Source organism: Ochotona princeps, chromosome X (genome assembly GCF_030435755.1).
Source record: "Ochotona princeps isolate mOchPri1 chromosome X, mOchPri1.hap1, whole genome shotgun sequence".
Classification (NCBI taxonomy): Eukaryota; Metazoa; Chordata; class Mammalia; order Lagomorpha; family Ochotonidae; genus Ochotona; species Ochotona princeps.
In genome coordinates this window covers 75689994-75834172 of record NC_080865.1, presented here as the reverse complement: position 1 = coordinate 75834172, position 144179 = coordinate 75689994, and the positions used below count along the sequence as shown (strand labels likewise).

The window sequence follows — 144179 nt, the reverse complement described above, 5'->3', positions numbered from 1 at the left end:
CATAGCACATTTCAGCTTTTAGACTGGATAGGTGCTCATTCGTATAGGTCCTTGAAAGATGATTGAGAACTTAGCAGAAGTTGCACTGTGAGTTGCTTTAGCTGAATGAGGAAGGTAACTGAAAAACTCCTAATTCTGTCCTCAAGTGTCCTGATTGAAAGGAAAACCACACAGCATGTTCAGCAAGTTCATCCTTTTTTGCCACTAGTGTTTTTAGTATGCTAATCATTGAGCAGAAGGCATTGGAAAATCACACTGCCCAATGAAATGGGCATGATGTAACAGGTGATGTCAAATAATGAACTCATACTCAACTTTACCTACCTTATCATCAATGTGCACTATAACCCTAAGCAGCAGTAAAGCACCCTTTTAAAGGGCGAATTTACTTGAATTTCATAACAGGATTTATTTCCTGATTCATTTGGGATACTGAAATGTGCCCTTCAAGCAGATGAGAGAGTAATTTTTTCTGATTTTTTTTCATGAACCATCAGCCAACCCATCTAACAAATGCTGAACAACATTCCTGCAATATTCACGGAGAGCTGCATTACAAAGCTGAGATAGTTAACAGTGTCTACTGAGATTAATTTTCTAAGATCTGAAAGCACCATGTTCTCCCGGGCCTCTGGAGTCCAACAGCAAATACCATTTAGCAAGAACACAGGGATGCTTCCTGATTCCCTTTCTGCTCGATTATTTTTGAAAGCAAAAAAAAAAAAAAAAAGTTATAGCATATTTCATCATTAAGGCAAGCTTTCCAAAACAAATAAGAAATGGGAAATGTTCAGCAAAGCTGCTTCCCTTGGAGATATTTTTAAGGTAACTTGATAGTTTGTGTTTTAAAATCTGTTTCTGTGGGGAAAATAAGGTTTATTCACAAAATTTTACTATTGAAAAACAGCAAGTGAATGTGCTAACTGAAAATGTGTTTATATAAATGGCTGCACTTAAAAAAAAAAAGGTAATTGCGACTTTTATGTGTTTCCAATGCCACTGCTCAATTCTCATTTTCATAGATTAAAAAGAAAAACAAGTTTAAACAAAGCAATGCTAATTAGCATATGAATGTGGACCTAATTGTCTCTTTTTTACTCTAAGAAGTAGTTAGAAATGTCTTAACATTTAAATGGGTTATAGAATGTGTCACGTGTACAATGATAACTAAAAACCTTTATTTCCAAACTTGCAACCTTATTTCATTGTCTTTTGGTAGCAAAATAGCTGCCTGTCACTCTGAACTTGCCTTAGATCTGTTAGGGGAATATGTGTACAACACTGAAAACAACTATAGCTGCAGGAGATTTCATCAGCACCCAGAGCACTCTGTAATACTGCGCATACTCAGATTGCATCAAATAAATGCAAAAGGATAGATGGAAAATGGAAAGCAGAAACAGAATAGTTGTTTGGCACTGAGTAGCCCCTGAAATAACCCCTAGGGTGTAAAGGTTTTTTTTTTTTTTTAATAGTTTCCTTTTGAACTGGACAAATCATTCAGGAAGTGGCATAACCCGAATGTTCTAGAAGTTTCTCAGAAATCTCTGCACTGTTCTTTTCTAAGACTCAATGAAAAATTGCTCCACTGAACACTGCAAGCTGTTTTCCATACTGGCTTAGAAAATGCCTGCCTCATTTTACTTAAATTTGCCAGATGATTATCAATAATCATTTTTAAAACACTGGGCACATTTGTACATACATTTGCTCAACCTGTTAGAGGAAAAATTTTCTTAAGTAACTAGTTCTGATTTTGGCTGTGAATTGCCAAGTGCTAGTTTGACTAGTTGTGCTTGCTTGCTTGGTTGCATTTTTACTCCAGAATGACAAATCAAACTACCCTTTCATAAAACCCCTTACTTGTCAATTTTAAAATATCTTTGCTCTGTGCACTTTATATCCTGTGCAGCCAGTCTTTGGGATATTTGTTCTGTTATACTGACATCTATGGACTCCATAAGAGAAATTCAGCTTTTTAGAAAAATTCTGTTGCTATTTGTAAGCAACTTAAATGTGATTTAACTATATACACTAAGGTCCCCTGAACTATTGTATGTGAGCCACTAGTTGACCTTTTAGCTTTCTCACTAACATCAAAGTCATTATAAAACTCTTCTCCCTACCTTCAAGAAAGAAAGACAAATAGTGAGCTTCCATTTGTGAAAACCTAGACTTCCCTCTTTGGTGAAGCACAATCCTTACTGGTGAGACCATGGTTGGGAAGTCTTCTGGTGGGTGGTGATTGGGGGGCTGTGGCACCATAGGTTAGGCTATTGCCAAGGACACCACTGTCACATATCAGTGTGTCTGGCGCTGAGTCTCCTCCCCACTCCCCAACACAGCTTAGTGCTGGGCGACAGCAGTTGACACCATGTACTTGGCTTCCTGACACCCACATAAGACACCCACAGGGAGTTGACGGCTCCTGGCTTTGACCTGGCACAGCCAGAGTTTTGCAAGTATTGGGAAAATGAACTAGTGCATGAAAGTTCTTTCTCCCTGTTTTCTGTAACTCTGTCTTTCAAAAAAAAAAATGTTTTTTAATCCATTTTTAAAAGGGGGTTGTGTAGAGTTTATATCAGCATATACATATTCATTTATAGTGTTTACTCAATAATACTCATTCTTGTCCATTATTGAGATTAACATGTGCTGAACACTTTACAAAGCAAAAAGGATAAAATAGTGAATATACACTAGACCTATCCTTAAATAATTCACAGTGCAGGAGACAGAGCAATAAAGCATGCCATGTCAGATACGGTGTGATAAGTACTATGTTAGGGTATATTTGTCAGGATGGGATAAATACTCTAACAAACCTCAAGATTTCAGTGGCTTAAGTCAGTAAATATTTTTCTGCTAATTCAAGTCAAAGTCCAATGTGGCTGAGAGCAGCCAGAGGGACCTCTACTCTGGGCATTGAGCAGGAATTCAGAGTCAGCAGTCACTAGATCAAAGCAAGAGAGAAAGAAAAAACACAGAGAAGACATTTCTACTATTACCTGTCTTGGCCCAAAAAGCATGCATTATTTTTGCTCACAATCCGTATAAAAGAACCAGTCACAAAGGCTCCACTGAGACCAAGGGAGACTAAGAAGCAAATTTCAGTTGTGTCCCTAAAAAAAGGAAACAGACTTGGTGAGCAGCTAGTGGTAATTAGGTGTAACATACAATAACTAGGTAACTCTGTAATTAGAACTAGAGGAAGCCAAAAAAAATTATTCTACATCCAGCTCTTTTCATGTTAGAATCATGAGTGAAAACCATAGAAAATGGGAAAAATGCAGAATCAAGTAAACTAATGATGAGTTAACTGGATAACTGGAGTAACTGGAGTGTGTTAGGAGGTTCAAAATGGCACTTTCATCTCAATTCTCACTTCTTTCTTGAATAACTATTCCTAACTAGATGTAGGCAATATTGCATAGATAAATGATAAACTAGAAATAACCAAGATGATTATTGTAAACCAAGAAGCTGAATTTCATTCCCTTCAAAGCTAACTTATCATATCTTCTGAAAATAGTGAATAGGCCTATACCTACAGTGTCAGGATGCACTTAAATAGCAGAATGATGGACTTGTGACTGTTGCTGAAGAACTATACTATTGCTATAATATGGAGGAAAACGGGGGGGCGGGAGAGCAATGAGGGAGGAAGAGGAAATCCCTGTGTCTATGGAACTGTATTGTGTGTGTGTGTGCATGCACACACACAAACATATATATATGTGTGTGTGTGTATATATATATATACATATATATATAAATATATATATATGAAGAATGCATTTCCTTTGGAAAAAAAGCTATAGAAAACTGGAAGCTGCATAAATTATGTAATAAGTTAACTAGTGGTAAGCTAACTAATAGCTAGATAGTAGTGACAATAGAATAACCGGAACAGTCTATGGCCATACCACCCTGAATGCTCCTGATCTCTTCTGATCTTGGAAGCTAAGCAGGGTCGGGTCTGGTTAGTACTTGGATGGGAGAACAACCGGAACAAACCTAGAAGATCACAAACACATTCCTCTCAAATCCAACATCCTATTTCTTATTTGAGTAGCCATGGGCAACTAGATATAGTTAGTGGCAAATAAGTAAATAGTTAGCTAGAGATAGCTAGTAGATTTACAGAAAACAAGCAATCACCAAAAAGAAAGAAAAAGAAAAAACTACCTGGCAACCACTTGCTTTCAAACTTGTTAAAGATAAGACTAAGTTAAAGGTGAGAATAAGGAGTTATTCTTCATCAGCTGTAAAACTAGAAGGAAGATCAATGAGGGGGGAGGGACCTTGGGGAGGAGCACGGGCAACCCCAGAGCCTATGGAACTGTATCATAAAACAAAATAAAATGTTTTAAAAAGAAGTTATTCTTATTCTCACCTTCTCAGCTTTGCCCACCTCTGTATTTTCTCACTGGCACATGCCTCTGATTGCCGTATACCCCGCATTAGGTTGCTCCATTATTCCACGGTAAATGCTATCTGCTTTTGCTTGACACTACTCTGGTGGTGAAAGTTCAGTTAATTTCCTCACTGAACAGTTGTTTCCTAAATATCACTTCATTGCCACTACAAGTCCAATACTTGGGTCACAAAGATCCAGGTATGGGGTGTCATCCTATTTACATAAAAGGCAGACAACCAGGTATTAAATAATTTTTAAATTTTATTTCTTTATTTTAAAGTGTTACACGGAGAGAGGGAGAGGGTGAGAACTTGCATCTGCATTTTCACTCCTGAGCCATGTCAAACACAGGACTGAGGAGATTCATCCAGGTCTCCACCTGGTTGGCAGGGACCTGAACACTTGGGCCATCTTCCACAGTGTTCCCCAGGCCTTTAGCAGGGAGCAGGATCAAAAGCAATGCAGCAGGGGCAAGAACCAGCACCCACAAGGAATACCAGTCTGGTAGATGGTAGCTTTACTTGCTACATCACAATGCTGGTCCAAGACAATGTTTGACAATGACCATCGCAGAAACTCCATCTGCAAATGACAGAAACTTAAATCAAACCCACTTGAAGAGAAAAAAGAAACAATCGGCTTATATAGCTGGGAACTTGGGGTGGATCTGGAAGATTTCTGCTCAAATGATGCCATCAAGAATACCTGTTTAGGGCCCAGCACTGTAGCACAGCAGTTAAAGTCCTTGCCTTGAATGCGCCAGGATCCCATATGGTCGCCGGTTCTAATCCAGCTCCCTGCTTGTGGCCTGGGAAGACAGTGGAGGACGGCCCAAAACCTTGGGACCCTGCACTCATGTGAGAGATTGGAAGAAGCTCCTGGTTCCTGGCTCCTGGCTTCATTTCAGCTCAACTTCGGCCATTGTGGACACTTGGGGAGTGAATCAGCCAAAGGAAGATCTTCCTCTCTGTCTCTCCTCCTCTCTGTATATCCAACTTTCCAATAAAAATAAATAAATCTTTAGAAAAAAAGAATATCTGTTTGAGGTAAAAGTTGTGGTATAATGGGTTAAGCTGCTTCTTGTAATGCCAGCATCACGGCCTTACATTTGTGATATATCCATGATCAAATAGAGAATTATGAAGGTCCACGTATAAAGCAGCACAGGATATATTAAAATACATAATGGATATCAAGTGCTTAGTGAAATGAGCATATATTAAATGTTTAGCCAATGGTGCTACCATTTCTATTTCTATGTGCAAAGCATCAAGACAGATACTTAATATACATTACACAATATCCCTATTTAGATAGTGTTTATACTTTATCTTAAAAAAATTGTTGAGAGATAACAGAAATATTCATTCATAAGGTTAGAATTTGCACCTAGGTCTATATGATTCCAAGTTTTGTATAGTTAACACTATGCCAGAGGCCTCCCATGGACTGTTGGGAATATTCCATGAGGCATAGAAACACCAGGAAATACATGATACATTGTTAGTGCTTAAAGAATGAGCATGCTTTTTTAAAAACAGGGGTTTTTTTTAAGATTTTTTTTTTTTATTGGAAAGGCAAATTTACAGAGAAGGAGTTACACAGAGAGAAAGATCTTCTTTCCGCAAGTTTATGTCCCAAGCATCCGTAATGGCCTGAGTTGAGTCAATACAAAGCCAGGAGCCAGGAGCTTCCTCTGAGTCTCCCACGTGGGTGCAGGGTCCCAAGGTTCCTCCGTCCTCTTCTGCTTTCCCAGGCCACAAGTGGAGAGCTGGATGGAAAGTGGAGCAGCCGTGGTACCAACTGGTACCTATATGGGATCCTGGCATGTGCAAAACGAGGACTTTAGCCACTAGGGTACTGCGCCAGGCCCATGTGCGTGCTTTTTAGTTAACCTCCGGATTCCTTCCAGGATGAGAAATCTGAAGGTTAAGATTAAATTATCATCTCTAGAGTTTTTCACAGAACTGAATCTTCCCCTAGATCTGTACAGAATGAGGTGTTCCACCCATTTGAGCAAGGACATTATAGTACATCTTATTATTGCCAAAGTTGACTGATATTCCCACACTGTTCTGGCTTACAAAGAAATCCAATATTTATGAGTCTCTGGAAGATGTTGAGGCCGTTACACTGTTACAATATCTGCATTCACTCCAAAAAACTTTTCATCTTCCAAATAACTTTGAAACAAGTTTTATATCTTTCAGAGTTCTATGTCAGAGAAAATGTGCTTTAGGAAGCCATGAGTAAGAGATATCAGTCATCCGTCCTGGGCAGTTTTTGCATTGAATAAGATCATGGAACTGAAGACAGAAGTAGAGAGTGGTAGACTAGCTCAGTGTGAAAGTAATCTTAAAGAACTCCAACCAACAGATTTGAAATATAATTAAATCTTTTGACACAAGCCATCACCCCCAGCATCGTGAAGATAGTTCTAAATTGTACTTCAAAATGAGAACATGTCCTTGACTTCATGCTTACTGAGCCCAGTTCTGAATCTTGCACACCTGGAGTTATGCCTCAGAGAAGCCTTGTACATTTCTTGATGGTCAACTGAACATGTCCAAGAAGATCATGCTCTCTAGAATATCATGGTCCCATTGCATAAATGCATACTGATATTCGTTAGGAAAAAAGGGAAAAAATAAACAGATGGCAAAAAATCAGAAAGAGCACAATTTAAGTTCCCAACAGGCTTCTTACTGATCACAGAATTTCTCAAAGGTTTTAATTAGCTCATATCTGCATGGATCTTTAGGTAAAATGGTTTCCAAATGCATTTGACAAATAACTCTTTGTTTTCTTTGTGATGTGCTACCTAACATCTTCTGGAAAATTGGTGTGTTTGCATGAAATACAGGTTAGGGAATGCTGGGCTGGGCTGGGTTGTAGCATGAAACAAAGCTGATATCAGTATTTGAGAACCAAAACACTGTCAAAAGTTCCGGACTAAAAAAAATTCTTAAGATTAACCCCCCAAAATTTTATCAGCTTTGATTCCAGTAGTCAGCATGCTCAAAACAATGCATCAGCTTTCAGAACCAGTGTAACTGAGGAGAGTCCTGTGAACTCTGGACCCACCTGGGCTGTACGGGCTACCTATGCCTTGCTCCACTCCATTCAGTACCTGAGGTTGGGCCTCCTTGGTTTCTAGCATATGCTCCTGTTCAAAACCTCTTCTCTCTATTCTGGTCTTTCAGATATCAACCTTAACCTCTTGCTTAATTCTTGGGCATTCCTTCTTTCTGGGGGCTCTAAATGATTAAATGATTAAATGTGATGAATAAATGAAGTCACAAATGCTTTCAAGTGATAAATTAAATTACATATGGTAAGCACACAACACAGTGCCATTTGACATATACTCAGCAAATTTTAATTCTTAAAGAGATTAAAACAACCCAACAAAATTTACTATTCATTCCATGTTTTTGTATCTCACTTCACATACTTTGACATTAGTTGGATATTTTTTTCAACCGTAAACATGAATTGTCCTTATTTTAAAGGTTAAGATAACTAAGGTAGTCACAAAGAAGCGAGTAGTGTATAATTTCGCTACTGTACAATACCTGACGTACTCATGAAGATGGAGTAGAGTGGGAGTTGCTTTGGATTATGGAGAGAAGGTGGAAGTTCATGTTTAATGGGCCAAAGCTCTAGCTTTGCAAGATGAAAAGCATTATGAATATTGGTTGGACAACAAAGTGAATATACTTGACAGTACTGAACTGCATGATGAAAAAATGGCTGAGGTGTAAATTTTTATATTATACATATTAGAGGCCTTCAAAAAGTTCACAGAAAACATGTTTCATGGAAAAAATTGAAAAAAACCTGTGCCTGTCATTCAAAATCCTTTTGCACCAAAATAAACTTACCTTTTAATTTTATTTTCAATTAACTTTTTGAACTATCATTGTATTTCGTCACAATTTAAAGCTTTCTAAATTAAATTTTTTAAAAATTAAGATAACTTAATGAAAACATTTCATTCCTTCCTTTCTTCTGATTCTTCTTTTATTTTTTATTTTTTTAAAAGATTTTATTTTTATTGCAAAGTCAGATATACAGAGAGGAGAGACAGAGGAAGGTCTTCCGTCTAATAATTCACTCCCCAAGTGGCTGCAACAGCCGGTGCTGCACCAATCCGAAGCCAGGAGCTTCTTTTAGGGTCTCCCACGCGGGTGCAGGTCCCAAGGCTTTGGGCCATCCTCAACTGCTTTCCCAGGTCACAAGCAGGGAGCTGGATGAGAAGCGGGGCTGCTGGGATTAGAACCGGTGGCATTGTGGGATCCTGGGGCATTCAAGGCAAGGACTTTACCCGCTAGGCCACTGTGCCAGGCCCTCTTCTGATTCTTAAAAATTTCTGCCTCCTTTTGTTTCCCATTTCGTCTATTTTCCTTATTTCTTCTCCAATATAAAATCCTGCAATAGCATTCTTCATTAATCACTAGAAAGTAAAATATAGTTTTCTGCTTAACATGCAAGATTGCTTACCTAAAGCCGTTATTTAACCTTATCTGCAAAGATTCCCAATTTTTACCTCCAATGAAACCATACCAAATTTGTCTGATTTTAATTTTTTAAAATACACATGTATATATATATATATATATATATATATAAAGATTTATTTTATTCTTATTGGAAAGTCAGATATACAGAGAGGAGGAGAGGCAGAGAGGAAGATCCTCCATCCGTTAACTCACTCCCCAAGCAGCCACAATGGCCAGAGCTGTGCCAATCCAAAGCCAGGAGCCCAGATATTCCTCCGGGTCTCCCATGTGGGTGCAGGGTTCCAAGGCCCTGGGTCGTCCTCGATTGCTTTCCCAGGCCACAGGTAGGAAGCTGGATGGGAAGTGGGGTCATGGGGACATGAACTGGTGAGGACTTTAGCCACTAGGCTACCACACCGGGCCCGATTTTTTAAATATGTAGTTTTGAAACTTGATTTATCTAAGAGGCAGCGAGCCAGACACAGACAACAGGGCCTTTATCTACTAGTTCACTTCACAGATGTCCAAAATGGCCAGGGTTGGGCCCAACTCAAAATCCTAACTGCTGAGGCAAATATGCACCCTACCACTCTTATTTTCTTTCTTTCTTTTTGAAACATGTTGCTTCAAACCTTCTTGCCTAAGATGGCTTCTTAGTGCCCCTTGTCTGCTTGCTGCACCTCATCCTTTAAAGACTAGGCTTGATGTCTGCTCTCTCGGAGTTTCTTTGGCCCTGCTGAACACTGCCTCTTTTGTAACATTATTCCACCTGGTAGACCACTCTATCACTGCAGATAGCATGCTGCATTGCTATGGTTTGTTTATATGTCTGCATCCCTCAATAGACTTGAAAGGGCCTCAAGGGCTCCTTCATGTTTGGATGCCCAGGGTTGAGAGCATAGTGCCTACTATATAGGAACTGATTGATGTGTGTTTGTTAAATAAGCAAGTGAGTGTAAAGAAGTGGAAGCATAGACCTGAGAATTTTTATCTTCCTTTACATTGTTGCCATCAATAAAAATTTATGTATATGATTTTGTACATATATGTATATATATATATACACAATGTTTACCTCCATTTACGTTGCTACCATCAATAACATTTGATATATATCGTTTAAAAATTCTGTTGCCCAAGCAGTGGGCAGAGCAAAAGCTGATGATGGGAGAGAAATGGAGTGTTCAGCTTCTAAGGCCTGAAAGTTTCCACTTTCCCACCCCCTTATTGGCCCCGGAACAGCTCAGCCTTGTCTTGAAGTCCAAGGTGTTCTCCTTCACATGGCCTGACTGATAAAGAATTTCAGATTGGAGGAGGAGCCAGTAGGGGAGGAGAGCACCTGCAAGTAAGCGGGGTTGATTCTGATACTCCCATATTGGAACTGAGCTTTGTCTTTTCTGGGAATATTATATAGGGGGTGACTACTTCAAGCATGGTATGGATTATGTAGCCTTGAGTGGACTGGTATGGAGGGATAACAATAATTTTTTTTTTTTACCATTTTTTATGTAGTAAAGTTGTTTCTGTGTTCCCAAAACACAAACCTTTGGAAATGAAAGAACTTCCTGGATTCTTTATGGAGTTATACTAAAATGACATGCCTTAATTAGGGTCAGAATAATCATGGAAACATGTATCTGTAATATTTTAAGCATTATGACTAGAAGATTTCTGTAAATTCTTTCATGGAGTTCTCAAATTACCCATCATTGCAAGTGGTATTAAATTCTGTAACAAGTTGATTGAAATAAAGTTGAAAAATGCAAGTTTCCATTTTAACCATGTCTTGTAAATGTCCACTATCCAATACAGCCTATGTTGTCATACCCAATGCCTGCAACTTGCTTCAGGGCACGAGCAGCCCATAAAAGTGACGCACCCTCTTTCAAGCACTTTTATAGCAAAATGCCAGAGCATGAAAATGACTCACTGACTTACAGTTTGTCATGAGGGTAAAATATTCCCTGAACTGAAGCAGTCTTCTGTAGGGACCCTCTGTGCATAAACAGATGCATTTGCAAACCCACATGACCTAAACGGTTATTTCTGGCCATTCCCCTTCCCACATCCAAATGTTTGTGATATATTTCTACACAGTTGAAGACTGCAAGGCGATATGCATGATTTGAGAGGAAACAGTTCATTTACTGACACTAGACAGATAAGTTGAAGAAAGAGGCTTTTTAAAAATAACAATAATAAAGGAACCCCAAAATGCTTTTAAGGTTCACCCATTTTCCTGTTAGAAAAAACAATCACAGGTATCTATCAAATAGTAATGACAGTCTGTCAATCACAACGCAATCTGGCCCTTCCCTGTTTTCAAGAGCTTGTCTTCTTATGGTAAAACTACCTTTTAACTGTTTCCAAAGCAACAGAACTATATTGCTGCTATGTGTGACTGAAATGTATGACAGGTTGTTTGGATTGTAATTCCAAGGCCCCAGTTATGACCTACCAACTAACACACTCTCCTCATTCAATAGAGCCCTGTGTCTACATAATGTCAAACAAACGGTAGGGCACTAAACAAGTAATGAGCTGATTCGGTAACCTGTGGAGTGTTTCAGGTTGTGCCTACATCATAGGTTGGCAACTTGCAATTATTCTGAAAGACACAGCAAGGCTCTCTCCCATGGTAACAATCTGATATTGTGGGCTGTTCTCCCACATCGTGTCTTGATACACAGTACTGAACATGCTGAACACATTAATTCTTTCTAAGATGGACTGAATCTACCTAATTTTATTCTATTTTAGTCTTCTAATTTACACTTGTAAAGAACCTACTTATTGGGTACCAGCAATATTTTATTAAATGTTACCCTGGGGGTATATTATACTATGGCAAATTAGAGTGAGTGTTCTCTATGGTGACTTAGGACTGGAATGAAAGAAAATAAAATATTAAAGACGTGTTCTGTGGCTAACAGGAGTGGACAAAGGACTGAGATGCTCAGGGAAGATGACAGAAAACATTTGGGTCTTAAGGCTTGTCCTTCCCTTTTGTCTCTGCTTCTCTCTATCTCTGCATGCATCCTTTCACATTCCTTCTAATCAGAAAAGGTATACACCCAGTCACTGTGCAGGCTGAACCCTCATTTCCTTTCTATGACTGTTTCGAGTTCGCACTGTCACATTTGGCGTGGATAGAGAGGTCCACTGACTAATGCAGCTATTATTTTTTTTTTTCAAAAATTTTATTATTATTGGAAAGCCGGATATACAGAGAGGAGGAGAGACAGAGAGGAAGATCTTCCATCCGATGTTTCACTCCCCAAGTGACCGCAATGGGCCGGTATGCGCCAATCCGATGCTGGGACCAGGAACCTCTTCCAGGTCTCCCACACGGGTTCAGGGTCCCAAAGCTTTGGGCCGTCCTCAACTGCTTTCCCAGGCCACAAGCAGGGAGCTGGATGGGAAGTGGAGCTACCGAGATTAGAACCGGCGCCCATATGGGATCCCAGGGTGTTCAAGGCAAGGACTTTAGCCGCTAGGCCACGCCGCCGGGCCCTAATGCAGCTATTATTACAGTGATCTACATAAGTGAATTATAATCTACCTGAAGAGAGGAACTTTGTCCTCTACCTCTTAGGATAGCTGTACAGTACTTCCTCCTGCTCCAGCTGGATGTTATCAACTTTGTCTTCTTTGCTTACAGAACCTTTTGAATGGTATAAGCAACAACAAAGACATGACTCTGCCTTTCTCATTTTATCATCCTCATACATATTTTTAAAAAAGATTTATTTAAATATTTATTTGGAATTTAAGGGGTAAAGAGAGAAAGAAACAGAGAGAGAGAGAGAGAGAGAGAGAATCTTCTATGATTCACTTCGCAAATACTTTATAGGAACTGGAGTTAGGCCAAGCTAAAGTCAGGATCCAGGACCCAGGAACTCCATCAGGGTCTCCCAAATGGATGGAACAGACTTGAGTCATCATATTCTATCACCCAGGGTATACATTACCAAAATAAGCTGCAATTGACAGGAGAGCTAGGACTCCAACCTAGGAACTAACACATGGAATGTGGGCATCCCAAGCCGTGCCTGATGCACCACGACACCAGCTCCTGTTATCCACCTTCTTATTCCTTTATTATATTCCTCTCCCTAGCTGATACCATCTACTCTCCAGATTTCAGCCATCAGTTATGTAGAGAGTTTCTAAGACACAGTCTCCACTCCTGATTTTGCCTGACAGTTCCAGTCTTATTTATCAAACCTAACTGATCACATGCACAATTTGCTGCCAATTCATACTTGCCCTAAAAATCAAAATCCCCCTCTAATTCCCAAACTCATTTTTTTCCTTTCTGACAGCCAGATTTATGCTAACAAAGCATGAGTCCTGAAATTGTCATGAGTTCAGTTTATTTCAGCAAATGTTAGTTGAGTGTTTACCAGGAATAAGATATTGGGTCCAGAAATCTTGCTAGCATCTTCAAAATCTTCCCTCTCAATATCTATGTTCAATGTATTCTAAAGCTCAGAAAATTCTTTTGAACCAAACCTTCCTCTCCATGTCCCAACATTCCCAAACTTGTGATCTTACACCTCTGTTAGTATCATCTTCTCCATGTTAGTATCTCTTGTTCCTCCATTGTAGCAATTCCCAAATTTTCCTGCACAATAGGAACACCTCATAGTAATTTTTTTGAAATCCTAAAATTCAAGCTATATTTCAAATCAGAATTTCAGGTTCTGGAGTCAGGTCTCAGAACAAGCAAAGACGAGCTCCTAAGCTGCTATTGTGTAGATATTAGTTTGGGTATCCCCTAAAGGCTGTGTATGAAAGCATTAGTACTCAAAGCCTTATGTTAATGGTGCTAAGAATGTAAAAACAAAACCTAATTCTGGTGTTTAGAAGGTGAAACCTTTAGGGAGTGATGAGATTAAAGTAGGACATTCAGGTGGAGGGCACCCATAACAGAAACACACAATTCTTTTTGCACACACCTGTGTGCCATCTTACGACTCTTTAGAAGAGAATTATCTTACCAGATTCTCAACCAAAGGGGTCACATGATCTCAGACTGCAAATCTGCAGTAAAATTAACTTCTCTCAAGTATTTCATTATAGTGATGAAACGCTGACCCATTCATGAGCTTGAGCCATTCTATTCACTACTTCTAAGACTTCTATAAACACTCTTTTTATTGTCTGACTTGCTAGCTCAAAAACCTTAAATAACCTTCCACTGACCAACGTTGAAACTCTTTAGAATTTGATTCCCAGGCTGGACTGCAAACACCCATTGGTTCCAGTAGAAGACAGGGATGGAAACAGAACCAACCCAGCAATTGCAACAACCAGCTGATGGGGCGATGGACTGTGCCGAGCCCTGTACTTGCTAGTACATACAAGAATCTGGACTGGGAATACCTCAGACAAAGTTTCTTTGGGGATCTCCCCAATCGAAATGCCGGACTCAGAACTCTAACCATGAACAAACAGACAGAGGACAGAACAAGTCAATCAACCACCTCAGCCATATGTTGACAGTGAAAAACTGGGCAAATGAAGATTCTAAGATGGACTATGTCAATCAGTGGATTCTTCAACGATCTCATCGTGCTTGGAGTGGCAAGATCAGCAGCAATTCATGACTGTTGAACCATCAAAACCACTTGAGCAGGACCTTCAGAGCATGCCCTATATCAAGGACCTGGGGTGGGTGGGAGACTGGGTGAGGCTTCTCCCTTAATATCCCCCCTTTACCCCAGATACATGAAGGAAACAATGTACAAATAATAATCTTACCCACTTTCCTGTAGCCTTTGAATCTTTTTAACTGTGTAATTATTATCAAAACTATAATAAAAAATGAAAAAAAAAGAATTTGATTCCATATTTTCTGATGAAACCTGTCATTTTCCACCTCTTTAACCACTGATACAATGTGTTTCCTCTGCCTATCCTAATTCTACTCCTCCTTCAAGGTCCAGTTTATCAAACAAACTTTCCCTAAGGATTCCAAACCACTGTGATTATCTCCCCTAAGGACACTGATAGACTCTTTTGCCTGTATGAAGGCAAATCAAGAAATTCACGGAAGTGGGTGCTTGACCCAGCAATTGACATATAAGTTAGTATGTTCATGCTGATTTTTGGAGGGCCCTAGTTCAATTCCTGGCTCCTCACTTGACCTCAGTTAATAAAATCCTGAGACACAGGGATGATGGCTCAAGTGACTGAGATGCTGTCACATATCTGGAGAGATATGATTCAATCCTTGGCTCCCAGCTTTGACTTGGCCCAGGCCCAGCTGTCCCAGGCATTTGGTGAGTGAATCAGGAGGTAGCAGCTCTCTTTATTCCTGTCCCTATACCTCCCAAATACATCAATAGTTAAGTTTATGGAAGATAAAATGAAAAAATAAGTTTATTTGGGTGCAATTATTTTACTTTATTTGCTTAAAAAGAAAATGTAATTACTGAAGTTAAACAATAAATAATTAAAAAAAAAAAAAAAAAAAAGAAAATGTGAAAGAGAGAAAAAATTTCCATGTAATGGCTTACTTCTAACATGCCCAGAGTAGCCCAGGGCTGGACTGGAACAAAAACAGAAAAGGAAGAACTCACTCCAAGTGTCCCACTTGGGTCCAGGAACCCAATTGCTTGAGCCACCATTGCTGCCTTCCAGCATTTGCATTAGCAAGAAGCTAGAGTTAGGGCTCAGAGTCAGATATGAAATACAGATACTCTGATATGGAACATGGGAGTCGAGTCTTAACAACTGCGCTAACCAGCCACTCCCAAATTTTAAAAGCTATGTATAGTTTTTTTAATTGTATGTATTTTCAATAAAATTGAAGCCCCTTCATGTATTTATTTCCTAAGTTCCATCTTGTATTGTAGTAATATTTTCTTCTCTTATATCTCATTTCCCAAACCAATTTGAGAAACTTCAGGACATATCTATGTCTACCACACATACTCAACAGTACCTGACAATAGTATAATAGCATAGTGCTATGAACAATGCAGATATTATAAATATTCAATAAATGTATTTATTGACCGATGGCTATCTTATTAGAGTTTGTCCATTGACGTGTAACTATGTATATTTGTGCCATGATATAGTCAAATTAAGCAGCACGCTTAATCTACTCTTGTCAATGGAGAGGCTGATCACCTGCTATACTTTCAATCAAGTTCCCTACTAACAGCCTAGGAGGGCTGTGGAGTATGACCCAAGTGCTGGAGCCCCTCAGTGCACCCACCTGGGACACACAGTGGAAGTCCCTGGCCCCTTGCTTCTGACCAGCCCAGCAACAGCCATTGAAGCCATTTGACAGTGAACCAGAAAATAAAATATTATCTCCCTCTTCTCCTTCTCATTCTGTAACTGCCTTTTAAATATAAAATACATAATTTTTTAAAACAAATGTTCCTTACATTTAATTTTTGTTGTTGATTCTTTAATTTCATTTTCAAGTGGGGAACAGGGTTATTGCTTTTGGAATTTATTTATTTCTGAAAAAGAGAAATGGAGAGGGAGACAAAATGAGTTCCCATCCACTGGTTCACTTCCCCAAGTGCCCAAGAGGTGGGTACTCAATGAAGGTTTCCAATGTGAATGACAAGAACCCAACTGCCAGCACCATCATCACCTGTTGCCACTGAGTGTCTACATCTACAGCAAGCTAAAGTTAGAAGATGCATTGATTAACCCATGTTCCCACCAACAATGAAATAGGATAACTTTCTCCCAACATCACAGACAGGTATTTTTAGTAGGCCAATCTCACTCAAATTAAGTGAAATCTGAATGTAGGTTTTATGTATATTTCCCTGATAGCTAGGGATTTTGAGCGTTTTTTTGTATGACTGTTACTCACGGAGAGAGAAGAACTAAAAATTGATCTACCATATGACACAGCTATCCCACTTTTGGGAATCTATCCAAACAAAATGAAATCTGCACATGAGAAAATGATTGTAATTCTATGTTTATAACAACATAACCTACAAGAGCAAAGACGGGGAAACAACCTAGATGCCCATCGAAAGAGGGATGGATCATGAAACTTTAGTACCTCTACTCCATGGAACACTACAGAGCCATTAAAAAGAATGAAATACTACTATTCATGGGCCTGGCGGCGTGGCCTAGCAGCTAAAGTCCTCGCCTTGAACATGCCTGGGATCCCATATGGGTGCCGGTTCTAATCTCGGCAGCTCCACTTCCCATCCAGCTCCCTGCTTGTGGCCTGGGAAAGCAGTCGAGGACGGCCCAAAGCTTTGGGACCCTGAACCCGCGTGGGAGACCTGGAAGAGGTTCCTGGTTCCTGGCTTTGGATTGGCACAGCACCAGCCGTTTCGGCTCACTTGGGGAGTGAATCATCGGAAGGAAGATCTTCCTCTCTGTCTCTCCTCCTCTCTGTATATCTGACTTTGTAAGAAAAATAAATAAATCTTTGAAAAAAAAAATTCTACTATTCACAACAAAATGGTCCCAACTAGAGACCATTACACTCTGTGAAAGAAGCCAATCCCAAAAGGACAAATGTCTTCTGTTCTCTCTGATGTAAGGTAACCTTCATGCAAAATACAAGATCGATGGATATATAGGTAAGCATGTATATGCATATATTCTCACAGATGAACTGTAGGATGGAGACTAGCATATCAAGGAGTGAAGATACGATGCAGTATGGATCTCTACTTCTGAATAAAGGCTGGACTCCACAATGAAGCTGTTAAGTATACCTTGACAATAGAGTGCTTGATTTTCTACCATTGTCTATACCTGCAATGTCATGATATACTTAAGTAGCAGAATGATGGACTTGTGACTATTGCTGAAAGAGTATACTATTGTAATAATAGAGGGAGAAATAATGGAGGAGGTTAAATGGGAATGGTGGAAGGGGAAATCCCTGAGCCAATGAAACTTTATCATTATATATATATGTATATATATATATATATATATATATATATACACACACATATTTTCACATTAGGACAACATACAAAAGTTATGAATAAAATCTAAAAATAAAAAAAAAAAAAAACAGATTTAAGCTTTGGACCCAAGCTTAAAACACCAGATTTAAGCTTGGGTCCAAAGCACTCTGATGAGGGATGCAGACATTTCAAATGTTTGTCCCCAATTAGCTTTTTATTTGAAAACTTAGAAAAGAGTAAACCTCCACAAAAACACACTCACACATTCTTTAACAAGATTCTTCTGTGGCTAATAGTTTGTCTTATTTGTTTTAGTATTTTCATCTAAGTATCTACCTATCAATATAAATCCATGAATCATTAAAGAGTAAGTTGCATGTCTTACAGTTCATTGCTCCTAAATTCTTTTCTATATCTCTTCTGCTTGCTATGTGTTGATATATTTACCTAATGGAGTGTTAAGACTGTGATTGCAAGGTGATATGAAAATATATCATTGTAAAAGAGGAAAAATAAAGAAATAAGGAAGGAGGTGGATGGGTGGGGAATGCAGTCAGGCGGAGGGTAAGGTACGAAGTATTTCTGTACTCTCTATCTTGAAAAATAGAAAATTCTCACTTTATATAAATAAAAAACTTTAAAGCATATTTTTAGAATATTTATTTTAAAAATGTTTAATAGACAAATGAAAATCTTACATACGTATGAAGCATCGTGTAATTTTATATACCTCTCTTATGTCCAATCAGAGTAATGTTATCTGTCTCTTCAAATGTTTAACATTTTATTATGGAGAAAACACCCCACATCCTATTCTCTGGTTGTTAGAATCAGGGAGTGCGGGATTGGCAGAGAAAGAAGGAGAAAGATCTTCCTTCCATCTGCTGGTTCATTTCCCAAATGCTTACAACAGCCAGAACTGAGTCAGCCGAAACCCAGGAGCCAGAATCTCAATCCAGGTTTGCCACTTGCTTTTCAAGGACCCAAGCAGTTGAATCATTATCTCCTGCCTTCCAAGATGCGCATTAGCAGGAGGCTGGATTGCGGAGTTAGTACTAAAACTCAGGCTTTGTACAATAGAATGCAGGTATCCTCCAGAAACATCTTAACTGCCCCCAAAAAACATTTATCCTTAGTGTTTTTTTTTTAAATGGAGAAATGTACTGCATATTGATGTGCAATAGAACCACTAAGCCTGTCATTTTTCTATCTATAACCTTGTATAGGTCAATTCAACTTTTCCCATTCCTCCCATTGCTACCTTCCCTTCTGGTAACCTAGATCCCATATACTTTTAAAATATTTTTTAAAAGATTTATTTATTTTCATTACAAAGTCAGATATACAGAGTGGAGGAGAGACAGAGGAAGAGCTTCCATCCAATGATTCACTCCCCAAGTGAGCACAATGGCCAGTGCCGAGCCGATCCGGAGCCAGGAGCCAGGAACTTCCTCCAGGTCTCCCACGCGGGTGCAGGGTTCCAAGGCTTTGGGCTGTCCTCGACTGCTTTCCCAGGCCACAAGCAGGGAGCTGGATGGGAAGCGGGGCTGCCAGGCTTAGAACGGGCACCCATATGGGATCCAGGCACGTTCAAGGCGAGGTCTTTAGCCGCTAGGCCACTGTGTCGGGCCCTACTTTCAAAATCCTAGCGTTCACCTTTTTTCAGCCTGCACATAAGAGTAAAATCATGTGATAACTGTCACGATTGCCAGGAGGGTTTACATACTACAGCACAGTTATCAACTGTAGTAATGTCAACAGTGGCAGAATATTTTATGTAATCTACCATCTGTTTTCCATTTTTGTCAATTGGCCCAATAATGTCCTCTGAGACATACTGTCCTCTCATGCTACAGGATTCCGTCTAGAATGAGATACCTCAGTTATTTGTCATGTCTCTTGAGCCATGTTAAATTTAGAACACTTGTACAGCATTTCAGCTGTATTTTACAATAATGTATGTTGCACAAATTTTATAATAGTAACGAATTCTTCCACAAAGTGTGGAAACAGAGTAGGGACTCTTGAATCCAGACTGGCAGAATTAGACTCCCACGTCCATCACTAATTAGCTGTGTGAGCTTACGATATTTACTTTATTGTCTCTGTATCTTAGTTTTCTCATGAAAGACAATTAATAACACCACTGCAAAAATGAAATGAGTTAATATACACGAAACGTTAGTAACAGTACTTAGCACATGGTAAATGTCCAATAATATGAGATGTTATAATCCCAATGCCAAATCAAATATACCCAAATGTATACCTCTTCCATGTACTCATTTATTATTAAGACCAAGTCATTCTTACTAAAGCACTTACAGTAATATAGACTGCTTACATTTTGAAAGTTTAAAGATTATGATTCTTTCTTGCTTTCAAAGATTTACTTGTTTTTATTGGAAAGATACAGAGAGAAAGATGTTTGGTCCACTGGTTCACTCTCCAAATGGCTGCAAAAGCTGGAGCTAAACTGATCTGAAACCAAGAGCCAGGAGCCTCCTCCGGGTCTCCCATGCCAAGATTTTGGGCTATCCTTTACTGCTTTTTCAGGCCACAAATAGGGAACTGGATGGGACATGGAGCAACCAGGACACAAACCAGTGTCCACATGGGATCTCAGCATATGAAAGGCGAGGACTTTAGCCACTAGGCTACTGCGCAGGTCCCAAAGAATACTAATTCTTGATTATTTTTTGCATCACAAACGTTCGAAAATCTGACAAAAATCAGTGAACCACCCCAACACTCCTAAGAAAAAACAAAACCCAATCTGTGCCTTTCACTAGGGAGGAGTCAAAAGAAGAGTGGGCAATCTAAAGATGTAAGAAGTTTGGAGTGATGTGTTCCCAAGTCAACAAACGCTGGCATATACCCGAAGCCGGGAATGGACATGCGAGGATTTTCCCCCTGAGCCATCAGCAGGGTTTGTGACCTTGTGGACACCTTGATTTCACACTTGTGGCATCTAGAACTAGGAGAGAGCGACTTTCGATGACTTAAGTCATCACATTTGAGATAATTTGTTACAGACACAACACCAAACAAACACAACTGTGCTTTCATTCACAATTCCGTGGATTTCAACAAAGTCTGTATGCCACGGTGAGAAACTCTATGCTTGGTTATTTACCAGTCAGGGGATAGAGGCTCGGATAGACTCACTGTTATGCCTTGAACTACAGGCAAGTGAGGCTGATGATGACAAGCAATGGTTCTGGCGTGGAATGGGGTTTGGCTGAATCTCAGGAAACACAGTCCTCCTAGCGGTCCCCCTAGTGGAGCCTAGCAGGTCCGGGGGCAGGCCTGGAATATATTCCCTGCGTGCCATCACCATCTCAGAACTTCCTACCTCCTCAGGAGCCCTGTTTTTCCTCACCCCCAATATTTGCCAACTAAAGAAAATAAACACAGTTGCCACTGAATGTATTTGAACAAAGAATACTTTTAAAAAAAGAAAGTAAGCAAACCTAACACAATGAGGGTGGGCGTGAAATGTGTCCAAGTAAGTGAAGAGATTGAAACATGGCCATACAGAAAAGGACTGTATAGATTTTTTTCCCTGATAAAAGCAAGTAAAGGAGAAAGTGAAAGCTATCAAGGTAGGGGTCAAGCTAGTGCTTGGTCTAGAGAAATATCATGTCTTTCAAACTTAGTCACTAGGAAATGCCATAAGTATATCATGACATTGCAGGTATAGACAATGGTAGAAAATCAAGCACTCTATTGTCAAGGTATACTTAACAGCTTCATTGTGGAGTCCAGCCTTTATTCAGAAGTAGAGATCCATACTGCATCGTATCTTCACTCCTTGATATGCTAGTCTCCATCCTACAGTTCATCTGTGAGAATATATGCATATACATGCTTACCTATATATCCATCGATCTTGTATTTTGCATGAAGGTTACCTTACATCAGAGAGAACAGAAGACATTTGTCCTTTTGGGATTGGCTTCTTTCACCGAGTGTAATGGTCTCTAGTTGGGACCATTTTGTTGTGAATAGCAGGATTTCATTCTTTTTAATGGCTCTGTAGTGTTCCATGGAGTAGAGGTATTAGAGTTTCATGATCCATCCCTCTTTCGATGGGCATCTAGGTTGTTTCCCCGTCTTTGCTCTTGTAGGTTATGTTGTTATAAACATAAAATTACAATCATTTTCTCATGTGCAGATTTCATTTTGTTTGGATAGATTCCCAAGAGTGGGATAGCTCATTTGGTAGATACTTTCAGTTCCTTTAGCACTCTCCCACCTGACTTCCGTAATAACTGCACTAGCCTACACTTTTACCAACAGTGGAGCAGGGCACCTTTCTCCCTACATCCACACCATCAGGAGTTGTTAGTAAATATCTAAATGTAGGCCAATCTCACTGGAGTTAGGTGGAACCTCAGTGCAGTTTTCATTGGTATTTTCATGTTAGCTATGGAGCCTAAGAATTATTTCATGTGTCTATTAGCCATTTGAATTATTAGCCATTTCTTAATTTTTACTGGAAAGGCAGATTTTACAGAAAGAGGAGAGACATCTAGAAAGGAAGAGATCTTCTATCTGCTGACTCACACTCCAAATGGCCACAGTGGCAGGAGCTAAGCTGAATTGAAGCCGGGAGCCAGGAATTTCTTTTGGGTCTCCCACCTGAGTGCAGGGTCCCAAGGTCTTGGGCCATCCACCACTGCTTTTCCAGGCCACAATCAGGGAGCTGGATAAGAATTGGAACAGCCAGGCAGGTGAAGGATTAGCCAATTGAGTCCATGTGAAAGCACAAGATAAACAAATTCTCAAAACAGAATAATTTGTTCAAAGGCATCAAGGGACAAGCTGGCATTTAAAGAAAAGGAGAGAGAAAATAAAACACAAGACATGAATTGGGAAGAAAAAGATAAAGATTTAAGCAAGTTAGAAGGTGTGTGGGATAAGCCAAGGAGTTTGAGATTTTATCTTGAAAGGCATATGGCCACTAAGAAAGATTTGTAGGTACAACAGTGATTTGGGGGCTCACAAAGCAGTATCAAAAACTGTGAAACTCAGCCACCGGGGAGGGGGCGCACAAGATGGTGCCCCAGAGCTGGCAACCTAGGGTGAGGAGGAGGCTTCCTGCTGTGGCCCTGCAGGCAGGAGGGGTGGTACCCAGCTGGCTCTCATCCTGACATCGCCTCAGCACAGAAGCTGGGACCTGCCATGGTTCTTGTGCCTAGAAAAAAAAAATGTGGAACTTCGGCATACTGAGACTTTGGATTACAGATGATTGGAAAAGCCCAGTCTCTCTTTGACAGGTGATTGGAAAAGCCCAGTCTCTCTTTGACTTCATGCCCTCTTAGCCTTGGTCTCCTTTTCTTACATGTAGTAAGTCATAGGAATCAAATTTGTGCCAGAGCAAAACACAAAGCTTACAGGTCCTTCTCCCTGTTCTCTTGAAGATATTCATTACAGAAGGATCTTGTCCCCTATCCAGGAAGAAGGAATGTCACGCAGAGAAGACAAGAAGAATCTGAACAGACAGGTGTTGCTAGATTGAGCCCCACAGTCTATTACCATTAGATCATACTCTTTTGCCCAATCACATTGTTACACAACTATTTATGCTTTGTTGAGACATCAAAAATGCTGTCTTCCCTGAATCTTTGGAGCTTCAATTGTGAAGGCTCCAACATCATATATAACTTTACGTTATATATGCCTTTTTATTGTTACTTTTTTTTAATGGGACTTTTGATCATGACTCTTATTAAGGGTGAGAAAAGATAGCAAACCTTTCTGTCCTGACAATAAGAGTACTAACAGAAGTTTCTAATCTAAAAAGTAGTTCTCATTTATTTGCAGTGTGAGTAGATGGACCTAACTGGAGCAGTTTGTGCAGAAGTTCAGAAAAGTTCAACTATGTTGAAGGAACTTTAAATGCCAACTAGAATAATTCAGACTTGTTCTCTTATAGATATTGGAGAATGTCCAGATCTTGGCATAGGTATGCTACTTAGCAACATGTCATGTCCCAAATTTGATTTGCTTGGATCTTTTACAACTCCCTGAAGAACACCTTAATACACACATCACACATGGGAGACCTGGAAGAAGTTCAGCTTCTGGCTTCAGATCGGCACAGCACTGGCCGTGGCAGGTCACTTGGGGAGTGAATCATTGGATGGAAGATCTTCCTCTCTGTCTCTCCTCCTCTCTCTGTATATCTGACTTTGCAATAAAAATAAATAAATCTTTTTTAAAAAAGAGCTAGATATACCAATTTATTTAATCATGTATACTGCAAGGAAGCCTCCAAACCGAAAAGCCAAAGGCCTAGGGCTAACTATGGTTTTCTGCTTCGGTTCAATGAGGCATGGGCAGCTATGTAGAAATATGATTGGCTGAAAATGTATGATCTTGTTGTAGGGAGTTCGATGTGAACACAGTCTGATGCTGATAGACTGAAGGAATCAACTTGCCAAGCCTGTCTGTTCAGATTTTTTCTTGGCCTCCCTGTATAGTAGTCCTTCCTTCTAAGTAGGGCATTGGACCCCTTTGAAATGAAGACCTTCAGGAGAGAAGGGAAAGGGGACAGAGGACCTTCTGCGTATGATGTTTTGCTCTGTGGAAAGAGTGCTTTCAGCTTCAATGGCCCCTCTTACAGAAGAGGAATCTGGTTTCTATGGGACTAGAAACAGGAAGGCAGGAGGGCAGAGACAAACTTGTGGCTTCTGAGCCTGCACCTTAGATCTTTTAGGCTCTTAGGTCAAAGTGCTCGGGCTGCTAAATTGCCATACTACAAGATATCATTTTCTGATCTGTGGCATTGCCCATGTAATGTGAATGTCTTCCTCTTACTTCTCTACATACAGTCATTCAATCTCTTCATGAAACATCTACTTCTCTTCCCCATTAAACAAAGTTATGGTGACCATACATTCAGAATAAAACGAAAATCTGAAAAATAGACGTGTGCTAGAGGATAACGAAAAGAGATATTTTAAATTGGAACTAGTCATTGATCTGAACTGTTTTATTGACCCCCCCTTTCTGTGGTTATTTAAGCATTTTGAATTCCCAGATCCCCTGGGGCTTTTGGAGGCTGGGTCCAAGTTTAGACTTTGTGGCACCAATCCCATGTGAGGTATCTACGGTGGTTCAGCAAGTATTTGTGTTTGGACTAAGGGCTAATGTTCTTTTGTTTGAGTTTGGCAACATTCTTCAGGCGTGGCCCACCCTCAGTAACTATGAAGGTAGTGCAAAAGGAAAACCAATGAGAGTAAGATTAAATTCAGCAGAAAATACATTTTAACAGAAGAGATTAGCCCTTCTGCTGAGTAAGCTGAGCCCTGGTAAACTGATCCTTGCCTCCTTCCAAAGAGTTATGGAAAATAAATCACCTTGTGGGTGAAACAGAGTCTCCATTTGCAAGGGGATTTTAAGTGTCTTCATGGTTTAGTTGTCTATAAAATCTCCCCAGATTTAACATCTGCTCCATCTTCAAGTAACTCTGCGCATTTTTTTTTTTGATACCATGGAAATGAGCAAGCAGCCCTCACTTTCCAAAAGTGAATACCAAAGCCAACGGGATGTTAATTACAGGCAGGAGGAGAGGGGACAGGCTGCTGGTCTAACTAAAGGAAGTTAGTTTATTCCCTGGGAACAAAGTGAAATGTGAGTTCAGGGGGTAGAACCGAAACCTTTGCAACTCTTCATGACCAGACTTGAAATGAGTGGAAGGGACAGATGAGATATTAAAATGGGGCGATAAATAAGTCAGAAATTTCCTGTAACCTTGGCCAACAAGGTGATTGGGTCAAAATTGCTTCAATCTTTGGTTTTTGATATTTAAAAAAATTCTTTTTTTGAAAGATTCATTTTATTTTTATCACAAAGTCAGATATACAGAGAGGTGGAGAGACAGAGAGGAAGATCTTCCGTCCGATGATTCGCTCCCCAAGTGATCACAATGGCCGGTGCTGCACTGATCCGAAGCCAGGATCTCGGAACTTCTTTCGGATCTCCCACACGGGTGAAGAGTCCTGAGGCTTTGGGCCGTCCTCTACTGCTTTCCCAGGCCACAAGCAGGGAGCTGGATGGGAAGCGGGGCTGCGCGGGGACTTAAGCCGCGCTGGGTCTCTATTTAGAAAAATTCTAGGATCAGCAAACATTTTCTGTGTAGGAGCAGATTGCAAATATTTCAGGTTTTGTGCACCTCGGCCCTATTGACGATGTTACATTTTTTTTTCTTTTAACAACACATCAAAACCGTTGAAACAAGGCTCTTAGCTAAGATGGCACAAAACCCAGTTATATAGATGTCTGCTCATCTTGCTCTAGAAAATGGTGATTATTCATGTAGTTTTCAATGAATTTTGACTTGATGAATACCTATTGAGCACCTATCATGTTTAAATCAATCATGCGCAATCAGAGATAGATGTTCTCTAAGGTAAAAAAATAAAGACTTAAGCCAGCACTGAGTAATCAAGGTTCCTCAGCCTGCAATAAGGCAACTACTCTCGGTGGGAAAAGTGGCCACAAAGGGCACGGGCTTCAGGCAAGGTGAGGGTCCGTCTAAAAGCTATCAAATTGTGTGGGGCCCAGTGTGGGGTAAGAGTGTGACTTGTGCAGAACACGGAGCATCTGGTTAAATTAAAATTGGGGACCTCCCTGAAGAGCTTTCAGAGGAGGCTCAGGGCAATCAGCAAGCTGTGGGGTCAAGGAGAAGCAAACAAGGAGCCTGTCTTGGGACAGCTCAGGCAGGGGAGGTCCTGGGGTTTGTAAATTGCCAACCAGCTGAGGCTGCACTTCGGGAATAAGTGGAATCTCTGTGGAGTATTATTCACCTGCCTGGAATACATCTAACGAATGTAAAGAAATTATGCCTGAAAAAATTGGAATCAGGGGACCCTGGGATTTCTGGGAGGAGCCTGGCAAAGTTCCCAACCCTACCCCTCCCAATAAGGCCCACTTTTCACCAGGGAGGACAAAGCAAGCCTGAAGGTAGAAGTTGTCTGGTATCTACAGAGCACCTGATAATAAGCTTTTGAGAAGTCAAGGGAGGGGCTCCCCGCAGATGCTGACTGAAAAGACCTGAGGGCAACAAGTCTTAAGCCAAGATCAACTTGTCAAGATGATAGGAGGAACAATGCTTCCCCCACCCAGAGCTAGCCCAGGGCTAGAGGGTTTAAGACTGAATCAATGCTCTACAGCTAAGGCTGGGAGAGTTAGTGTGGGTGGTAACCACATTAACCACAGGAGTCCCGAAAATAGCCATACATTTCAGTTGCCAAGGTGTTTTCACAAGCATTATTTGATCTAAAGCTTGCAGCAAGCCAGTGCGGTACAAAGACACGGCAATGATTATTCTCTCAATTTTTATAGATGCTGGGAGGTAGACTCAGGAGAGTTAAGGCACTTGCCCAAATTTTCACAGCTTGTGGTAACACTGTCACAGTCAAATCTGTTGAGGGTTTTCAGTTGAGTAGGGTACGTGTTTATGAGGTACGTTGTGGTATTTTCGCATGCATACATTGCATGCTGATTAAATCAGCACATTTAGCATGACTATCATCTAGTACATTTATCATTTCTTCCTGGTGAAATTATTCAAAAGCCTCTCTTCTAGCTATTTTGAATAAGTAAATGCAATATTGCTTTTATAAGAAATGAAAAGATCTATTTATTTGAAAGGCAGAGAGGTAGAGGGAGAGACAGAGTTCTTTCATCCACTAGTTCACTTTCCAAGCGCAGTAACAGCTAAGGAGTGGGCCAAGCAAAAGCCGGAAGCCAGGAACTCCACCTGGGTCAGCCATGTGGGTGGCAGGGGCTCCATCCTCTGCCGCTTTCCCTGGTGCATTATCAGAAAGCTGGATCAGAAGTGGAGCTGCAGGAATTTGAACCAATGCCCAGATGGGATGTGGGTGTCATAGGCAGCTGCTTAAACCACTGTGCCACAAGGCTGGCCCCAATACTCAATACAATATTATTTAAAACAAAACAAAACAAACCCTATTCTATTAACCTGAAAAACGGAGTTAGAGGGGCCAACACAATGGAAGGCTCAACTAATTCTCTACCTCCAAGTGCTAGCGTCCCATATGGGCACTAGTCAGTATTGTAGCTGCTCCACTTTCCATCTAGCTCCCTGCTTATGTACTGGGGAAGTGATCCAGCTCCCTGCTTGTGTCCTGGGAAAGTATCAGAGGATGGCCCAAAGCCTTGGGACCCTGCACCTCTGTGGGAGATCTGGAAGAAGTTGCTGGCTCCTGGCTTTGGCTTGGCTCAGCCCTGGTGTCTGTGGCAATTTGGGGAGTGAATCATTCGAAGGAAAATCTTTGTCTTTCCTTCTCTCTGTAAATCTGCCAATAAACATGAATCTTTAAAAATAAATAAAAGAAAAACAGAATTAGAGAAGGCTTCCATCAGCTGGTTCACTTCCCAAATGGCTGGAGCTGAGTCAAGCCAAAGCCAAGAGCCAGGAGCTTCTTTTAGGTCTCCCATGTGGGTGCAGGTCCCAAGTACTTGGACTGACTTTCCTCCGCTGATTTCCCAGCACTAAGCAGGGAGCTGTATCAGAAGCAGAACAATCAGGACTCAATCGGACACCCATATGGAAAGCCGACACTGCAGGCAACAGCTTAACTTACTGTGCCACAGTGTCAGGCTCCCAGTACAATATTCTTAACCACAGTCACTTCACTGTGCAAAAGAACATCAGGACTTATTCTTTCTCTTTGTCACTTTGTATCGAATGACCAATCTCACCCTAGACTCCAAACCCACTGCTACTTTTACACCAACATGTGAAAAAATAGGAAACAATGTTTTCGGTAGAGGTGGGTTCAGCTGGACTCTGGATGGGATGAATGCAGATAAACTACTGACAGATAAGGATGTTAGAGTCAGGAAGAGCTAGTCGCTTCTAGAGGACTGTGAGTCCAAAGGGCTTTTAAATGGACACAATTCCAAATTCAGAGTCTATGTCACAATGAATCAGGGTGGATGGTTTGAGGAACTTCCCCTGAAACAGAGGAATACTCTGGAGAAATGACTTTGCCCATTTGACTACAGATGCAGAGGGAAACAGCTCCGCTTCTGGATATAAATACAAAGTAGGATGAGGCATCAAGAAAGAATATAAGGGCCTGTGCTGTGACTCAACAGGCTAATCCTCTACTCTGAGGCACTTGCATCACATATGGGAGCTGGTTCATGTCCCAGCTGCTCTGCTTCCCATCTGGCTCCCTGCTTATGGCCTAGGAAAGCAGTGGAGGACGGCCCAAATCCTTGGGAACCTGCACATATGTGGAAGACCTGGAAGAAGCTCCTGGCTTCAGGTTGGCTCAGCTCTGGTTCAATGGGAGGGAATCAGCAGATGGATGATTTTTCTTTTTCTATCTCTCCTTCTCTCTGGAATTTTGCATTTCAAACAAAAATAAGTAACTCTTGGAAGGAAAGAAGAAAGGAAGAAAGGAAGGGAGGGAGGAAGGAGAAAAGGAAAGAAGGAAGGAAGGAAAGAAAGAAGGAAGCAAGGAAGGAACAAAGGAAGAAAGAAAGAAAAAAAGAAAGAAAGAAAGAGAGAGAGAGAAAGGAAGAAAGAGAGAGAGAGAAAAAGAATTGGTTTACATGGATGCCTGTGTTGACAAGAAACACGTACTTTCCTTATCCAAAAACATCTGGGAAGCATCCAATATGTGGCAGATACAGTGCTTGTCAGTGCAGGCTATACACCAGTGAATGACGCACTGTCTGTGACCTGCAGCAGAGCCTAGAGCCCAGTGGGCAATATGGAGAATAAATTGCTACAAAACAATGTGATAAATAACATGATAGGAATGAGACCTGAAGCCCAGGGGCAGGGAGGGAGCTGGGGAGGGTGTGTGTGCAGCTAGCCCATTGCACACTCTTTGTCTCCCTGACCTCATGTCTGCCCTGCCAGCTACAGCAGGTGGGGAGAGGTCATTGAAATGCTAGAAATGTGATGCTGCATGAAACATGACACTTGGTGGCATTAACCACATGAAGTGTGAGACTCATGTCATAGTTCTCCAATCATTTAAAGCTGCCATTTGTAAAACACTGAACTAGAAATCATGAACCACAAGAAACCATGAGCAGTGTCTCCTCCTTTCCCATTTCTTCACAGTTATGCTTCTAGAAAGGGAATTGTGATATGAGAGGGGCGGTAAATTGAACTTAAGTGTACATGTTGTTGGCTAACATCACCTGGGTAAGAGCGTGACAGGAGTGCTTGTAGGGGAATGTCATGATTCCAGATTTGTGTCCTTTGCTCCCAGAGATAACAAAGGAGGAAGGTTTATCCAAATAGACGTTCAGACTAGTGTTCAGGGCCACCCTGGCTAAATTTTACCATAGAAGGAAGTGCTACTGAGGAAAAACTAAGAGAAAAACTGCTAGCACTATGATAAGAAAAACTTTTATAAGGCACCTGATATTTAATGTTATAAGAATCTCTCAAATACTTGATTTAAACCACATATCATCCATTATTTTAAACAATTACTTATTTATTTCAATGGCAGAGAGAGAGAGAGAGAGAGAGAGAGAGAGATAGAGAGAGAGAGAGAGAGAAACTCCTATTGTTGGTTCACTCCTGAAATGGCTGCAAACAGCCAGGGCTGGACCAGGCCGAAGCCAGGAGCCAGGAATTCAGAGTTTTGCAAATGGATGTCAGGGTCCAAGGTACTTAGGCTGTTTTCTGCTATCTTCCCAGGCACCTTAACAGGAAGCTGGATCAGAAGCAGAGCAGCCAGGAGGACTCAAACCAATATTTTAATATGAGATACCAGCATTGCAAGCATTACGATGTTTGACCTGCACACAGAAATTAGTGGACTTCATATCTGAGCTTTAACTGATGGTGATTATTTTATTAAACTAGTATCTTCTTCCTCCTCAGAATAATAGCTATTATTTATTGAATGGCTATTATAGTAATAAACTATAAAAACAGCATCACAAATCTTTACCTACCTAGCAATCCCACAGAGATTTTGTTTTGTTCACCAACACATCCCCTACCCTTAGAATGATGAAGATGAATCATCTACCCATAGTGAATGATCAACACACATTTGTTCAACCCTAAAACAGTCAGATTGAACGTTGGTGGATTAAGGGATTTATCCAAAATACCACAGTCAGTTCACTGTGGGGATCTTCATCTAACCCTGTTTGATTCCAAATTACTTCTTTTCTTCACTATCTACCTGGCTGCTTTTTGAGGAATTGATTCTGAATTTACAGTTTAAATGGATACATAGTGAGTGACACCATCCACTAAGCAATCTGGACTCATTTTCTGGCTGTGGAAGACACTAAGCCAACTTTGCATTGCAACAGCCTCACTTGTACTCATGTCTTCACTGTCTTCCTAATAAACATTGTGCATTCAGCTTAAAGAGTTCACACACATTTCTTATCTATACAAGGGCACCTCAAGAAGTTCGTGGAAACTAAAATTAAACCATAGGGTTATTTTGCTACAAAAAGTGTTGCAGTCCTTGTGTAATTTTTCTTTCCATTTTAAAAAATATTTATTTATTTAAAAACCAGAGAGACATCTTCCATCAACTGGTTCACTCTCTGGATGTACCAACACTTGGACCATCTTCCAGTGCTTTTTCCCAGGCCATTAGCAGGGAGCTGGATCAGAAGTGAAGTAACCAGGATGTGAACCAGCGCTCCTATGAGATGCCAACATAACAGGCAGCAGCTTTACCCACAACACCACAATGCTGGTCCTCATACGTAGTTTTTCAGAACACACATTTCCCACAAACTTTCTGAAGCTCCCTCATACTTCAAAAACTCCCCATTAGACACAGATTGAGGAATTGATGTGACTGGTGGGGCAGGAGGATGTGGATGCCATTTTTGCTTAGGTTTCCTCTCCCACATGAGAAAACTGGTCAGTGTTCTGATAATTCCTAAGAGTTGCACAGAACCCCCAAGATCATCATTCCCACTTAGTAGCTCAAGAATAATTCTTAAGAATTAGTAAACTCAGGCTAGCCCACAGGCATCCTTAAGGGAATAGGTAAAAGGGGGCTGGGAATACACAGAGCATTAAGCAAGATGCTCCATCTTGAGCAATAGTTTCCTAGATAGAAAGATAAATAATTCACCCTTTAAATATGTGAAATATCATTTTAAGTCAAAATGTTTGCAATGTAATTTATCCTATAAAATACACAATTCACACAAATGCTTAAAGACAAACAGAAAGTGGCAAACTGCTTAGGAAATATTTTCCTGAAGGAAGGATTTAAGTGAAAGTCTGAGAAATGAAATTGAGTTGGTGAGGTAAAGGTGGTACCATGGCTCAATAGGCTCATCTTCCACCTTCAAGCTCTGGCTCTAGGTTCGTGTCTCAGCTGCTGAACATCTGATCCAGCTCCACTTTTCATCCCGCTAATGGTCGGAGAAAGCAGCGGAAGATGTCCCAAGTCCTTGGGAAATTGCAACTGTGTGGGGGACCCGAAAAAGCTCTTGGCTCCTGGCTTTGGATCAACCCAACTCTGGCCACCATGGCCATTTGTGGAGTGAACCAGTGATGGAAGATCTTTCTCTTTGTCTTTCCTTCTCTATGGAATTCTGTCTTTTTAATGAAAATTTAAAAAGAAAAACAAGTGTGGGACAAGAATGAGGTGAAAAATGGTGTGTGTGGCGTACAATGGTTCTAAAGCAAGAGAAATGTACAGAACATTGAGCGGGGCCTGAAAGTGGCAGGCCCACAAGCACTGCACGGGAGCTTTTGCAGCACCTCATCAGAGTCCATCTTTTCACACACCTCCTACCTAAACACTGTGCCCCACGTTCTTTTAGTCAAGATGAGGAAGTTGGGGGTAGACAGCTGGCACTTGCTTAAAGACTTTCAGCATGCTTATTAAAACCATTCCTTGGTATAGATTAGAAAGTGCTTGGTAGAAAAAGTAAACTCTGGTCATCTCATTTAGTAAAATATTATAAATAATGCCAGCTAATATTTGTGTGTGGCTGTGATGTCTCTTCAGCACCCTCTGAAATAGCTGCTGTTTTTATTCTTGCTTTACAAATGAAAAAACTGGAGATCAAAATTGGCCTAAACTTGCATAAAGTACACAAATGAGTGAAGACCATCTGTGTTCAGCACCACACTGCCCCATGCAATGGTTAGAAGAAAAAAGGGATTGTGGGTGCCATAAATTGCTAAAAACTTTATATACATATATATGTATATAATATTTATATATTATATATTTAAAATAATATATTTTTATATTATATATGTTAGATATAATATATATAATTTATAAAGCATTTGTATGTATATAATATATGATTTATTTATTTTTATTGGAAAGTCAGATTTACCAAGAACAGGAAAAACAGAAAGATCTTTTATCATTGATTCACTCCCTGAGTGGCTACCATGGCTAAAACTGAGCTGATTCAAAGCCAGGAGCCAGATTTCCAGAGAGGAGAGACAGAGAGAGAAAGATCTTCCATCTGCTCGTTCGCTCCCCAAGTGGCCATAATGGCCAGAACTGAGCCAACCAGAAGCCAGAAGCTTCATCCAGGTCTCCCACATGGGTGAATGGTTGCCAAGGACTTGGGCCATCTGCCACTGCTTTCCCAGGCCATAAGCAGGGAGCTAGAAGGGAAGTGGAGCAGCTGGGACACAAACTGGTGGTCACATGGGATGCCAATGCCTACAGGCAGAGGATTCGGCAGTTAAGACATTGTGCCAGCACTTTGCTAGGTGTTTTTTAATCCGTGGGAACTATTAGGCTAGTCTACTTCCACTCCCCCACACTAGTTCCTAAAGAAGTAGTGGGGAACCAGCAAGAGTCACACTGTTGAGAGACTAGCCAAGCATTAAGACAGGACTTTTAAAGATGTTAGCTTTTTTTAATCTTCACTATGACAGCCTATAGTGAAGAAATTCTCCCCATTTCGTGGGGTCAAAAATTGCAGGTGAGGGCATGTCAGTCATTTTCCTCATTGGTTAATGGTGGAGCTAGGACTGGAGTCCAGGCATGAGCAATTCCAGATGTCTAGACCCATTCCACCAGAGATGCCAATGTCTGCCTACTGTCCCTTTGTTCCCTCCCCGGAGGGAGAATGTGCTCCAGGAAAGATATGGAAATAGGGGAAAGCCCTGCTTTTACATTAAAAAAAATTATTTTTATTGCAAAGTCAGATACATAGAGAGGAGGAGAGATATATAGAGTGGAGAAGAAGATCTTCCATTTGATGATTCACTCCCTTAGGGATTGCTGCAGCCAGAGCTGAGCCAATCCAAAGCCAGGAGCCAAGAGCTCTTCCAGATCTCCCATACAGGTACAGGGTCCCAAGGCTGTGGGCCATCTTCGACTGCTTTCCCAGGCCACAAGCAGGGAGCTGGAAGGGAACCAGGGCTCCCGGGATTAGAACTGGCAACCACATGAGATCCTGGCGGGTGCAAGGTGAGGACTTCAGCCGGGTCCCCATTTTTACATTTTAAAGGATAATTTTACCAGGGAGCAGAGACCCTAACTGCCTACTGTCTGCTCTGACTCCTCACACTGGCAGGTATCTTTCCTATGCAAATTTTACAGGACAGTGACAAACAAAGCCAAAGAGAAGGTTGACCATGGCCTTCCAGGTGGGCCAGCCTTAAGTCATACCAGAATGGCATTGACCTGCTGCCTTTCCCCTGGAGTTCCTCAAGTGTGGCAGTGAGCCAGAGAAGATAAATCACCACTTATTCACAGTATTCTCCTCCTCCAACAGGGATAATAGCAACTACAGAAACAAAGAGGACACCATATCAATCAAGAATTTATTTGCAAAAGGTAACGTCAGAGGGTGAACTTCCTTCAAATGCTGCTAACACTTCACATTTAAGGTGCAGCTATGCTCGGGAGTTGGATTTTTCCTCCACCTTGCTTTTCAAGATTCAGCCCACACTCTTCAGAGACAAAATCTAGGTGCCTATTCCTCAGCCTCCCCACCTCCTTTTGGTCTGTTGACCTTAGGACATTGCAACGAAAATCATCCTGAGAAACCTGGACAGTCTAGGTCTTTCCAGAAACTGAAGCTGCTGAAGGAGCTAGAGGGTATTTGGTCGAGTGGAGCCATGCATAAATCATAGAGAGGCGAATCCAAGTTACTCAAACAGGACTCTGGGAAGGACTTGGGGAATCAACTCGCAGGCAGCTTTATTTTTCTACAGCAAATTTACTTCCAAAATGCTGGGGCCCACAGGACACCAGGAATAACTTGGCTTTCAAATGTTGGAGCAGGCCTTGGCCTTGGAGCGTAGTTCTGATGTTGTTTCCTGAATTCCCACATTGCTGTTTTCCACACATGGATCAGGCTTCAAGCTTCCTGTGTCTGGACCGTGTATGTGTGCTTGCAAGTGTGTGTGTGTGTGTGTGTGTGTGTGTGTGTGTGTGTATGTGCTTGGGAAGAGTGGAAGGGGATCCAAAAGGAAGAGCATTTAACTGTAGGCTTGTATTACATATGCAGCCCTTTATTCCTTTCCTGTTAAGATGAAACTGCTGTGTCCTGTTCAGTTTGACTTACGCATGTACAGGGCTAATGTCCTTAGGAATAAACAAGAGGTTCACTTTAGGAGGTGTTTTCAATACTTGTCTGATATACCTACAGAGTTTTTTTTTGGGGGGGGGGGGTTGGGGAGTAGTCACAGATAGAGACATAAACCCTGAGGATTTGTTTTCCCCAGCATATGTACTTGCCTCTGCATTGTCTTTAATGCATTTGAATGATTCAGTTGTTCAAAAAGGGATTAAAGGAAGATGCGGTCAGTTCACACTCTCAGCCCCACTTGGTGGACTGGGGAAAATGCTATTTAGTACAAAGTGTTAGGCTGGACACAAAGATTTGGTCGTCTTTCCTTAAGAGAGAATCTAGCTAGGGATTAGAAAATCCTCTTTTATACTTTTCCTGTACTTGTGCAAAAGTAGTCCATGCAGAAGACAGACTTTCAAAAATCAATATGTTTACTAGTTGCCCAAATTTAAAAGCCAGATTTTATGTTTAAAAAACAAACAGCAACAAAGCAAAACAAAAAAGCAAAATGAAAAAAAACCCACCTGCCGTCTAGGGCTGGCATTTGGTACAGTGTTACAGTGTGCTTGGGATGCCCACGTCACATTAGTGGTGTGTGTGGTTTGGGTCCTGGTCTACTCTTCTTTCCAGTTTCCTGCTAATACACATCCTGGGATGCAGCAGGTGATGGCTTAAGTAGCTGGGTCCCTATCATCCACGTGGCCGACCTGGATTATGGTTCTGACCCCCTGACTTTGTCCTGGCCCAGTCTCAGCTATTGGGGACATTTCAGGAATGAAACAGTACATGAGAGATCTCTGTCTCACAAATAAATAGATAACAAATTTTAAAACTGTTTGACTTCTGACTTCTCTCAAAAACCAGCAGTCCTGGATACACTGGCGTGCCTGGTCCTGTGGGGATGGGCAGGTCATTCCCTTCATGGGGGTCCTGTTTTCTTCCTGTCAGCCCCCATCCCTGGTGTGGACTCTTGATCCTACTAAACCTTAGGGCCATTATGTCTGTTTCATTGTGGTCAAACATGCATAACAAAATTTGCCATTCCAACCATTTTCAGTGGCAATTCGCTGACTTTAAATGCCTTTGAAATTTTGTACAATTGTTACCACTATCCATCCCCACAATTTTTTTTTTAATCTTCCCAAACTGAAACTATGTACTGGCCAAATGCTCCTCGCTTCCCACCTCCCTTCCAGTCCTTCATCACCACTGCTCTCCCAGGCTAGGTCCCACTTCTGAGTAGAATCACACATTTTTCTTTTTGTGTCTCGATTCCTTCATTTTCCCCAATGTTTTCAAGCCAGACATCTGATTGTTTTAATGAACTTTATTTTTTTAAGCACACACATTGATTTTTTTTATTGCATTTCATTAGAAAAAAAAAAACATTTCTGGTTAAACAGGACAGGGAGAATCTTCAGTTCTGAGCTTAAAGTACCCCCACCCCCCCCGCCCCCACATTGTTACATGCAGGTTTTAGTGTGCAGTACTCAGGCGACCCGGTCTTTACACAGGTGTTTTACTGCTAATGGTTAATGCTTCTGGTATCCCCCAGAGGGCTTTCCATATTTTATAGTCATGCTATGAAGACACAGGGATGCAGTGAGGATTAGTTAAATGTGTGTGGCAGTTTGCTGTATAAACTAACTCTCTGAAACTAGTTTTCACTCCTTGCTGTTAACTTGCACAGCTTTTACTGCCAATACCATTCATTTAGCACTTAGCATATGCTTGTTAGTTGCTTTTTATGTGTATGTCTTCGAAGGCAGGAGCCAAGTCTCATACTTCTTTGTGTTCTCAGTCTTGTCCCTAATAGCAGCTTGATCAATGTTTGTTGATGTTGGCCTCTCCCTCTCTCTCTCTCCATTTTAAGTAGAGTAGGCACTGCTGATCTTTAAATTCAAACTCAGTTTCAACAAACTCAAAGGTTTTTAGGGTACAAAAACACAGAGGAAGTCTTGCCAGGCAGGGGGCAAGGATCACCTGAGGGCTTGGAAGACCTGGGGGAAACAGGGGGACCCAGAACTTTGCACTGGCTAAGAAGTAACAAAGACTGGCTAAGATAAGAAGTAACAGACTCAGTATGAACTTCAGAGTTCTGCTGACTCTGCCCCGTTAAGATACAAATTTGGGGATGACCCAGGGTGACTTCTGAGAAGGAATTGTTAAAGCTAGGGGTTTTAGGGTCCAGTGCCTTGGCTGCATAGGCTAATCCTTCGCCCACAAACACCGGTGTTGCATATAGGCGTCTGTTTGTGTCCCAGCTGCTCCATTTCTGATCCAACTCCCTGCTTATGGCCTGGGAAAGCTGCCGGGGATGAGTCAAGTCCTTGGGACCCTGCAACCATGTGGGAGACCTGGAAGAAGCTCTTGGCTCTTGCCTTTGGATCATCTCAGCTCCAGCCACTGCTGCCATTTGGGGAATGGTGAACCAATAGATGAAGATCTTTCTCTCTGCCTCTCCTCTCTCTGTAAAATCTGCTTTTCAAATTAAAAATAATCTTTAGAAAAAGTGTTCCAGGGCTTTCCATTGCATTGTAGGCTTTGGATGCGGTGAAGATAACGCTAGAAAAGTTGCCTTGATGGTAACTTTACGTCAGGTGGAAGACATGCCAGGGGTCTTTTGAAAGTTCACAGAAAATGTATATTATACAGGAATATGAGGTAGGCATGGTGGGACAGGCAATCAAGCATAAATGTGCATGCAAATGATGATGTATTGTGAAAGTTACACATAGAAATGGATGATAGAAAGGGTGTTTCCACTATTCTCAGTACTGTTTTAAATTGATTAATTAATTTTAATTTGATTAGGTGCATGTTTTACTTCTTCCATTTTAACTGCATTGTTGATTTTATGAGTATCTTATTGCTAATGTGATAAGTAGTAGTTCTCCAGCATCTTCTCATCCTATCTGACTCTCCTGTCCTCACCTTCAAACAATCATCTTGAAACAATGTTGCCTCCAAGACCAGATGTCTCCGTTTCTTTGTAACACTCAAAGATTCACCTTCCTCACGAGATCTCACAGGGAGAACCTCAACTTCCACATATAAGGCATCTATCAGATCAAGAATCCATTCTGCCCACGCTCTTGCTTCTGGATCTCTCAGCAGTTCTTAGCAGAGCACATGGTACACTCTACGACATGCCTCCCACCTAACCACTCTTCCTGTACCCAGAGTGTATTCTTAGATCCTGTTCACCATGCAATAGTGTTTCCTTTAAACCCAATTGCTTCTGCAGGCCTTGATCCGTGGCCACTGGAAAGGCTTGAATTGGTTGTCCCTCTCTAATTACCATGAGTTCATGATAATAGCTCAGTGTTGTCAAGGACCTTTACATGTAGAGCTGCTTCCTCCTTGAAAGGTTTTCTAGGAAATATGAATCTGTAGAGAATGGTGGTTTCCATGGTAAATGTTCCCTCATATTTGTTTTCTCAAGTTCACTTCAGAAATACACAGCGTGATTTCCTCTTTCAGTACCAGCACCACAATAGATTTAGGTTGTGGCACAATTGCAGAAATGTTTAAAAAAGAAATCTCACCCACCCTGGCTAGAAAAGGGGTAATTTATTATTCTAACTGCAGGGAGCCAGCTCCATCATATCCACCCCCAAAGCTGTAGGAAAAGAATTGACGTTTTAAAATGAAGCTACAAAGCCTACACAATCATGGATGTAAATGCTTAAACAGATAAGCAGAATGTTTGATTAACAAACACATGGGAAGCACTTCGGCATGTGTCATGCACAAGGATGAACACATTCGTGTGTGGAGGGCTCTGTGGGTTAAGAGTCGTGATACACATTTCATTGCATTCTCATACCAGTCCCATTAAGTTGACAGGACTGGTCTGAAGAGCCTTTATTTCCAGATAGGAAAAGGAGGGCTGAGAAGTTAAGCCACTCAAAAGTCGCAGACTAGCTCCACGAAGTGCCAGTCCCGCTCTCCGGTCCTCCTCCTCCCCACGCCGATGAATTCTGGTCTCTAGGACTCCAAATTCTACTTTTCCGTTATCCCTTACGCTGCTTCTCAGTGCTTTCCTTTTTCCCGGGCGTAAAACGGTAGATTTTTCGTGTCCCAGGACGGCGTTCTCAACCCTCCGTGTTTTTAAACGATATCATTTTTTTTTTTTCATAGCCAGGTAATGGAACAGCCCACTGACACCGCAGGTGCTTTTCTCTCCTCCCGGTTTAAAAAAGGAAGAAAAGTTACCTACTCCCAGTGGCCTGGAGAGTGCCATAACATAAAGGTGAACCAGAATCGGCACACTGTCGCACCCTTTTACCAGACTGTGAAATCAAGCTTCTCATCTTTCTCTCCCAGCAGCAGCTGCGAGAGAACATAGAACTAGACAATAGCCTCTTGTTTTCATTTTATGAATTTTGAGGGCGGGGTGGGACAAAAAGATGGGACTGGCAACCTAACGGGCCAATCGCAAGCAAACCCTAAGCTCTGGACTACCCAAAGGCTAGCCGCAAAATAATGATGGGCGGAACTTAGCGCTCCAGGGTTCGCTCTCGCCGCCCTGCATGGCGCAGGGAGCTCACCCAAGGGGCGGCGCCTTCGCAGGGCCCCGCTCATGCCCCCTCTCGCCGGCCAAGTGCGCCAGGGGGAGGGGGCGGGCGAGTGGAGGAAGGAAGGAGGGTGTCTCCCCGATCTGTGGCCTGGGGAGGCGGGTGAGGGAGCTGGGGTGCTGTGGCTAATAGGAAACAAGGGGAAAGGGAGACGTAGGATCTGTGGCGCTCCTTCCTGCTTTATTTTACCCAGGCTTCAGTGGAAGTAGCTTTCCAGCATTTCTATTATTTGTTTTTCTTTCTCCCGCAGTAGGGCGGGGAGCTGCTCTGGGTCTCCCACGAGATTCCGCAGAGATGTGGCCACAGAGTATTAGTGGCCGTCTTGGCCCAACCGTCTCCCTCCTCCCCGCCGGTCGCTGCGTGGGCTGTCCCGGGCTGCCATAACCGAGGCTCGCCCCGGCCAGTGGGAGGAAGGGCGAGAGCAAGGGTCCTCCGCTTGCCTGCCCCCTGCCCCGCGGCCTTGCTCCCGGACCCCGCTGTTCGATTGTTTTAAACTTCCCAGCTCTTCCACTCCCCCTTCCCCACCCCGGGGCGCCAGTCTTCCTTGCCCGGGCCCCCGGCCTCGGGTCCGGCCGGCTCCCGCCCTTCTTTCCCCGCCCTCTACTCCGCCCCCCTTCCCGACCCGCCCCCGGCTCCTGGGCGGTCCTAGCCGCTCACCGCAAGAAGAAAAGCCGCCCAGTCCTGCCCCTGCTCTGCCTCCCATCCTCTGCTCTGGAGCTGCCTTCAGCGCAGTCACGCCCCTTCCTTCCGAGGAGCTTTCTGGCTGCCTGAGCTGGTAGACCCCCTGAATTACTTCTCCATCTCCCCTCTTTCGCCTCCTCTTAGTTCTCATCGCCTCTCCCCTGCTACCACTACCACCTCCAGTCTGTCTCGCCTCGCACCATCCGCTGCTCCACCCTCCGGCCCGGTATCCTGCCTGTCCACTGCCACCAAGGAGAGCCCGGACGGAGCAGCGAAGAGGGGGAGCAGCCGGGGTTTGGGGTTCCTCCCCTGCCCATCCCTGGCCTCCGACCCAGGACCAAAGCCACTAGAAGAAGCAGAGAGTCGTCACCTTGTCTTCGTTGCCTTCGGGGGTAGGAGACGCATGGTTACTTTTAGCGGGGATCTGGGGGCAGGAATCCATAGTGGCATAAACTTGGTCGTGTCCTCGGCATGAGTGAGTCAATTTAGGTGCGTGTGGGGATGCTCATGTGTTCCACTTTATAGCTGGCCATGAGTTTTTTGGGGATGTGCAGTGAGCGAAATTGATTAAAGACTATGCACTTGTTTCCCGTTGTACTTTGACTAGGAGATGCTAGTGGGTACCACAACTTGGTGGTACTTTCATTGCTTAACTCCTGGGGTCCTGGTAGGTCTCTATGTAATTCATCGCGGTAGAAACTAAAGACCCAGGGAAGCTGAAGTCTACTTTTAGCCCAGCTTGAATGTCCGCTCTTATCTCCTAACTGGTTAGGCTTCTCTTTTAAGTGTTTTGGCTTGGGGTGGGTGCTTACACTCCCTGAGCCCGAGGGCATGTTTTCTTGAAGTTTTAAAGTGTAGACGTGATTTACATTGCAACGCTGCTGTGTGTGTGTGTGTGTGTGTGTGTGTGTGTGTGTGTGTGTGTGTGGTGGGAGTGGCGGCTATCCCTAAGCACTGTATAATATGCATAGAGGTTGGAAAGCAGTTTTGCGAGTGGGGCAGGTATTGGAGGACCTGCATCTGGAGGCCTGTAAATAGGTACTTCTGCAGTAGGATGTGCTTCATAGACGTAAGAATATAATGAGCAGGAAAAAATGAGAGGGAAAAGTGAATTTTTATAGACTGAACCATCCCTTGTAAATTGCCACTAATAACCATATAATAATTTGCACACGGCGCTAAATACTAATTAATGAGAGGAAAGGGAACATTGGTTTAAGAGAGCATTTCCAATCCTTAGCTTTCTCTGACAACTCGCGGAGTTTAATTTAGTTGCCACCACTCTTCGCCATGGAGCGGGGATGTTAAGGGGCAGTTAAAACTTTTATGAATCTAACCTTCTTACATTCAGAGAGGAAGATAGTCACCATAATCTTCAATGAGGAAGGGCTAGGGGTTTTAAAGACTTCTTGAGCTAGGTAGGCTTTGGGAAAGGTTCTTTCTCAGGCCAGCCTTTGTGAAGCTTTCCCAGTTAGACCTTTCAGCACCCTCATTTAGTAGCTAAGAATAGTTTGAAATGCCATCTTGGAGCTGGGATAAATTTTCACCCATCTTCTACCTATCTTCAATTGGACCAGGGTGTCTAGTTTATGGAGAAGGGTAGCATTTCAAGATCCCCAACATGTGGCTTGTTTGGGAATGAAATGCTTATATTTTTAAATAATTTCTTTGGTTTTAATGGAAGAAAGGAAAAGCGAAAGGTAGAGGAGGAATGTTACACAGCAGTGATTTTTAAAGACTGTTGGGTTTCAGATCAGCTGGGAGGGAAAAGCTGACTTAACCAAACTACATTTTGTAACTGGCCTAGGACATATTAGTGGCCAGGTGGTTGTAGAGGATTTGTATCTATTTACAGATCATAACTCAGGTCCCAGCTATTCTGTATGAGTTTATCCAGTGTCATTTACAGACACTTTCTGGCACTACATTGTCCTTAATTCTTCAGGAAAGTTTGCGGCTCTGTAAAATTCAAAGTACATTTTACTGACTTCAGAATCTAGATTTGAAGTCAACTTCTGACCACCCTTCTGTGTAGAACAACTTTTACGTGAAAGTTATAGATCTATTCAACCTTTTGAAAAAGATATTTTAAAAAGTGAACTCCCAAAAATTTTTATCCAATCCTGTATTGGGTTTTGAAATTAAAATTTCATGTCTGGTTTATGAAGTAGGGTTTATTAGGCAAATGACTAACTAGGGCATTCTGTGGAGATGCTTTCTCTCAAGTTTTGTAAGGAAAAGACCAGACTCTTTGCAGAAGGCAGAGGGTTTGATACCACCATGACTTTGAGATCCCATTGAGTGCCAGAATTCTAAATGGGTACATCTGCTTCTGGGCCTCTCCTAAGAGCCCTCTCCCAGGGCCTGTGCCTTATTTAAAAGGGTGTCTTTGTAATTAAGCAGCCCCCTTCCCCCTTTTCCCTTTGATCCCGCTTTTTAAGCCCCCCCCCTTTTTTTCCATTTGCAGACTACAGGAGTTTCTCACACTCTCCTGCTCCCCTCTTCCCACCGTGCCTTTTCCTTTACCCCAGAAAAATTCCCTGAAGGTCTCAGGATGGTTCACAGTTGTTTTGTTTTGCTGTATTTTGTTTGGGGTAGGGAGGGTGGGATGGGGGGTTGTTACCAATGAAGAGGAGTAGAGGATATGTTCCCTCTTGAGAAATGCTTGTGACCAGGTAGCCTCCGCCATGGAGACTGAGCATTTGGAATGCATGAGAACTGTCTGTTCTTTGGGACTGTCTGGTAGAAATTGTCCTTTGCACCCATTAAGCCCAGCTTAAACCTCCTGAAAGGGTGGAGAGAGGTGTGTGTGGTCGAGGCCAGGCCTTTTAGGATAGTAAATGGGTAAATGTTTCCAAATCTCCTATTACATCGCTTCTTTCTTCCATGAATTCAGTGGGTTTAGAGAACTGCTTGACAAGTTAATTAGCTGGGGACTAAACCAATTTGTTTAGAATTGTGATCCATTGATTTCCTGTCCCCAGGAATTTTTGTTGGTGTTTTACTCTGATGTGTTGTCTTTGGTCTTTTTTTTTTTTTTTTGGTGGACTTTGGTCCAAAATCCAGGGTCTTATACCCAAGTCAAAGGTTAGAATTTGATTTCAGGAGCTAAGGGGACATTAAGCAAACTGACCAGACTGCATCACTCTCCTGCATGGTGGGTTTCTAACCCTTCTTAACCCAGAAAAAGGAGAGAAGTTGCCCCTTCCGCACATAACACATGTGCGGTCTGAAGAATAGTAAAAAAAAAAAAGAGAGAGAGAGAGAAAGAGAGCAAGGAAGGAAAGAAGGAGAAACTAGAAGGACATTTACCTTATAAAGGAACCCGTAACAGGTTTCTTTGAAGGAACTAGCTTTTTAGCTAGTACCTTTAAACTATAATTTGATATATAAAAGTTTGCTATACCTGGACTTAAAGGAATACATTAGAATTTGTTTGAATTAATATTTTTTGAAGGAGAGAGCATTTTTGTCTTTGACAACTCCTTGTTATATGACATGAACATAATGGTCTAAGTCATTCTGATTTGTCTGGGCTGGTGCTATGCCTCAATGGACTAATCCTTCACCTCTAAGTGCTAGCACCTCATATGGGCACTGGTTCATTTCCTGCCGGTCCCACTTCCCATCCAGCCCCGGCTTGTGGCTTGGGATTGCAGCAGAGGATGGTCCAAAGCCTTGGAACCCTGCAGCTGTGCTGGAGACTTGGAGGGGGCTCCTGGTTCCTGGTTTCGGATTACTTCAACTCTGGCCATTGCCTTAATTTGGGAAATCAACCAATGGATGCAAGATCTTTTCTCTGTCTCTCCTCCTCTCTGTAAACCTGCCTTTCCAATAAAAATAAATAAATCTTTGAAAAAAATTCACTCTGATTTGTCATAATGATGGGCACATTAGCCCCACTACAAATTGCTTGTAGAAGGCAGCTAGTATTACTTTCTGGAAATAAAACAAACATAATCAATTTAGAATATATCTAATGGTGAGACTATCTTACAGGTAAAATAGTTTATTTCCAGTTGTTGTATTTGACTAAACTTAGGATGCAGAAAAGTTAATAATGGTAGTGGATACCATCTTTAATCTAATATTCTCTGATAAGCTTATGGAGAGCGAGCTTGTTATCTGAGAGGAACCTGGAGTCCAGGCCTGAATCTAACTCATTTTACCACCAGTGGCAAGTGATCCCACTGTATGTAAATTGTGGGGGTTGAAAAGGGTGATTTTGAGACAGTTCTCAGAAATGTATGATTCTTCTTAGGCTCGTGAATGATCGTGAATGATCGCTAGCAGAATGAGGTGCCATACTCTTTAGGAATACAATCGTGTAATGACTGTGTCTAAAATAGGCTCGACATGTATCCATATGAATGCATCTTGAATTATACTTCTAAGAACATCCATTTGAAATGCTATGAGCCTTTCCAAAAACTTCATCAAGAAGCCCCAAACCCTAACAGAGCCCCTTCTTTCATGATTCCTAGTACCTTTCCAGTCCTTTGTTCCCATACTAACCTGGAATTTACATAGTCGTGGTTGTAAGAATATACAATGTATTTAAATAAGAACTCAGCCAAGACTTTGCTTTCTAAACCATTGTAGGGGAATTAAGTCAGAGCCCAAGGACTATGAAGCATCCCCTAAGTTTTGCTCCTTGAATGGGGAGACAGACTTCATCAGCAATCCCTGAGCACTTTCTGTGATTTAAGGATTGTTCGTATATTTGTCCAGCAAGGATGTTAATTCCATCCTTTTGAGCTCCTGTTACTCTCTACCCCTACCCCCGTTGTTTTAAGAAAAAAAAAAAAACTGGAGCCAACTGTTTATTTAAATCATTTACAGTGTTTCTTAAGTCATTGTGGCATGATATCCCATCAATTGCTTACCAGCGTGTATAGAGTGTAGAACAGAAAGGAGATGCAGAGAGGCATAGATGTGTTTGTTTCATAGCTTTGAAAATAATGTCTAAATTAGCCTAAAATATAGTAAGGGAACTTAGAATTTCAGATAATAAAGGCCATGTAGCTATTGTGGAATAGGCCACACGTAACAGCCTTCCTTTGAGGCCTTCACCATGTAGTAATAAAAGCTCTGTTCTGCAGCTCCTTGGATTTTCTTGATTAGTGAAGGTATAGTACACAAGAATGTGCAAAATACCAAGTGAAGTACTACAACCTTTTTTAAAGGCCTTGCGTTGTCATAGGGAAAATACTGATGGAGCTCACTGCGGATATTTCTTTATTAAAATTCTATTCATTGTTTTTACGTTTTTGAAAACTTTTGATAATATTTTTTCCATTTATATAAAGTGAGTAGATTTCCCATTTGTATGGTACAGATTTAGAAACAGAGAGGGTCTTCCCTATGTCCCCGTCTACTAGTTTTCTCCCAATTTATTACAATTCTGCAGATGTTTCTAAAGGCAATTCTTGGAAAAGCCTACTTTTTAACTCTCTAGGCTTGCCTTCACTTTGGTAAAGTCACTTTCACTTTTCCTCCAACTCTATGAGATGTCATTAGACAGTGTGACTTGAGGCGACGAGCTGAATTTCTCTGCCCAACCCCTTTCTGATTTGCCATGTGACCAAGGGTAAGTGAATTAGCTCCTCTAAGCTTCAGTTACCCTTCTGGGAAGCAAGGATATTAATACTTCACAGAGGTGTTTAGGCATGCTTCATATTGGGCACATGCTTTGAGGTCATTGGATGAAAGGTGTTTGTATGATAGCAAAGCAGACTTATTATAGGGTCCTGAGCAGGTGTTCACTTTTAATGAGCTTTGGTCTCTTAGAACGTACAGTGCCCTTTGGTGTCCCATTGCCTTACTGACTATAATTAAGATTGACCCAACATTTGGGCCCAATGCAGTAGCCTAGCGGTTTTAGTCCCTGCCTTGCACGTGCTGGGATCACATATGGCCACTGGTTCTAATCCCAGTGGCCCTGCTTCCCATCCAGCTCCTTCCCTGTGGCCTAGGAAAGCAGTGGAGGATGACCCAAACCCTTGGAACCCTGCACCCATGTGGGAGACCCAGAGGAGACTCCGGGCTTCTGGCTTCAGATTGGCTCAGCTCTGGCTGTTGCGGCCGCCTGGGGAGTGAATCATCAGATGGAAGATCTTCCTCTCTGTCTCTCTGTATATCTGACTTTTCCAATAAAAATAAAATAAATCTTAAAAAAAAAGATTGACCGAACATTTGTATTACTGGCCTTTTAAATTCTTTGAAAATAAATTCATATCACGTGATAAATTGATTCCTTGTTAGAGAATTCTAGCATCTGTCAGGGTGAAGAAAAATAGCTTCAAAAAGAGACATTAGTTGAACCATCCCTTAGAAATCAGTGCATTTGTCAAAGTTCCTTGAAAATATTGAAGTAAATATCTCTCTCTCTCCCTCTTCCACTGTGTGTGTGTGTGTGTGTGTGTGTGTGAGAGAGAGAGAGAGTGTGTGTTGAGGAAGAAAATTTTGAGTAATATTTGTGTGTGACACATACTGATGATAGCCAGTAACTGAAACCCAGCCATTGTAGTGTTTTTGCACAGCTGTTTTTTATTAATGATAGAATATTTATGCTTGCTGTACAATTCGTGGCTCATTTCCATGTGTATGTCAGAACTTAAATACCCCCCAAAGCAACATTAAGATAACATTAAATATAAATGTGGCCAAGCTAGCAAGGGTGGGTTCGGGCCGGAGGGGGGGGGTGAGTCTTCTTACTCATATTGGTGTGGTGTCAGATCACAATAACTACCTCCCCCCAGATTTAAGCAGTGATGCTGGTCTTGTTTTTTTCCTTCTATGTCGCATAGCAAGCTTCACATTTTGATCCTTTTGATATGAACAAATGACCTGCCCCCCTCTTTATAATGCAGATGAAACTGATGTATGTGTTTTTTAAGAGCATATTTTCCCTGCACATGCTTCTCATTATCCTAGAGGCCTGGACTCAATCAGTAAAGGAGCAGAGAAACCACATAATTGAAAGGAGAATGACGGTGGTGCATACTTGGAATATTTGTGGGAAGGGGATTGCTGACATCAGAAAATGTAGTGGCCTGAGTGCTAACAGCATTGAAGAGAAATCAGCGTTGCGTGTTTCTGTGCATTGAGAATCATTTTTAAGGGGATAAAAATATGGGCCAGGTTTGACATCCTTTTATGAAGTTGCCCTGGAAACTTTGATGAAGGTTGTTATAGAAGAATTCAATTAAAACCTTCCTCATTAGGAAGCTAATTAGTACATCCCTTACTCATTTTGGTGTTTTCAAGGGGCACGGATTTGTATTGAATTAGTGGCATTTTTTCCATGTGATAGAAAACTAAGATAAAATTATTTAGATTGCCTATTTTGGAAGAAATCTAATTTCCTCTTTATTACATTAGATTTTGAGTACCAATTTTTGTTTTGTTTATATAGAGTGATCACGTTTTGGTTTCGTAACCAGTTTTACTTTCTGGATCACAGACTGTAAAACAAAGCATATTAATTTAGGTTTCCCATATGAATTGGAGAAATGCAATGAGTCATAATAAATCATTTCATTAAGGTCATATTTGATTTTATTTCCTTCTACAATTAGTTTCTCATCTCTCGTATATGTGTGTGTGTCGAGGGGAGGGAGGGGGAGAGAGATTGAGGGAGGAAAATTGTTTCTTAAAAAGTAACAATTTTTGGAGCTAAGAAAATACTGATGACCTTCTTTATCCCCCAAGAACATTTTGCCTGCCTAATGCTGCCAGTTAGGCTTCCGTTAGGCAGGGGAATCTGATGAATTTTCAGACCTGACACTTTTCGGTGAGCACTTGAAGCAGAAAGCTGCACTGGAAACATTAATATACATACCTAGCAGGTTCTTTTTGTAGTCCTCCATAATTTGGGGGGATGACTTCTTGCTCCTGAGTTTTCAGTGCTATGTGCAGTAGAATGCATGCTTTACAAGTAAATAGATGATACAGGTCTTCTGTGGAACCCCTTTGGAGCAGACAACCATTCTGTAAATATGTTCTTGTTGCTATTCCCACACTCGTTTGTGTGAGTGGGAAGGTTAGCTGCATTCGGTGAGCAGTGGTTTAACTGATCTCGCCCTTAGTCCTTCTTGGGAAGGCAGGGCCTGGATTCAGTGTTGCAATGGCAGTTGGATCAAGACAGGTTCCCTGCACTTGCAAGTCAGCAGCAGGAGGAGGGGTTACCTTCCTCCTTGGGAGAGTGACTCAGGCCCTTCGGTATGAAGATATGAAACGCTGGCTCCTGTCCATGCACCTGCTGGATGCCACACCCACAGTCAGCACCTGAGCCCTACTCAGGCACACAAACCAGACCGAAGGCAGATGGGACTGCCTTCCAGAGGGGTACAGCCAAACAAGGAACTCCCGGCAATGTTAACAAAGTCCCACTGGGAATTACCTTTAACCCTCAGTTGCAGCGTGGGCATGGGGAAACGTCTTAGATATGTCCTTGTAGGTGTAGTGTGCTCTCTTCAACAGATTGTTGGGAGTTCTCAGGGTGTTTACTTTCCTCATGAATTTTTCTTGAGAATTGACCTCTTATAAACTGGACAGGCAGCTCTGTAGAGGGTTTTGTCTTATAACTGAGTACAGGCAGGAAGTCACAAGACCCGAGTCTTGATTCCGGCCATTCTGGTAAGCAACAGTGAAACTCTGGTCAAATTGGTTTTCATTAACTATCTATTCTGGACTTGAACTTCTCCAGCTATAAAATGGAATTAATCACTTCTTTTAGTATATGTGCTGCCGAAGTGATCACTAAAATGGAATTAATCACAACTGCCTTTATTTCCGTACAGAGTGGCTGAGAGGAAAACAGAAGTGAAAGAGCTTTCGACTTCATAGAAGAAAGACTGAAAAACTAAAGGTAAAAGTATTATTGCTACTATTCCATACCTTTTCCCCTTTTCTTCTTCTGCTGCTGCACTAGCAAAATCTTCTGGGATTTTTATTCAAAAATTATTAAGTACATTTTAATGTGTTAATGTTTTCAGTATTGCGATGGGTATAACAGCACTTCGCGAAGTTCATGGCCATTATTTTGGTGCAAACATTTTGAAATGCATGCATTTTTTCATGGTTCACATTTTCTGCTTTCCATCACAAACTTTTTTTCTTTTTAAGATTTATTTATTTTTATTGGAAAGGCAGATTTACTGAAAGGAGAAACAGAAAGAAATATCTTCTATTTGCCGATTCACTCAGCAAGTGGCTGCAATGACTGAAACTGAGCCCATCTGAATCCAGGAGTCAGGAGCTTCTTCTGGGTCTCCCATACAGGTGCAGGATCCCAAGACTTTTGGCCCATCCTTTACTTCTTTCCCAGGCCACAAACAGGGAGTTGAATGGGAAGTGGATCAACTGGGACACAAACCTGTACCCATATGGAATCCTGGCACATACAAGACAAGGATTTTAGCCACTAGGCTACTGTGCTGGGCCAACTTTTTTGCTTTTAGCATTTATTTGTTTTATTTGAAAGGCAGAGTTATAGAGACAGAGAAAGGGGGTGAGGGGGAAGAGAAAGATGGGGAGGGGGAGGGAAGGAGCAAGGGAAGGAAGGAGGAGGAGGAGAAAGAGAGAGAGAGAGACAGACAGAAAGAGAATCTTCTATCCATTGATGATTCCCTTCCCAAATGACTGCAACAGCTGGGACTTGACCAGGCCAAACCCGGAGCCTTCATGTGAGTCTGTCATGTGGGTGCCAAGGATCCAGGTATTTTAACCATTTTCCACTGCCTTCCCAGGCACTTTAGTAAGGAGCTGGATGGAAAGTTGGGCTGCTGGGACTTCAACTGGCACCTTTAGGGGCTGTCTGTGTCACAGGTAACTGCATACCTGCTACACCACAATACTGGTTCCCACCCACCACCACCATTTTCAAATGCCTTCTTGTGTACTTCAAAATCACAAACCCAACTCAGTCCTGTAAGAGCTCATAATCTAACAACTTCTATTTCCATTTTTTTGCTCAATCCATTGCATTAATTTCTGTCTGAATGTTTAGAAGCTTAAAATGCAAACGTTAACTTCTTTTTCCTCTCCGTGTTGTAGACTTCCATCCCTGAAAAAGTATATTCCCAAATCTAGATTCAAAGTGTATGGTGGAGGAAGCCATGGCAAAAATATACATTTTAAGGATGTATTTATTTTTACTTGAAAGACAAATTTACAGAGAGGACACACACACACACACACACACACACACACACACACACACACACATCTACCACCTCCTGGTTCACTCCCTCAGTGACCATAATGGCTGGACTGAACTGGTCCAAAACCAGGACCCTGGAGCTTCTTCTTGGTCTGCCACGTGGGTGCAGGGACCCCAGCAATTGGGCCATAGTCCACTGCTTTCCTAGGCACATTAGCAAGGAGATGGATTGGAAGTGATGCAGCTGAGACTCACACCGGCTTCCATATGGGATTCTGGCACCACAGTCAGAGACTTAACGTATTTTGCCACATTGCTAGTCACAAGAATTTTTTTTTCCTCACTCTTACATTTGGAAAGTGCCTGACCCTTGATACTTTTTTTCCCCAGGGTATTGGTCCTTACTTTGTTCCTTGCTTCTATTTTTATGGACTAGCCAATTCTTAAGACATTAGCTGTCATCTCTTTGCTAATGATTCAAAAATATATAAGGTATAATCAGCCTCTGTGTGTGCTTTTCATCTGCTGGTCTGCTCCCCCAAAGCCCACCATGGTTAGGGCTGTCCTGAGCGAAAGCCAAAAACTAGGAACTCAATTCAGGTCTCTCCCATGGGTGGCACTTTGCCATCACTGCTACCTTCCAAGGTCGTCATAGAAGAAAAGTTGGGGTCAGAAACCAGGACTGGAAATTAATCTGTGGCACCTTGACCTGGGACACAGGGATCCTAACAGCCATGCTAAGCATTAGGGCAAATATGTATGTCTCAAGCTATCTTTGACATCGAGATGGTCACAAAATTCTTTGTTATCTTCTCAGCACACAAGTGTTTGTTTATTTTTCTGGTTTTCCTCTGGGATCCCAGAGTCTTTGTAAGGAGTTCTCTGTTGTCAGAGATGTCTGCTCCTATGTTGGTTTTTCCAGTGGGTTGTAACTCTCCTGCTTGACTGGAAGTTCCTTAGGGACTGGATTCCACTTCGTTTTATTTTTTTTCACCTCATGGTCTGCCCAGCACAGTATCTAGTTCCAGTAAATATTCAGTAAATGTGTGTAAGAAATATACTATGGTCAGTTGTGTCCTTGAGGTACCTAGAAAGTCCAGTACTATCACAGAGAAGAGAATTTTTTACAACATGCATTGGGGGCAGTGGCCAGCATGATAGCTCAACTGGCTAATCTTCCACCTGCAAGTGCGCACATCCCATATGACCACGAGTTTGTGTCCCTGCTGCACCACTTCTCATCCAGCTCTCTGCTTATGGCCTTAGAAAGCAGCAGAAGATGGTGCAATGCTTTGGGACCCTGCAATCCATGTGGGAGACCTGGAAGAAACTCCTGGCTCCTGGCTTTAGAATAGCTCAGCTCTAGCTACTGTGGCCATTTGGGGAGTGTACCAGCAGATGAAAGATCTTTCTCTCTGTCTCTTCTTCTTTCTGTAAATCTGCTTTTCCAATAAAAATAAATACATATTTTAAAGAAAAAGAACAGGGGGCAGAGGGAAAATGGATAATGGTTCCACAAAAGCCTTCAAAGAGAAGGTGGAAAGCAAAGCTTCCTTTTCTGGGGAGTTCTGGAAAACAAGGCGCGGAAGGGGAATTCAAAGAGTTATTGGAAAAATGGAATAAAAAACCAAATTTATTTTGGTGCAAATTCTAATGAAAATCCATTCCTATGAGGGGTCTTCAAACAGTTCCTTGGACAGTAGACACCGAGAGCTGGGTAAGAGGCTGGATGGAGTTCCTCACATTCCATGTTGTAATGACTAAGTTCAAGTCCTGCCTCTACTCTTCATCCCAGCTTCCTGCTAATGTATATCCCAAGAGACAGCAGCTGTTAGCTCAAAGTACGTGGGTCCCTGCTACTTGCAGGAGAGACTGGGACTGAGTTCCTGGCATCTGGCTCCAGCCTGGCTCAACCCTGACTGCTGGGGAAATTTTGGAGGTGAACTGGCAGATGGAAGATTTGTATATCCATCTGTTTGTCTTTCTCTGCCTTTCAAATAAGTAATAAATAAATGTATTAAAACATTTTTCACTAAGCTATGTATAGATTTTAAAAACTTTCAGTAAAATAAACTTTTAACTTTTCCTGCCAACCTTTTGAAGTATCCTTGTTTCTCATGTTTTGCTCTCTCCAAACTGGACATCTCTGGCCAGTTACCACCCCTAACTTTGGCGTAAATTACTTATGGTCAGGTCTACACATAAGCCTGTCTATAACACATTGACCGGTTAAGGCCGATGGCACCTAGTCATAATATTAAACAGGGCTAACCTTAAATGTGTCCACTGAACAGAGGTGAAAAAGAAAGTTACACACACACGCTTCTTGGTCACGTATGCATGCTTGATTGTATACAGCAAAATATCCTTAAGGTTATATGGCTGATTGGGATCTGAAAACGAATGTGTTCAGTCGTCAGAAGGAAGCACATCAGGTCACTAGAACTGAATGTCTTCAAGCTGACTGGCAGATCTTTCCAAGGGCAAAAATGAAAGCTGATATAAGCCATTACAGGCCATGAACCTGTTCTCACCCACCTGATGCTTTTACTAATTAGCTTCTTGGCTTGGTGGCAATTTGGGGCAAGTGCATGCAAGCTGGATTCACTGGGGAGTCTGCATTCCTCGCTGTCAGTTTCGCAAGGCCCTGGGATACTAGACTGCTTCTCTTGGCTTCTTTCTTTCCCAGCACCCTGCTCTGTCCTGCTAGAGAAACAGGGGCACGAGAACTTTTATCAAGTGAGGAAATTACATGGGGCTTTGGTGTGTTGCTAGTTTGATTTTTTTTTTTAGTGGGTTATCTAAAGAAATTCATACTCCTTGACTGATTAATTTTACTTCTGGGATTCTGTCATTAGGAAACAATCTAAGATATTGAAAATGGCTAAATCACGAACATGTTTTGTAACATTATTTAGACTAGCATAAAATTGGAAGCCATTTGAATGTCTTCATAATTGGAGAAATGGGTAAATGAATCTTGATACACTCATTTAATATACTGTTACATAGCCATTACTATGTTGGTCATGAAGTCTTGCTACAACACAAGAGAAAGTGCTTGTGATAAAATGAAATGCAGCATTCAAAATGTTATGCATATTAATTTGTAATTGCTTTGTGGAAAGACAAAACAAATAGAAAAAAGTAAAGAGCCTATGTTATGAATTCTGGAAATTTGGAGACTATATGTTATTTTCAATGTGTTATATGTGTATGTATGCAAATTATTATTTACTCATAAAGTAGACTACACATAAAAATGGGTGACATTTCATTGGAGGTACAAATTTGGTGACGTGGGCAGCTTCTAGGTCTATTTTCAAATTTGCCTCCTTTTTCTGCTCAGTCTGGCTTCATGGATGCTTTTCTACTTTTTCTGAGGCAATTGGAAGTGAGTCATGGCACTACTGGTCAAGTCCGCCTTTGAAAGGAAAGTGTGTGCTGTGCCTGGGTGGGGCTATAAGCAGAAGGAGTTGGCATTAGGAGCCTCTTTGCTACCACAGTATCTCGTTGCTGGGGTTCTCCAGCGTGGAGCCCCTTTGCTGCCTCTTGACTCATGGAGGGAAATTGCTTCAGGGCGCAGGCGAGTAAGACTGGAGCCCAAATGAATCAAGCCTCTGAGTTACCATCTCAGAAATGGATCTCTCACACTCCTGCTCAGTATGATATGCAAGTGCAAAGCAAAAGGCCTTGCTTTGGAGCTTAAAATAAAATTTCCAACCTAATCTAGATAGAATAGTGATAGCAGAGAAGTGTTGGACCTAGGCTTTTTTTTTTTTTTTTTTTTTTGCTTTAGCCTTTTCTGGAGCTAATACTATACAGTTAAGTAAAAACAAATGCCAAGAAGGTATGATGCTGACAAGATCAAGAAAAAGTACCTGCAAACATCGAAGAATGGAAGTTGGTGTTAACTCTCTCAACGATCTGCACATCTTGACCTAAATAGAACCTTCTGTCTTATGTCTAGATGAACACTTTCTTCTTACCTCTTTAGATTTTCCCTTCTGCCATTAACATTTTACTTCCCATGTGTCAGGAAAATTGGTTATAGCTTTAAACCAGATTGTCAGTGTCTTAAAACCAGTCAATTCAGTCTAGTGCTTATTAAATATCTTCTATTTATAAGCTGATAATGCCAATATATGTATAATATATATAAACGTGTATAAACAATAGTAGAATGACTCTTGTGCTAAGAGTTATAAAATCTGTGTTCTGCTCCTGGCTGTCACCCTTTTGAGACCCTGGCATCTTTGTCGATAGGAAGGGTGCTTGGGAACACTGGTGATTTCCTAAGAGTCTTTGTACTTCTGACCTTTGATCTAAAGGACACTTGCACAAAATACTGAGTTACAAATAAAGTGGGTTTTTTTTTTGCTTTTTAAAGTTTAGATTTTGATTTTATTGGAATGCAGAGACAGACAGAGGAGTTTTCTACCTGTTGGTGAAGTCTCCAGGTTCCTGGTGCTTGAGCTGTCACCTGCTGTCACCCAGAATGTGCCTAAATAGGAAACTTCTTGGGAGCTGAGCTGGAACTCAAACGTGTTCTACTATGGGTTGTGTGTTGACCAAGCAGCATATTTTTAAAATATTTATTCATTTATTTTGAAAAAGCAGATTTACAGAGAGGGAGAGATTAAGATTTTCCATCTGCTGGTTCATTCCCCAAATGGCCATAATGGCTGAGCTGAGCTGATCTAATGCCAGGAGGCAGGAGCTTCCTCCATGTCTTCTACACAGGTGCAGGGTCCCAAGGAATTTGGCAATCCTTCAGTGTGTTTCCAGGCCATAAGCAGGGAGCTGGATGGGAAATAGAGTATCTGGGACAAGATGCTGGCACTTGCACACAGAGGATTAGATAGATGAGTCATCACATCAGCCCCCTAGCAGAATCTTAACTACTGTACCACAAGCTTGCCTCACACACACACAAAGCATTTTAAAAAATATTTATTTATCTAAAGGGAATGCAGTAGTTCATTCTCCAATTGGCTGCAATGGCTGTGACTGGACCAAGCCAAATACAAGTGCCAGGAGCTCTATCCACATCTCCTAGGAGGTTGCAGGGACCCAAGTACTTTGATCATCTTCTAGTGCTTTTCCGAGCACATTAACAGTGAACTGAATCAAAAGTGGAGCAGACAGGACTTGAACTGGTTCCCATTTGGATCCTTGTGTTGCAGGATGTGGCTTAATCGATTGTGTCAAAACCTCAAGCCCACAAAGAAAAATCTATCTTTCTTTTTCTTTCTTTCTTTCTTTCTTTCTTTCTTTCTTTCTTTCTTTCTTTCTTTCTTTCTTTCTTTCTTTCTTTCTCAAGAAAACAGCCTAATACATCCAAATGAAATGATATCTGCCTATGAGAAAGGGATCTGTAGTCCTACATTCACAGCAACACAATCTACAATAGTAAAGACATGGAAACAACCCAGATACCTGTTAAAAGAGGAGTGGATAAAGAAATTGTGGTACATCTACTCCATGGAATGTTCCTCAGCCATTAAAAATAATGAAATTCTACCATTTACAACCAAATGGACACAACCGAAGACCATTATGTTCAGTGAAACAAGTCAATCTGTAAAGGACAACTAGCATATATTCTGTCTGATATAAGGCAAGCTTAATGCAATATTTAAGATCAATAGCCCTTTCAATAGTGTTTTTGCTACATCTCGGGGGGGGGGTTGATATTTTTTGTTTTTATTTTCACTCATTCAAAAGTGTTTTTTCTTATTCATTTCCTCACTGACTCATAGGTCACACAGTAGTATTGCTTGCTTCAAGAAGGTTTTCTGATTTTCTTTTTCCATTTCTTCTGTGACACATTGGTCATTTAATAGCATGTTATTTAACTTCATGTTGTGGTAAATTTTCTATTTTTTTCTTTCTGTTGTTGATTTTGTTTCATGGCTTTTCATTTAAGGGGATATATAGTAACTGTGTAATAGGGACTATCACATCCAGATGCAGTATGCATCTCTACTCTCAAAGATGGACTCCCAATGAAACTGATTAAATATATCTTGACAATAGGACAATAGTAAATCAATGTCCTGAGTTGCAAGACTGTTGGGAAATGTGTTCTCAGTGACACTCCTGGCCACAGTATGGACTGGCCTGAGAGGACATGAGGTCTGCCTGTGGCCTCTTGTTTTCTGTGAAAGGTTACAGGTGTTGTGTGTGGATGTGTGCGGTGTATGTGTGTGCATGCCTGCGTGCTGTGTGTGTGTGTGTGTGTTATGCACAAACGCATGGACAGTTACAGAGAAGACTTCATATTGGCTCCTTGCAAGTGTGAATAAAACTGTGTGAAATCGGTTGATCAAGATTGGACAGAAAAAGTCTTCTGGCCACAGAGTCATCTGGATTGGTGGAGTGAGAGGTGGGCACAGAATGGCAGGAGGCATTCGATGAAAGAACAGACACAAGATCTTAAGGATAATGCATAAATCTACTTAACGGTGAGAATTTGGTCTGTCCTGGCCACCTGTGACTTTGCTTCCCTGGGACTTTCTTGGGAAACAGCTGGGTCCCCTGGATCTTGGCTTAATCTCCTAGGTATACTAGGGATATGACAATGACTGAACATGATTAAAATTTAGCTTGGCCTTGCTGCAGAGTTGTTCTGGAAGACCTCAATGTGTAGACTAAGATGGCATTTTTAAAATGACAGAACGAGGACTATCCTTTGTTCTCCTATCAGATATCCTGCAGGAGAGTCTGTATGTTCAGGAGACACGAGGTTATTTTATTGATTGAAGATGTCAGACCACTGGCACTGGCGTGATTAACGTTGTGGGCAGACTAAAGTTTATAGAGTGCATACTATTTTAGTTCTCATGCATGAGAGAAGGGATTTTTGCCTTTCATTTTTCTAGCAAATACTTTTTTTTTTTTTTTGCTAATAAAGTCTTCCTTATGTGACCTACATGAATGTGAGCTTTTCTGTTTCAGTGAAACATCAGTAAACTGGAGAGGACACTGAAAAGCTGTTTTCTGAAGTTGATGTATTTTCCTCTTTTAAACAGAAACTGAAAATGACAGGGGTGGGGAAGCAGTCTGTGTCCCATGGACGTAAAATGATTTGTGTTTTGGAAAGGATACAAGGGAGAAAGAATGAACTTAAGGGAAGAGGGTAAGATTTTGCCCAAGTAGGTTTCTCCATGAGGTAGGTGTCAGGAGAAAACCAGTCACAAATGGTCTGAAGAATCCAGTCTGTTCTGGAAAAAAAAAATCGTATAGCCTTGGGCCATTTTCTGGTGTTTCACTTGAAAAAATGACAAATGCTTTGTTCAGGATTGTACAATAGAACCAACGGTGGTTATTTACCACAGCTCTGGTAACAGCCCTGCTTTGAGTCCAGTTAAAAGCCGTTCCTTGCTTTGAGATTAAGGGAGACACCCTTTCATAATTTTGCTGCAGATTGGAGCTGATTGTGCTTTGAACGGTGATTATACTTTGGGCCCAAGCAAGCTGGAAAGACAAATTTCCGTGTTTGTTCACTCTATATCTGTTCACTTTGTTTTTGGCAACATTGCAAGGAAATAATGTTAAATTAATCACTGTGTGGTTTTTGTGGATTAAAAAAAAAAGGTGAATGTTTTGGACATGATCCCAAAATACAGAACTGCATGTGAAGGTTTCCGTTGCACTGCCTTGCTCCGCAAAATGATTCTCTCATGTAGATGAATGCTTTTCCTTTAAGTGATTTGAATGAGTCAGGCTGGGGCACAAGAAAGGAACATGGTTCGTGTGCCTCTCACCTAAACACAAACACTTGAGTTTGATAACCATTTGCTTGGACCTGCATGGCTTTCCAGAAGGTCATAGCAGAAATTGTAAATATGGACCATTTCAAATCCACATCTATGGGGTGTTTGCGTCTGGCAACTATAATGTAAGTCTAATAGTTTCCTTTTGCTCAAGCAAGGGCACAGAGGGAGTTCTGAACAAGCCAGTGTCACTGTGTGCTGCTAAGAGAAGGGTGGCTGCTTTGAGTTAAGGGCAGTCCTTTTTCTGACTGCAGCAAGAATGGCTAGACCATCAATGAGATGATCAGATTGTAAGCTCCATAAGTTCAACAACTCTATTTTCTGTGCCATTGTAAGCCCTCATTATGTCTAGCATGAGACCGGAAAATTTCTGGAAAAGCCACTACGCAATAAACAGTTAATGACTTGGCTAAAAAGTTATGTTTTCCTTCTGCCCATCCAAGCCTGAGACAGTCAAACAGAGAGCCTCCCTGAATATTCTCCTTTTCTCTCCCTCTCTCGCTCTCTCTCTCTCTTTTTTTAAATTCAAAACATGCTTTATCTTGACTGCCTTCCCTTCTGGTATGTGGGGCAGGCAGCCTCACTAACCTATCTGGCTACTGACAGCAATTTAAAGGCTGCCTCCTTAAAGCCGACGGTGGTTTCATCATCATCCACCATTGCAAGTGGGCATGGCAGCGGTGTCACTCTGGGATTGGGAGGCTGGAACACTGCAATCCTTTCCAGCCTCAGACCTGAGCGGTTCCGTCATCTGGGGACTGGCATGGCCTCCTGACTGCATACAGCTGCCGGATAGTGTGGCTGGCTTCTTTCCTGCCATTGTGGAGATAGACTCTGCCACTGATTTAAAAGCCAAGCATCATGGAAGGAGGAGTCCTTCCCTTGGAAGGGCTGGAATAGTTAACTGCTGGCCATTGGTGGCAAGATCGAAACGACATTTTTATTTCTCCCTCCCTCCCCTTCCTGAACATTTCAGAGAGACCAGTGGTCGAACTCTTGGCGGCGCTTACCCTGATCCTGAGTGTTAGGGCAGAGGGAATCTGCTGTTGGCGGTTTCTGGAGCTGCTCATAAGAAAGAATTCCCTCTCCTGAGCAAGGCTTTACGCCTAAAAGAAAGCAGAAATAGGTATGGACCACCGACTGTGTTTGTGTGTGTATTTGCTGGGTGGGGTGGCTGTGCCTGGGGAGGGGGGCGGTGTATTCTTGCCTGGGCCGGGGCGGCTCAGGGTCTGTATCTCCTGCCAGACAGGATGTGATTCCTGTGAGTGTATTAGAAAGTTCCAGTTTGACCATCTTAATACAGGAGTCCCAAAAGGTAACTGGGAGGGAGGGAGCAGTGACAAGGGGGCAGGGTGCTCAGCCCCTTGGTATACACTTCCCAGATGTAAATGACAAATGAAATTATGGGTCCGAATCAAACAACTGGAAACAGGTAACAGCGATCATCACCAAGTAACATAGGAGATGATCTCTCTCCATCTCCCACACACATGTTCTTGGTCTCTCCCTGTATGATTAAAGCAAAGGGGTTAGAGGTTCATGTTTCTGGAGAGATTTGAGCCTGCATAGAATCTCAGAAATAGGGGCTTGGGAGCAGTGTTCTAGAATGCTCGTCTCAAAACCTGACACTGGTTAGGTTGATATTTATTGTGACACATTTCCCCACGATAGCATGCTCATCCTCTAGCAATTACTTAAGATCATCAGAGTGAGAATCTTATAATTGAATGTTCGTGTTTTGGTATATAACATGACAGATTCTGCCCAAAGAATTTTTGAACCTCTGAAGAGTTTGTACTATCAAAAAGATAGTGCCAAAAGAGCAAGAGAGAGGGAGGGAGAGAGAGAAAGGACAGTCACATACCTGTTTTTCAGCTGGAAAAATATAAGTCCAGGAGAGACCATATTGCTTAGGTTACTCCACAAATCATTAGTGTGATTAGAATTTGAGTCTTAAGGTGCTCTAATGATGATTAGCTGTTTTACTCAAACCATAATATCCCTTTAGAAGGGTTGGTGCTGTGATGAGTGGATATGATATTTATATCCTTACCAAATTTTCAACTTCATGTTGTCAGAGGCATACTACAAATTAAAGAGGTATTTTCCCCTTACCCTCCTCCTGCCCAATAATAACAGACTTTGTCAGTTAATTATTCCTAGTCCTCCTCTTACTAAGGAGTCAAAGTAGACATTACCAAAATGTTTTTAAAAGGTATTTCAGAGTCTTATGAGAAGAGAGAAAAAAATTTGCATTAAGGAGGGGTCAGCAAGGTGAGTTTTCTTCACCTTTTATTTAAAAAACATATTTATAAAATATAAATAAATATAAAATTCTTTTGGAAAGGTAGAAAGAGTGAGTATCCACCTGCTCATTCACTCCTCCAGTGCCTGTGGCAGCCAGGAATGGGCCAGGTCAAAGCCAGGAATTGTGAACTCAATCCAGGTCTCCCTCCTGTGTGGCAGGAAGCCAATCACTTGAGCCATCACCATTGCCTCCCATGGTCTGCAGCAACAGGAGGCTGGAGTCAGGAATTGGAGCCAGGTATCAAACTTAGCTACTCTGATGTGGGTATCTTAGTGTCTGAAATCACTAGGCTAAATAGCTACCCCTATTTTAGTTTTTCTTTAGCATTTTATAGTTCCCATCACATGCAGCACTGCTTTACAGATTCTGCGTACAGGGTAACATTCCCCCACTGTCCTGCACTCACCTCAACACCCATAAAATTGATTTTTAATTTAAATAGAATGCAGAAGGACAAATCCCATAAGAACCTTGGAGAATTGTCCACTCTGATCAGCCCGTTTGATTCTTCCAGGTTTCCCCAATCCTCTTAGAAGCTTAAATGGCATATTTAACTGTTGCTAAAAGTGATGGAGGAAACACAGAGCCCTTATGCTTCTGTGTTCCTCTTTAGGTCAATGCTACAGCCTGGAATCCCCAACAATTCATCTGCTAATTCTAGACTGAGTTCTTCATTTCATTCGACACTGGAATCCTCACCCATAAAAGCCTATTTTCTTCCCTTTTAAAGGACTGCTTCCTGTTTCCCCTTCCCAGGTCAAGGGCAGCCCAAGTGCCCAATTTCTCTCTCTCTTCACAAGGCACCACCAGCAATAGAGATGAGAAATTCTGAAGAACAGCCAAGTGGAGGAACTACGGTATTGCAGCGTCTGTTACAGGAGCAGCTTCGCTATGGCAATCCTAGTGAGAATCGCAATCTTCTTGCCATACACCAGCAGGCTACAGGCAATGGCCCTCCTTTCTCTGGTGCGCCTGGCAACCCAGGCCCTCAGAATGATGTGTTGAGTCCCCAAGAGCACCATCAACAGCTTGTGGCTCACGCTGCTCGACAAGAACCCCAGGGCCAGGAAATCCAGTCTGAAAACTCCATCATGGAGAAACAGCTGTCCCCTCGAATGCAGAATAATGAAGAACTCCCAACCTATGAAGAAGCCAAAGTGCAGTCCCAGTATTTTCGGGGACAACAGCATGCCAGTGTTGGAGCTGCCTTCTATGTCACAGGAGTCAGCAACCAGAAGATGAGGACAGAGGGACGTCCATCAGTTCAGCGGCTCACTCCTGGGAAGATGCACCAGGATGAAGGACTCAGAGATCTGAAGCAAGGCCATGTCCGCTCCTTAAGTGAAAGACTAATGCAGATGTCATTGGCCACCAGTGGAGTTAAGGCCCATCCACCTGTTACCAGTGCTCCCCTCTCCCCATCACAGACCAATGATCTCTACAAGAATCCCACAAGTTCCAGTGAATTCTACAAGGCCCAAGGGCCGCCTGTCAACCAACATAGCCTGAAGGGCATGGAACACCGAGGCCCCCCACCAGAGTATCCCTTCAAGGGCATGCCACCCCAATCTATAGTGTGTAAGCCCCAAGAGCCAGGGCACTTCTATAGTGAGCATCGCCTGAACCAGCCAGGGAGAACAGAGGGGCAACTGATGAGATATCAGCATCCCCCTGAGTATGGAGCAGCCAGGTAAGAGAGTTCGCTTCTGTCATTTTCTGACATTATCCCCAACCAACCGCTTCTGCTGTGTGTTGGGAGTCGTAGGGAAAGAATGGGCAGGTGTTTGGTATAACCCAACTCTACAAGGCTCATACCTGGTTCTTAAATGGCCTATCAATCAGAATTTCAATCCTCTTCAGTCATAATTAGCCCCGTGTTAACATTCCCTTGGTTTTGTGCGTTGAGCATAGCCTCAACAACCTAGTAGATGAACGGGACAACGCATCTCAGTTTCAATTGCTACCTGTTGTCCTGTCTTTTAGGATATTAACGCAAAGCTCAGTGTTTTTCTTCGTGTGAATTAAGACCTTCTTTTAGAAGCAGAAGGAAGTTATCTTGGAATGAAATTAGTCTGAAATTTCCCATCGCTTCCATGAATTCCCCTCCATTTTAATGAACAAATCTGTTGCCCATTCATTATAATTACTGTCTTTTTTTTTTTTTTTGGACACCAAACGACCATCCAGATATTACAGTGGAAATAATTATATCTGTGCACGTTGAAAAGGTTACTTACCTTGTACTTCCTTGAAGATCATGAAGTCTGAACTGTTTCATCTTTCTCTTGTTTAAGTTTGTTAGTTGCCAGTTACGTTCTCCAATATCTAAGAGAAATTCATCATATCCTAGAAATTTTGGTGAGATGATAAAAAATGGAAGGGAAAATATCGTCATGACATCTTCACAAATTGAGTTCTTCTGAAATATACCTAATTAATTATTCAAAGGCCTATGGCCCCATGACTCTATTCACTAGGCTTGATGGTTCCATGATTCTGTCATTGCTCCTGTTAGTATTTGGGCTATGTCACTGATGTGTAGCATTTTGGTATATGGGATGGAAAAAAAGCTTAAACTGTGGCCAACAGCGATGTCACTTATGTGTGGTGTTCCTGCCTTGCTCTCTTGGGTAAGCATGGGTGACCATTAGGTTCAAAGTCCTTTACCTCCTGTGCTCTCCTTGCTCATTTGGGAAAGAACATTTTTGCTTGAGGTTCCTCAGGTGACTCAGGAGCGAAGGCAGGTGGGTAGAGGCGGGTGAAGTAAGAAAAGACATCTTATTTCCTGGAGCTTTGCTTTGCCTTCTCCTCCAGGCCCTGTTTTAGCCAGAAGCAATTCACTTTGGGCGCCATTCCTAATGTGGCCATTTCAGGCTTTTTTTTTTTTTTTTTTTGCTTCCTTTGATCCACGGTGATTTCTTAACCCTTTTCAGCCTTCTCTGGGTAGCCTTCAAAGGGCAGGAGCTTACATTCCAATAAGTGTCTTGGAATGGACAGAGAATTTCAGGTTTACATGAGAGCAAGATCCCTCCATTTCATTTGATTGTGCCCAATGAAATTACACATCCAGGGAGCCTTGGCCTATTACACTGATTGGGTTAGAGGAAGCCTGTGCAAGCAGGAAAAATGACAGTGAAGCTGGAGAGTGGGGAGGCAGTGTTTCACTTTCCCTCTTAGTATGGGAGAATGTGTGGGATCCTCTCCCTGGCTGGATTGGTTGATGTCTGTTGCCTGTTGGGAGAGGAATGTGGAGACTAGGGTGTGGAGTAGAAGCCAAAGCCCCACTTACCTGGACTGCCTTCCCAGAAAACATTTTTCAGAACTCATTTACACTATTGCTTGTGATCTGCAAAGACTTCCACAGTGTTTGAAGCTAGATGGAAAAGCTCTTTGATCTGCCTAGATAAATAACAAGGAGACAAAGGTTCCACCCCCCCCCCCCATATATATTGATGAAACCAAGCAGAATGATTCAGCTGCATTTGTTTTCGAGAAAGGTAGTGTCTTCCTCCTAAGGTATCAGTGGACCACTCTCCATCCCAGAGAGCAACAGAACCCAGACTCACCTGTGCTTTGTTGATCAATATTTTCACACAGATAAATTTCTTTAGAAAGGGGGAGAGCATAGTGCTTCATGTACTTGATTAATAAGCCAGCCTAAAATGGTGCTGGTTGGATTATGCTTTAGGGGAAGTTTGGCTCTCCCATCAGGCAATTTCTGACTGTGAAATTTCTGCAGATGTTGAGTTGAGGGAGTGACACCTATTATTGATCAACTACTGGTAATAGGAGGTAGCTAACCTGCTTTCCTGAAGTGTTCTGCTTTTAGGTGATGAGACACTTTCCCCCCTTCTCCTTTCTCCTCTTCTTCTCTCCCCTTTAATCAATTAACCACTGAAATGTACTTCAAATAGTTCACACAAAATGGAACTGAAAGATAAGTGTATTTTGGTGTAATTGTACATTTTGAAAATGTCTTTTATTTGAGAGGCAGAGATAAAAAGATGGTCAAACAGTAAGAGATTTCCCATGTGCTGCTTTAGTCCCCAAATGTCTACAGCCACCAGAGTCGGGCCAAGCTAAAGCCAGGAGACAGGAACTCAGTCAAAGTCTTCAATGTGGGTGCCAGGAGCACAAGTACTTGAGCTACCACCTATTGGGTCCCAGTTATGCTTTAACAGGGAGCTGGGACTCGAACTCATGCACTTTGTGAGTGTCCCTACAACAGCTTAACTGCTTTGGTAAATGCCGTTGCTGGTGCAGAAATTGAAATCCATGGACAGTTTTTTCGTGCTAGGCATTTTCCATTAAATTTTAGGAAATCCCTCCTATAGCTTGTGGAGTATCTTTCCAAGTAACTGCTGCTAGCTTCAGATAGCTCTAGTTTTTAATCAACAGTTTAGAGATCAGGATGAAAAGCAAGTTTTTAAATAAATTGCAGTTAAAAATAAAGAAGTGGCTTGCTTTCAGAGGTGCAGTGAAATGTTGAAAATTTGCTGTTAAAATGAGCACAACGTTTAAAACAATCCGTTGATTACTTCATCTTCCGTATGCCTTCCTTCCAACTTAAAAAAAATAAATATCTTGGATGCCCAGAATTGCACAAGGAAAGCAGGGCCAAGCCATTTGAAGATTTTTTAAATTTCTGAATCTTTGTCTTCCTAAGTGCCGAGCTTTTTCTGCATGCTGGGCTTATACATTTATCAAGTGCTTTTAAAAGTTAAATCATTTCTGTTTACAAAGCAGCCACCTCCTTTCAATTGTTGAAATCCTGCCCAGATCTGAGGTTTTTTTGAAATCCTTGTGCAGTGGCCTCTGAAGGGGCCTGACTGTAGTTCACAGCCGAGCTGGTTGTGCAAGAGAAACCATTCGGCATTTGCAGCCACTCCAGCATTTGCAGATTCACCCTAGCCGAGCCTGCACGGGTACAGTTTTTGTGGGCAGCGGAAGTTTTCCGGTGAGGAGAAACTGGGTTCCAGGCTGCCGGTGGTGTCTTTTCTGGTGAGTGAGTGAAAGAGAGAAAGTGTGTGTGTGTGTGTGTGTGTGTGTGTGTGTGCGCGCGCGCGCGCGTGCGCACACGCGGGCTTGCACACAGGCAGGCAAGGGAAGTACAATGCGTGCACCCACGCATGTGAGGCAGGGAAACCCGAGGGCTCCAAGTCTGGGAGGTGACAGGGCTGGAAGGTGCTGTGTCAGCTGGGAGCTTTTACTTTCCCTTTAGGTCTCTGGCAGCTGGGAGGACTGTGACTTTCTTCCTGGGCCTCTGTACACGTTAGGTCTCTGGCAGCTGGGAGGACTGTGACTTTCTTCCTGGGCCTCTGTACACGTGCAGGACACCATTGGCCCAGATCATCTTAGGCAGGAAGGAGCAGGATGAAGGGAGGGAAGGGCCAGGGAGTTTGGTCAGGGCTTCCTGGGGACACGTGATTCTATTGTCTGCTGGTGACTTGCGCTTCCTGGTTAATGTGTCCTCGGGGAGCAGTCCAGCTGCTTTGTGGTTGGAAGGACGCAGAGAGTGAGTGGCTCACCTGACGGGTGCTTTTCTTAGGAGCTTTGCCATTCCAATTATTCAATCTTGGGCAGTTTGACTTCCTGTCATCTCCCCTGTCATTCTCTCCTACCTCCATTCTCCCTGAGTCCCCTCTTCTCAAGGGGACCGGCATTCTGGGTTAATAGTGTCCTGTTTGTTGTCCTGGGCGAGGTGGTGGAGCCCAAGCAGCGTTCACTTCAGGCCCTTGTCCTTTTCTGAGAGTGCTCAGGCCTTCGCTTGGTTGTCAGTCTGTTAGTGACATATGGCCTTGGTTGTCCCAGCGTTTCAGTGCATTGAGATCTGCTTCCTTTCCCAGCCCCAGGGAACTGCCTGGCAGGTGCCTTGTCTCTGCTTATCTTGGTCCTGGGCTTTTCTGATTCTGGAGATCTCCTTGCAAGTCTTTGTGGTCTGCTCTTTCCTGAGGCCGGTGGGAGACCATATGCTGTGGGGGCATGGGGGCGCCTTCCAGCTCCAGCCGAAGCTCTTTGCCTGTTGAGGCCCAGGGGAGCTTTTGCGGAGGAAATTAGGAAATTAGGTTGAGAACTGGGCGTTCAGTCTTTAAAGAAAAACAACTAGTAGATCTTGGGCTTCAAAGTCCTGGGAAAGAATATGGAAATCCATCTAGTGACTTTTTCTCTTCCATTTTGAGAGCTGGCATGAACAAGCTGGAAGTTAAGCCCCTCTCTTCTGCAAAAGTTCCCAGCAAATCCTAGGATATTTCCTTTCCATTCTAGAGATGTGTAGATGTTTTAGTAGCTTTAAAATTAAAAGGAGGGAGAGAGAGAGAGAGAGAGAGCGAGCGAGAGAGCGAGCACGTTTCCCACTTTCACCTGTGAGGAGTCTGAAGCTCCACAGCCTGGGCAATGGAAACTCTTCACGAATCAGTTTATGAACAGCTCCCGGGCTTTTAATGAGATGAGTGTTTTGAGAACTTGGAGAGAAAAATTAGGGATAGTGGCAGCTTTCCAGTTGTAATCATGAGTACCATATAAATTCCTCTGGGCCCTAGTAGCTTGTATGACCGCTCCAGTATTTGGTCATTATTTATAGTGACACATGAATGAAATTGAAAGAATGTAGGCACACCAAAAGCATAGAAGGATTTAAGGGACAAGAAGTCAGGGTTTGTGCAGCTTTGAGAGCTCTTGTGAATGTATAATTTGCTGCATATCCATGAGCACGTGTTTGGAATGATCATAGAAACAGGAAGTCCTTAGGATGAGGCTGTCTTTTAAGGGCATGTAAATGAAAAATAATGGTAGCAGTAGTCTCTCTCTCTCTGTCTGTCTCTCTCTCTCTCTCTCTCTCTCTCTCTCTCTCTCTCTCAGTGTGTGTGTGGCATGTGCTTTAGTGTCTGGATTGCCAGTTAAAAGTTAATTGCTCCTCATGATTTGTCCCAGTTCCACAAGGGATTTTATGCAATTTAATACAAAAATTACACAGCTATCCTGTAAGTGAAAATCACTAACAAGGTCAACTCAATGGGGAGGTAGATAAGACTCATGTAATTCCCCCTGAGTTAAGAACAAAAATGAGAAGATGCTGATACTTTTTGCAATTCATTTGCAACCTCAGGAACAAAACAGGCTCCTACAGATTAAGAAACCTGAGCAAGGTTAAATAGTTGGTAAGCAACAGGAGAAGTCTCTAGACTTTCTCAGTTGGGCTCCAAATCCCATGCTCTTAGCCATCTGTCTTCCCTGGATTGAGAAATATCAACTGTAGGACAAGTGGCCACAGGACATGGGGAGCATGTGAGGTTAGTTGGGCATAGACTGGGGGTGAGCAAGCTTTTTGTCTTCAGGCTATACTGACAGATGTTCCTGATAGCAATGATGGAGGGGGAATGCACCTGCCTGCATGGATTGCTGGTGCCTAGTAGTCATTACCTAAGAGTTATTTGTACCTAGATGATAGTAGTCAACCTTATAATTAAGGACAAAAATGGGAGCCACACTAAGTGATGTAACCAAAGTGCTCCTTCTAGAAATGTCCTGAAGCAGTGGGCTAGGAATCTGAACATCAGTGCATAGAAATCAATGTACTTTGGCAGGGGAAAGAGCCAGAAAATGGGAATTAAGAAAGAAGTATTATACTTTGATATTGCTAGTAATGCACTCTTCATATTTGGAAGATAAGCCTCAGTTTTCTTCTGTCCAGTGTCAGAGTTGGACTAAGTCTTTCTTTTTTTAAGATTTATTTATTTTTATTACAAAGTCAGATATACAGAGAGAAGGAGAGACAGAGAGGAAGATTTTCCGTCCGATGATTTGCTCCCCACGTGACCGCAATGACTGGTGCTGCGCCGATCTGAAGCCGGGAACCAGGAACCTCTTACGGGTCTCCCACGTGGGTACAGGGTTCCAAAGCTTTGGGCCGAACTCGACTGCTTTTCCAGGCCACAAGCAGGGAACTGGATGGGAAGTGGAGCCACCAGGACTAGAACCAGCTCCCATAAGGGATCCTGGTGCGTTCAAGGCAAGGACTTTAGCCGCTAGGCCACTGCGCCGGACCCGAAGTCTTTCTGTTTTTTGGACTAAATCTTTTTGATGGTGTTTCTAGAATTTAGATTTTTGTGATGTAGTACATAAAAAATAATATGGTGTTGCCAGTAGCCAGCTCTATCTTGATATTGTTATTGTTGTTGGGTGAACCATTGGAGTGAACAATAATTATTTGTCTCTAATTTAATAAGTACCCACATATTGTCAAGTAAGTAATTTTTTGACAAAATATGGTAGGGAGTGACAAATAGCAAGTTGATACTTTTGGGGGATGAGGGGGGCTTCTGTTGTTTCCTTCTGTGCAACTGAATCCTGTTTCCTGAGTTTGAATCTTTATGAGTACTAGGTCACTTACATAATGTCAGAAAAGATTTAACTTGAAACAGTGACATGAAAATTGCCACGTAGAAAATTCATTTAAAATGCACAGAAGTGAGCAATGAGAGCAAAGACGTGTATCACTCAGATTTTCGAAATACCTGGAGCTTATCCATCATGGAATCACATTTCTGTCTGTCCGGCAGTCTCTGGGTGGGGTTGAAGAAGTCTTTGCAGAGATTGTATCGCTCTGCCAGCTCCTCATTTTGTATGTGTCTAAAGACACTAAAAGCCCCCTCAGGTCACTTGCTTGCGCTATTCTCTCTCGGTGTCTCGAGAGAAATTTGCCTAAGCCCACCCTTCTTGTTTTGCAGGCCGACACAGGACATCTCGTTGCCGCTGTCAGCCAGGAACTCTCAGCCTCACAGTCCTACTTCTTCGCTGACGTCTGGGGGTTCTTTGCCTTTGCTGCAGTCTCCACCATTGACCAGATTGTCTCCTGCTCAACTTCCCCTGGTGCCAAGCCAAGGAGATCACCCAGCTCACCTACCTCGGCCACAGCAGCACTTTCTTCCTAATCAGGCTCACCAAGGGGATCACTTCCGTCTTCCCCAGCCTGGCCTGAGTCAGCAACAGCAACAACAGCAGTCGCACCATCACCACCATCACCAGCAGCCGCTGCAGCCAGGAGACACCTATTCAGCCATGCCTCGAGCTCAGCAGTCTGCTTCCTACCAGCCCATGCCAGCAGACCCCTTTGCTATTGTTTCCAGAGCCCAGCAGATGGTGGAGATCCTCTCCGATGAGAACCGCAACCTGCGGCAGGAGTTGGAAGGATGCTATGAGAAGGTAGCCAGACTGCAGAAGGTGAGGATTCTCTTGAGATGCTAGCTTGTCTTAAGTCTTATTCATGGGATGTGTTTAACATCTATACAAAGATCTCTGTCTATGGGTGCCTGCGTTATTTACAGGCCAATCTTTGGGATTCTTGTATCTCCAGGTTATGTATGATTCAAATATTGGAAAAAGTCTCTTGCCTGCTTAGGAGAAGTAACATTTTACAATTAGGAAACAAGAAAAATTCATTACCCATTTTCTCAGCATAGCCCAAAGGAAAATTTAACACACTGTTCTAGAATCCCAAAAGGTGGGGGTACCTCTCCCTGAGATCAAGAATACTGGTGATGCCTATGAAGGTGGTGGACTTGCTAGTATTTTAAGTCTTTTTGTCTTCATTATAGTTCCTAAAATAAGAATTTGAATCTAAATATAAACCATATTTCCTAGAACAATCACCTGAGTTGAAATTAGAGCGTGTGCTGTCTGCTGGAGAAAGTATACTTTCCTGTTCTCATAGTAACTTCTTTTCACCCTCCACCCTCTTTTTTTTTCCTTAACTTTTTTTTCCCTCTGGTTGTTCCCTGAAGCTCAGACATAACATCTGCTTTCTTGTTGTGTGGGGTGGGGGATTAGCATCACAGCTGGATGACAGGTGACAGCCCTAGGCTGAGTGTGTGTCCCCAGTTCACATTCTTCCCTGGACCCCTCCTGTCGCATGCAGCTGGGACTTGAGTTCTTGAGCGCCCCAAGCTAGGAACCTTAGTTCTGAGCTTTCAGTGCCTCTTGGTGAATAGAGAATTATGACTTGGACGGCCTCATTGAGGCTTTTGTCATCGTGGAGCTCATGTGGTTTGATCATCCTACAGTGTGGCCTGTTGAGGGAGGAAAGGGAGAAGGTAGAGGAGAAGGGAGGGGAAGGAAGCTGCCTTGCATTGTTCAACAGCTGTCTGTAGGATACACCAGGAGTGGAAATCTCAGGGGCCTCAGTGAAGCTGAAAATTTGTGAGCGCTGGATCTGGTTGCTGTAGGAAAGGAAGGATTAGCCTCAGTTATGTCAGAATGCTCTCCTTCCTGTAGTTTTCTTAAATCTGCGTGGAGGTGGGTGGGTGAGGTCGAATGAGAGCTGTTTCTCCCTGGCTTTGCCCTAACTCCCTGCCCCCCATGCCACCAATCACATTGGCACAATAAGTTATGTGTATCCAGGCATCAAAGTAGGTTATTAGGTTCATTGCTGAGAGCCACCTCAAACTCTTTGTAAAGTGGTGCTGACCCATCTTTGCAGTTGCCGAATGTTTTTTTTTTATTGATTACATTGCATTATGTGACACAGTTTTATAGGCACTGGGATCCCCCCTCCCTAACCCCCCCCATGGTGGATTCCTCCACCTTGTTGCATTACCACAGTTCAAATTCAGTTGAGATTCTATCATTGCAAGCATCTACCACGCATAAAGTCCAGCATCTTATTGTCCAGATAAGTTCATCAGTTTCTTGGGGAGACCATCTCTGGTCTGAAGGTAGAGCCAGCAGGGTGGTTTTGATAGTTCAACAGATCTGAATTGCTGCCACTCTCACCACTCCAAGCACGATGCGGTTGTTGGAGAATCCACTGATTGACATAGTCCATCATAGTGTTTCTGTTTGCCCAGTATTTTCATTGCCAACATATAGCTGAGGTAGTTGATTGACTTGTTCTGTCCTCTGTCATTTGATGGTTAGCGTTCTGAGTCTGAAAGCTCCCAAAGAAACTTTTTCTGAGGTGTTCCCAGACCAGATTCTTGTATGTACTAGCAAGAACTGGGCCCGGCATGGTCCATCGCCCTGATCAGCTGGTGGTTGCAGTCGCTGGGTTGGTTCTGTTTCCATCCCTGTCTTCCACTGGAACCAATGGGTGTTTGCAGTCTAGCCGGGTTCTGCCCAGCACACACTCGGCCCTCACATAAACCAGCGGGGGCTGAAGCCTAGCCCGAGCGACCCACAATAACACCCACCAGGCCCGCCCCCTACCCTGGTTTGCCAGTATGTGTGGCAGACTAGTCCAGTCTGTCCCACATCCCCTTCTGCTCTCATACATGTCAATGGGTATTAAAACCTTGTTCCATCTAACCAGCTCAACTATCCAGCCCTCAAGGATGTTGTTGGGTGTCCATCTGTCTAGCCACCTCATCCCCCGTCCTAGTTTTCGTGCCCTGCCGTGAGGGGTGGTAACCCAAGAGGGAGGAGCCCACTATTTCCCTCCCAAGTCGCTGAATGTTGACCCACATTGTCTATATTTCTCTTTGCCCAAGGATACGTGATGCTTTTTTTCTTTTTCCTTTTTGAGGGAAAAGTGAGGAGATTGGAGAGGGAGGAGGGTATAAAAAAAAAGGAATAGGAGTTTTGTCATTGTTCATTGCCTAGGATTGAGAATGATGCCTTTAATAAGTGTAGTTAACACAGCTTAAGTGTTGGGGGTGGCAGGGTGGGTGTCGTGCCAGTGTTGAAATGGAGCAGAGGGACATGTGGAGTAGAAGAAGAAATGGAAAGTAAGGAGAATAAGGTAGACGGCAGGTGGTGCTGGAAAAATGGGAAGGTTGAAGGTCACAATGGGAATAGTAGACAGAGAAGTCTGGAAACCTGCTGTCAGTGCCCCACCAACACGCAGACCACCATCAGTCAGCCCAAGCCAGGACGTATACTCTGTGAGTTCTTCTCTTGGAAGATCTGATTGACAGATGTGCCACTCACCTTCCAAGGGTAAGGTGCCCCCACAGCAGTTTCAGGCAGGGTTGGTTTAAATCTGTAAATAGCAGTCTGAACACCTTGAGTGAAGGGACTGGCTTCCAGGCATGGCCTGTGGTGGGGAGCTGGAAAACCTCCCTCTTTGAAAGCAGCCCAGAGTACACCAACACCAAGCCTGCTCTTTCAAATGGAAATGTTTATTTTCTCTACCCAGCACTTGAATTTTGTGCAAAAATTTCATCAGGCACAGGCCTTGCCGATCTTGTCTCTAAATGCCATTCACCAGTTTTCACCTTCTGTGCTGCTATCTTGGTGCCATCTGCAAGGAGAAAAACACTTTCAAGCCTGCTCTTTTCTGTGGTTGAAGCCTCATTTGTTTGCAGGCAGCCTTGTCTCAGGCAGAATATTGGCGAAGGCAGCAGGTTGAATCTGAGGTGTTTGGTAACCTAACCTTTTGCCCAGTGTCCCACTGGGGGCCTGGTCTTTTTCCACAAAATGCACCCTAGGCTTTGTTCCTGAGGATAGTGGAAAATTGAGAAGGAGTACAGCATGGCTGCAGGAGTCAAATTTAACTTGGAAGTTGCTTAATACCCATGGGATTTATTTGTTTTATACAAATGATATGCAAATACCGCTGGTTATTTTATGTGCAGTGGGGCTATACTGGTTACAGAAATATTTTATTTTCTTTCTGATTCTGAATTATTCAGGGCAAGATTCTTTGTGATTTTTTTTTTCATTTTATGAGATTTGTAGGGCTGTCATAAAATACAGCTCCAATCATGAATTTATGTCCAAAAATCTGTACTGGTTTCCCAATGACTACAGGATAAAGTCCAAATGCCTAGCATTAAAATCCTTTTTATGATCTGACTCCAATCTCTTTGCAACCGTATCTTGCCAACTTCCCTTCGTGTCCCCCACTGTGTCCAGCCAAATTAGACTGGGAATACATCTTGCTCACTCAGAATAGAATATGCTTCCCCTCACCTCTGCTCATTGAAATCTGACCCTGGCTCTAAATGGCACCTCCTCCCAGAAAATGTTCTGCTCCCTCCCCCTTTTCCCTACCAGGAATAACTTCTTCCTTCTGTGTGTTTGATAACACCACTACCTTTTTTTTTTTTTAAAGACCATTGTATTTGGCCTTATATTCTTTCATTTGACTTGACTTAGAACTCCTTAAGACAACGATGGTGTTTTTCATTCATATTTATACACTCTACAGTGCCTTGTAGAGTTGATATAAACATTTGGCTCCTGATCAAACGTCAAGTGGAATTGAACTTACAACATAAGGCTCAAGCTTAGCATTGTTAGGGTTTATTTCTGCCATTGATTTGATTTGGGGAAAAATAATTTTCCCGCTTTGTAAAGTTACTAAATTATTATTATTTGAAAGGTAGAGTTGGAAAGAGAGAGAGAGAGAGATCTTCCATCCAGTAGTTTTCTCCCCAAATGGCCATGGAGGCTGGAGCTGAGACAATCAGGAGCCAGAAGCCAGGAGCTTCTTCTGGGTCTCCCATATCGGTGCAGGGGTCCAAGGCTTTGGGCTGTCCTCTGCTATTTTCCCAGGCCACAAGCAGGGAGATGAATCACAAGTGCAGCAGCTGGGATTCTAACTGACAGCCATATGGGATGCTGGTGTAGCAGTCGGAGGTTTAGCCTGCTAGCCTTGGTGCTGGCCCTGGCAATTTTCTCCCTGCCAAGTTATCCCTGTGAAAGCACTGGGATAAAGTTATGTATATACTATAAATACATTATTATTGAGAAATTAAGATTTATAACCATATTTATGAAATTTTATCTTACCAGCTTCTCTGAAGACAGAAACTATATTTCTTTTAACCCGAGGCAACTTAATAATGCCATGAGTTAACTACTGATTTTATGGTTGACTTCGGAAGACCTGCTTTGAAATGGACTGTGTTGTATTTGTCTTCTGGCCATCTGTAAGCCCTGAAAGAAGCTGTTGCCAAAGTTTTGCATATATACTTTGAGACTCTCTTTCCTCATTAGCTTCCTCCTATTACCACTCTTCCCTTTTCTTGTTCAGGTGGAGACTGAAATCCAGCGTGTCTCGGAGGCCTACGAGAACCTGGTGAAATCATCCTCTAAAAGAGAGGCCTTGGAGAAAGCTATGAGAAACAAGCTGGAAGGCGAGATTCGAAGGATGCATGACTTCAACAGGGATCTGAGAGGTAAGGGGGTCGAGGGCCTTGTGCTCGTGCTTCCGGAACAGCTGCAGGCTGGTGAAAGCAAGGGCTGAAGAGGATTTGGCTTTGGGGCTCTCCAGCTCACTGGTTTGGTCAGTCAAGTGCAGGTCCCATGCCAGATTAGGTTTGGGTGACTGCCATAGTACTTGGTCTCAAGCTTGTTTAATCAAAGTAGGGGAATGTGCCTGACTAGCCTTCAGAGTCTGGTGCTGATGTGTTAATCAGGCAGGATCTCTTTGGGGACTTCTAGACCCACCTGGCTCACCCCTACAATTGATGAGGCTTCTTTTTCTTTGATGCGATCGATACATTCATGCATTTTGGCTTTGCAAGCTTGAAATGATGGTGTCCTCTCTTACTTCTAGAATGCATTCACTCCCTACGTTTACCTTCACCTGACAACACTGGAGATAATGAAAATATTTCTTTTTTTCAAAAAAATATTTTCAACTGAAAGACAAGGGCAAAGAGAAGAAGAGACAGAGAGAAAGATCTTCCATATGCTGATTCACTTCCTAAATGTGCTTAACAGACAATATTGGGTCTCCCACATGGCTGGTAGGGGCCTGAGCCATCTCAGGTGCATTAGCAGGAACCTGGGTCAGAAGTAGAGCAGCCAAGACTTGAATCGGCACCCATATGACAAGCTGTTATCACAGGCAATGGTTTAATCTGCTGCATCCTATGGAGCTGAAACTGGAAGCCAGAAACTTACTACAGTTTTTCCAACTGACTGACAGGGATACTCGTTCTTGTGCCAATCCATGCTGCCTCCTAGTGTCTGCACTAGCAGGAAGTTGGGATTGAAAGCAGAGTTGGGGGACCAATGTGGTAGCCTAGCGGCTAAAGTCCTTGTCTTGAATGCACCAGCATCCCGTATGGGTGCCAGTTCATGTCCCGGAGGCCTCGCTTCCCATCTAGCTCCCTGGTTATGGCCTGAGAGAGCAGTCGAGGATGACCCAAAGCCTTGGAAGCCTACGCCCATGTGAGAGACCCAGAAGAGGCTCCAGGATCCTGGCTTTGGATCAGCTTATCTCAGGCCGTTGCAGCCTCTTGGGGAGTGAAGCAGTGGATGGAAGATCTCCTCCTCTCTGTGTATCTGACTTTCCAATAAAAATAAATAAATCTTAAAAAAAAAAACCCACAAGTTACAGGTGGTTCACAGGCCCAAGGGATCTTATTTAAAAAAAAAAAAAAAGAAAAAGAAAGAAGAAAGGAGAGCTGGGACTCGAACCCAGGCACAGCAAGATGGGATATGAGCATCTTAACTACTAGGCCAAGCACCTACTCTAGCACTTAGATTTTTTGGTTTGTTTTTAGTGCACCGTAAGTTTTTGCAATGAACAATGAAAGCGTTGAAGTACTGGCTTCATCTTTTCTGCCCTGGGCTAAAAGGGCCTTGGGATTCACATTTGCAAACTTCTGTCTGTGTGTCTTTGTCACCCATTTCTACTTAACAAGAAGCAGGCTTTTTTTTTTTTTTTTTGGCCAAAGGTCAGTATTTAGAAGGCAAACAGCTTGTGCTTGGAATTTTTAATTTGGGGCCCTGTTGATTGTCTCCAAATTCCACAGAGCGACTGGAGACTGCCAACAAGCAACTTGCAGAGAAGGAGTATGAGGGGTCAGAGGATACCAGGAAAACCATCTCTCAGCTCTTCGCCAAAAGTAAGTGAAAGCTTCAGGCGCAGGTATAGATGGGAACATGGTGTGGAAAGGTCACATAGTTCTTTTGCAACGTCCTAGTTGAATGAATGTGAACGGTACCTGGGGATTCTTTTTTCTTGTTCAGGCATGAAATTGGAAGGCTCTGTTCTTTTCCTCTTAGGCCAAGAAGGTTGCTTGATGATATGTAATACACGTTCAACAAATGTTCATCTAGTGACTTCAAATGACTTCTATACTCAACCAGAGAGGCCCAAGAGAACCTGGCTGGGGTTGTGGTTAGTGGAGGAAAGGCCCATGAAATCCCTGAATGTAGGCGAAATTTTCTTAGTGGGGTCTCCCTGCTGCCTCTCACAGTGATGAGATGAACAGGCCGGATATTTGAGTGATGTTTGGAATGCCTAGCAAGCACCTGGGTCTCCCCGAGTGAAACAGCTGATGGTATCATATATTGGTAGATTGCAAAGGCAGCTAGAGGGAGCCACTCCTAAGGCCTCAGCTAGCTGCACAGTTAAGAGGGTGTGGGGCAGAGCAGGCTGTGTCTCACTCATAATAGTGTTTTCTTTGTGTGGAAATACTCTTGGGACAAGGACAAGGAATTAATCCTCTTCTTTATCAGTCCCTAGCGGACTCCACCCAACTAGACAATGCCCAGTGCTTTCTGATTGACATAATAAAACCACCATTAAAAACTTCATAGTGGATTGAGTCCACAGGGAAAATTGGTTGGGGTGGGGGTGGGGACACAGATGAACTGTCCTCCTTTCTGTGAAGCCTATGATTGGTTACTCCACCCGCAGCCCCTCTCCGTGCAGCTGTGGCTGTGGTCATGTTTGGTGGGGACTTGTCAGTCTCTGCCATCTTTGCTGGGCCTCCAGATGACCCTTTCAAGTCATTCCACACAGCCTCCAGTCAGCTTTTACAAGTTTGTTTGATCTTCACTTACAATACACCCCTCCCTTCCTGGGTTGCTCTGTTGTGCTCTGCCTTCAAAATGGGTTCTTTTTTTTTTTTTTTCTTTCCCTTGAGCCTCCTGCTCCTTTGTCTTAGAGCTAGGAATGTCGTTTTTCTGGTGTCCTCAGCGCCTGGTGTGAATTGTTCTGAAGTTGCTTTTGTGGTGTCACAGTTACCCAGGAAGCTAGTTTGCTAGCAAAAAGTGGGTGGCAGCTTCCTAGAGAAAAACAAAACCTGTGCTTGTTGCCCGGGCTGTGTGGACTTGTGCTGCTGTCCCAGGTGGGCTCGGAGCGCCACTGGGGGTCTGTAAGAAGTAGTAGTGTAACAAGGCGGACTACATGAACAGCAAGGCAAATGATTGCCAGAAGATTCTAGAATTAGGCAAGGAGACATCATGACTTTTGGCTTTAATTATGTTTACCCTGTGTGGATGGGACTGTGGCAGGAGAAAAGATATCTGTTTTGAAAGTCTGCCTGGTCCTTTCTTTCTTTTCTTGTTCTTTCTTTTCTTTTCTTGTTCGTTCGTTCTTTCTTTCTTTCTTTCTTTCTTTCTTTCTTTCTTTCTTTCTTTCTTTCTTTCTTTCGCAGTTATGGGATCCTGTGCAAGTTAGTTAAGTTCTCCAGGTCCCCATTTTCTCATACACAAAATGGGGAAGAGAATAATACCTTTCTTGGTTTGACCGTTCTGAGGATTAAGTTAATTCAATGCCTGGTATGCAATAAGTATTCAACAAATGTTCATTTCTTTCCAAGGTACACTTGAATAGATACATAAAGTCACAGTGCAATTGAAGGCAAGGCTCCTCTGTTGAACTTTCTCCTACAAACTTGAAGTTCAAGTTGTCAAGAGGAAGGGCCTCTGATCTTAAAATCCACATCAAAACTATTCGTTAGAGTTTCTGGTATGAGGTCTGTTCCACCTAGTTAAGATAGAAGGCATGGGACATAACTATATGTGTTCATGGTCCATTTGTTGCTATAATGTAATTCTGGATTTAGACATAGACTTGATAATTACGTAAATTGGGTGAGTCTCAACCTACTCATTCTAAAAACAGATTCTGTATTCAGAATCTGTCATATCATAACGAAAGGCATATTTTGAAACTATGGATTTTCTTTCATTATTGATCATGGTGATGATGATTATCTTGATGTAATAATTTCTTTTGGTGTTTGTGCTTTCTAATGTTTCTTTCATTGAAACAAATATGTTATCTCACTTGAGCTTTAAAAAGCGTTACAAATTTAAATAGGCTATTTTTACCTGCATTTTAATCTGCTGCATTTTAATTATAATTCCCAGTTTTATACTTATATTACCCATCTCTTTTCTTGCATGCTGTCCATTTTTTATTAAAGCATTCAGCATATTAATTGTAGTTGTTTTTCAATTGAGACTGGTAATTTCACTTTGATGTTCTGTGTATTCATTGGTACACCCTGTCATTTTTGTTATTGTTGAATGGCAGACACAAATGTCTGGAGCCAGAGAAGGAACTGTAATAAATAGGTCTTTAGTGATTTGGTGGTAAGGTGTGGGAGGAAGAGAAACTTCCTTCAGTGTTATGATTAGGTCTCCCCGTCTTTCAGTAAGCTCATTTCACTGGACTGTGAAATTCACAAGTGCTTCTGCTTTTTTTAAAAGATACATTTCTTTATTTGAAAGGTAGAATGAGTTACAGAGAGAAGGACAGAGAGAACTTACACTCACTGGTTCACTCCTCCCAAAGGACCTCAAAGCCTGGGGGTAGGCCAGACCAAAGCTAGGAGCCTGGAGATCTGCTAGGACCCCCCACATGGGTTACAGGGCCCCAAGGATTTGGGCAATCCTCTGCTGACTTCCCAGGCACATTAGCAGAAAGAAGGTTTGGAAACAAGAATAGCTGAGATCTGAAACCATGTAACCTGTTCTTCTCAGTGCCTGCCTCCTAGTTTTTCTTTTTCATCCCTTTAGGTTCAAGGATGGTTAGAGAATGCTGAAGTGGGTGGAGGGGGGAGGGAAGGAGGCATTTTGTCATATAGAGTGCTAGAATCGCCTAGAGTTGGATATTTCCCGTTTTCCAGGTTGGCTGGACTTTGTGTGGAAAAAAACAAAACACCGATAATTTAGGCTCTGATTAAATAGTTTATCTTGTGGGCAAGCCTTCTTAAGAAGAACAGGATGCTTTGGCATGTTTCATAACAGTTACCTCTTGCCTGCCTCTACTGAGGACACTGGGGGATATTTCTCTGATCTTTTACTGTGAGAACCTGGCCAAGATCCTGAAGTTAAAACTAACACAGAAGTGTGGGAGCTTCCTTGTGGCCAAGTCTCCTGGAGTACTCAGGGAGGCTTTGTGGGCCGCAGGCCTGCAACCGCTCATTAATTATAATGCAGCTTTTCCCACCTTGCCTGTGATTCCCTTGGAAATTTTTTGTATAGCGGCTTGTACTCCAAGTTGTGATTCTCTGTATCTGTCTCTCCAATTTTGAGGGCAGCAGTGTGCCCTCCTTTTGGTCTTCCTTCTTCAGATCTAAGAAGAGTCACTGAGTTTTCAGTTTGTTTAGCTTTTGAATTGTTAGGTGGAATTGGAAGTTTTAACTGGCTAATGAAATGTCATTTTTAGTTCTGTTTAATGTACTGTCTTGAGAAAACAATGGGAGAAAATTCCCTGGGCTGCTCTTCTGATGTGTGTGCGTGCGTGCGTGTGTGTGTATTCTTCTTTGTTAATGATTAATTCTTTTCATGGTACTCTATATGTACATTCTTGTTACTTCTACACAGCAGCCGTGGAATTGTTGCTTAGTGACTTTTCTGAATTTACACAGGAAGCTAGCAACTGAGCCATTGATAAAGTCCAGATCGTGAGAATTCTCATTCTTTGAGCTGTGTGCTACAAGAGTAGACTGTATTAATGGGGAGGGGGGGTTGATGTGTCAGTTTTGCTCAGAAAATGCAGTGGAGTGGCAATGGAATGGCAGTATTGCTATTTTGTGTCCTGGCAGATAAAGAAAGTCAGCGGGAGAAGGAGAAGCTGGAAGCAGAATTGGCCACTGCCCGTTCTACCAATGAGGATCAAAGGCGGCACATTGAAATCCGAGACCAGGCCTTGAGCAATGCCCAGGCCAAGGTTGTGAAGCTGGAAGAAGAGGTATGGTTTTGTCAGATTACATCTGAATCTGCGACCTGGAGAGTTGAGAACTCAAGAGTATTGGTCTCCCCAGTGTGGTGTACAGGCAACTAACTGTACAATCCACTAACAGGGAGGTATCATTCCCAGCTTCCGGTTATAGTTGGGTTGATAATAGTGCAGTGCAATTTCTTTTCTCTTTAAGTTTCTTTCTTTTTTTGCAGAAGAGGAAATCACCAGGGTCTTCATATAATCAACTAGTTTGTCACACAATAAATTCTTAATACATACCCAGACTTGCCTTAAGTTCATGATATATAGGCAGACAGACAGATACACACACAGAAACACAGCCTACAAAAAGCTCGTGAAAAATGACTTTAAAAAACATTCATGTCACTGATAAACTTTAAAAGAGTAATCCCTCCTCAAATACCCAGGAGGTAAGAAATTAATACCATATGAGTAATAGAGAACCAACCACATCAGCTATCCCCTGCTGCCTAGCCGGGTGTGCGCTAGAAGGAAGCTGGAATTGTAAGCAGAACTGAGACTCAAAACCAGGCATTCTGAGACGGGATGTGGGTGTCCCGAACAATGCTTTAACTGCTGGGCTAAATGCCCACTGCTCCATGAACTCTTCGAAGACTGCTTGTATATTCCTGCGCTTAAGAAAATTTTAAGTGTTGTTTTGGGAAGAGCTAGGAAACGGTTTTGAGTGTTTTCAAATAGGCCGATTCTGTCTCAAGCTAAAAAAAAAAGTATCTTGATGACAATGTCTTCTGCTGTGGACTTTCTTGGCAGATTGGTTTTGTGAGTTCTGGGACAGGGTGAGACTTAGGGCAAGTTTGCAGTTTATGTTAGATTGCACTGGCTGAGATCCAGGCTGTGCCTTAGTGGCTAGTTTCTAGGATGCAGTTATACAGTAGGGTGGACTTGTCAGTGACTTGGGCATAAGGATGAAGCCTTCGCTTGAGAAAGAAGAGAGAATCTCTCTTGCACCTAATTAATGTGTATCTCGTTAGTCTTGCTATAGGTGTTATTTGATTACAACCCTAAAATGTCTGCCTGTGAAAGAGAGAGCACTTTGTTGCTGACCTGCTGTTCATCAATTTTGGACACGGTTTGTCACTGCACCGAAGTACTAGCAATTGTTACATATTTTACACTCAGGGAACGAGTGGGTTAAACCAAGCATTGCTGTTACAGTGTCACTGGTAAAGGAAATTTCACCTCTCGCTAACTTCTGTTGTAAAATTTGAATCTGAAAGTTGAAAGCTTTATAAACTTGAGCTAGAATAAATTATTTATGACCAAATAGCACTTTGACTATTGTGAAGTATCTTTCCTGCCTTCATTCATTGCCTGCTTTCTCTCCCGTAGTGGTTCTAGTTATTGGAAATATTTTACCTCATGAATTCGTTCCTTCTGCTTTCTTTTAAGATTTATGTATTTGTATTGGAAAGGCAGATATACAGAGAGGAGGAGAGACAGAGAGGAAGATCTTCCGTCTGATGGTTCACTCCCCAAGCAGCTGCAACGGCCGGAACTGAGCCAATCCGAAACCAAGAGCCTCTTCCGGGTCTCCCACATGGCTGCAAGGTCCCAAGGCTTTGGGCCATTCTCTACTGCCTTCCCAGGCTACAGGCAGGGAGCTGGATGGGAAGCAGGGCCGCCACAGTTAGAACTGGCGACCATATTGGATCCCAGCGTGTGCAAGGCAAGGACTTTAGCAACTAGGCTGCCGCACCGGGATCTCTGCTTTCTTTTTGGGGCATAACAGTCCTGGTTGGACTTGTGTTTTGGTTCTTACCTTACTGACAAGCAGTACATGTCATCCGTGATGTGCTTTAGGCTTATTGCTTAAGGGTTAACTTTAATTTACAGAGCGTCAGGTTAATATCCTGTTGTCTATATCAGAAATATGAAGGTTCTTAAAAAAAGTTTGTGTATTAGAGTATTGGTTTGAGCCTCTGCTGCTGTGCTTCCAGTCCAGCTTCCTATTAGTATGCCTGCGAGGGCAGCAGAGGATGAGTCAACTGCTTGGACCCTTGTGACTCATATAGTAGACCTGGATGTAGTTCATGGTACATAGCTGTGGCCTGACCCAGCCCTGATTATTGGTGCTATTTGGAGAATGAATCCCCTTCCCTTCCCCTCCCTTGCTTTGCCTCCCCTCCTTCCCCTCCCCTCTCCTCTCTTTCCCTCTCCTCTCCTCCCCTTTCTCCTCTCTACCCCTCCCCTCCTCTCCCCCCCTCCTCTCCCCTCCCCTCTCTTCTCCTCTCATCTCCTCCACTCCCCTCTCCCCTCCTTCCCCTCCCCTCTCCTCTCTCCTTTCCCCTCCCCTCCCCTCTCACCTCCACTCCCCTCTCTCCTCCCCTCCTCTTTCCTCTCCCCTCCTCTCCCCTCCACTGTTCTCCTCTCCTCTCCTCTCTCCTTTCCTCTCTCCTCTCCTCTCCTCTCCTTTCTCCTCTCCCCTCGTCTCCTCTCCCCTCCTCTCCCCTCCTCTCCTCTCCTGTCTCCTCTCCCCTCCCCTCTCCTCTCCCCTCCCCTCTCCTCCCCTCCTCTCTCCTCCTCTCCTCTCCCCTCCATTCCCCTCCTCTCTCCTCCTCTCCTCTCCCCTCCATTCCCCTCCTCTTTCCTCCCCTCCTCTCCCCTCCCCTCCCCCCCCTCCCGCTCTCCTCTCCAACTCTTCCCCTTTCTATTTGCTTTTCAAACAAACCTTCAAATATTATTTTCACCAAAACAGATCTATCTTTCTGGTAAGTTGTTTGATAAGAAATGAGGAGGCCTTGTATTTATTTGGTCCAGGTCTACGGAGCTTAGCACACTATTTATTTATTTATTGCTACAACTCATATATTCCTTTTTCCTTTTTTGCAAGTACATCTCGCAGAAAACTATAGGATGGTGTAAGACTGGATTCTTTCAGAAAAAGCCAAACTGAGAAACCTGCTGAGAAATAGCTTGCTGGTGATCATATGGCAAATGTTGGGCAGAGCCAGGAATAAAACTGTTATCTTATAACTCTTCCTTCCCTAAACCCTGTTGCCTGTCTCCTTGTCTGAATCATCCTCTTGTTCAACTTCCAAAAGGATAATGTGGGCGCTTGTTCCGACTTAGTAACCTCTTCAACTTTTAATTTTAAAAAACTTGTTTTAACTGTTGGGCCTTTTATGCTTTTCTTTATATTATTTGCTTTTATTTATTTGAGAGACACAGAGAGAAAGTAACAGAAATCTCTCATCTTCTGGTTTACTCCCCAAATACCAACAACAGCTAGACCTAGACCAGGCTGAAGATGGGAGTCAAGAACTCAATCTAGATTTCCTGCATAGGTGACAGAGATCCAAGTACTTGGGCCAACACCTGCTACCTCCCAAACTGCATATTAGCAGGAAGCTGGAATTAGAAGCAAAGCTGAGACTTGACCCAGGGGTGTAGACATCCCAAGGGGTGTCTTGATGGTTAAGCCAGATGTCTACCCATGGATTCTTCTTTTCAAAAGACTCCATGACAGAATTGTTCACATTGATTCAAGAATGAGGTATCTACCATTAGGTTGTCCCTTTGGGAAGAGTATCCAGCCACTCAGAAAAAGATGGGCACAAAGACTTTGTAACCATATTGCTTTGAACTATCTGAGGGCAGAGTGGTAATTGGTGACTAATCATGAAAGTAACATAGGTGTTGCAAGAAGATGTTCATCGCTAGTTCCTCATGTTACAGGTGTCGCTGAAGCAGTTTTCTGAAATACATCTGTAGCTTCAGCCATCTGAGGTTTTTTGGTCATTTGTTCCAGAGATTTGTTGTACTTTTTCAGGGGCCTGCCCCCCCACAAATGTACCTTTACAATTTAAAGATGTTCGAATTAGAATTGAAATATGATATCTAGTGACCAGAGTTCAGATGGCTCATAAGATACTGTTAATATTTTAGCCACCATGCAGCTTTCAGTTTCACATAGTCTACTTGTGGGAGATTCTGTGTGCTAAGGGAAGCGGGACATTTGATTGGGGAGTGGGAGTACAGATCCATGCCCAGGACACTCCCAGAGGCCATGTAATATATAGCTGGATTGCTTCTCGCACATAGAAAGACTGGGATGATCATGTCTCAGGGAAAATTAACTGGTTCTTATTTTCATTTTTGCTTTGTTTTGGGGTCTTGTTTGTCTGGTCTTTCCTATAATGTTCGAAGCAAAATTTCTCTTATTCTCAAATATAGAACTGCTATTCAAGGTTTTGCTTGTCACTATGACCTGATCTCCCATTAGTTACTAACATTTCTCGTTCTTTAAATTCTTAAAATTTATTTTTGGTTTTGAAAGGCAGAGAGACAAAGAGATTTTCCCATCAGTAGTTGCCAGCCTCCAAATAACTACAGCAGCTGGGGCTGAGCCAGGGAAGCCCTGGAGCTGGGAACTGAGTCAGGATCTCTCCTGTGAGTGGCAGGGACTCAGGTACTTGAGCCATCATCTGCTGCTACCCAGGGTGCACATTTTCAGGACGTTGCTACTCTAAGTGGAGCTGAAGCTGAAATATAGGCCCAGCAACATCAGATTCAGGTGTCCCAAGTGGCATCTTAATTGCTATGCCAATCATTTGCTCATCTTTTTTCTTTAAATGTTGAAGTAGGGAACATTCCAAAATATTTATAAGATGCTGATTACTCCAGAACTGATCTAATAAGGAGCCTTCACTGTGTTTCCTTCAGAAAAATCAGTGAACAGTCTTAAATCAAGAAGAATAAAGCTGTTCCTTCTGCTGCTGCGGCAAGGCCATGTCTGATGGAAGGACATGCTAGATGTGTCATATATGAACAGATAACAGATTCATGGATTGCACTTAACGCCACAAACTTTCCTTTTTTTCTCAGACCTTAAAAATTCTTCAAAAAAATCTTTTCTAATTTATTTAGAACTAAGGAAGCTTCCTCAAATTAGTCCTCTTTTTTTTTCTCCTGCAGAGTATTTTGTCAGCTTTTTGAATACAGAGTTATTCAAGAAGTTATTTCTCATTGCATCAAGATGCTTAGGGAGAGATTATGACTACTTGAAGAATCCCTGAACCCTTGCAGCCATTTATGTCTTCCTTTCTATAAAGACTTCATTTAGATTCATTTCCTGAAATTCATTCTCTCTTTCTAATCCCATTAAATCTCGCCTTTGGTTCTCCACAATCACCATGCCCTAAGAAGCAGTGTTGCCCCAGGCTAATAGGGAATGTCTGCCCTGAAGTGACAACTTCTGTTCTCTTCCAAGTTCAACATAGGTTCTTCTAAGGACCCTACTTACACTGACATCCAGAAAGGTATTAGGCCAGGGAGAGGATAGCATCCAAAGTTAAAAACGGCTCTGGCTTTTTGCTCAGTCCCTGTGGTCCAAGCCTTGAAACACTGGTCTGCAGCCTGTGCAGCAAGCAGCCAGACGTGGTAAATGGTGCCTTTCCGCCCTTGCCCTTATCTTTCGGAACACGTAGCTCGCATTGAAGTGGAGGCTCATTAAACTCAAGTCAAAAGAGCTCTGTGTCCCCTACCCAAAGCCTTAGCATTCTCTCACTCAAAGAGAACTCCCCCGCCCCCTACCAATTTGACCCCACTGGAGAGTTGCAACGGATGCATGGCACATCCTCTCTGAAGGCTCAAGGCACTTCAAGCTTCTGGCTAGCTGCTGTCTTATGATGATCCAGAGTTGAAGCTGCTGCTTGGGTAATTGTTTCAGGCTTGGTGGGAAAAAGGCCTTGGCAAGATCAAAGAGGGAAGATGCTGTGGATGGGCTGCTTACTGAGCACAGTGCACAGGAAGGGACAGACAAAAATGTGGGAGGGCTGGCAGAAAGAGCCAGTGAGCCTTGGCGCTTTAGCTTTCGGCTACAATGAAAACCATAGACATTCAGGGAGTAGAGGCTGAAATGTTAACCTTTTCTGAACTGTAGCAGCTGGTGGTGGTGTAGACACTGTTGCTAGCTCTTGTTGGAGTAACCAGTGCATTTTCCAGAGCCTTAATGCCTTGTCACTCAGTTTTCCAAAACTGTGTAGTTTCACTTGGTTTCCACCATGCTTCTTAAAGCTTGACATTTTCCTTTCTTTCTAGAGCCTTTATTTGATTCTTTTCTGCCCTTAATTAAATGTACACGATTTTCTTCTACTACATCTATTCACAGAGCACAATACTAGACTTCACTTTTTCCAATATTAGAGGAAGATGCCTTATCTACTACTTAAACCTAGTTTTCTCACAACAATAGGTGAATCTATCATAATGTAGTGGTCATGGTGCAAGGTCTAAGATTTAGATGGAAGATCTGAGGGTATAAAATTTATAGTTTTGACAGAATCCAGATAAAGTATACATTTACCCCAAAATCTTCCAGGATATTCTTCTGATGAGTTATTTATTTATTTAGAGAGCATTTCCTCTAAGGATGACATTGCAGTATTTCTGATAATGGATTCCCTTTAACGTGGATGTAGCTCTACCTAATATATTACACTTGATCTTAGCCAAAAGGCCGAGAAGCGTTATCTACCTAATATATTAAAAAGAGAAGGAAATTAGTTCTCCAATCCAAAAGAGATGAAGGAACTACTCTGAGTTCAATTCTTAAGCTTTTCCTATGATTTAGCTTTTCAATTTCCCAAATTGGGAGACTTGCGGATATCTTGTTGGTCTCCTTTAGAACATGAACACCATTTCCGAGGTAGCAAGTTTTTAGAGACAGTTTTTACTCTTTAACTCTTTTAATAAATATTCACTAGTGGACCACAGTCCTTTGGCAAGACAGAGGCAACTTGCGAATACCAGTGTAGTGTTACCAAATTGCTTCAGTGTGAACCCTAACTTGGAGCCAGGGTCTCCCGAGTAAGACTAAATCAGATTAAGTTAAAAAATCACTGCAGACCCATGGAACAACATGTAACTAGCTGCATGAAGTAAAGAAAGTAGTAAACAAAGTAAACTTCAGTTGTGCTATTTATGAAATAGTGAGTGGAGTTCTGGACAATAGAATGGAAGAGGAAAAGAAGTTCTATATTATTAGACTCAATGCCCTTTTAGCTCATGGAGGATTTCTGTATTTTGAAGTTCATCCAAATAGTATTCATCATCTCCCTCCCTCCCCTTAGTTATTAGATCTAGTTATTTCTTAGTGTTTCCTTGAAAGTTTTTTCCTTTTTAACAGATCATATGATAGAATCAGTGATATAGTTAGTGAAAAATAAAAAAAAAAATCCCCAAATCTCTTAATTCTAAAATTTCTAAGCTGATTCTTTGTCTACCAGTGAATATATTGGAAGGTTAATGGCTAAGTCACTTCCTTGCATATAGCTGAGACCAGTGATAATAGCCTTAGGGGCTCTAGAAGTAATTTTGTGTATAGCCATCCTTTTAAAAATACGTTTGAAAGACACTCACAGTTGTTGGGAGGAGGGAAGAGATGCCATCACGTGGTATTCATTTGCAGGGATCGGATTTTCCTGAGTCAGAAGGGGGTTAAGGGACTTGCCAAATACTTAGGAAAGTGTTCAAATTATTACAGAAGTGCAGTGGAAAAATATGATTAATTGAGCTCGAAAGTATTTGCTTTATTTTTCATTAGATTACCTCCCTGCTGTTCTTTCTCTGATTTCTGATTTCACTTTAAAATTTACCTCTGAGTGGTTCTGATTTGAAACTCTTATATTAACTTGGCCGAGTAAATACATTTATGAAGCTATTTTTTTCATTGCACCTGCATTTGATTGTTGCTAGTCTATATTGTGGTCACATTTGTTCTTTATGTGAGAGCTAGTATTACCTGATCACCAGGAGTTCAGTGATTATTGAGTTAAGAACTAAGACCAAAGAGAGCAAGCAAGGACTTCATCTTGTTTCCCAGTATATCGTTCCTACTTTCAGGTACAGGAAAAATCCTGGCACATAATAAGCACTCAGGAAATACTTGAATTTATGAATAAATCCACACATAGTTGAAATCTTACAAGTAAGGTTAGTAAAAAAGAGCTTTCAGGATTTTTACAGTTTATAAGGACAATTAGTCCTTTGTCCCCAGAAGAGGGAACTTTAGATTTACAAACCTGGGATCAGGTAGGGAATGACATAAAGAGGTGGTATCAGAGCCACGGGGGAGCTGACATGCCTTCCTCAACCTATGCTATTTGGACAGTATTGAGACAAACACTGGATACAGGGATAGACGCTTATGCCCCGTCCTCCCACCTCCACCTCCCACCTCCACCTCTGGAACACACTCCCTTGATTACTTGTAAAAAGTGCACAGCTTTCTCACATGGTCCACGATGATCTTGGAATTGTAGTGGTCCGTTTCTTCTCTCTACGCCTATTTCATGCACCCTTCTCGAGCTCCGAACTCAGCTAGAGCTGGACTCCAGTGTGCAAGTATGTTTATAGAAGACACATGATAATAAGAAGCTATAGGGAAAATATAGTAGTTAGAGCCAAGTAAGATTATGAAGACTTAGATTATTTGTTCAGCGGGAATGAAGGAATTGTCAGACTAATGCTGTTTGATCATAGTAGACCTGGTAGAATTTTTAGGCAATAATTGCCTAGATTGATTAGCGCAAGCATTTTTAAGGGCCATCAAAGACCCAGATCTGGGTTGACTAGATACTACCAGTAGATTGGGTGGTGGGTTGAAAGACAAGTGGATCAAGATGAATGGGAGACAGAGTAGCTCCAGTTTACAGAACGGAGAGAAGACTGTAATGATACTTTGCTTATAGTAGGTCCCTAATTGAATGAATGTGGTCTCATGAGTTTTCTTCGGTTCTTAGATAAGGCAGTGTCATGATGAGCTACTTCCGAAAGTCAGTGATGGCAATTTTATGGAAGATGGACTCTGTGTGTGTGTGTGTATGCACATGTATACCTTTGTGTAGAATGAAAGAGCAATTGAAACGTTACGTTATTACTACAATAATTTACTTGGAAAAGAAGAGCTTTCAAACTACTGACTGTAAAAAAACTAAGGGAATGAGAGAATCTGAATGATGTTTTAATAATTAAGATATGGCGAGAGATTGGTTACGGTGGAAAAAGGAAAGAATAAAGAACATTTATTCCAAGATTCTAAGACTGGAAAAATAAGTGATGGTATCAATGGAGTGATCATTGGGAGTGCCAGCAGACTGGGACTGGGACTGAGAAAGCTAGAAGTCAGCTAGAGCTCTGTGACTGAAGGAATTGTGATAACTTTAAATTGTGAATATAAGCAGTTGTTTCAGTTGTGGCATCTAGGTGATACACAGCAGGACTGAAGTGCTGAGCAAGGTTTCTCAACTTCTGCATTATGGGCATTTGAGACTGAAAAATACTTTGGTCCTAGTGGAAGCAGGGGGTGTCTTGTGTAATATGGGATGGCTAGCGGCATCCCTGGCTGCTCTCACCAAATGCCCGGAGCAGTGCACTGCCAACCCTGTGCAGCAGAAGGGGGAAATCACTTTCACTTGAGAACCGTTGGTATAAAGGCAAAATAAGTACACAGGAAAAATTACTGAAAATTAGCATTTGGCAATAAAATATTAATGGATGGAATTATTTCCTACAGTCACAGAATACCCAGGGAGAATTTGATTTAAATGGTGGTTTTGCTTCTAAGTTCTCAAGAGTACTGGCCCTCTAGGTAAGAAACCCAGAATCCTAATCAGTGGTTCTGAAAACTTATTTTTGCTTGAAGTGAGACCTGAGCTACTACCTTGGCTTTAGAAACTTCTCAAGTGAACTTCCAGTTCTTTGAACACTGAAAACACAGAAACATCAATCATCTAAGACAGTGGGGAGTACACACATATGATTTGTCTCTTAAGTGTCTATGCACACAAATTGAAGCCAGATTTTCTTTTTTCTTTTTTTCTTTGTTGTATCTAAGAATCTTTCTTAACAACCCTAGGACACCAGTTTGTCTAGGTCTCTTGGATATTGTCCAATGGTGAAGATGAAAAGAGGGCTCAGAATTTGGGAATTAATTGGCCTGTAAAGATCATCTTGGGCTATCTCTTAATCTAATTGTTTCAAAAATTTGGTTCCTTAAAACCTCATGGGACAAGGCATTTGTAAGCAGAGAATATTGTGTCCAAAATCAATGAGGGGTGAAACATTAAAAGTTATTTAGGAACTTGAAGTTATTGAACCACACTGATGCATTAAATGTGAAAAGATGATAGAACAAGATAATTTGTCAGGCCTGTTCTCTAGGCACAACAGACAACAATGATGAATGTGTGTGCACCCGTGTATGTGAGTGTGTGTGTTTGCACAGACACATAAACACACACAGGAAGACAATATTTTAAAAATTATTTTTATTATTGTTTTATGATACAGTTCCATAGGCTTCGGGACTTCCCATCCCCCTCCACAAATTCCCTTCCCCCCACTGACCTCCCCATTAGTACCACAATGGTGGTCCTTCATGAACAGCCACAAGTCCATCATGCTGTCATTGAGGTGTTTCCCAACAATGTGGGCATGGACACTTTCAGAGAGTCCAGCCTCCTACTGGTAGAATATTTCCAGCTGTTTCAATGGGAGTCCATCTGTGTTCTGCATGCATAGAGACATACTGCACTGTGTCTCCACAGCTGAACATATCAATCTCTGCTACATTTTTATTATACATCCCCTTAACTACAGAGCCAGCAAACACAGTCCACAACAAGGAGAAAAACAGTAAATTTTCATCAACATGAAGTTAACAAACATGCTACAAAAAGCCAGTGCATCGCTAAAGCGATAAAAAGGAATATCAAAAACCTTCTTATAGAAATTGATGCTGCAGTATGACCCAAGTGGCGCTGCAGAAATTACAATAAAAACTAGAACATAATAATTACCCATGAGATGTAGCAAAAGCATTGGTACAAGCAATCAAGCCATCTCTTACCAATGATCAATTAATGAATCACAAGAAGTTATTGAAAAAGATACAAATAACTAGGAAATAGGAAAAGGTAAAATTCACAGCAAAAATAATTAAATTTGACACCACAAAACTGCACATTGAAACAGGAAAGGGTCATTTCCTAAGATGAGCAAAGCAGCCCCTAGCCATGTTAGCATTGAGCATCATCAGGGGACAATCACTTCAAATCAGAGATGAAAGAGAAATGGTTCCAACTTTTTGCTCTTTACGTGGGTCATGATATTATTGGTGTGGTCAGTAGTAGGAATTGTAACTTTTTGTTGTCTAGGTGTACTTCCAAGTTTCATTAGGAGTCTACCTTCATTACAGGAAGACAGTCTTACAAATGAAGCTTTTGTAGAACCAGAATATGCAGAATGCAGAATGCAGAAGGACAACATCCCTTTTAGAGACCCCTAAAGCACCTACACAAACATTAGGGCCACAGTTTGAAAATCTTTTCAGGCCTCAGCAAACATTTTCTATTATGGTCCACATACTAAACATACCGTGGACCGTGCAATTTCTGATGCAACTGCAACTGCTCAACTCTGTTATGGTAGCTGAAAGTCAGTCCTAGGCAATTTGTTAATTAGTGGGTGTGACTGTGGCTGGATTTGATCTGCTGATCGTTTTGCTTTGCTGATAAAACACTCCTTGTTTTTTTTTGTTTGTTTGTTTTTAAGATTTATTTCTTTTTATGGAAAAGTCAGATATACAGAGAGGAGGAGAGACAGAGAGGAAGATCTTCTGTCAGATGATTCACTCCCCAAGCAGCTGCAAACGGCCGGAGCTGAGCCGATCCGAAACCAAGAGCCTCTTCTGGGTCTCCCACATGGGTGCAGGGTCCTAAGGCTTTGGGCCATCCTCAACTGCTCTCCCAGGCCACAAGCAAGGAGCTGGATGGGAAGTGGAGCTGCTGGGATTAGAACCGGCACCTATATGGGATCCTGGCACATTCAAGGCGAGGACTTTAACCACTACACTATCACACCAGGCCGGTTTTGTTTTTTAAACAAATGTGGACTCAGGTAGAGAACAGGGAAGCAAGCTGTGAGATGTAGCAGAGTTAGGACTAGAACCCAAATCTTTTGATTACCATTTCATTCATTTGTTTGTGTTGTGCTACCAAATGGGCATTTGTGATGTTTATATGAGGGAAGGAGGGGAACCTTGATAAAGAGAGAATAACATCTACCTAAAGGTCTTCAAACAGATCTTTGATCATAAGTCAAGTATTTCTTTCTCCTATGATGGATATACACACCAGATCATGTCATTTTGAAAGAATTTAAAGTCCTTGCAGTTGCTTGTGGTTCCTTCCATTTGTATCTCCAATGAACAGCTTTTCTCCTATAAGGATATCTGTAGCTTATTTGATGAAATATTTGAGGCCCACAGTTACATGACTTCTTTAGAGAAAATATCTTCATTTTAATGTTTTAATTAGATGAAGTGATCATAAGAATTATCAAAAGTGGGCTTGGCAGTGTGGCCTAGTGGCTAAGGTCCTCGCCTTGATCCCATATGGCTGCTGGTTCTAATCCCGGCAGCTCCACTTCCTCTCTCTCTCTCCTCCTCTCAGTATATCTGACTTTGTAATAAAAATAAAATAAATCTTAAAAAAAAAAAGAATTATCAAAAGAATGAAGTTGATGTTAAGGCTATCAAAAGTGAGTATTCAAACTTGAGATGACTGGAACATGTCTGACTTGGTATACCTTTTTTGCCCCAAACAATAAATAAGTCAGTTTTAAGCATTTTGGTACCAGACACTCTGTTGGGCACTTCATATATTATCTCATTTGATCTTGATAGAAATATATTATATCACCATCATCTCTGTTATGGATGAATGAGTAAGTACAAGCTCAGGGGAGAAATAAAAGAGGAATCTTGGAGAGATTTAAGTCATTGCCTCATGTTGCACACCTAGGAAGTTGTAGAGTCAATATTTGGTCTAGAGCTCATGACCATAAACACTTCACTGTACAGTGCCACTCTTTACTTAAGAAAGAACCACAGCCATGTATGATGGCACTGAGAACCTAGTTAACCCCAATGCAATATCTGAAGAGCTTTGCACCAAAGATAACTTTGTAGAGGAGAGGCAGAAAACAGAAGGGAATTCCTTGTGATGAGGGTGAAAATGAAGTATGTAAAGACTAGGAATACCAGGGATGTTAAAGTATATAGATTTTCATTCCTTTCTGTGTGTAAATGCAAAAAATATGTAACTTAGAAAATGGCTGACTTTGTTGATTGTATCTATAGGTTCTTCCAATAGTAACATTCAAGGGTTGATCTTTTCTACCCTAACTTATCTAGACACTATGCATTTGTTTGGATCATCCTGGTGTTTATGGGTGAGCTGTAGCCTTTCTTCTTTTAAAGGAGATGAGAGAATTATGCCAGTAACGATGCCAGTCCTAGTGCCTTGTGGAAATCATCCCAGTGGCAAACCATAATGGAATTTGTCTTGGCGTGCTTTGTGGAATTTGACCTACATGCCTATCTTCAGCCAACTAGAACTCCCTGAGCCTTACTCTTTATTGCTTTTCCCTTCCAGAGGTTTAACTCAGCACTAGGGGTTATTTGGCTGGGATATTTAAGTTCCTTTTCACAAGAAAGACGGGACATAAAGAAACCCACATGGCCTTGGACTGCTTATTTTTCAGTTTTCTGAGCTCACACTGCAGAGTTTAACTATCAGGGGAAGAACTGCGTGCTATCTAAGTTTAACCGCCTTTAATATAAGTACCATAAGCCTTAGTAATCATAGTTAACATTTTCTACATTAACATTGTACTGCTCCCTTAGAGTTTCCAAAGTGATTCACAAATAAATGCATTCAACTTTAAATAGCTTATGAGGATTAAGGAATCCAAAATGTGAAGCATAGAGGATGTTTCCCGTTCTCCAGTTATTCAAAGCTTAGTGAATAGGAAGGCAGAGGCATCGGTGACCGTAAAGATTTGATTGCCCTAGACAGTGTCATTACAAATAATCACATACTCCAGAAAAGAAAGATTTAAGCTTATTTGGAGAGAAAAATGTGATTTTTTTTTCAATTTGTTTTCTATTCCTAGGAAAAGATAAAATGGGTAAAATATGGTAGACTTAGAACTTCCTTCAACTGGTTTCCAAGGCTAGACTGAACTAGGTTTGGTATGAAGGCAAACATCAAGACAGTGTACAGAACATTTAAATGTTTTTCTTTTCCAACCACATAGGAGCAGCATACAGTTAGTCTGCTAGGATTCTGTCACATAGGTTTTCTTCAACCTTGACAAAGTTCAGCAATTCTAATTTGAGGCAAAGGCAGTTATAAGACAAAGAGACTTTTCCTGTCAGTACAACGTACCAGTGCTGTCTAACTGGAATTCTGGAGTGCTGTGATTTGGACTTATTCCCATGAAGCAGTCTTATGTGGTTTCTGCAATAGGGGAGTCAGGTTGGTCCTTTTGCCTTGACTCCAGCTGGGCAAGTATGGGCCATGCAGGTAGTGCACTTAAGTTACACCACGTTTGTCCATCTTGATAGCTTTAGGGATTAGGGATTTGGAGAGGAAAAAATCAGAGTTGAATTCCAGAATTTTTTTATTCAGACGATTATCAAAATACTTTCAGATTTTCATATTTTAACAGTGAAAATATCCTTAATCTCCATTTTATGAGAATGATACTGACAGATGTCCTCTTAGGAAGAATCCACAGTTGAAATACTAGCTTTGAGAAATATTCCACACATGCTATGAAAGGCATCATCAATGCAGTTGGTAACAAGCTGTTGAAGGCTGCCCTTTCTTCTAATCTTAGGTGTGGCAGTTATATGTACCTTCCATAAGAGTTCTGAGGTCAGGCTTGCTTTTATTTGCAAGGAGCCAGGATTTGGCCTGTAAATTACAACCACACAGAGATCTCACGTTCCAATTCCCCAACTGGCTTTTACTTTTTGCTTTCTCGGGTGTGGATTATAGGCTTGCAAAGAGGAAGAGTCATGCTTGATTCCATCTAGACTTAATTTCGCTAGTTTGGGTCATTAAGGATCTTTGAAAGTTAAGGACCAGTCTAGGATCATCAATTCAGGCTCATGGAATAGAAAATGCAAAATCACCTGTGGTCTTTGAATAACACAGTTCAGGTCATTGGTGATCACGGAGGAAACTAAGGCTGAAGCTTTACTTTTGTGACACAGAAAGTTTCCAAGATAAGAATGATGGATTATTTTGGGTTATTACCTGAGTCAGAGATTTCAAAAGATAATTTTGGTCTCCTGGTACGTTCATCACTTAACACCCTTTGAGACACTTAGGGAGGAGGTAAATTGAACTCATCTCCCTAGAGATCCCCCTGTCCCATAACATTTCCCTTTTGAAATAACCAATAAGATATATATTCCTACAGATTTTTTTCAGGTTATATTGAGGAACATCAAAGGTGAGGTCATCCGTATAATGGGAACCTGAAAAACTTTCCATCTAAGACAGCTTTTCCTGAGAGGAAAGGCAATGAGGTAGCAGGAAGAGAGTAAAACAATTTCTCACGTATGTCCTATATATGAAACATAAGGATTTTGAAAAACTTCATGGAAATACATATGGACGAAAACTATGCATGGATTTCAAAAGTAATTTGCACAAAACTAAACTTATCGTGGAATTCAGTTTTCCCCACCAACTTTTTGAAATGCCATATGCAACACAGTCTGCCATCCATGAAAGATCGACTACTGTTCACTTGGTGGGGGTTGGTAAAGGAGGGAGTTGTTTGATACTACAGAAAGCCATCTAAACAGTGGGATATGTTTGGTGGCTGTGTAGCTGATCCTGTCACTCTTTTTCCCCTCCCCTTTTCAATTCTTCCAACCTGAATTCCCAGTTGAAAAAGAAGCAGGTGTACGTAGATAAGGTGGAGAAGATGCAGCAAGCCCTTGTACAGCTCCAGGCCGCATGTGAAAAGCGGGAGCAGTTGGAACACCGCCTGCGAACTCGCCTGGAGAGAGAGCTGGAATCTCTCAGGCTCCAGCAGGTATGGACAATGTAAAGGAAGAAAGCAAATGAGATTATGACTGATGGCTTACTTTTCAGTTACCATTTACTAGGAACACACACACGCATGCACACGCACACATGCATGCGTGCACACACACATGCACACACATTTATTCATCTTTAAATGCTTTGCCCCATCTGACACTATTACAGGTCGCCAGCCTGCTGCAGACAAAAAGCCTGTTTCTTCAGCTTGCTCTCCCAGCAAGATCGTTAATGTCAATGATCTTGCAACTTTTATTTTCACATGAACCCCAGACACAGTAGACTCTATACAGAGTCCCAGGTATTTTAGAGTTGAAAATGGTCTTTAGAAATTCCCTGGCCATATTTGTCCTTGGTGTTGGATGAGAGAAAATCAAGACCCCACGAAAAGTTGCCTCACTCACTGAGGATCACACAACAACTTAGGGGTAAAATAGCACCTAGATTCTGGGTGTTTTTGTTCCAATGTCTGTTAGCCTCTGGTGAAAAGGGAATGACAGTTTTGACATCACTGCTGGATTTTCTGAGCCGCATGCCAATTTGCTGTGGCAGGCTCCTTACCTGAAAGAAGGGAAGTCACCAAGGCCAGGACAGGAAGTCCTGTGCTCCAGGAGATCTCAATGTCCATAACCTCTTTTTGAATTAGAATCCAACCTCAGTAGCCTGGGCAGTAATCTTCCAAGAATAGAGACTCTTCAAATGAGGCTTGGGCAGCATGATTCTTCCCTCACTAACCTCAAGGGTTTCGGCCTGTTCCCCCTCTTCCCCACCAGCGCCAGGGCACCTCACAGCCCACCAACGTTTCCGAATACAGTGCCGCAGCACTGATGGAGCTCCTTCGCGAGAAGGAAGAGAGGATTCTGGCCCTGGAAGCTGATATGACGAAGTGGGAGCAGAAGTATTTGGAGGAGAATGTGATGAGACATTTTGCTCTGGACGCTGCTGCCACCGTGGCTGCTCAGAGGTCAGTAGTTAGCTGGGAGGACCTCTGTTTACGAGGTTGTGAGAGGGGCACACGGAAAGGTAACTGGTTCCTGAACCTTTCCAGGGTTTCTTTAGTAGTCTCTCTCTCTCTCTCTAAATTTGTTTTTAAGTGTTTTCTTCCACCTGATTATGTAGGGATGGAGTGGCTGCAGGGTCAGAGAGCTGGGGAAGTTGGAAAGGCAGATTGCTTTCTGCAGTTACTGAAATAATGGCTCAGCTTTCCTCTGGAGCCAGAGCAATTGAAGATGGGATCAGCTGTATGTTTGCCCACCTCCTTCCTTCCCTAGAGCCACTGATTGATTCTTCCAGCCACATGTGCAAGCTGTTTAGCCCCAGGATAGGAATGAAAGCCCCTCTAGGGAAAGGCCACTCAGAAAGTAAATGTCACTAAGGAGTGGCTGCTGTCACTTGATATCTCTGGCTCTCCCAAGGTATGTCAAAGGCTCTGCTGAACATGAGTCCATCCCTGCCCTTTGAGAAAGTCTATATTTGAAGACCGCATTCTCTGTGAGGCTGAGCTCATCTCATGTAAGCACTCTGATTCCATCTGCTAGAGGAGAGAAAATAGCGGGAGGATTTTTAATTTTTTTACTCTTGTCTCCTTTTCCAACCATGAAAATTAGTTATTGGTTCGGGAAGAGATGGCAGGCAGTGTCTGTCTTGCTGTTGTTTGGAAGCATCAGCTGGGAACCAAAGGAAGGAGAGGCGAGGCGAGAAAGGGAGAAAGGATGGAAGAATGGACAGATAAACTGCAGCAAGTAGGTTCCGATCAAATGAGGACTTGGGCTATAGTGTGACAGATTCACTTCTGTCTCTTGAGTATCAAAGGTGAGCTGTGGCATGTGAGCCTACATAGATCTTTAGCTAGACATTTATTGTCTATTGTCCCATGTTTGAATGTTCACTCAAATGCATGCTAGGGCAGCAGTGTCTGGATGCACTCCTGTCTTTCTCATACTAAATCAGAGAGGGAAAATTAGTACCTAAGACGTGGGCAAATGTTTTAGAATCTTCCCAGTTCTCCAAGAAGTCACTTACATTCATCTTGCCTCCCCGAGGTACTCCCTAGAGCTGAACTAGATGAAAACTGCCCATTGCTTGATTTGACGTTCTCTTGGGCTAAAACTTTCCTGACTTGGTTTCTTGAGAAAGAAATGCAAAACCCACCTGTGTCGAAATACAGTCACAAGTTCGCAGGCAGGTAAGAAGCAGAGCTAAGCATCACGTTATCTGATGGCCCCGAGGAAACACCTAGCACTGGGTTAGAGGTTACCTTGGAAGTCCTGTCAGTGAAAGCACGTTGGTTTCATCAGGAGGTGAAGAGACATTACAGAGTAATTTTTCCCCCATCTTTAGAAGCTTAGAAGGATACAGCCAGCTTTGAGGGAGGGCAGTCCAGCTTAAAAAAAAAAATGCAGAAAAGTTAGGGGTTGTCACGGGAGATCTTGTAGAAAAAAAAAATCCTTCCTTCCTCCTTCCCTTGAAACTCATAAGCATGGGAGAACCCCTTTTCTGGTGAATTTCTAGAATCTGTTTGCTTGCAAAGGTAGATTTTAGTGTAAATTAAACTCCTTTACAAGCAGCAGATAGAAGGGTGCATATAACCCCTATTTATCATGTCATATGTTAAAACCATCCAGTTCCCAGAATCTAGGATTTTTTTCACATACTAGTAGTTCAGCCCACAGAAGAGATTGGGAGGTAGACTGTATTTTTAATTTTTGTAAGACAAAAATTAGACTATTTCTGGAATTGAATTGCATTTGTCATTTAGTGCTTCTTATGTTTGCCAGAGAGATTGGTTTCCTATTCCTCTTTTGTTTATTTTCAGATTTTGAATTAGGACATGATGTCCTGCAAAACCTGTGTGCCTTTCTTTCTGAGTCTTTCCTTTTCTTCTCTTATCCCATTTGGTCCCTCTCTTCCTCCTCCCAGTCACCCAGAAATCTGGCAACTGGTTCTCTTTCCCTGGTGAAAGTTTTATCTTTTCTTTCAAAATAAATTTTAAGTGCCTGGGATATAGGCTGCTAGATATATTTCACTAAGGGAAGAAAGTAGAAGAAGGGAAGGAGATGGAAAGCAATGAAAAAAAAATGATTTCTGGATGTGTATCTTAAATCCTTCAATCTGTGTATTGTGTTATCTCAAGCCTACCATTATCCCAAATCAAATCATCCATAAATCGATGACCAATTTCATATTTGGGCATCTTGCTTGGGTGGTATCAGCAGTAATTGTAGAAGACAGAAATATTGTTCTAGTCACTATTAGGAACAATCTTCAGAGTACCATTTCAGGTTGCACAGTTGAAATGTTGACAATTGTGTAAAACAGTGTAGCTGCTAGTGTAGTCAAGAGAGGACACATTTTGGTGTTTGTGTTCCTTAATCTCTTCTATCATAAAATTATGATTTTATGTCCTAGAGCATCATAGAGAAGGAAGTCTTACTATATTATTCTTCCTGTTTGAGAGTCATCTGAGTTGATGTGTTTATTAATAGCTTATTCCTTTTTATTGCTGAGTAGTTTTGCAGTGTTTCTTGGAATTAATGTAGCACAGTTCATGTACCCACTCGCCTGACGATAGACATTGATTGTCTCCAGTTTTTACCCTTTTCAAATAATATAATACATATTAATATAACACAAATATCTTTTCTTGGGTTAGAAGACAGATTAGATTGTCTATTGATGCCTCTACCCTTTCTAGTACTTTCATTCTATGAAGTACCTTGTCGAAGAGGAAGCTGTTGATACAATGATTTCTGATAAGATCAGTATATGAAAAAGCTAGATTTGACCTAAAAGGGTCCAAGAACAGGCCTTTTTTGGAAATACATCATTTTTAAATTTTAACTGTTAATGAATATCAGCTTTGATACAATTTTAAGAATATGACATTACCTTCCTCTTTCCATTCTCTTCTCCCTCCCATTGGCATTTTAATCCATATGGAAAGTGCTGGAACTGTCTTTAATTCTGAAACATCAGACACAGCAACTCCACGATATTGGTCAGTTGTATGTGAAGGTAAATTTTAGTTAATAAAAGTTAAGAGTGCCTAGAAATAGAAAGTCAATTTGATTCTTTATCTTCTTGAAAATGAATATTTCAGATCTGGAACATTTATTTTGTTCAACAGGCATTTTGCTTGTCAAACACATGTAGTGCTTACGATTCAAGGTGTTTTTCTGGGTCCTTCCCACTCCTTGCTCATCGTTACAGCAATACTTCCAGGGAAGTTCTGTTGTCCATTCTATCGAGGCAGCTGAAACAAGAGATCATACATGGCTGTGAAATGGCAGAGAAACAGGGTTTATATCTATATTTTTGTCACTTTAGCTGCTAAACTTGGCTGCCTCCCAGATATATTGTAGCTCAAAGAATAGGGACTGTTAACTGCTCAATAAGATAATACTTGAAGCTTATTATGCACTCACTTGGAAATATTATAAATAGTCTCAATAATATTGCCCGCATTAAGGGTCCATATTGTTGTATCCCTGGAGAGTTTCCACTTGCTGCTTCATATAGATGAGAGGAAATTATTACCAAGTAAGTGCTCATGTTCCATCCCACAAGGCCCAATTTGGCAGGGCAGATTTTGGGTTTCAGCTTATAAGCAGTGAATTTATTTCAGAAGAGCAGTGAAAGGATAACAGGATAACACATGTGAATTATTTGTTTGCATTTCCTGAATCCAGTTGTTACCTTTCAGTGAATGTGCAATGTTTCATTTTTATTTTGGGTAAAATAAATCCTAGAAGGGAAGAAGTAAAGAAAAGCATAGCAGAAGGTAGAGGCCATTCACACACATGCCACGTGCCTACCCATTTCTTCATTGTAAGCAATTATAAGTCGGTTTCCATCTTCTCCTCATTCCACACTCATACTTCTTTTCTGCTGAACCTGCGCTTTGTTAATAATGAGTAACTCCATAATAGTCATGCTGACATCTCTGACATTAAAAGTGGGATTTTCAGCACTTTAGCAGGGATGTACTCAAAATCAAAATCCATTGCAGCACTTTCCACAAATCCCCTCTTCCCATTTCTTATCAGGACAAATGGTCTGTCACTTTTCTGGTCATTTGTATCAGGAACAACAAAGTTCTTATTGTCCGCTCTCATGCCTACATTCACATAGTCTCCAAATTTTATCATTTCTACCTCCTACAGCCTGTTCCCATTTCCCTTGCCACTTCACCTGTTCATATTTTCATTATCTCTTGCTGGGATTGTTATAATCCACTTCATTGACTGTCCTGCCAGATTCCAGTATATTTCTCCTCTGACCCTCCTCCCCTCACATTTCGGCAAGAGATAATGGTGTCTTCTGAAAACGCAACTCAGATCATTTCATTCACTTACAAAAACTCTATTTTTTCAATGCCTATTGAAATAACAATCAAACTCATTCCCATTATGGCTAATTATTTACTTTTTTCTTTGCTTTTTTTTTTTGCAAGTTTGCTGCAGTCAAAGACTATCCTTATTCCATCTTTCTCCCCCATCAGCCTTCCATGAAGTTCAATATCATCTTCCACGTACTATAGGTTACATGTGTTAAATAAACAAAGGGATGTCACTAGTACCAAGTACTATCCTTGTACCAAGGAGCTTGAGTTGAGGGATGGGGATAACTTTATTGGAGAAAGGAAAACATGAGAAGATAACTGGAAGCAGGTTTATTGATATAAAAAAAAGTTTACTGAAGAATTTACAGTATGGCTGAAGTGAAATTGACAGATATGTGATTAGAGACTTACAGATTTTGTGTTTTTACAATAGGATAACATTTGAGTGCTGTAAGACAGCAGTTCAAATTGCTCCTACAAATACTGCTTGATTGGTTTGGTCGAAGCCATTGACCTAGTAGCCATAGTCTTCTAGAAGGAGCATTGATATTGAGGGCTGTCCTGGCAGCCCTGTAGGAATTCACTAAGTGCCCCACATTTTCAGGCTTCATTCCTGAGGAGTTCACAGTGTCCATATCAATTAGCTGGCAGGGCTCTGTGTCTGCAGAATGGTCTTTTATGCAATAGAAGTGGCAGGAAGCCAGGGCTAGTTCCCCCTGTGACAAACCATGCGCTGCAGTCCTCAGTGTCCTTAGAGACCATGCACTTTTAAGAGGCATGGCTTTGAAACCTCAGTCATCCGATTAGAATTCTGTAGTGCAGGAAGAGCCTCCAGATTATACCAGAAACTGGATTCTTCTCAAGTAATACACTTTTATGTTGTTCTTCTACCTGTGCATGTCTGTCTTGCACTTGATCTCAGTCAAGAGATTCGAATACTATGCACTTCTCTCTTACTGTTTTGCTTTGTTTACTGCTTTTATTCTCTGCCTGACCACGTATATTTTGCATGCACAATTTTTATTTTATCCCCTAGGAGATGATGATGCAATTTTTGTTCCATTATGCATATTGAGAGACTGAAGCATAGAGCGGCTAAGTGATTTTCTGAGATCTCGAAGGGGGTAGCAACAGGGTACTTCCAAAAGTTGGGATTTGAATGCAGTGTTGATTCTAGTAAGAGCCCAAGCTCCTAAGAACTCTACAATACTGGCTTGTCTTAGGTATCCAGTCGAACGAGAAGCAAATGTATTATACCAGAGGAAATATAGAAATAAAAGCATAAAATTCTGAGCAAATGATGACCATTGTATTGATTTCCCTGTGTGCTCTACAGTTACTTTGTTGTTTCAAGATATGTCTTCAACTTTGCAAAAAAAAAAAAAAAAAGGCAAGCCTTTTCAGTAAAAGTGGTTCTGCAGAGGTTCACATAGTCTCCCAGCCTTAACATCCCTTGCTACTTCATCTATACCTTCACTAGTCACAATTTCAAAGCTAAGAGAGTATAGTTGGCTGCCAGCAGAGAATCTGCCTGGATTTTTCTCACAGATCATCATTCTTTTAGAAAGTTTAAGGGAGCAGGGCCAAGTCATTGTTTTTTTAGCCTATTATCTCATTTTCTTTAAGACCAATATAATCGCACCAACATTTTCCCCTTGTCCTAATACCTCTGTCTGTGTCACACGTGCATGTGCGCATGCACATTCACGACATATGCTTTCCCTATTAACTGGCCTTTGAATTAATGGCCTAAGACATTTTCATATGGAACATGATATAGTCCCTCACATAACCTGGAATTTGGCAAGGAAACAGTCACTTAGTCTAGGGAAACTCATCGATTTGGTGCTAGAGTGTTTCAGATTTAGGTTAGATAGGAACCCTGAGTGAGACTGACTCAAAGACCCTCTTTGTCAGCTCACATGTTCTATCCACTCTTTTCTGCCAACATGTTCATTTTTCCATTGCTCAAGTGTAGATCCTGATGCTCATCAGTCAAAATAAGCTGATTTCCTTCAACATCTAGCCTTTTCCCTTTCACAATTATCTTTAGAATAAAGTGGAATATATATATGCATATTATTTGGCCATGGCCTAAATAGTTCAAGGGGTTGTCTTCCAGAAGGTTTGGGGCGGATGTCTGTCTAGTTCTGAAAACAATACTGTGTACATGTTACGGAGTCATTCAACGAATCTTGAAGCCTCACCCATGCCAAAAACCTCTTCATTTACTCTGGAAGTTGAGCCTCTTCATCTTGGAGACTCCTAGCAGTAAGTCATCTAGAAACTAGCCATGCCTAATGGGATTGATCTCATTTAGGTCTTTCCAGCAAATCTTCCTTTGCCTTAGGATAGAGATAGCATTCATTTCTTTTTGTTGTTCTCCCATCATCATCCCTGACATTTTCCTCCTCAGGGATGCATCGGTCATCAGCCACTCTCCTAATACCAGCTATGACACAGCTCTGGAAGCTCGCATCCAGAAGGAAGAAGAAGAAATTCTGATGGCCAACAAACGTTGCTTGGATATGGAGGGCAGGTAAAAATGTCAGTCTGGTTTCAGATGGACTAAGAAGCTGCTGTAGAGAACAGATAAGTCAGTAGGGAAGGACAAAAAGTAACAGTTGTCCTGCTAACAAAGAATTCCCCCTTCACCTTCACCCCTGCTTGTCTCTTAGGGTTTGAGGTGGGATGGCCTTTACCTTGAACATACCCACCAACCAACCACTGAAGTCTAAGTTTGACTGTTATCCCCATGGACATATTGCTGGCATTTCTACTCTGGAGCATTCTTGGTAAAGAATACACTATAAAACCTGAGATACAGTAGAATTCTTGGGGAAAGAACTCACTGACACTGGGAAGTAGGGCTCCTGTTGTCTCCTGCGCAGCCTTTCTTTTCAGCAGTGCCTTACTTTGACCTCCGAAGGTGTAAGCAGCCACTATGGATGCTCTCTTGGGTGTGCAGAAAAATAGTTAGAAGCCTAAAGCACACCATCCCACAACTTCCACCTCAGAACAAACTCAGTCACTCTTTAGTCAAAAGCATAATGGGAGATCATTCCATGTAGGCAGTGAGACCAGAACACAAAGGCAACAAGGTCACATCAAGGTCTTATATATAATTTTGTCTTTGACACCTAGGATTAAGACTCTCCATGCCCAGATTATTGAGAAAGACGCCATGATCAAAGTACTCCAGCAACGTTCCCGGAAGGAGTCAAGTAAGACCGAGCAGCTGTCATCCATGCGACCAGCCAAGTCTCTGATGTCCATTTCCAATGCTGGCTCGGGCTTACTCTCTCACTCGTCCACCTTGACTGGTGCCCCCATCATGGAAGAAAAACGGGAGGACAAGAGCTGGAAGGGGAGCCTAGGTAATGACAGTGCAGCAGGAAGATAATATTCACATTTCAAGAGAGCCCAGGTGGCATGGTAAAGGGGTGGCCACTCGGAGTCCAGAGGGCAGATACAGCAGGTCAGGATGATTTCCTCCTTAGAAGTTAGCTATGTTTTGCAGAGCTCTGCCACACTGGGGAGTCTCATGCTGAGAAAAATTAATGAGGTCAAACCCAAGAAGAAATGAATCTTAAGTTCTACTTGGGTGGGAAGAAAAATAAGTGTCCTCTTAAAATTTTTTTTTTTCAGATTTGGCCTTTGTTAGAAGAGATCCTTGTCCACATCCAAAGCTCATGCAGTCCTTGAGTCGTTCTTTCAAAATTCCAGAATTTCTTTGTTCTTTCCTCCCTTGCGGGAGGACACAGCATTCTACTCAAGCTTAATGAACCTGGGTGGCAGGTTTTTGTGACCAGAACATTCTGATGTGAGAACAGAATGTACTTTGTGTCGTCCATGCTTGTCCCTTCTATTCCATTCATCAGGGTCCTAGGAGAATATTGGGAGGTAGCATGAGGTACATTTCTAAAGCTTAAGAAAGGGACCTGTATGTATTTATTTACTTTCGCTCTTTCTGATGCTTTTTCAAATGTCTTGGTCCTCTGACACTTGCAGCATCCTTTGAGTATATTAGAGTAAGCATTTGTGGAAACCCTGCTCATGGTCGAGAACCTTAGGTCAGTAGCAAACCTTAGTAGCAGACCCATCTGTGTCTACAGGTTTCTTCTGTCCTTTCTTGGCTCTCTGTTTATATGTGGTATTGGTTATAAATGGAATCAAGAGGAAGAATTTTTCCAACTTGGTAGAATCAATCACTATTGGAAAAAATAAAACAGTTACTCAGGGTACTTGAAGGTTTAATGTGTTGTGCTGAGAGTTTGTTGGCTAGTGAAGACCGCAAAGGATCTTCCAAGTCTAGAAGAAACATAACCATGGGAGAAAATGCCTGATAAGCCAACTCCTATATTTTCTGCAGGCCAATAAACAAACAAACAAACAAACAAATATTTGGGCCCTTTCAAGTCCTGCAAAGAAATGCAGATAATCAGATATATGGGTTAGAGTAGTGTATTGTTTTGTAACCGCTCTGTCTTCTTCATTTGTAGGCATTCTCCTGGGTGGAGACTATCGTATTGAGTCTGTCCCTTCCACACCCTCACCAGTGCCGCCCTCCACGCCACTGCTGTCGGCTCACTCCAAGACAGGCAGCCGAGACTGCAGCACTCAAACCGAACGTGGACCGGAACCCAACAAACCTGCAGCTGCTCCTCCCATCTCTGTTCCTGCTCCAGTTGCTGCTGCCGCCAGCGCTGCCGCCATCACTGCCAACACCGCCACTGCTGCCACCAACACCACCACCATGGTAGTTGCTGCTCCAGGCGCCACGGCTGCTGCTGTTCTTTCGGCTACGCCCGCTGTTGCTGCTGCCGCTACCGCCCCAGCTCCGGCAGCTGCTCCGGCTCTCGCTGCTGGTGTTCCTGCAGCCGCTGCTGCTCAGATGCCAGCTGCCGCCTCCACCACTGCCACGGCTGCCGCTGCCGCTGCTCTCGCTCCTGCTGCTGCTGTTGCTGCTGTTGCTGTTCAGGCTGCTCCAGCTGTTGCGGCTCCGGTTCCAGCTCTGGTTCCAGTCCCAACTCCGGCCCCAGCAGTGGCTCAGGCTGCTGTTCCGGCTCAGACTCAGGCACCAACTCCTGCTCCGGCTGTGGCTCCTCCTTCAGCTCCGGTTCCAGCTCCAGCTTTGGCTCAGGCTGAGGCTCCTGCAAGTCCAGCCACTGGTTCTGGATCACGTCGTCTGTCTACATCAAATGTGACCTGCAATTCAGAGAAGACAGGTAATAATTCTCCACAGTAAGCAGCTGATGACGCCACCTCAAAACATAGATTTTTGGGGGAGACGGTGTTCACTGTTCAGGCAGAAATGATCATTTGGAACAAGCCCTTCAGGTTTTCGTGGGAATCCGGGAGAGGAAGGAGACTGGAGGGGAGGGAGTCAGGGTGGAGAGGATCTGAGACAGGAGTGGCCACAACAAGAAGCAAATCGGGGTGGCATTGAAGGATCAATTGGCCTTCCTTTACCTCTGTGACAACTCTCTGGCTGTTTATAAAAATGGAGTTTTGATCATGTCCTTATCTCCTTATTTCCATTCAGATGGTCCTGCTTTCCACTCCAGTACTCTGGAAAGAAAAGCGCCCCTTCAGATGCTGGGGCAAGAGCCTGAAGCAGAGATGGTGGAATATCTCATCTGAATGATACAATCAAGAGCTGAAGTTTATCAGCACGAATGGTTTTAATCATTTTTTTTTCTTTTTGTTTGTTCTTCTTAGCGTGAGGACAAGGGTTGGGGGTGGTGGGATGTTTTTTAAAGGGACTTTTTATTGGAACAATATAGTACTTAAGTAATACCATATGGACTCCAGTCTATTCTGGTATACTTAGAAAGTACCTCTAAAGACAGATTCATCAGAATATGCTCCGAAGCCTGTTTGCATTAATACAAATACTGGGACAGTTAGCAGGTGGATATACAGTGATGTTTTCAGTGTCCTTCAACTTGTTTAAAATTTCCCTATTCCAGATCATTTTCTATTGAAGAGCACAGCATGTGTGAAAGACAGTATGTAACATGTAGTTTGGATGTTGCAAGCCCAAGAGAGTTTATGAATGTGCTGTTTTATACAGTTACTAAGTTGGAAAACAGCCAGCTCTCACCTCAGGCTCCTGAAAGGGAATCCTTTTAGGATCTTATGTAAGCTAAAGAATGGGTAGGGAGTCCTGGGATACAGAAGGGCGCTGGAGCTCATTTTCCTCCCAGCTCCCCAGCTGTCCTGCCCCAAGGGACTGTGTTGATCTTCATTTCAGTGGTGCTTTGGAAGTGGGTTCTTTTGTTTCCCTCCTGGAGGTTCCTACATTCATATATATGCTGTGGAGGAATTTATGCATTGGGATAATTCATAGATTGCTTTCTAACTGAATGATACGCAACTTCCTCTCTTGGTTGGAGTGGGGGGTGCAGTTAGACACCTGAGGCCTCCTTGGAGAGTTGCATGAGGTGCTGTGTGTGGACTTCTGTGGTCTGTGTGTAGCCATGAACACAGCTCGCCTGCCTTTGAGACCAATCAGCTTCGTGTTTATTTCTTCTGCAGCATAGATTCACTAGCTGGGTCACCAGTCCCAAATTGCCAGTAATTTGCAAAATGAGGGAGCATTTTTGTTGATAATCTGAATGCTTTGAATTTCTGGTGACTACTTGGAAAAGAATTCATTCTGTTTTTCCAGATTCTTAGTCTCATGTCTTAAGGCATATTTGACTATCAAGGAAATGGCACCAGAAACCCAAAGTACTATGACTTAGAGGAGAGGTGGATTATGGAGTCTTCTCAGTTACCTCTTCTCATTGCCAGGGATTCTTTGGAATATCTTTGGAAAGCCATGGGAAATGTGCATGTGGGCGGGGACCAAAGGAGGCAGTGGCTGCAAGCATAGCCATGCTGTCTCCACCAACACAGAGGGTGCTACTTGCCACAAGCCCCTGCCCTGTGTTACCTCTCTGCCCTTCGCTAAGATAACAAATATGCAGACAATGTCATTAAGTTCAATTGTGCAGGGGTACCGAAGGGTGAGGGGACATTTTTATGGGTGAGGGTTGGGGATAGAAGCTTGGGGATGTATTAGCTAGCAACCAAATTTAGTAGAAGAATAGGCCTGATATATTCATGAGCCATTGCGCTGAGAAGGAACTTTAGCAGTCCTTCCCTCTAATGTTAGTGATGAGGAATCTGAGATTTGGAGAGATTCGGTGACTTTGTCAAGAACACTATTCACATTGCCAGTTACCACGCTGCTCATGAGAAACAAACGCACAAAAAAAGGAGTCCATTTGAAGAAAAGGCATGTTCATGCCCCACGGTATCTGTGTTTCACAGAATGTCCCTGGCTTGAGCAGTTTGTTCAGGGGTCTGGCAATCCTTGTCTTGCCTCTCCTACAGTGCCTTGGGTAAGGTTCATCTCTATCATGTTATCTCAGATCATCTCATAGGATTCTGTGAGTAAAGGAATGTAAAAGTACCGTGTGTGTGTGTGTGTGTGTGTGTGTGTGTGTGTTTGGAGTGGGGAGATGGGGAAGGATAATGCGATTTTCAGCCAGTTCTCCTATTTTCTTTAATGGAGTGAACATTGAACACCTCAGTCCTCCATTAAAGCTAGAATTATTACTTCTTCATACTATCATTTTAAAAAACCAGAATAAAACTGTAATGGTAGCAGCAGAAAGTAGCAAACTTCAGCGGAGCTACTTTCTATCCAAATAAAGAAAGAGGCACATATTGATTTTCAGTTAACTCTTTCCTGGTCAGAACACATTACCAGAAATTGTGCTCACTCTGGGAGCTGTGAGTGTAATTGCATGTCACGCATTCCACACAGCGTGGAAACCATCTCTTTAGACTCAGGTGTTTTGGAGAAAGAAGGAAGTTCTTGGCTAAGTTCTGTTTTGGACTTTGCAAAAAAATCTCTGCTCTCTCACACCAGAGGCAGTCCCCTGTCTACTCAATTTCCAGTCCCAGGTTTATTCTCTAAAATGATATTGTATGGAAGAAGACCATGCCAGTGCATTATGGTTATGGAGAAGATCAATCCTGCCCTTTCAGAACATCTCTGCAAGGTGTCATTAAAAAAAAGATGAGGTTCTGGGAGAACTCTTAAGGTAGCCACTTTTTCACAATTGTGTGGCTGTAAGTTTGGGGGATCTTTCTGGACTCCCACATAACTATGCATTTTGCTGTCACCTCCGGACAGGATGCTGACCTTGTTGTCTTAATTTGCACTGCCTGGTGTTCTCTGGGGACCTTACAATCAGTTGTACCCCAATGTCCTATGTATAGAACAACTTCAAAAAAACCAACCTTTTACTTGATATAAAATTCCTAGTAATGATTTCTTTGAAATGCAAGTATCTTGAGCTTTCTTTTAAAAATCATATACCTTGATTATTGTCTTAATGAAGGATTTCTTCTCAGTGCTGCTTTTGAGCTTCAGGGTGACACAGTGGCAGGAACCTGAAATGTCTGCCATCATCTACCATGAGAAATGTACCAAGAGACCTGTCACATGCTGTTGTTGTACTGTTGGGTGGGCATAGCCGTTGGAACATTAACAAACTGATTGTGTAAACAACTTTGTACCAAGAGCCTACATACTCATAATGCCACAGCTTGAAGGTAGTATGTATGCACTAACCTTCATAGATTATATTCTTATGTCTGTTAGTGTATACTCTCCTGTTAACAAAATTGCTCATTCACATATGGAAGATGTTACTTCTAATGTGCATTTTTACAAACCTATGTTGTCAAAGGAAGGCATGCACTGAGGGCTCATTGCCACCAATCTCAGTTGCTGCCATTCTCAGTAATGTATCTTCCAAGTGCCATCCATCATTAGTAGGACAGGTGCCAGGAGTTTATTTTTTTCTGGTAGCAATGGTAGGTTCCGTGGAGCCATCAGACCTCTTTCTGGCTTTCTTGTGATTAATGGCATGTGATTGTGCAGCTGAGAACAGGGGTTGCAAGATGGGCTAGGGAAGAATTGCCTTTGCTTGAAAATGTATTTTGTCCCATGATGATTGTGATCTTATTCTGTAATCAACTGAGCTAGTTCCAATAAAGTGAAGCAGGTTTCAATCCACTTTGTGCCTATCTTTTCACTGACAATAAAATATTTCAAAATGCAGTATGGAGTGGAAAGTGCTTTGGTGGTCACATGGCAAGAGTTTTCCAAGTGCGGTATCAGCTGTGACTTTGAATTCAGCGTGTGGTGAGATTGCCTTTCAAGGAATCAGTTTCCAGAATTGGCATTTGCAAGTTATGGGAAAGTGATTAGAGATTATTTATAAGGCATAAAGACAATGCCACAGGCCACATGCTCTGCTTGGGTTCTTTTAATACTCAGGTAGCATGTATTAAAATCTTTTTGTCTCATTCTGAGGGATAACAGGATGGCCTCCCAGAAAAAGTAATTTCTCCTTAGTTTGGCATTTTGGAAAGACCCTTGATATTTTTCTTGTACTCTTGTTTTTAGGCCAATTTATCAGTTCTGCTTGAGGAAACATGTTATTAGGGGGAAGGTATAAGAGGACATCACTGAACTAATGGAACGGTATCATGGCAAATTAAAATTAAAATAACCAAATGGAAGCCACAAACAAGTTGGTTTTTGGGTGCAAATGTTAAAAATCTACCTTCATATTGCCCTTTCTTGTGTCTGCTGTTTACCAGGGAGTCTCAGACCTGACTGGTGAGGACAAGGGCCTGCAAAGACTTTGAAATGACATGGGTTCACAGTGAGACTAGCTTTCTGGGTATTGCAAAAGGGATAGAGTATAGAATTTGTCTAATTATCAATTTGAATTTTTTAAGGTGAAAATTTCCCCCCTGTGTATTCTTCTTTAACAGATTTGTTTATTTTTGTTGAAAAGGCAGATTTTACAGAGAGGGGAGACAGAGAGAGAGTGATATCTTCCATTCACTGGTTCACTCCCCAGATGGTTGCCACGGCTGGAACTGAGTCAATCCAAAGCCAGGAGCCAGGAGCCAGAAGCTTCTTTCAGGGCTCTAACACGTGTGCAAGAACCCAAGGACTTAAGCCATCTTCCACTGCTTTTCCAGGACAGAAGGACGGAGTTGGATTGGAAGTAGAGCAGCCAAGACAGGAGTCCATGTGGGATGCCAACACTTGCAGGTGGTGGATTGACCAGTTGAGTCACTGTGCCAGCCAAACGCCTGTGTACTCTTCCTGAATGTTTTTAAAACTATGTGAGTGAAAGCTCCTCTCTCAGGGTCAAGAATCTAGTACTGTTCAAATATATTGGGCTTAGTTCGTAATGAACAATCATTTGTGGGGAGAAAAAGACAAGCTTTCTTCAAAGTATGTGAGATTGCATTGGAGGAGTGTTTCTAGACTGTATCCATTATTATGACTGATCTGGTATCTGCACTGCAGTTCATTTACTGTCCTGCAGATTTCCTTTGCAAGTAGTTTGCAGTGAGTTACACAGATGCCCTGGAAGTGCTTCTGCCTCCCTTCTCTTCCATTTCCATCTTTTCGTGAAAGAAGTTTTCATTGGAAAATATGCTCAGTCTTAGAATATTTTCTACATTGACTGGGTGATTAGATCTACTTCAAAGAAAAAAAATGCCCTGTAGAGCAACATAGATGCACAAATTGACCAAGGTCAGAATATGTACCTGAGACCCCATGAGTTTTCACCTCCTAATCACCTACATCAATGAATTCAGGCATGTGTGAGTTGTTGAATTATTACTAATTACATGTTGCCATTAGGTGAAAGACTATAATACAAAATTGAAAATGCTGACCGTGATCTGAGTTTATCAAGGAAAATCACATAAGCATTAGCAGTTCATTGTGATATATGAAATGGCAGAAGTTTGAACAAGATTCAGAACCAGTGCAAAAGGAATAGGTGGAGGAGTGGCAATGAAAGAACAGAGCACACCTAAGTTGAGCTCTGAACTAGGGGACAAAGATGAATATTCCATACAGAAAGAACAAAATGTGGCAAAGGCGGTCTCACTGCCCAGAGCCTGCCATTCAGTCAAGTCTCTGTTTCCAAAGTCAAAGGACCTAGATACTTCCTATAAATTTTAGTAACCTCCTAGTGAAAATCTAAAATTTCAAGCAGATGATAGACGCCACCACCTACAAGTCAAAAGAATATGGAATTCTAGTCTTACTGAGAGCCACTAAATGGTGACTTACCTGTGCACAAGTTCCTTTACAGGATCAAAAGAGTTCAGCTGTAAAATGGAGAAAAAATATCTGTCCTTGTGAATCTGATGGAACTGGCGTAAAGAAACCTCGAGAAGAAAATATAAGAGAAGTGTCATTTAAAATGATAGGCTGAATCTCTAAGATCAAGTGGTTTCTTCAATTTTTCATTAAGGAAAAAATTCCAAGACACCAAAACAGAATAGTTATGGAATCATTCACGCACATATTTTACTAGACTTCAGTAATTTCCAATGTGTGGTTAATCTTCAGGTGTTTATTGTCTCGACCCTCCCACCCTACATGACTTTAAAACTTGCCACACACATCATTGCATTTTATCTATAATTATTTTAGTATACATAAAGATGAAACATTATAAAGTTTGTTCTAAGATTTCTTTCTATTTGAAAGGCAGATTTATAGACCAAGAAGGAGAGAGAGTAACATACTTTCCATCCACTGATTCACTCCACAAACGGCCACAAATGCTGGAGCTGGTCCAGTCAGTCTAAAACCAGGAACCTGTGGCTTCCCTGTTTTTCTCACATGTGTGCAGGTTCCCAAGCACTTGGGCCACCCTCCACAGTCTTCCCAAGCCACAATAGTGACCTGGATCAAAACGCCATGGCACTGGCCCCTAATCTAATGTTTTAAAGTTGATACTTTTGTGATCAGGGTGCAAACACATTTTGACTCTTATTCCATTAGATTCTTTAGCATGTTCATTATTTTGCACATTGAAGTCAGCATAGTGTTCCCTGAAATGCTCTGTAAGCCACCTGTCTTGGCATTACATTGGGTAATGATTCAATGTACATTCCCTCATCTTGCCCCCAGAGATGCTATCCTGCACTTTTGCACTTCTAGAGTAAGACGCAGGAATCTGCATCTCAACAAGTGTTGCAAATTTTCTTGTATCTCCCCCTGAAGGTGCATAATTAGAGAGACACTTTCTTTTCCTTTCTTTAGTTTCCTGGCTATGCGACAGAGCCCCAACTTTGGATGATTAAGTGTCCTAGTTGAGCAGCAGAATGATGGACTTGTGACTATTGTTGAAGGATTATAGTATTGTAATAATGTATGGAAATCAGTGGTGGGGTGGGTGTGGAGAATGAGGAGGGAAGGAAGGCAAATCCCTGAGCCTATGGAGCTGTATCATAAAAAACAAAAATGAAAAAATTAATAACACCATATCATAATAAAAGAAAATTTCAAATTAGCATTTTCCATCAACTTCATAAAACTTTCTTGCATATCATGTATACCTCCGGATTTATATTTTTTGTTTGCTTCTTTATATGGCAATGGTTTGGGACATTATTATAAATTGAGATAATAGAAAAATTTGTCTTTCCACCAGCATGGATGATCAGACTTTATTATTATTATTATTATTATTGTAAGCCTATAGAACTGATTGAAGTTTGTTCTCTAAGACAGTAAAAACTCTGATAAAACTGCTTTATACAATTCTCATCACAGAATAGGAAAAACATAATGCATAGTTGTTGTCCCTGTATTGCTGAGTGCATTCCTAATACAGAGTGTCTTCTGTAAGGAGGCTTGAAAATTCAGCAAATCATTTTTACACTTCAGGTATTTAGAGGAATTGTCTATAGATTTGCTTCTACATCTACATAGTTCATAGCTGGCTTCTCGTCCCATCCGACACGCTTTCGGTGCTAAGTAACGTACAACACATTTATGTAGTGATAAGACCTCTGACTTGGCACTCTTGTACTATTTTGCGGAATAAGTGTAATCAGTAGGGATAATCCTGGAAACTACTCCTTTGCCAGTATGGTTTAGGAAGGATGTATCTATACACAAGGCTGATTGAAAACCACATAGATATATCTCAGCTTTGGGTTGGGAGCAGGCGATAGGGGAAACTTGGGAAACTCCCCTAATATGCCAGATATTTATTTCTCTCTGTAGATCTGTTTATATATGTACACCTTATATACATAGACACATACATATATAAGGAAACTTTAAAAGTTCATGCAAAACATGTAGTATGAAAAATGTACAGATTTTAAACATACATTATAGCAAATAAACATAACATTTAATTGCATTTTTCATTAATTTTTTGAAGTACGTGTGTGTGTATACATAGGGGATGGAAGAGACAGGAGAGGAGAGAAAGAGAGATTGATTGAGTTTAAACAATTTGTGCATGTGCCTGTGTGGCTGGGAAGTTTGGAGCCTGCAGAGTGGGCTATGAGGCTAGAAATTCAGGTCATAGTAGGTGTTGCAATCTTCAGGTAGAAATGCATTTACCTTGGGAAATTTTAGTGTGTGCTGTTAAAATTTTTAGCTGATCAGATGAAACCAGCCCATATTATGAATGGCAAAAAAGTGCTGATTTAAATGTTACTGCACAGTAAAAATACCTTCACAATATCTAGACTTTTGTTGGTCCACCTACTGTTTACCATAGCCTAGTCAAACCGACATGTGAAGTCAACGATCGACCACATTGACCAGACATCACCAGTACATTCAACTTATTTTTGTAAATTTCATAGAACTCATTGTTAGGAACCCTATGGCCTTGGATTGATTCAATGTGATTTCCATCTCACATCCAGGCCACCAGCAAGTCTTATTAGTTCCATCCTGAAAATGAAATTTGAGCACTTCTACTGAGGTCTGCCAGTCCAACTGTCTCGTCCACAGGTTGTTAATCTCTGTTTCGTGATCTGCATGTACAGGATTGGTTATTTCATTTTTTTTTAATTTTATAGAGCAATGGTTGAGTACATTTTTCTTCTATTTAAAGGCAAATTTTCGTGGTGTTTTTGTTTCACTTTTTCACCTTCACAAAAATAGCACACTTTTTATCAACACTGTATCAGTTACTTTCTAATTATTCATCTATGAATGATTTGCCTTTTCCTAGCTCAGCTAGTTGCAGGAGGGTCCAGTGATGGAAAATGAGCCAGAGTAACATTTCCTGCTTCACCTCTGCCAAAAACTTTATGCAAAATGAGATTAATGGAGTATTTTTAAGCAAAGAATAATTTGTGAATTGGGCAGCCTTCAAAACAAGAAAAGATTAGATAACCTCACTCTACAATGTTGGCAGTATTTTTAGAAAGAAAAAGGCTTTAAAAAGCAAAACCAAGAAACAAAAAGCAGATGGGACATTTCGAAGTTATTTTTTTCTTACAGAGCTAAAACAGAAATGACTTCTTTATTAGGCTGGCTGTAACTAGCCTGTGTGGAGATTTAGCTATTTCTCTTTTTCCCTCTCCCTTAATATCTTGGAAGGTCAGGTAAACAATTCAGTTTTGTCTTAATGGTGTGGAATTCGACCAAGAGTGCTTCCATTTAGGTTGGGACCTTGTGTAGGAGTTCAGTCCAAATCACTGGGCCCTTTACGTCTTACCTAATCAAAAGGCACTATCTCCTGCAGGCAAAACGACAGACTGCTTACTGCATGTATGGCCATGCTGTGTGCATCTTTGTCTAGTCCCAGCTCGTCAGCCACTCCAAACCAAAGCTAGTCTGGGAGGGCATTTGCAACTACTCATCCCAAGTCTTCAGCATATTGCTGCAAACTAGGTTGTGGCTTTTATATTTCCACTGTACCATTTATATTCAGGAAGTTTATTTTTCAAAGATTTATTTATTTATTTGAGGGAGATGGAAATTGTAGCTGCCTATTTACTCCTCAAATGCACACTGCGCCAATAATTCAATCTAGAGCCTCCATGTGGCTGGCAGGAACCCAATTACCTGAACCATTACTTGCTGCATTCTAAGGGTACCATTCAGCTATACGTTTTGTACTTGCCCTTGGCCAGTTTCCTATTCCCTTCAACAAATAGCTACCTTATAATGTCAACTTAGTGTTTCAGTCAATGAAAGACTACATATACAGCAGTAATTCCATAAAACTCATTCCAGTGAGATCATAGTTATATATTTTATGTAAATGCATTATGTGACATGGTACACTGACAAAAATCACCTAATTCGCATTCTTCATAATGTATCATAATTACTAAATGATGCATGACTGTATTCCCATAGTATTCTTCACACATAACATGCAAATACCCATCTTTCTCCCTTGTAGAAAGTAGTCAGCTCCTGTTTCAATGTGAAGGCAGTTTTCACTTGGAACCTCAAGGTTCATATTAAAAAATATGCATCAGGGCAAGCATTTTATGCAGCAGGCCAAGCCACCACTGGCAACATCTGCATCCCATATTCATGCCTGGTTTCCAGTCTTAGCTCTGTTCTTCATTCCAGCTTCTTATAATGCAAACCCTGGGAGACACAAGTGATAGCTCAAATACTCAGGTCCCTGTTACCCTCTGCGGAGATCAGTACTGAGTTCATACATCCTGATTTCAGCCTGCTGTTATCCTGCTTGTTGTGGGCATTCAGGGAGTGAACAAGTGAATAGGTAATCTATCTCTGTCTCTCTCTTTCTCTCTCTCTGTCTTTTCTCTCTTTCACCGTGCCTTTCAAATAGAACAAAAAAACATAAATAAAATGAATAGCAATAGGTGGACCGCAGCCATTGGTCAATCAGAAAACACTCAGATGTGAACAATTGCCCTTGCTATGATGGTATTAACCAGCTCAAACCCAGCCTCAGGAACAATGCAACCTCTCGCCCTCTCCAACGGACAATCTTATCTACAGCTCCACTCAAAGTGCCTTTCTCCTCCAGCCTCTGAAGATAAGGTGTCCTTCTTCTTGACCAAGATCAGGTGAACCATCCCATTCCCACCTTTGCCCCGGCCCTTACCCTTCCTGCTTTCCTCGGGGTGTCCTGATCCACTCCCAGGCCCTTTCTTTCCCTTATCTGCAGCCTTTCTTCCCAGGGGCATGCCTCTGATTCAATCAACATAGTCCAGCTGCAGCTTCCCCTCCTGTCCTCCACAGTTTCTTCACAGAGGCCTGGGCTGTAATGTCAATTCAGCAAGAAGTTTTGGCTCACCAACTACTACATGGGTGAAGATGAAGCTCTGATTCAGAAACAAAACCAAAACCTTTTCGGCATGCAAAGCCCCAGCAGTTGGACTTTGAAATGGAGGTGTCATTTTTTTTCTTTGTAACATTTTCTTAAAATTCTCTGAGGATCCACTCCTCAGCCATGCACACCTTACCCTCTGCAATATCTGCAATGCCCGAGTCCCATATACTTACCCAAGGCTGGAAATTGCAGCGGACCAGCTAACTCATCCTCCCGCAATTTCTAAGAGCCACTACTATGAGGACTACATTACGATCTGAATGTCCTCCTTCTCTGATTTGTGATTTCTTTGTGTGTGTGCGTGTATGTGTGTGTGTGTTGACCCTGGGCACATTAAAGATCCCACTGGGCCCAATTTTTTTCCTGAGTTTTTGTGGAACTCAAGTGTGGGACTGAATGATGTCAAGAATTCTAAAATCTCTGAGCCTTCACAACCTTAAATGGAACGGCTGCCTCTCTCCTCCGCTCAGTACTTTCACCACCAGAGCACTTGATAGAGGCTGGCCACTTCCGTGCTTATTGTTTCAAGCTTCACTTGCCCAGGAAACTGGGGCAAGGCGCAGACTTTAGGATAGGTGGCTGTGTTCAGCTGTGAAGGAGATGGATCAGGCAGAAACAAGGAAGCCGAACAGGATGGCGATGATGATTGCCCGCAAACATTTGAAAGACTGTCAAAGGCAATGGAAAAGTTACCTTATGCAGCCCGGGGCTAGGCTTGGGAGCAAGGAGTGGTGATGAGCAAAAGAGGGTGGTGACTTATGCAAAGTGAAAAAATTTTACGCTCACTTGGTGAGTGAATCATCGGACGGAAGATCTTCCTCTCTGTTTCTCCTCCTCTCTGTGTATCTGACTTTGTAATAAGAATAAATAAATCCTAAAAAAAAAGAACTGTTCCAAGATGAAATGAGATGCTCAGAGAATGGTTGGATCCTCATTGTTAAAGAAGTACAGTTGAGAGACCCAAAAGACTACTTACTGGACATTTACCACAATGTATTACTTATGCATTCACAAGACTCCTTCAGTTCAGGAACATGTGCAGCTGACGTTTGCATCTTCAGAATTTGTCACAGTGCCTGATCCAATGACTGCTTACATAGTAGGTACTCAGCTGGTGTTAGTAATGATAAAATTAATGGTAAGCTCTCAATAAATGTTCCATAAAATAAACACACTAAATGGAATTAAAATAAACATTTTGAGGATTGAAAGACAAAAGGAATTTTCGCGGCCTGATAATCTTGTGTTTTTCATAAAGATGAGATGAAATATGTGAAAGCACTTTACAAAATGTGGAGCGTTCTCACCAGTATCATGGATTTTCAGGGAATTCATCCTCTTCCCTCAAGTCTATCATAGGCTTTATGGGGAATACAATAATATACAGACCTAGGTCCAAGCTTTTGTGAAACATGTGATTCAAACAGACCAAATGAACATGCATGAAGCAGCCAGAGGGAAATTTAGTGCTATACTGTATGTTGTTATACACTTAGGAACACTTCTGGAGACCGGGAAGCCAATGAGGTTCTGTTACCTTGTTGACGACGTGCTGACAATTTAAAAAAGATGAAGTCACATATACAGAGAGCAGGAGAGACAGGAAGATTTTCTGTCCCATGATTCACACCCCAAGGGGCCAGAACGGCCAAAGCTAAGCTGATCCAAAGCCAGGTGCCAGGAGCGTCTTCTGGGTTTCCCACGTGGGTGCAGGGTCCCAAGGCTTTGGGCCATCCTTGACTGCTTTCCCAGGCCTTGACAAGCAGAGAGCTGGATGGGAAGCAGGGCCATTGGGATTAGAACCAATGCCTGTATGGGATCTCGGCGCATTCAAGGCGAGGACTTTAGCCACTAGGCCACCATGCCAGGCTGGACTTCCTAACATTTTTTAAGATATCAGAAATGACTTCAACGGGACGGGTTTTAGCTTTGGGCGCTGTCATACCTCATTTCTACTTGTTCTCAAGAATACTTTATCTTCAGATATGGGGAGTTGGCGGGAACAAGCTGGGTTCTGCTCCTGCCTCTCCTAGAAACAAGATGTCCTAAGCTGTTTTAGCCCAGTGAGTCATGTGACCTTCTGTAATCTGCTGTGCAAGTGGGAGCTCACACTCAAAGACGGCAGCCAGCCCAGGAAGCTTCTCGAAGCTTGTGGGACTGACTCACAAGAAATTCCAATCTTTCGTTTCCTCTTGTTTGGTACCTATAGATAATAGATTGGTTTCATGTAACTTCTTGCATGTGTGGGTGTTCTGTCTCTCCAGACTCAGACAAATTGGTAACCAGTGTCCAGGGAACCTGGTTCAGATTTCCTGCTAGGGATTGAATCGTGTCCTCTCGATGTATATGTTGAAGCGTTAACTCTTAATATGACTTTATTTGTAGATATGGATCTTAGGATTTTGTAATTAAGGCAAACCGAGGTCATAAGTGTAGGGAACTAATTAGAAGGACTCGGTTACCTTGTAAGTTCACAGTGAGGAAAAACCGTGGGAGGTCAGAGTGAGTAGGCTGACCTCTTCTGCCAAACTTTGATTTTGAATTTTCCAGCCTCTGGATTGTGAGAAACTCTAGTTCTACGGTTTAAGGCATGCAATTCTAGTGCATTTGCTATGGCAGCAAGAGCTGAGGAAGACACTTTCCCATCATATTTCAGGCATATTTTGACTGGCATGCAGAAGCCATAAAGGAAATGGCTATGAACCAAGAAGGGCAGAAGCCTGGCCCTAAATTTTGTTTAAAAGATTTTATTTATTTATTGGAAAGGCAGATAGATATACAGAGAGGAGGAGAGAAAGAGAGGAAGATCTTCCGTCTGATGGTTCACTCCCCAAGCAGCCACAACTGCTGGAGCTGAGCCAATCTGAAGCAAGGAGCCAGGAACTTCTGACAGGTCTCCCACGTGGGTGCAGGGTCCCAAGGCTTTGGGCTGTTCTTGACTGCCTTCCCAGGCCACAAGCAGGGAGCTGGATGGGAAGCAGGGCCGCGGGGACTAGAACTGGCGCCCACACGGGATCCTGGTGTGTTCAAAGTGAGGACTTCAGCCACTATGTTATCGTGCCGGGCCCAGAGGACCCTAAACTTAAAGAAGAATGCAGTGTGATGTGTGAGTGAGTGAGACCTAGGTTCCCAGACAAGAACAACTGAAATTCAATGTCAGGTTGTTGGAGTCCACCACTGTTTCTAGCAAGAAGGTGTCTGCATATTAAACTAAAGCCAAAGTGCTGAGCAACCTGCTGAATCCCGAAGCAAGACTGGCTAGATTGAACCCTGAGAAACTGAGTTGCTGAAGCAAGGAACAGTCTTTTTCTTTTTTTTTTCCAGTGCTCAAGTTCTGTTTGCCTTTCTATAGCAGATACAATTATTTCCTCACCTTCTTCTGAACTCTTTAACCCTGCCCCTTACTGCTCCAAAAGCTAGAAGTAAAGTTAACATTGAAGGCAATTTAAAAGTTGAAATGCCTTTTTTCCCTTCAATTGTGAAGTGGTACTATTGCTGCTTCTGATTCTCCACTGAACAAATTTCTTTCCAGCCATCCAGAAGAACAGAGGTTCCTTCAGGCTGTATCGCCTTACAAACCAATGCATCAGGACAGAATGAAAAACCACAGGCTTGGGGGCTGCTTCCTGCACAGGCCAAAGTGCCTGCTACCCTTGCTTCTCCAAGCTGCCTAGGGAAACATTTGGTTTCCAGATGCTATGCACGACAAGGCCTTTGTTTTTTTCTCATGGTGCATGTGACCTGAGCTTTGGGATGCCTCCAGGATCTGGCTGAGCAACTTTCTGAAGACATTGTTTTCCAGTAAGTGGGTAAAGGTTAGCACAACAGGACAGGTGGACAGCACAGGTGCAGGAAGGATTCAGTGACACCTACTGGTCAATTTTAACTATCTTTAGGCATGGCTTTAGAGACATTTGAGTAGACAATAAAAATATAAATTCCAGGGCCTGGCATGGTAGTCTAGTGGCTAAAGTACTCGTCTTACATGAGTCAGGATCCCATATGGACGCTGGTTTCAGGCTGATGCTTAGTATGCAAGGCAAAGTGAATGATCTGTTGTGCTTACTTTTCAGATAGAGAACTATGGGCTAGCAAACTAAGTTAAATGAAATGGAATGTGCCATTTGCATATTGTCATTTAAGTGTCATTTATTAATATTTCATAAGTCCCCACTGGGAGTGTTCCTTTTGCCATTTGATCACAAAAGTTGATCTCACTTGCATATTTTATACCATGTGTAGAACTTCAAATCAACTTTCATTTTAGATGGGAAAAGCTGAAAATCAGAGAGATTAAGTTACTTGCACACTTGTACTTCATTTTGATCCATTCATCATTTATTCATTTATCCACCTATCCATCTTTCTTTTTTTCTAATTTATTTTATTTTTATTGGAAAGTCGGATATACACAGAGGAGGAGAGACAGAGAGGAAGATCTTCTGTCAGATGATTCACTCCCCAAGTGACCACAATGGCCAGAGCTGAGCCGATCTGAAGCCAGGAGCCAGGAGATTCATCTGGATCTCCCATGTGGGTGCAGGGTTCCAAGGCCCTGGGTCATCCTCGATTGCTTTCCCAGGCCACAAGCAGGGAGCTGGATGGGAAGCGGGGCTGCTGGGAATAAAACTAGCACCCATATGGGATCCCGGGTGTGCAAGGTGAGGACTTTATCCACTAGGTTACCATGCTGGGCTTTCCACCTATCCATCTTTCTAAGCATTCATCCACTCCCCACCCACTTATCCATCCCTACAATCATCCATACTTCTGTTTATTAAGTTGTCCATCCACCTACCAACACATCTGTCCATCAGATAGTGTTTCAAAGACTGTGCTAGCTGTGGGGTTAGAGTGCAGAAGTCAACCTTCTGCTTGCATGGAAGCTTGTGATTAAAAAAATTCAGAGCCCAGCATGACAGCCCAGTAGTTAAATCCTCACTGATACGTGCACCAGTTTGTATCCCAGCCAGCTGCTGGGAAAGCACTAGAGGATGGCCCCAAGTCTTGGGACCCTGCACCCATATGGGAGACCCAGAAGAAGATCCTGGCTCCTGGCTTTGGATCAGCTCAGCTCCTGTCATTGCGGCCACTTGGGGGCAGCAAACCAGCAGGCATAAGATGTTTCTCTTTGTATCTTCTTCTTTCTGTATATCTGCTTTTCCAACAACAAAAAATGATAAAAAAAAATTCAATAGTGTCATGATACACTTAAATATAGCAGAATGATGGGCTTGTGACTGTTGCTGAAGGACTATTATAATAATAAGGGGGAAACAGTGAGGGGAGAGGGAATGAAGAGGGTGGAAGGGGAAATCCCCAAGCCTAAGGAATTGCATAGTGAAAAAATATGAAAAAATTAAAAGCAATAAACATTTTAAAAAATCAAGCAACATTCTGGTACAGATGTTACCAAAATTTAATTGCATTTAGGATGGGCCAGGGTAGGGCAAAGTGCGCAAGGAACTACATTCACTGACATGTTACTAGTTATAACCTAATTACAGTGACATACTGCTTACTAAGTACCAGATATTATTGTGTCTTACATATATTAACTCATTTCAGTCTCAGAATTAACTGAAGAATTAAGTACTATTATTTTCTTTATTTTTCAGATGAAGAAACTGAGATCAAAGAGATTAAATAACTCATGTATTAACTGGGGTTCAAAGTGCTTTTCTTAGCCACTTTGCTGCACAGTCCCTTCACTCTGATATCTGAAATTCTCAGCATTGTAGAGTCATTGCTTTTATTTGTTACAACAGCCCAATGGTGGAAGCATTTATGAAAGACTTGCTAGATACCAGGTATAGAGGTAAGCAGTTAACAAATACTGTATATCTCATTTAATCTTAACAACAACCATCTCAATTTTTGATGGAGAAAGCTGAGAATCAAAGGTGAATTTTACTTGCTGAAGATCACACAGCTAGCATGTAGCAAAGCTTTTTTTTTTTTAAAGATTTATTTCGTTTTATTGGAAAGGCAGATAGAGAGGAGCAGGCAGAGAAGAAGATCTTCTGTTCACTGATTCACTCCCAAAGCAGCCATAATGGCAAGAACTACACCATCCAAAGCCAGGAGCCTGGAGCCCCTTTCTTGGCCTCTCATGCGGATGCATGGTCCCAATGCTTTGGGCCATCCTCAACTACCCTCCCAGGCCACAAGCAGGGAGCTGAATGGGAAGCGGGTCCACTGGAATTAGAACCGGCGCCCATACAGGATCCCTGTGTGTGCAAGGTGAAGATTTTAGCTGCTAGGCTACCATGCTGGGCTCGTAGCAAAGCTTTGAAACACAGATAGTCAGTCCACACACTTGTGGCTGGTGTTGTGTCATAGCAGCCTAATTCTCCACCTATGGCGTTGGCAGGTCATGGTCACCAGTTTGAGTCTCAGCTGCTCTACTTCCCACCTAGCTTTTTGCTTAGGGACTGGAAAGGAAGCAGAGGCTGTCCAAAGACCTTGGATCCCTGCATTCACATGGTAGACTCAGAAGCTCCTGGCTCCCAACTTCAGAATGGCTCAGCTTTGGTCACTGTAGCCATTTGGGGAGTGAACCAGTGGATGGAGGAATTATTTCTCTGTCCTTCTCTTTATAACTCTTTCAAATAAAACTAAAAAAAAAGCATTTATTTTTATTGGAAAGGCAGATTTATACAGAGAAAGAGATGCGGACAGAAAGATCTTCCATCTGCTGATTCACTCTACAAATGGCAGCAATGGTCGGAGCTGAGCCAACCTGAAGCCAGGAGCCAGGAGCTTCTTCCAGGTATCACACATGGGTGCAGGGCCCCAAGGCTTTGGGCTGTTTTCTACTGAAGGGAAGATAACAGAGACAATGTAATTGGCACACTTGACACACTTGCATCTTTGGGTTTGAAGCCCAAAAAAGGTACAGAATAGAGACAAATAGTTTGGATTCCTACACCTGTGTGTGGTAGTATTATTTAAAGTGACAGAACTGGTTGAGATTATAAATGAGGAGAGCATAGAGCATAGAGCACAAAGAAAAAAGGGCAAAAAGTCAGGCACCTGCAGCATTTGAGGGGTGAGGATGAGAAGTGAATCATGGAGACTTGGATAGAACAACCTGAGAGAACCAAGAAATGGTTGTGTTAGGAATAGGGGAAAATTTTTGCTAGTATTTACATGGCATTTTTCTATAAGACTTGTGAATGCTGAACTAGTGCTGTCAAGTGTAGGACAAAGTATCACTTTAATTGAGATGCTGAAAACTCAGTGCATAATTTGCCAGGAAAGTTGGAGCACATGGCTGAGGCTAGATGCCCGATGCAGAGTTTCAGCTCTTCTGTAAACTATCACTCTTCTAGGCAGAGTCTGCAGGAAGCTGAAAAAAAAACAGAGGCAAGAGAAAGTCCTGTGACTGTTTCATCTTCTAGAAGCTGAAACGTCAGCAGGAGAGACACTGCAATTATTTTTTCTTTTCTTATAAATTTTTATTTTTCATGATACAGTTCCCTAGGCTCAGGGATTTCTTCTACTCTCCACATCTCCCCCTCCTCCTTCAATGATTTTCCCTACATTTACAATACATATTTACAATAGTCTAGTCCTTTAACAATAGTTACAAGTCCATCATTCTGCTATTTAAGTGTATCCTGACATTGTTGGTATAGACAATGGTAGAAATTCCAGCATCCTATTGTCAAGATACATTTAACAGTTTCATTGGGAGTCCATATCTTATTCAGAACTAGAGATGCTGTAATGTATTGTCACTTTATACTTGCATGCATAATATAATTCTTGTACATAAATATACATATGTACATGTTTACCTGCATATCTATTGATCTTGTACTTTATGTGAAGGTTGCCTTATATCAGAGATAACACACAGTATGTGTTCTTTTAGGATTGGCTTATTTCACTGAGCATAATAGTGTCTAGTTGGGACCATTTTGTTACAAATGGTAGAATTTAATTTTAATGACTGTGTAGTATTCCATGGAGTAGATGCACTAGAGTTTCTCTTTTAATTCTTTATTTTACGATACAGTTTAATAGGCATTGAGGTTTCCCCTCCCCCTCTCCGCAACCCCCTCATTGCTCTCCCCTCCAGTCTTTTAATAGGTGTCTTTCGAGTACGCTTGGAAGTCCATCATACTGCCATTGAGGTGTCTTCCAACAATGTAGGGGCTTCTCTGTCATTTCGCTGTGAGACCATCCTTGTATTGCATGTACAGAGCATCCTTGTATTGCATGCCTATGGACATATTTATTTCTGCTGCACTTCCATTTTACCTTCGCTTAGGTACAGTCCACCATGGGTTGAGAAAGAAAAAAAAAAAGGATGTAGTGAGCCTTCATCTCCATGATGTTGTCGAACTTGTAGCAGGAGTATCAATGTGACACTAGGATGGTGCAAAACACTGTCAATATCTTCCTGCAGAAATTAATGCTAGCGTATGATCCATGTGTTTCACTTAGGCCATCCTCTATTGCTTTCCCAGACCACAAGCAGGGAGCTGGATAGAAAGTGGAGCAGCCAGGACTCAAATCTGCACCCATATGGGGTCTTGGAACATGAAAAGCAAGGATTTAACCACTAGACCATTGTGCCAGGAGCAAGCTTTTCTATAAAGAAACAGATTTGGAGTATTTTAGTCTTCATAGACTATAAAGTCTAGTCAAGTTTTGACCTCGTATAGTTTGTATATGTTTTGCACTCTCAATGGAAATTTCCCAAAGCCAAGGCAAGAATGAAGAACCCAGAAAAAAATAACCCAGCTGAAACCAATCAGGTTGAAGAATGTTGGTGCCAAATAATAACTCCCAGGAGTCAGACTCTAGGTAGCTCTTTCCCCCTCTTTCCTTATAAATGGCGTGACTATTCCCTAGGTATAAGGGTATTCCAGTGCTTACACAACACTTTTCTGGGGACATTACCGACAATGTAAAACTTGCTGAAATCATCAAGTGGCCAACCTACGTATGTGAATTTAAATGAATCTCAGTAGGAAAAAGGAAGGAAAAAAGAGGCTGAGGGGGGTAGATGGCATATTATGAATTAGCCTGAAGTACTATGAAATGAAGTACATGACAGGGTATGTCCTACAGTTGGAAGTGCCTCCTTGTGCCTTTTTACAGAACCCTGAAGGTAAGAGGTAGACTGGGAACTGAGCAAATACCAGAAGATATCTCCTAGTATCGATATGAGACAGCAATTAGAATCCTTTTCTGCTAGCTAACTTGAGAGAAAATCTTGGTCTCAATTACCAAAGCAACACATGGCTACTCTAGAAATGTATTATGCACAGCATGGAAAAGTGTTTAAAAGCAGATAAAAACTGTTATGTTACAGTCTAGTTTTAATTCCAGTGCCCTTCAAATATCTTATATCACTGAGATTTAGATATATGATTTTTACTTTTCTCATTTTTACACGATCTTAAATTTACCCATGTTGTTACATTTTTTCAAGCATGTTTTTTTTGAAAGTTTTATATTTCTATTTCTATTTCTATTAACTATCATCTACCTATATGTCTATGTTTCTCTATCCCACACCTTAGCATCATCCATATTGGTCAATTGAACAGTCTCCAAAGTTTTTTTTTTTTTTTCAGTGATTTTGCTTATCTGAGAAAGAGAGAGAGAGAGAGAGAGAGAGAGAGAGAGAGAGAGAGAGAGATATTCTTCCAATGAGTAGCACAGTTTCCAAATGGTTACAGCTACCAGAGCTGGGACAGATGGAAGCCAGGTACCTAGATCTCCATCTGGGTCTCACATGTATGTATCAGGTACCCAACAACTTGGACCATCTTCCACTGCTTTCCCAGGCATGTTAGTAGGGAGCTGGTTCAGAAGCAGAGTAGTTCAGCACTCACATGAGATACTGGCATTTCAAGTGACAGTTTAATTTCCTGTGCCATGACACCCACTCCAAAAGTTTTGCTTTTACATACAGGTCCTAATTGTTATTTTTATTTCTTTTTTCTTAAAGATTTATTTATTTTTTTTCACTTTCATGGTTCATCTACTCCATGGAATACTACTCAGCTATTAAAAAAAACAAAATGCAGTTCTTTGTGGCTAAATGGGCCAAACTGGAAACCATAATGCTAAGGGAAATGAGCCAATCCCAAAAGGTTAAATACCACATGTTTGCCTTAATTTAAGATGATATGATGTTATGTATAACATGTTATGTTTTGAATGTTATATGTTGTGTATAAACTAAAATTGAAGTATAGGTGAGGTGGTCACAGAAGGTGGCTGGGAACTCGCATTTACTTTTAACATATTGGTTACTCATTACTATGTCAATTAATTTCATAATGATGTAAATTTTTGCTGATGGTATGTTGGAGCTTTCAATTGACTGGGATGATACTCTGCTGGCTCTGTCTTCAGACCAGAGAGGGTATACCTAAGAAGGGACAATAAGATGCTGAACTTGACGGGACAATAAGATGCTGGACTCTATGTTTGGTATACTGTTGCAATGGGGAAATCTCAACTGAACTTGAGCTGTGGTTATGCAACAAGGTGGAGGAATCCACCATGGTGGGAGGGTTTGGGGAGGGGTGGGGAGAACCCAAGTATCTATGTAACTGTGTCACATAATACAATGTAATTACTGAAGTTAAATAATAAATAATTAAAAAAAAAAAAAAAAGAAACAAAGAGGAGGAGAGACAGAGAGGAAGATCTTCCATCCCGTGATTCACTCTCCAAGCGGCCACAACTGCTAGAGCTGAGCCAATCAAAAGCCAGCAGCCAGCAACTTCCTCCAGGTCTCCCACATGGGTGCAGGATCCCAAGGCTTTGGATCATCCTCAACCGCTTTCCCAGGCCACAAGCAGGGAGCTGGATGGGAAACAGGGCTTCCAGGATTAGAAGTGGTGCCCATATGCAATCCTGGCGCGTTCAAAGCGAGGTCTTAAGCCGCTAGGCCACCACGCAGGGCCCTGTTATTTTTTATATCTAAATCTGATTCATACTTTGAATTATTTCTTTAAGGAAAATATAGACAGAAATAGAAATGATGTCATAAAATGACATAATGCTTTCAAGTTCTTGCTCAATGTTTTTGTCTGATTTTCAATATCTGGATGAGGGCCATCTTGGAGGTTTTAATTATTTTCATTATTTTTATTATATCACAGAGACTTCAATAATTCATAGAAAAGCAAAATTATGCATTTGCTTTGATAGAAAAGCATTTTGAAATTCATGTATAGTTTTTTCGTAATATGCATTTTACTCAAAATTTGAAATCTTAGTATTTTTTTATCTTCGTTATTTTTACTCATCTAGCATTTACTGTGTCTACTATGTGAAAATTGTAAGATATATAAAGAATATAAAGATACAAAATGTATCCTTTATTGTTCTTTAGGTATATTCAAAATGACAAGACCTAAATACAAAAAAGATTACCAGATGCTACTGGTCAAAACTTCTTCTACTTCTGTACTTACAAAGTATCACTGAGAAATATGTAGAATGATACTTCAAATTTGTAACAGCACAAAAAGAAAACGAAAAGAAAAAAAATAGAGGAGAAACAAAAAATAACAAACTAAAGCCTGGAAATTAGAAATGTTAAGGTAATTTTGGTACAATCATATACTGGAATGTGGAGAGATACATTGAACCAACTGATAATATATGTCTAGAGCAATAGGAAAATATACATTTTTCAGAGGAAAGAAGAAAGAAGAAAGCTGTGTGAATATCATCCTGTTTGCGTGTGTGTTTGAAGATGTTTTTATCCAATTAAAAGTCAGAGATTTGGAAAAGAGAGAGATTGACTCATTTTCCACCTGCTGATTCATTCCCCAAATGGCTACAACAGCTGGAGATGGACCAGGCAGAAGCCAGGAGACAAGAACCAGGATCCAGGAGTTTCTCCTAGGTCCATGTGCGTAGCAGGGCCCCAAGCATTTGAGCCATCTTCTGTTGCTTTCCCAGGCCATGAGCAGACAGTTGGACTCTAAGGGCAGCAGTCAGGAGTGTACTTATGGAATGCCAGCACTGCAGACAGTGGATTAATGTGCTACACTACAACGCTAGCCCCTCTGCATATTTTTGAAAAACAGAAAGATAATATGAATATAAAGATAACTCCTTATCTATATTTTCCTGATTCTAAAAGCTATGAAAATAAGTTTTTTAAAAATCCGCCACAAACTCTCTTGAGGTAAAATCTGTTAACTGATAAGTGGTCATTTGTAGTCTTCTTTTATCTCACATGGTGTGAATATTCATACATTTTGCTCCATAAATTTTAATGTGTGTGATTAATATTGAAGATGTTTCATTTATGTCTTTGATGTTCAAAACCCCACTGTGGAAGCAACATTGTTAAAAGTCATGGGCACTTTATCATCATGTAAGAATTCTAAAAATATTGAATTCCAATAGCCTTTAACTTCAAAGGCTTGGAAAGACATTTCTGCCTGCTGTATACACATACATTTGGAGCTAGTCTGCCTTCGTGATACTACTTGAAATATTGTATTGTAATCTCTGGGAAAGGGACTTGGAATGGCAGAAAGAAGTTTTGCTTTTTAATTGGCACTTCCTTGGTTTGAACTTTCTAACCTTACACTTTATTGTCCCCTTACTCATTATTTAAACATTTGAATTGCCAAATGCAACTTGCATATATTTATGGTGTACAACATGGTGATGTTTAACAAGGTATCTGTTCATTGTAGAAAGGCTAAGATGAGCTAATGTGTGTTATCATATCTCATACTTGCTGGTTTTGTGTGTGTGTGTGGTGCTAAAACTTAAAATCCACACTGTTATTAGTTTCCAAGACTCTAATCCGTTGTTAAGAGGCAGAGTTGCCATGTTGTACAATGGATCAGTTGAGTGTAGCTTTCCTATGTAAATGCAATTTTGTATGTTTTGAGTAATAGCTTCCCAGGCTTATCTTCCCAGAAGATGACTTTTTCATTAAAGGAAATTCAACAATTGGGAGGAAAATATTATGACCCATTTTTGTTCCTATAAGATCATTATCAAAGTAATTGCATTTTTCAAAAAGAAAATACACTTAAATGATTTTTAAAAAGTAGTCTTGATGGAATAAGAGGTTATGCAAAGAATCAGGACACATATATAATCCAAGAGTCACAGATGCTCAACATCATGGAGGGTCCCTGCAGCCTAACCCAAACCTGGGCAGCCTGCCATGGGGTGATGGGAGTTGAGCTAGGCTTCACTCATATGTAGGATTTAGTTTGTAGAGATGGATGGGGAGGATGAGCCACATAAAACATGAACAAATGACAGCAATCTGAGAATTCAGGAGATTGAATAGGAAATGGAGACCTCCTGCCTAAAAGGCACAAATACAGAAGAGTAAAAGGTGATTACACTTCCAACTGACACTTGACTCTGACTGTTCTCTCATGGAATATAGTATCTATGAAGCTGGAAGGTATGACATTACCATTTGTCTTCCATCCATCTCCAAAGCATTTACAGATGCCTCTCAATTTATCACAGTTTGACTTTCAATTCTTCAATAATGGTACCAAAGTGATACTCATTTGACAGAAATAATATTTGAATTCTGAATTGGATCTTTTCTCAGGCGAATTCTATATGATATGATCCTCTCATGATACTGGATAGGGGAGCAAGGTCAGATCCCAGTCAGTCCCACAATTAGCGTGGTGAACAACTGACACACCACAGTGTGTGTTGCTAAGCTGTGATGCTCTGTAGGTTAGGCATGTCACTGTGTTTTCAGCTTGTGGTATCTTCAACTTATGACGAGTTTATTAGTTTGTAGCCCATCACAAATCAAGGAGCATCCATAGTTGCTCTGCTTTACTTCCTTTCATTCATAAATCCACCTTAAAATTTTTTTTAGAACCCAAATCTAGAAACAGTTACCACTGACATTTCTGGGGGAGGGGAAGCCTTTGGAAATCAAATAATCCATTCCCCTGACAATGCTAGAAAAGGAAGAAAAGGTCAATAGAGGTGAAGCATCTTGACAAGTTACATAGCACACTGGGGCAAACCTCTAAATAATATCCAGACTTCTACCCAACAGGCCTCCTCTTATCCCCTCTGTGTTTTCTGATGATTCATTCCTTTCCCAGACTAGCCTGTGATCTGATAAGACTTCAGCATGTTCTTGACGTCCAGGCAAGGTGAAACAAAATATGAAGGCATATGGAACTGAGTGGTCACCAGAGAAGCATCACTCTGGCCTGTGTAAATTGAAGCCATAGTACTAGTGAGTTACCATGGCAACACGGGCATGCATTTCAGACACCAGGGAGAAGATAGAATCTTCATATCCTGCCTAGCCTTTCATTCCTGTCAATATGTGATTCATCACTGCAGGAGAATGGGCCTCCAATTGTCAAATTTGGGAAGTTGGGGACCAGGGGTAACATGAAAGTGGAAATTCTCCTTTCTTTCTGTTTGTAATATCCTCATTTTTGTAGGAGGGAGGGAGAGAAGGAGGGAGAGAGGAAGGAGGGAAGGAAGGAAGGAAGGAAGGAAGGAAGGAAGGAAGGAAGGAAGGAAGGAAGGAGAGAAGGGGCCAAAGGAAGGTAAAAGCTTTTCTTTTTTTACTGGTATTTTATCTGCAATATAAAACACTATTCTGGTATTCCTGACTTGAAAAGATTTTTCTGGCTATATCTCCTTTCTAAGAAACTTAATACTCTTTACTTGCCTCTCCTGATTTCATATAATATCACAAAATTCCACCAATGTCTTAGATTGGTTGAGAGATTCACAAATCATCATACAGTAAAATGAGCGTTATTCTCCTTAAAGGACATTCCCTGCTCAGAGGGAAACTCAGCATTGAAATAGAGGATTTAGATGAGGACAGCTATGTGGTTATGGTCAAATTCTTGGATGTATTTTAATTCCTGTGGGATCTTTTTTATTTTATACTTATTTATTTTTATTGGAAAGGCAGATTTACAGAGAGGAGAGACAGAAGGGAAGATTTTCCATCTGCTGGTTCACTCCTCAAGTGGCTGCAACGGCCAGAGCTGAGCTGTTCTGGAGCCAGGAGCTTCTTCTGGGTCTCCCATGTGGGTACAGAGTCCGAAGGCTTTGATCCATCTTCTACTGCTTTTCCATGCCACAAACACGTTGCTGGAGAGGAAATGGAGCAGCTGGGATACAAAATGGTGCCCATGTGGGATCCCAGCACATGCAAGGCAAGAATTTAGCCACTAGGCTATCATGACATGCCCTTGCTGTGGGATATTAAGGTGGCAAATGGACCAGGTTTATCTCAGATCTCACAGTGCCCAGTGGCATGACTCAACCTGTATACCTTACCACATCTCAGCAGTATGCACAATAGGAAACAAAGTGATGACTTAGAAGAGAAGAAAAGATCGTGACTTTGGAAGCTGACGGTATGCCTGGTGGCCATAGAGCTATTTTAGACGGAGCCCCAAGGGGTGATTTAGAAAGCTTGATCATTTAAGAGGATAGAGAATGACAGGACAGCAAAGGTAGTTGTTTCTGAGTTGCTGAGCAGAGTTATTCCAGTGCCAATGCCTGAATGTTTAGTTTGTGAAGTGGGAAAGAGGATGCTCACAGCCTGAGTTCCTACTTGTCTCCATCTTGCACCTCCTGGAACAGTTAGTCCATTTATTTTCTCTCATTTTCACTTTTCATTTTTGTGGCCCTGTATAGACATGACGAGCTTACAACAAGCATTGTGGTTAAGCCACTGTTAGGGATGCCTTTATTTCACAGCAGTGCTTGTTTAAGTTCCTGTCCCCTGCTTGTAATCCAGCTTCCTTATAATGGATCTCCTTATAATGCATTTCAAAAGGCAGCAGATGATGGCTCAACTACTTGGGTCTTCTTCCACCCACACAGAAGACCCAGATAGAGTTCTGGGTTTCCGGACTCCTGATTTTGGCCTGATCCAGACCCAGCTGTTGTATCTGGAGAGTGAAACACTGGATGAAAGATCTCTGTTCCCCCTACTTTCTCTATCATCCTGCCTTCCAAATCAGTAGACACACACTTTAAAAATTATATGGTTATATCCCAATAGATCTGTTATAACTTGAAAACATCATTAATAGAAAATGCACTTACCATATCAAATCTACTGCCTATTTTAACTTAGCAAGATAACACACAGTAGAATCAATGGTTTGTCCTCATGATCCTGTGGCCAATTAGCAGCTGTAGCTCACTGCCCTGCCCAATGTGGTAAGAGATGGTTATACTGTGAAACTGTATACATAGCCTGTGAAATGATCAAAATTCAAAACTTGAACATGGGCTTCTAATGAATGTGCATGACTTTCACACCACATTAAGTCGAATATCCTAAGTTGAACCATCCTTAAATCAGGATTGCCTATATATGGGATGTCTTCTCACCACCCTTTGTGTTATTCAAATGCATCCCATGTATAGGCAATCCTGACTTAAGATTGGTTCAACTTACAAATGATTCAGAATCAAGGGAGAGTTATGACTTCTCCATGGAGCATCCCATTATTGCTCATGATTCTTATTCCTTGCATAAAGCTCACTTAAGCTTTACAATGCTTGGTTAATCTCTCTATGCATTAATGAGAAAAACAGATAAGATCCATTTCAGATTTCTAGTGATGATAACAATAAAGTAAAATAAAATAAAATAAAATAATAAAATGTTTTCAGGAGTACCTGGAGCAGAATAAGTGCTTAGTAAATCATAACTGTATTTAGAGGGATAGCGGGAGACAGAGACAGAGCACTGAAATATTTCCACCCATTGGTTCACTCCCCCAGATGCCCGAAACAGTCAAGGCTGAGTGAGGCCAAAGGTCAGAGCTGAGAATCCATACTAGTCTTCCATGTGGGTGGCAGGGATCCAATTATGTGACTCATGATCTTCTGCTTCCCAGGATTTGCCTTAGCTGGAAGCTGGAATCAGGAGCCAGAACCCAGAATTGAACCAGAGTATCTGATATGGAATGTGGGTATGTTAACAAGTGTTATGATCATTAGACCAAACATCTGCCCCCATAACTGTCATTTTTTTTTACCACCACAAAGCATTGCATAGCCTCAAATTAGTGACATCACATATTTATCCATATAGCACTTTAAAATGACATAGAAAGAAACAGGCAAGGTGTCTATGCTTTGCATGCATAAAAAGATGTTTTGCCTTCCACAATAGAGTAAAAGTTCATGTCTATTGTGTCCTACCCATGATCTAGGCAATGTTCTCTGTGCTTTTCTTACATTGACTTATTCAATATGCATACTATGAAGAGTTCAAGGCTGTCATACTACTCTCATTACACAGATGAACAAAGGGACCTGGAGAAGTGTGGATACTGGCAACATGTCATAAATCAGCTAGCAAGCAGTGACGGGACTGGATATAAACCTAGACCGTGCAGCTCCAAAGTGTGTGATTCTTTACCCACTACGCTTACTATCCTCCTTGCATACTGGAAGATGAAACCCCAGCCAAGGCTTTGGGGGAGCAAAGAGGGCATTTAACAGAACAAAGGGGATTTAGCCGGAAAGTGTCCAGGTTCTCAACTGAGCGCAGGCTTGGGGGTGGCCTGCATTTGGGACAAAGGAGCAAGCCTGTGTGAACTGGGTGGGCTTCAGCTGTCTTTGCTATCTGTGCCAGTTACATTCAGGAAGCACAGCCTGAATGCCTGTGGTTGTCCCAGTGACTCACTGTGAGGAAGAGTCCTGAGATAAGGGAGATGGAGAGCAGCATTCCAAGTGTGGGGGCACCAGAAGAGTCTCTGGTCAGTCATTAGCATGGTGGCATGGAAATGGCCAGAGAGAAGTCAGACAGCTGTTGCCCAGTCACCGAGGGATTTGAGCGTTTTCAGAAACTCAGCTTCATAAATCAAGCTGTAGAGTCTTATCTCTAACTTCTTTCTTGGCTTCTTTTTGGCTACCATCCTGCTGCTTATCTGGAAAGAATTCCAAGTGCTGCATAAAACTGAGGGGAAATAGAAATTATTGGATTTGATGAAATAGTGCTTAGAGAGGAATGGGCAAATTTCTTAGCCCCAGGGTGGGGCCTTAGGGCAAAGGGAAGCTCAGAGCTTGAGTCACAGGAGTTGGAGGTTGGAAAGGTTGTCCTACTCACTGCTCTGTGCGGTGTTTCTGTCTCTGACCTTTTGTTTCATGTTGTTTTCATGTCTCTACTGACTTTACAAATACTTGGGAAACTAGAATGGCTATAGCCAGGACTGATCTTACCAGTAGGAAACTTCAGTAGTTTTCCATTACTGGGGATAATGTACAGGGACTCATCTTAAAAACACTGGCTTCCCTGACACCTGTCGTTTTACCACTGACATTTTTAAAAAAGATTTATTTATTTTATTACAGTCAGATATACAGAGAGGAGGAGAGACAGAGAGGGAGATCTTCCGTCCGATGATTCACTCCCCAAGTGACCGCAACGGGCCGATGCGCGCCAATCCGAAGCCGGAAACCAGAAACCTCTTCCGGGTCTCCCACGCGGGTGCAGTGTCCCAATGCATTGGGCCGTCCTCGACTGCTTTTCCCAGGCCACAAGCAGGGAGCTGGATGGGAAGCGGAGCTGCCGGGATTAGAACCGGCGCCCATATGGGATCCCGGGGCGTTCAAGGCGAGGACTTTAGCCACTAGGCCACGCCGCCAGGCCCACCATTGACATTTAATGTCTTCAAATCTTTGAGGTTTTTCTTTTCCACAATGAAGTATGTCTAATAACTATAAGAAATGGAAGAGCACCTAAAATTTATTAGATTCAGGCCATCTCATCTCTAGACAGATAGCACACCGTAAGTTCATCTGAGGTTTACAAGTAAGCCCTATGGATTCCCTGACCTTGTATGTGAAGCTTCATATGAGGTACATATGTGCATTTTCTTTGACGTGTTGCAAAACTGTTACCAGGACAGAATGCTAATTTGTCACAGGAGAAAGTACAAGCTTGCAGAATTCTAGCTCTATTATTTTTTTTTTAAATATTCATTTATTCATTAATTACATTGCATTACATGACACAATTTCATAGGTACTGGGATTCCCCCCCCCTTCACCCCAAACCCTTCCCCCATCATGAATTCCTTCACCTTGATGCATAACCACAGCTCAAGTTCCGTTTAGATTCCCTAATTAAAAGTTTACACCATACAGAGTCCAGCATCCCACTTGTCCAGTTCAAGTTCAACCGCTTCTTAGGGAGGCCCTCTCAGGTTTGTAGGCAGAGCCAGCAGAGCGTCACCTCGATCAATTAGAAGCACCAACATATCATCAGCAACAGTCCAGGTATGATGAGGCTGGTGCAGAGTCCACTGATTGACATAGTCCGTCTTAGGGTTTCCCCTTGTCCAGTTTTCCGCTGGAAGCATAAAGCTGAGGTGGTTGATTCATCTACTCCATTTTCCATCTTTTTTTGATTAATGCTTTGATTCCTCCATTTTGTTCAGGGGAATCCCCCTAAAAAAAACTTTGAGGCATTCCCAGTCCAGGCTCCTACATGTACTACTAGTAAGCACAGTGCCCGCCACCGTCCATCACTCCGATCAGCTGATGGTTTTAACCCCTGGGTTGGTTCTCTTCTGAGCCCCGACCTCTATTGGAACCAATGAGTATCGCATCTCTCCCCGGCTCTGCCCATCACACTCTTGTCCCTCACCTAAACCAGTGTAGCTCTATTATTTAGTAGTTGTGTAGCCTTCAACATGTGCTCAACCACTGAGAGCATCACCTGTAAAATGGAGGAAATGGTAACTGGAGTTGGTGCTTTCAAGACTCAATGAAATAAGGTAAGTAAAGTGCTGAACATAGTTCCTGGCACAAAGTAAACAGTCCATAAAATACATTCAGTCATTCAACAATTACTTATTGAGTGCCAACACTGTTCTACAAATTCCTCTATGAAGGTGCTCCAGAAAGTTATGGAAAATAGAATTAGAACATGTTTACTTTGGTGCAAAAATGTGGAAATCCATGCACAGACTATTTTTAAAAGATTTATTTTTATTAGAAAGTCAGATATACAGAGAAGAAGAAACAGAGAGGAAGATCTTCCGTCCACTGATTCACTCCCCAGTGGCCGCAATGGCCGGAGCTGAGCTGATCTGAAGCTTTTGCTGGGTCTTCCATGCAGGTGCAGGGCCCCAAGGTTTTGGGCCATCCTCTACTGCTTTTCCAATTCACAAGCAGGATGGGAAACAGGGAGGGTGGGACATGAACCGGTGCCCACATGAGATCCTGGCGAGTGCAAGGAGAGGACTTTAGCCACTAGGCTACCCCACTGGGCCCAATGCATTGGCTTTTATATTACCAATGTTCCATGAACTTTTTGAAGACCTAATCAAATGACAGATTTCAAAAAATTTGCATCAAAATATACTTGTCTCAATTCCATTTCTTTTGCAAACTTTTTGAAGATTGTGCTTTGTGTCCCAGAGATGCAGCAATGAAGAAACTCTACTTTTCTTACATGATTCCAGTGGGCTGTGTGTGATCATTACTCTGCCAGACACTACTAACCCAGGCATCCAGTCACCCAGTACATTTGTATTAAGTTCCTGTTACATGCAATCTACTGGTTGACAATGAGGTGAAAAGTGAGAATGGCAATTAATTTGGTGAGAAAGACAGATGAAAAACAGTTTAAAGATCAAATAAAAACATCAGTGGAATGTGACAAGGACCATGAAACAAACACGTCACATGAACTAAGAAGCAGGATGGGAGACGGAACAAAGAGACTCAATTTGAGCAAGCTGTGCTCAGTAGGACTCTTGGAAATGGTGACATTCCAACTGAGATCCACAAGATGGAAAAGGAGCTAATCACCGAAAAGGAAGGATGGTGCAGTAGTTCTCTTTTGCTACCATAACAAGCTATCACAAACCCAGGGAATTAAGATGATTTATTATCTCACAGTGCCCATGAAGTAGCAATCTGGGCACAGAGTTGCAGTGGTAGGTTCTCAGTTTAGAGTCTGTAAGGCAAGGTACGGGTCAGGCTCCTTTCCTTTACTGAAGTCTCTCAGGGAAACCATCCACTTCCAGCCTCATTTCCTTTTTTCTCTTTTTTTCCCATGACCTGTTCCATCTTCAAGCCAAAAAAGGTATCTGGAGAACTTCCCAGGCTTTGTATCTGTCGAGATTCCTTTTGAGCTGTCTTTTTCTACCATCTGGATAATATAGGATACTCTTTCAGTCCCAAAGCCAGTATATTTGCAACCTTGCTTACATCTGCACAATCCCTTTGTTACATACTGTATTATGACAACAGGTGTGAAATCAGGAGATGAAGGTTAGGGCCACAGAGAGACAGGACATCTCAGGCACAGGGAACAGTACGATGGGCAAATGCACTGGGATGGATTTTAGTTTGGCATAGCTGAGGAACTGAGAAACCAGTGGAACTGGGAGCAAAGAAAACAGTGGGACAAGATGAAATTGGAGAGGGGTGCAGGGGTCAGCTCATGCAGGTCTTGTGTGTCTTGGTCAGAATCTGGATTTCAAGGTAAGGGAAGGAAGACATTAATGAGGTTGAAGTTGGGGAAAGACATGATGTGGTTCACCCATTTGAAAGACCATTCTTGTCTCTCTATCGAGAAGAGAGATTGCAAAAAAAAAAAAAAATGACAGTGAGATAGGCACCACCAAGTAGAATAAATATAACTAACCCAATCTTCATCCTAGAGATTCTGAACTTGTTTAAGTGACATAGCACCGGACATCACCAAGATGTTCATGGAAAATCATGAAATAGTCTGTTTAAATGATGAAAATCTATAAATTTAGTTATATGCTAAATCAGACACAATTTTTTATATTCTAGAAGAGACTCCCCTCAATTTCTGATGAAATTACATCCCAATGAACCTACCACAAGTTGAAAATGCTGTAAATTGCCTAGTGGTTAAGCCCCTGGGTTTTCACATCCCATGTTGGAAGATCTGAGTTTGATACTTGGCTGCATCTGATAATAGCTTCAGCTAATGCAGACCCCAAGAGGTAGTGGTCATGGCTCAGGTAGCTTGCTTCCTGGCTCCTTACTACGGCCTTGGTCCAGCTCCAGCTGTTACGGTCATTCGGGTCACAGACCGGAGCTCTCGCTTTCTCTCTGACATTCCATCTCTCTCTGGCCCTCTCAAACCGATAACTAAAAGCAAAATGTTAAGTTGAAAATGCAATCATACCCCTATCGTGTCAAACGTGACAACTTAGCAGCACAGCACGCCTCAGGCTGTCAGTTGTTTCCCCTCCGGTCTTGGGACTAACAGGAAGCTCTGCCTCTCTGTGCTGCCCAGCACCCTGTGAGAGTATCAAACCACACATCACTAGTCTAAAAAAGATTCAAATTAAAAATACCAAGTTCAGTTTCTACTACGCATAGTTCACTTTCACACTACCATGAAGTTGAACAATTTTAAGGTCTAGCATCTTAAGTTGAGAACCATCTGTACACACACATGGGACTGGGCAGTCCAAGATCTTCAGCCAAATTTATGGGAGTACATTATATTCATTAATTTACTACTTTTCCTTGAAAATTTGTTGGGGGGGGAACACTATCATTACATTTCATTTCTGGGTTTTTTTTTTTATGGTGGAATTCTCTGACTTTACTCCCAGAACATAGTATCCTCTGAGAGTGTAGGTTGAAGGACATTGCTAAGAGGAAAACAATCTGTTTAGGAGACAGACGCTAATATATGCTAGCTGCAAGGCCAGGAGCCCTCCGGTGTCCTTGCAGTCTCTTGTGTTTCCTTTACTGCGGTTTCCAACTAGCTGTTTGAAATGAATTATTACAGTGGGAAGAAATTTGAGGTCCAAAGTCTACACAGATGTGAAAAAAAAAAAACCCTGATTCAGGTCTAACTTAACTCATCACTGGAAGGAGACATCTTTCCAGCCTCCAGCCTGATTCCAAGGTGGGCCTCTTGGCCTCAGGTGGAAACTGTTCTACGTCTGTTTGGCAGCCTAGTCAGAAAAGTCTTGCACAGCCCTCTGGCAAAGCTTTTGGAGCACACAACTCCCACTGCTCAGCAGTTTTCCACCCAGCCTCCTCCTCTCTCGCTCTGGCTTTCAAGAATCCTCTATTCTCCTTGTATGCACTTTAATATCTATCTCCTACTCTTATGCTGTCTGTCCATTCATTCTGACAGCTCTCACTGAGCCCTTCACATGACCCTTTCTGCTCAACAACGCTTGTGTTTTCTTTCATGACTTCCAGATGCCTTCTTCCCAGCAGCGCACATCTGACACTCTGATGGCACTTGTCCACTCCTGCCCCTCGCACAGACTTTGTTCAGCTCATCCATACTGAGGACGTGCATTTGCATGCCTAAAGTCCTATTCCTATTATGATTCTGCTTTCCCTATTCATTTAAGTTTTTTTTTCAACATCACATATATTGCAAACAGGGGAAAGAGTTTCCATAGGAGCCAAGATGGTGTCAGAACTGTGAGAGAGGCGTTAAAGGTGGCACTGTTGGATTCTTGAGAGCCCAGGCTGAAGTGGCTAGGCATGGACTGAAGAGGCTCTCGAATGCCCACTTAAAATTTTGTGGAAGAGTCTAGCATCTCAGAAACAAAAGCAACATTGTCATCCCTTGTGGACAAGCCTACCCAGCTTCAAACGGAGCACAGCCTGCGTACTACCACATCTTTTTATTTATTTCAATTGGAGACTTCTTTGGTGCTGATGACAAGGATGAGTGTGTGGAGAGATACAGAGAGCATGAGAGAATGTGAGCCAGAGAGGGTGCCAAGGGAAGAGGTTAACAAAACAAACCTCTTTTCACTATTTTGACAATACATTTGCAAAAGTATGGGGGTATTCACTGGTCTGGTCCCCAAATTTGCATTAAATAGGAAGACATTGCTGCAAAGCACGGCTCAGGGAAAGGCTCCTTTCTTGCACCTAATTATTAAAAGACTTTAGGCGAAAGGAAAATGCTATGTTCCATCTGTATATCCAGCCCTGTCCCTAGGTGCTGCCTCTGCAGTCATAGCAGGGAACACTTCTCAGGGTTCACTTCAAGCGAGTTCTGCCCTAGCAAGCTGTCTTGAGTACAAATGTGAATGATTGACTGACTGCTTGTTGCCAAACTAGAAATATTCTATACAGATTTACTGGCATGTATGTCATTCCTAGAAGATTAAAAAGGAGAGAGAAACACTTGATGTAAAAATTTTAATTTCTTTTTTTTGTAATGAAAGTTGACATTTTTATTTAAAAATAAATGTTGAAAATTTTACTGAGTATCTCTTACTGTGTGTTGGGTCTGCGCCGGACCTTTTACATATCCTAATTCATTTAATCCTCACAATGATATGGGGACTATAATTGTGCTTATATTAAGAGTGAGAAAAGGAGGCATGAAGAAAGGAAGCATCTAGGTTAAGGTCACGTAACTAGAGAAAGACAGAGTTGAGATTTAAGGCCTGATCTGGCTGGGTTCAGTGTCCATACTGCTAATTGCTATGTTTACTTGGCATTGTTGGCCACACAAGGAACCATTGCAAAGGCCAGAAAGCTCTGTGCCACTCAGTTCACCTCTGTTTCAAATACCTCTCCCCTCCTCTGCTTCTACCTCACAGCTTAGAAAAAGAGCAAGGCTTTCAGCAGGAGTAGAGTTTGCAGCAGGAAAATACCCACTGACGACATAAGAATTGCAAGGGGTTTTTTTTTTTTTTTTGCTTGAGTTGAAAACTTATTTTGTTTTCCTCATAAAGGAAATTAAAAAATCTATACACCACTTAATGTCTGCACCAATGTCAAACATATGCTGAATATATTAAATCCCCCAAATCCCAAACTGGATTTCTTTGACTCTTTGTCCATCACCCTGCCTTTCTTCCCTTTGCCTCAAGCTCTGTCTTCTGTCTTCTCTGTATCTTTATCTATTTTTGTCCCCCCACTTCTCTCACTCCCATTTCATATTTGCTTACAAAGCCATAGCCAGGACCGAGAGTGGCATTTTTAATGTCCAGGGTGACTTCTTGACTGGTCACATTCTTCTCTAGTGATTACTCTGATTATTACTTTCGTTTAGCAGCCACGTATACATATGTTGAAAACTTAGCAAGTGAAGGATGTTCACTTATATTCAGTGTGGACAAAACTGAAATCTAGCCCCTCTGTTGAAAGTGTTGTCAATAGAAGCAATAACATCACTTGTCTCACACTTACCAAAAACATTTATTTATTTATTTGTTTGTTTGTTTATTTATTTACTTGAAAAAGAAAGAAGGAGGGAAGGAGAAAGAGAAAGGAAGACAGAGAGAGATTGAGAAAGAGAGACTCTTTTGGCCACTAGCTCCCATCACCAATGCAACACCTGGGGCTGAGCCAGGTCAAGGCCAGGAGCCTGTAACTGAATCTCAGTCTGCACATGGCTGGCAGGGATTCAAATACTTGAGCCTTAACCTGCTGCCCTTCTTCTTGCCCTCCCCCCTCAGTCTTCAGTAACTAACTCCTGACTTTTCTAATCCAGTCTTCTGTAACTAAGTTTTCTCATCTATAAAATGGGGCAATAGGCAAAAAGAATGGAATTGGAAGATATAATCATATTAAGTAAAATAATCAATACCAATCCATTCTTATATTTGGAAGCCAGAAAAGGCAGGGGGCATTTGGAACAAGAGTTAAGGTAGATACATAACATATTGGGTGCCTACATTCCAGTCGAGACTAAATTCCCGATTCCACTTTCATATTAATATGCCCCGTGGAAGGCAGCAGGTGATGGCTGAAGTACTCAGGTCTCTGCCAGTCCTGTGGGAGACATGGGTTCAGTTCCCAACTATCAACCTCAGACTGATCCAGTCCTGTCTCTAGGAGACATTTGGAGACCTAACTGGCAGATGGGAGACCTCTCTATCTTCTTCTGTCTCAGGTTCTCTGTCTCTTTTTCTATCCTTAAAAACAAAGCAAAATCTCAAAAGATGTTTTAAT

The 144179-nt window shown here is 42.0% G+C and overlaps 1 protein-coding gene across 5 annotated transcripts; it reads left to right on the top strand.

Annotated features, from left to right (window-relative positions):
- Positions 1–40618: 40618 nt before the first annotated feature.
- Positions 40619–109857, top strand: AMOT (angiomotin). Of its 5 annotated transcripts, none has more exons than XM_058658288.1 (13): positions 40619–41046; positions 49459–49526; positions 61662–62595; positions 69632–70124; positions 74875–75019; positions 76607–76699; positions 80639–80784; positions 96565–96714; positions 97496–97686; positions 104480–104602; positions 105208–105440; positions 106566–107291; positions 107609–109857. In XM_058658288.1, the coding sequence occupies exons 3-13, from the start codon at positions 61724–61726 to the stop codon at positions 107704–107706; spliced, it is 3270 nt and encodes a 1089-aa protein (XP_058514271.1). In that variant the 5' UTR covers positions 40619–41046; positions 49459–49526; positions 61662–61723; the 3' UTR covers positions 107707–109857. The 5 variants fall into 5 exon arrangements, with proteins under 5 accessions (XP_058514271.1, XP_058514274.1, XP_058514273.1 ...); XM_058658291.1 differs by lacking the exon at positions 40619–41046 and adding an exon at positions 49026–49294; XM_058658292.1 differs by lacking the exons at positions 40619–41046; positions 49459–49526 and adding exons at positions 59670–59723; positions 61064–61142.
- The last annotated feature ends 34322 nt before the right edge of the window (positions 109858–144179 follow it).

Coding starts and splice junctions, on each gene's coding strand:
- AMOT (XM_058658288.1), top strand. CDS start 61,724: ATGAGAAATTCTGAAGAACAGCCAAGTGGAGGAACTACGGTATTGCAG. Junction 76,700..80,638: donor CTCTCAGCTCTTCGCCAAAA/GTAAGTGAAAGC, acceptor GTGTCCTGGCAG/ATAAAGAAAGTCAGCGGGAG. Junction 107,292..107,608: donor CTGCAATTCAGAGAAGACAG/GTAATAATTCTC, acceptor ATTTCCATTCAG/ATGGTCCTGCTTTCCACTCC.